The sequence below is a fragment of the Oryctolagus cuniculus genome, chromosome 2, assembly GCF_051225735.1.
Source record: "Oryctolagus cuniculus isolate XC-2025 breed Fujian yellow rabbit chromosome 2, ASM5122573v1, whole genome shotgun sequence".
Taxonomy (NCBI): domain Eukaryota; kingdom Metazoa; phylum Chordata; class Mammalia; order Lagomorpha; family Leporidae; genus Oryctolagus; species Oryctolagus cuniculus.
In genome coordinates, this window is record NC_142868.1 from 169,918,519 (window position 1) to 170,040,414 (window position 121,896).

Genomic DNA, 121,896 nt, shown 5'->3' on the forward strand with positions numbered 1-121,896 from the left:
CTTGGCCCTCTGGGAGTCAGGTTACACCCAGCTTTGAGAAACCACCCGGTTCCCTCCCCGCTGGAGTGAAAGCTGCTAGTGTTCCACAGGACATGATGCAGGCTCCTAAAACGTGGGATGCTCTGAGCTCGCCCAGTCCTGCGCCTCTCTCTGCTCAGATTCTCTGCTGCTCAGCTCACTATGGCCAACAGGCAACCTCTGTTCTCCCACCGCCCTTCTCAGGAGTTGCAAGTTGAATCTAAGACTCTGCTTCTGCAAGTTTCCCAGCCACCAAGCAGATCCAGTTGGCTGCGCTCCCAGAGGTTGGCATGGACTCCGAGGAAGAGAGGAAACAGGCTGGACAGAGCTGTGCAAGAATGAGGCTGATATTCCACTTTGTGTTTTCCAGGAACCGACTGCTGTAAAAACAGGGTCCCCCTGCCTGCCACCGTGTTTCCATTTCTACCGTCAGTGATGCGCCGGAAGCACCTACCGGGGCTCTGTTAACAAAAGGAACAAGAACCACCCTCCTTCCCCTGTCCACTGCCAGGGCTGAGTTTCTTTGGGACGACAGGTCAGGGAGGCCAGGTCATCACGCTGCGTGCCCATGGCTCTGCAGGGGTCACCACCATTCTCTCTTTGCCCGGGCCCCTCACCTCCGTCTGCTTGAGCTCAGTTCCCACCTCCTTCATGAAGCCTCTTCCAACCACTTTATCTCACCCTTGCCTTCCCCACAGGCTCTTCCAACAGCTCCTTCCTTGCCCTCCTTTCCTTGTCTACGTCATCAACACACACAGCATCCACCCCTTATCACTACAACATAGAATCAACCTCGTCATGACGTTCGTGGGTTTTGTGGCTCTGTTTCCACTCCCAACCACTCCCTAGATCTAGATGCATCTTTATATTTCTTGGAAAGTAGCCTATCCAGGGGCCAGCATTGTGGCACTGTGGGCTAAGCCGCTGCTTGTGATGAACCCATATCAGATGGAGTGCTGGTTTGAGTCCTGGCTGCTCTACTTCTGATCCAGCTCCCTGCTAATGCACCTGGGACAGCAGTGGAAGAAGGTTCAAGCACTTGGGTCCCTGTTACCCACGTGGGTAACTGGATGGAGTTCTGGGCTCCTGGCTTCAGCCTGAACCAGCCATTGTGGACATTTGAGAGTGAACCAGCAGATGGAAGATCTTTCTGTCTGTCTCCCCCGACCTGCTTCTCTCTGTCAGTCTAGCTTTCAAATAAATAAATAAATAAATAAACCTTTAAAAAGTGGCATATCTGGGGCCGGCACTGTGGCATAACAGGTAAAGCCACTGCCTGCAGTGCCAGCATCCCATACGGGCACCAATTCGGGACAAGGCTGATCCACTTCCAATCCATTTTTTAAGGCAGAGTAGTATTCCATACCATATATGAAATAATTTCTTTATCCAGTCATCAGTTGATGGACATCTGGGTTGACTTCATGTTAGATATTGTGAAGAGAGCTGCCATAAACATGGGGTCCAGATAACTCTCATATGCTGAATTCATTTCCTTTGGGGAAATTCCTGGGGGTGGGATTGCTGGCTCATACAGTATATCTATTTTGAGCTTTCTGAGGTATCCACTGCTGTCTTCCACAGTGGCTGTACCAGTTTACACTCCCACCAACAGTGGATTAGGGTGCCTTTTTCCCTACATCCTCATCAGCATTTATTGTTTGTTGATTTCTGTATGAGAGCCATTCTAACAGGGGTAAGTGAAACCTCATTGTGGTTTTCATTTGCATGTCCCTGAGGGCTAGTGATCCTGAGAGTTTTTTCATGTGTCTTTTGGCCATTTGGATTTCCTCTTTTGAAAAATGCCTGTTCAAGTGCTTTGGTAACATAAATCTTAAAAGAAAAAAAATCAACCTCTTCAAGTGGCTCTTTCCTCTGGAGCGAAGTGGAGGTAGTGAGTCCCAAATTCAGTGATATGAATACTCAGGTAGAGACTGCACCTTCTGCCTTTCAAATAAATAACTAAACATTAAGAAATTCATACAAATATGTTCACATGCAGACTTGTATGCGTATATCCGCAGCAGTAATATCAACAATGGCTGAATAACTCAAATGAACATCAATCGATCAAAAAATCACAACAAAATGTGATTTGTCCATCAAGAAAATGTGATCTATCCATGCGATGGAAAACCATTCAACAATGAAAAGAAAAGATGAATCAGCATAATCTGCACAGCATTATGTGAAGTGCAGGAAGTTGGAAGCATAAAATCATCTAGTATATGGATCCTTTTATTCATGGACATGGAGTGTCTTTTCATTTATTTAGGTTTTCTTCAATTTCTTTAAATATTTTCATGGGTCTATTATATATGCTCATACTTCTTTTGCTGAATGTATTCTTAAATACTTCGTTCTTTTTAAAAAAAATATTTATTTGAAAGGCAGAGTGACAGAGAGAGAGGGAGAGAGAGAAAAGAAGAGGAGGAAGAAGAAGAACAGGAGGAGGAAGAGAGAAAGAGAGAGAGAGAGAGAGAGAGAGAGCGCGCTACCTTAGGTTCAGTCCCCAAATACCTGAAACAGCCAAGGCTAGGCGAGGCTGAAGCCAGGAGGCTAGAACTCCATCAGAGTCTCCTGCATGGGTAGCAGGAGCTCAAGCGCTGGATCAGAAGGGGAGGAGCTTGGTCTTGAACTGGCACTGGATCGATCTCAGGGGTGGGGAACATCTGGCAACAGGCCATACAAGGCCCTCAGAATCACTGGGTCTGGCCTTGCCCAGGCAACTGGAAGCAGGACTTGACATTCAATAAATCTGTAGCAGACTAATTTTTAAGTAGATAATTGTGTAGGGCCTGTGGGCAGTATATAAATATTCAGTGGGACTTGGTAGATAAAAAGTTCCCCAGCCCTGATGTTAACTCATTCCTCACACCATTAGGGGATGCAAGCGTCCCAAGCTGTGGTTTAACTCACTGCGACACAACACAGCATCTGCCCCACCTTGAATTCCTTATGCCTAGATTAAAGTTTTCCACCAAATTTTGGAAGCTTCTAGCTAGTTCAGAATATATTATTTTTACTCTTTTTCATTTTGGGGTTTCCGCTGTGACAGCATAGCCTAGTGACCAGACAGTAATGGGTTAGAGGCTGTGTTGAAATACTGGTGGCTGGTCAGGCTTGTATCCTTGGCCAATGAATCTTTGTGAATGGGAAATGCACCCAAAGTGTCAGATAGTTTCCAAGTCTGCCCCAGACTTTTACATTCTTGCAAGTTCTTTTGTGTCTCCCCTGAGAATGTACAAGGCCTCATATTTACCCGGAGATCTGTGAATGGCTCAGGCACTCTCTGCTCTCTCGTTAATGTGTGGGGCCCTTGGGCATGAGTGCTGCCTTCTAGACTACCAGGGATATAGAGTAACCCACTATGGCTACATCAGTCCCTGGATCCCCCATTAATGTTCTGGCTAGTCTGTCTCTCTGTTGCTTGCCTCAGACTGCATCACAGCCTCAGACCGGCTGCAATGCTGGCCTTTCCTGTTTGTTGCTGAGACGATTGCTGTTTATGGCAACATCCAAAGGCATTGTTTATTTTCTTCCTGCTTTGTTCAAAACCAAGTTAAAAACTTCAGAAAGAAAAGCAGCATAAGCATAAAGTCAGAAGAAAGGAAATAACAAAAATTAGAGCAGAAATCAATAAAATCAAATTGTAAAAAAGGAAACTAATAGAGAAAACCAATTGAAAACAAAAGCTGTTTTAATAAAAGAGCAATAAACTTGATAAATCTCTAGGCATGCTTTACAAGAGAACAAAGTGATGCAAATTACTAAGATCAGAAATTGAGGGGGGTCATCACACTGATCTGTGGACCCCTAAAGGACAATAAGTTCGTATTATGAAGAACGCTATGTCTACAAAGTTAACTTGATAAAAGGGACTGAGTGCTTGAAAGATATAAACTACCACACCTCAGACAAAGAGAAACAGATAATCTACGTAGGCCTATATTCATTAAAGAAATGGAATAAATAGTAAATAAAAAAAATCCACTGGGCTCAGATATTCTCCCTTGTGAATCTTATCATGCATTCAAGAAAGAAATTATACTGACTCCCTTCATCTCTTCTAAAAAATAGAAGGAACATTCCTAACTCATTTTCATAAGGTTAAAATTACCTATCCAAATCAGAGTATAAGGAAGGAAAACCATAGACCAATATCTCTTATGAACATAGAAATGATAATCCTTACTTGAAATGAGCCAATCAAGCCCAACAATGTATAAGAACAACTATGTACTATGACCAAGAGGGATTTGCTCAGTGTAAGCAAGCTTGGCTCCATATTTGAAAATCAGTTAATGACATCCACCACATTACTAGATTACCAAGGAAATCTCATTCTTCAAATCAACTGATGCAGACAAAGCATTTGACAGAATCCAGCAGCTACTCATGATAAGCACTCTCAGAAAATTAATAGAGGAGAATTTTATCAACTCAATAAAGAAAATCTACAAAAATGCCACAGTTAGCATCATAGTCAATGGTAAGAAACTGGACACTTTATCCTTTAGATCAGGAATAAAGTGTTGGTGTCTCCTCTCACCATTCCTATTAAACATAATAGGTGAATTCCAAGTTAATACAATAAAATCAGAAATATAGAAATAGGAAGAGGGAAAATAAAACTGTCTTGGTGGCCAGTGTTGTGGAGCAGCAGGCGAAGCCCCTCTGTGATACCATCATTCCGTGCTGCAGTACTGGTTTTGTTGCAGGAAAACTGATGAGGTAAGTCCGGATTGACGTCCTGGCGTTGATGAGGATGTACAAGACCCGACACAAGGTCAGAGTAGAAGTGAAGTTTTATTTAAATAAGAAAAAGAGAAGCTCCAACCAATACAATCGGAGGGCTTGGTACAAATAGAGACCAAGCTACGGGGGCTTGTGATCTACGAATATTTGTATGTCTTTATCATGTTATCTCCAAGGAACAATGGTGGTGGCTATACAGAAGTTACTGCTGATGGAGCAAAGACAAAAAGCCTTAGATCCATGCTGACCTCTCACCTACTTACAGCAAGCAGGCCCCCTTTTCTCTGCCCTGCTAATGCAGCCCCGCCCTGCCTTGCCCAGCCCCACCCTTCCTGCACTGCCGGACACAGCACTATCTGAGGAGCCCCGCCATCAGCCCGAGCTCCCCCCCACTTCTTCCAGGCTCTCTCGCCGCAGCTCAGCAGCTCGGCCTCAGAGTCCAGGCTCAGCCTCGGCCTGAGCCCAACACCCCCTGCCCCCCAGCGCACACTGTGATCTCGCAGGACCTTTAGAAGGAGCCCAGGCTCCCCCTCTATCTGGGCAGCCCAGCTTCAGCTCAGCGCCCCAGCCCCTTCCCGCCACTTTGCACCAGATAAACCACTGTCCGCAAGGGAAGGGGCTCTGCGAGGCGAGGCGTTCTCTGGCAGCTCTCTGCCCTGCACTCACGGGGCGTGAGCCCCTCCACGCTTCATTCTGAAGAAACCTGGGCTGACTTTGGCTTCATACTCGTCTCTTCTTTCCTGACAACTGTGAAGGCCGGGGACAGTCTTAATGGGGCCTTTTCTAGCTTGCTTTTTTCTTTACTTTTTTTTTTTAATATTTATTTATTTATTTGAAAGGCAGAGTTAGAGAGGCAGAGGCAGAGAGAGAGAGAGAGAGGGAGAGAGAGAGAGAGGTCTTCCATCCGCTGTTCACTCCCAAATGGCTGAAGCTGTGCTAATCTGAAGCCGGGATCCAGGAGCTTCTTCTGGGTCTCCCACACTGGTGCAGGGACCCAAGGACTTGGGCCATCTTCTACTGCTTTCCCAGGCCATAGCAGAGAGCTGGATGGGAAGAGGAGCAGCAGGGACTCGAACCAGCGTCCATATGGGATGCCAGCACTGCAAGCGACAGCTTCATCTGCCTTGCCACAGCACTGGCCCCGCTTGCTTTTATCTAAACCTAGATCTTGTCATTGAGACCTAGATCTACCGTGTCTTCATTCAAAAGTTTTTGTTACAAGCAGCTTCTATCTTGTTTTGTTCGATGTTCACGTGCTGGCAAGGAGCTTTGGGATGGAGTCACACTGGCCTGCTTCTAGTCCCAGGCTCCCTCAGTTTGAGCCCTGGCTGCTCTGCTTCTGATCCAGTTCCCTCTACCATATCTGAGAAGGCATTAGAGATGCCTGAAGCAGCTGGTCCCCTGCCACCCACGTGGGAGGCCAGGATGCAATTCCTGGCTTTTGGCTTCAGCCTGTCCAGACCTGCCTTTCAAATCAATCAATAAATATTTTTACAAAGCTTTCCTTTTTCTGCAGGTGACATCATAATCTATGTAAAAGATCCTTGAAGAATTAACCAAAAAGCTTCCAAAGCTATTAAAAAGTTACAGAATACAAGGTTACTATGCAAAAGTACATTGTTTTCCTATATATCTGCAATGGATAATTGGAATTTGAAGTTAAAAAGCACAACAACATTTACAGCAGCACACAATCGGTAGTTCTGGAGGCTGGGGCATCCAAGATTAAGATGCCATCAGATCTGGTGTCTGGTGAGGGTTTGCTCTGCCCCACGAGGGGCAAGTTCTCGAGGTATCCCTACGTGGCAGAAGAGCCTAGAGAGCTTCATCAGGCCTCTTTTGCAAGGGCGTTAATCCTGTTTATGAGGGTGGAACTGTCATGACTAATCCCGTCCCAAAGTCCCTGATGCTTAACACTATCACATTGGGTATTGTGTTTTGTATTGGTCATCTTTCTGTCACCCTAACAAAACACCAAAGAGCAGCTACTTGTTTATTTTGGCTCACAGTTTAGGAGGTTCGCAGACCAAGGTCAGGTGGTACCCTTGGACCAGCTGTCTGGTGAGGTGGGTATGGAGGAATGTTCACATGCTGAGCCAGGAAGCAGAGAGGGCAACTGGGCCTGACTCAGGTTTGCGTAACCAACGCACTTGTGGGAGCTACCTCCCATGGGCATGCCGCCAGTGATCTAAAGACCCCCACAGGCCCTCTCCCATCAGGCCTTCCTCCTAAACACCCTCTCCTAATAGTATCACCCTGGGGCCTAGCTTTTAACACATGGGCCTTTGAGTGACACTGAAACCAATATCCAAACCATAGGTTCCAGTAATGAACTCTGGGGGCAATAACATTTGGACCATGGGAAAGACTGACTATAAAATTATAGTTATCAAGATGACATAAAAATGATAAAATAATAGAGATCAATGGAAGAGACTAGAGAGTTCAGAAGTAAATATTTCTAAATATAGTCAATCAACTTTTTTTTTTTTTAAAAAAAAAGGTCTACTTATTTATTTGAAAGGCAAAATTACAGAGAGAGAGAGAGAGAGAGAGAGAGAGAGATCTTCCATCCCCTGGTTGACTCCCCAAATGGCCACAATGGCCAGGGCTGGGCCAGGCTGAAGCCAGGAACCAGAAGCTTCCTCTGGGCCTCCCACATGGGTCCAGGGGTCCAGGGATTTGGGCCATCTTCCACTGTTTCCCCAGGCACATTAACAGAAAGCTGGATTGGAAGTAGAGCAGCCAGGACTCAAACTGGCATCCATATGGGATGCCAGCACTACAGATGGCGGCTTAACCCACCACAGTGCCAGTCCCTTGTCAACCAATCTTTGACAAAGAAGTACAGACAAGTCAGTGGAGCAAGATGAGTCATTTAGCAATAGTGTTGAAACAACTAGATGTCCACATGCAAGAAACAGATCTAGGCACAGACCTTACCCCTTTCACAAAAATCAGCTCAAGAGGCATTATGAACCCCAATGTAAACTGCAAAGCTACGTAACTAAACAGAAGAAATCAGAGAGGAGGAGATGCTCAAAAGGGTCGGAGCAGGCACGTGGAGGGCCCAGTGTGCATTTGTCCAACACTGCGCCGTACGCCTTCCCACCCAGCGTCTCACTTCATTCCTGCAGCGGAGTGTGTGATCCATGGCGGCCCCCCAGGCAGACCGAGAAATCAGAGGAGGCAGGCCCACGGGAGGTGGGGCCAGCCAAGCGCCCTTCCCGCGGTCTTTCCTGAGCCCACGCCTGGGGGAGCTCAGAGTGCAGCCTCAGACGCTGCATGATTTTCCGGAAAGGAGGCGAGAGAGACCTGTGTTCTCCCCTCTCGTGTTCTCCCACCTAACTCCCCTCTGATTGGTGGCCGGGCCTTCTAGTTAAGGAGAGGAGTGAAACGGCAGAAAGAGGGCAAAGCCAAAATGCCACATTAGAGACGTTCAAGTTTTCTCAGAGGAGCAGCGCTTAAAGACGGAGGGAACTGTGCCCCTTAGGTAAAGGAAGCGCCTGGGCCTTCTGGGGAAGGCCCAGGGGGAGAGCCCTGGACAACCTGGGAGGGCTGCACATCAGTCTTCCTCCAGGGAGTCCAGAATCTTGAGCCAGCCAGGTCTGAGACAGCAAGCTGATTTCGTGACTCGTGACTCGTGAGTTACTTAGCTTCCTTGAGCCATAGTTTTCTCATTTGTAAAATGAGGACAATTACAAATAGCTAAAATCATACAGGACACTCCTCAACTAACAACCATAGGGATTAAAAATACATATGTAAAACCATATATGTATATGATACATATGTGAAGTGCTTAATAGCATCTGGCTTCTTACTGTTCTCAAAAATATCTTGTTTCCGTTGTCTTGTGTAAAATTCAAACCAGAGCTGGGTCCAAGGGGACTCAGGGCCTTGTTTGGCTGCTGGAGGGAATACCTGAGCAGGAAGGCATGGCTAGGAGGGACAGCATCTCCCAGAGGGCAGGTCTGTCCTAGAAGCCACCAAGCAATGAACCCATGGTCGTCAAGAAGAGACTTCAGAATCAGCCCTGACAAGCCCATGGTGTTTCCGCCCAGCCCAGCCGAAGGCAATCTGTTCAGCCCATCCACGGTACACCTGTTGGTCCCAGCTGACTGGGCTTGTGAGAAGGACCCCGTGTGATCAACTCACCCTTTGTTTTGATCTGCAGAGGCTGTGGGATCCGTATGGTTTCTGTTTGACCATAGCATAGCTCAGAAAGATGAAAGAATACAAGTCATGCCTCTCAGTGCTGAGACTTTTGCTAAAGGCACATATGGCCCCGCGGGCGCAGGGTGCAGACGGTGGTAACCAGCCCTGAACCGTGCAGGGCACAGCCAGAACTTCCCAGAAATGGCTTACTCAACACAGGGTATCGGTTTCTCCCCTTGGCGCTTTTCCACACGGACTGAGACAACGGAACCAACAACATGGAACTCGGCTGATTTGCTTGTCGGAAAAATCCGCAAACACCCTGGAGGGAAGACAGGGCAACGCGCCCAACACGCCGAGCAAGCTTCGCAGTCAGCTGCGCTCCGTGCCTGCGGGGCCAGAACCGCGGCTTTGAAACCTGGGGGTCAGCGCCTGCCGTGCTCCAAGGACTCCTGGTGTAAGATGGAGGTCCTCCAGTGGGAAGTCCCCAGAGTCCTCCCCCCAGCCTTGAGGTTTCTGCTGGCAAACATGGGGGAACGGAAGAAAGAAAAGGAAGGGGGAACGAGAAGAATGAAGATGAGAAGAGGGAAGGAAGGGAACAGAGTCCTGGGGGCCCGGCTTGGAAGTCAGGTAGGCAAATGCCAGACGCTCCGGCAACAGGCAACTCGCAGTTACCACGTTCTTGGACGTGGGCAACTTTAGTGGGACTGTGGGGATACAGGGTTAAAAGCAATGGGGGAAAGTCTGGGGGTGGGGTATAATTAGCCAGAAGAGTCTCTGTCCCCCAGAGAGAGAAATTGAGGGTTTCCACTTCTATGTACCAATGGTTTTGTGGGTATTGCTACATTTTCCCAACCAAAATCCTGCATAGTAGGACTTTTTAATCCAGATTTTCCAGATGAGGAAAAGGTCACACAATAGCAAGTGTCAGGTCTGACTTGGATCAGGTTCTGAATGCAGCGCTTTTCTCTTTTATTTTGTGCTTTTTTATATCTAGACGCCTACATTCCTAGGAAATAAATGGATGCAGGTGAGAATGTAGCACGTTTCCCCATGTTCTTTGCTCTCAATCCCTATCTACTGTTTCCCTGGAAACAGGCCACCAGCATACCTAAGCCAGCCTTGGTCACCAATGCACCATCGTCAAAACACAGTGGATTTTGGGCCCAGTTGCTTTTACTTTAGACCTCAGTGGAGAGAACATTGCATTTGGTGGTTCAGAAGAACACATTCCATCCCCAGCAGGAATCCGAGGGTCTGTCTGTGTGTGTTACCAGGCCGGCTAAGGGGAACATGTGTGCGTGGAAGAACAGAGAGCAGACTTTTGATGTGCGCTCTGCATAGGAACGTCCTTGCTGCTGTCACGTTCTGGTCTGGCTCTGCGTCTTCTGTCAAGTTCCCCAGGAACTGCCACTGCCTTCCAGGACATGAGTGAGGCAGCAGGCTCCCAGGGGACCTCCACTTCCCAGGACCCACATTTGTACAGTGAAGCAGGGAGATGATGATCCCCCAGCTCCCAGCCTTAACTTCCTTAGGGGGAGGGTATGTGGCCTCTTGTGGGGTCTGCACAGTCCGTGTCACCAGGGCTCCTATGGAAGTAAAAGGTCACAAGAAGCAAGTGAGTGCAGGTCATAAACAAGCCCCGACTCAGTGCACAATGACTGTTCACTTGCGTACCACCAGAGCGTGACATGTACTCACCTGCGGCATTTTGTGGTGTTCTTACACGAGTCCTGGGATCTGGGCACAGTAGGAAGCCAGATTCCCAATACAGGGCTTACTGGGCTTGCAGAGGAAGGTGCAGACCCCGCTGCCCGGGTCCCCACGTGGTGCTTCCGCAGGGTGAGTGCGCCTCCCGGATGGCACAAGAGGGACTCCCTCTGTGATGGGATCTATACGGGGTTCTGGCACAGGACCTCTTTCTTTGTTTTAGTCTACCAGCAAGGTTCCCGTGAGTCTGTTCCAGCCAGTCTCTTCTCCTCCGCTCATCCTGTTTCCCTACTTGCCGCATTTAATATGAGGTTGCATTTCCTTCCGCGGTGGCCTTATCCTCCCTACTGTGCGTCTATTGCTGCCGCGAGTAGCTACCACGTAGGAACAAGGTACAGCTACTGTGTCCAGGGACAGTTGTGAGGGTCTGGAGTGACGCTGCGCTGCGGTGGCCTGTACACAGCATGGGGGATGCGCACTCGGCTGCCTCTTGCTAGTTAAATTAGACCTACATCAGTTGCTTAATAATTTTACAGCTTCCCATCTCTCTCTTGCCCTCCTTGTCTTCCCAGGGGCTTACTTACTAATTCATGTAACCTGCTACTTTAATAATATATTAAATTTGTATGTGTTTGTGGACCTTTCAATTCTGATTTGCCTGCTTAATTCATTACCAGTACTGTTCTGAGTATTGCTTTCCATACTTTTTCATGTCTGCTAGGCGTGGTTGCCCTTTATTATCTGAATTTTCCAGTATTTTCAGAACTACTCCTACTTGTTTGCTTTTCCACTTGAACTTCAGAATACAAAAGGAATTTTGGTGACATATACATTGGAATTGGATCAAACTTGTAGGTTAACTGAACAATATTTGATAATTTTAGGAAGTTGTTTTCCTACTCAAAATATAGTAAGTCTTTCTATTTGTTTAACTGCTGGGGTTCTTTGACATCGTTTGTCTGTCAGGCACAATTTTTATGCTTCTTCCTAGGGATTAGTTTTGTTTTGCCATCGTGCTCAATGAGACATTACCTTCTAGTATATCTCTTAAGTGGTTCTTACCTGTATTTGTCATAGCTATAGATTTCTATTTATCAACTCTCTTATTGTTGAAATAGTTTTGTGTTCAGTTCTGGCAGATTTTTCCTATGTGGAAGGTTATTATACTCTGATATTTGTTATACTCTGTTCATCTAAAGGAGTCTCCAAAAAGTTAATGGAAAGTGCACACCATGAAAAAAAATCTATGCATGGATTTCAAAATATTTTGCACCAAATTAAGCATCTTTTAATTCTACTTTCCACAAATTTTTTGTATTCTCAAATCCCAAGTATTCCACTGTCTTTCCTAATTAGAGCAAGTACCTTCAGAACAATATTGAATAACAGTAATGATAATGTCATTCTTTTCCTGTTCCTGACTTTAGTATAAATGCTTCTAAATACTCCGTTAGTAGACACAAGGAGCTCAGATAATCAGCTTTTATCATGTTAAGAAAGTATCCCTTTGTTTTTCCATTAAGAATTTTTTAAATCAAGAAAATAGGCAATCTTGCTCTTTAAAATGATTTGTATTTGTTTATATTTTATCTGGAACATTTAGTAGGATACCAAATACGTATATTTTATAAATAAATAATGTAAACATAGTAGGGGATACGAATTTTTAAAAACTGATTCACACATTCAATTCAAGAAGAGTTTGGAGACCATAGGCTGGGAAAATTAAAATAAAATTGCCTATACTGAAATACGTATCTTTCCCTTATACAAACTAAGCTTTCTTTCATCATGGAGAAAACACTTTCCAGGATCGTGAAGCCACTGTGTGTATCAGCTATCTGATCCGAAGGGTAGCTGATGTAAGCGAAAGAGGGCAGATGGGTACCTCCTCACACGGGGCACCAACAGCTGAGAATCTGAAAGGGCTGCTCACTTCTGGAAAAGCTTGGTTGTATAGCCCTCTGCATGTCTTCCTCTATTGCAGATGGTCCTAGCAAAGCTGCTACATTGGACTCCCCCAGCCCTCTAACCCCTCTCCCCTGCCATCTGCAAGGCACAATATGAGAGAGGTAGGGGTAGAGGACGGGACAGCCTGGCCTGGGCCCAGTCCCTCGGGATCACAGAAGTCGAGTGTGCTGGCTGAAAGATGCTCTTTTTGGCAGAGACAAGGTGGGTGCTGACGCAGTTACGGGCAGGCCAGTCAGGCAGCGGGGAAGCAGCGGATCTCATGAAGAGCCCACTGCCTCACGCAGCCCGGTGGGGACTTCCTTTGGGGACGGCTGCTAGGGTCTTCCTGAGGTCTTCCAGGATTCTGACAAGTGAAGGAACACCAGTATTCTCTGTAGCTATCAAAAGCGAAAGATAGCTGGAGGGATAAACATCTTGACCAACAAATCCTCTTTATGAGAAATCTGGCTTTCTGTGAATTTTTACTGACCCACGACATGTGTTCTTTTTAAATTAGTGCATGCAGTGCAAAACCTCCAAACGATATGCTTGTGTAGTCCATAAGATAATTCCTAGGATGGCAACGGTTTGTTCTGCATGGTCAGTATGAACAGGAGGTTGCAGAGGGATCCCAGGGAGCTCTGGAGTTGAGAAGTTCGCGTGGGCATAAAATGACTGTTTTGAAATTTAGAGTAAATGTATAGTGAAAATTGAAAATCTAGTTCAACTTTAGAAGTATTTATGGAGCACAATGGAACATAGATGCAAGATAAGATGAGGCCGGCGCCGCGGCTCACTAGGCTAATCCTCAGCCTGTGGCACCGGCACCCCGGGTTCTAGTCCTGGTCGGGACGCTGGATTCTGTCCTGGTTGCTCCTCCTGCAGTCCAGCTCTCTTCTGTAGCCCGGGAAGGCAGTGGAGGATGGCCAAGGTGCTTGGGCCCTGCACCCGCATGGGAGACCAGGAGGAAGCACCTGGCTCCTGGCTTCAGATCGGCGCAGCGCGCCGGCCGTAGCAGCCATTTGGGGGGTGAACCAACGGAAGGAAGACCTTTCTCTCTCTCTCTCTCACTGTCTAACTCTGCCTATCAAAGAAAAAAAAAAAAAAGATAAGACGTGGTCTCCTTTAGTCTATTTAGAGAATGAGTATGTGTCTCTATAGAGTAGTTAACAATTAAAAAAATACCCACAGAATTGAATTATAAAATGAAAAAAAGCATTTGCTGTGTGGTGAGAGATCAGAGAAGACCTGACTGGTTGTTGGGACTGTAACAACTGAGGTTCCCCGAAGAATAGCAAATCAAGAGAGGAATGTGGCTTAAATCTCCCTTTCCCCAGCAGTGTTCCAATGCCACAGACTCCATCTGTGTTTCAGCTTCCTACACAGTGGAGTTTTCAATATCTGTTTTGTTGATCTTACCCTGAGATTGGTTGGGGTCGGGGGAGGAGAGCCACTGTGAGCTTCTGTACTGTCAGTGATAAACCAAGAAAGAAAAAGTAACCATCTACTAACAATTGACAAAGATACCTTTGGTTGTAGGATTACCAAACTTGGTGTCACCAAGCTAGAACAATTGAACCAAGGAAGGAAATACCCAATGAGCACATGAAAAGATGCTATCATTAGTCAGGGAGGCACAAATTAAAGCCCCAATGAGATTCCACCCACATCCATGAGAATGGTTAAAATGAAAGACTGAGACTGCCCACACAAAGCACTGATGAGGCTTTGAAGCAACTGGAACTCTCAAACATTTCTGATGGGAATGCAAAATAGTGTGACCATCCAAAAAAGAGCTTGATAGTTTTTAATAAAAGTTACTGTATACTCCCTCTCTGACACAATATAGTGCCCCCTGGGCTTTGATGTCCTTCCCTGCGCCCAGGAAGACATGTCTACAGAAAGACTTGTAAGGGAATGTCCATATCAATGTTATCCATAATAACCCCTGGAACAACTGTAGACTGTAAGCAATGAATTGATAAGTTATGGTATATTCAAACTATGCAATACCACCAGCCACAAAATGGAATGAATTACTGACATATCCAATCTCATAGATGAGTCTCGGAAACATGCCCATTGACAGAAGCTAGAATTTAAAAAGTGTATACTGTATGATTCCATTTGTAGGGTGTTCTAAAAAACCAGTTACCTATAGAGACAGAAAACAGACGTGTGATGGATTACCTGGGGCCTGGGTGGTTGGAAGATTGAGTGGGAAGGGACACAAGGGGAGTTTTTGGGGTGATACACACGTTCTAGATTTTGATTGCGGTAGGGGTTACATTCATGTGTAAATTTGTCAAAGCTCTTCAAATTGGGCAATTAAAACATGCATATTTTGCTGCATGTAATTTATATCTCAATAATGTTAAAATATTAAAAAAGGAGACAACTCCTCTAGCTAGTCCTCAAATCCTGTAGCAAACACACTGAAGCGGAGTCATGTGATGCCCAAGCTCCTTGGTTGGATGATCTCCTTTGAGACCTGACTCAGTTTGCTGGCTCTTCCCTGGGACAAGAAACTCAAGGTGGGGTCCAGCCTCCTGGGGTCTGGGACAGGCAGATCGTTGGATTCCTCACGGCCTCTGTGCATCCGAGAGCATGTCCAGCCTTGAGACAAGGGGCGAGGTTGGCCAGGGGGTGCAGCTGTTGCCTCTGCACCCCAGCAAGCTGTCCTTGTAAAGGAACCAAGTGTTAAACTTTCCCCTCATTCATCGTCTTTGACCAATCCAGGCAGCTACATGGAAGAGTCCATATATTCGGGAGGATTTGCAATTGCTCGGTGGATCATAATCTCAGCTAAGTGTGTTCTGCACTGTAAACTGTAGTTTTGTGGCAATAAAAAGACACATTTCCACATCAGAATGAAAAGGGAAACAAAGTATGACCCTGAGCCAAAGCTTGTGGAAAAACTGCCACTGTCATGCGCCAGTAAATCATTCCCTAAGTGGAACAAGCACTTTGCTAGCCCATTCCCATGGATTTATCTAGTCCATTCCCAAACTGTGTCCAAAGCCCAGCTTAAATTACTGCTTTCTCTTCCAATGAACCATCTCCCAACACCCCCTACTCCCACCCCGTGGGAGATCCTTCTATGTTCTTGGCTAAGTCAGCACTTACACAAATCTCAAGAAGTCTGTTTTTTTTTTTTTAGAAGCTGTTTTAAGCACTTCTTTAGGAAAATAGAAACAAAGGAAAAGGAGAGAGTTAGTCCCCAAGGATATTAAATCTTAAGTGGTATGAGTTGATTGTACGGCTCTGAGTGGGATTTCTTCCCATGCTGCCCAGGCCAGGGCTAGAAGTCAAGCACATGGAGCCAGTCTCTCTGTTCTCTCATTCACTCGGTATGTGAGGGTTAGCACATCCAATGGTGCCAGTCTTCTCACTGGTCAGATGAGAATGGTGTTGTTTTCCTAACCTGCTGCACTGAGTAAAATGGCTCCACTGAAATAGTAGATAGAAGTGCAAGGCCTGGCCTTGCGCTGCCTCCTGTCTCTTGTTCTTCTTTTTCTTGAGTTGTTTTATGTAGTTTAGTAAATGCTAATGGAGCACAGATTGCTAGACAGGAGAAACAAAGGTGAACAATACCCACAATACCCCGTCCTTGCCCTCACCTTGCTGAAGATCTTAGGGCTTTTGCATTAAAACACAAAAACATGCCCTGGCACTTTGTGGTGGGCAAGAGCACAGCAGGTGGATCAGAGGATCTGGTGACATACACTTCCAGCTTTGGGCCAGGACTTGAGTGGGGAGGCAGATTTCTGTGAGTGGGCATGGGACAGGTGTCCTAGAGCTGGGACAAAACAAACACCACCAAGCCAAAGGGCGCTAGGGCACCAGATGCGTTGTGAACACTACTCAGTTCAGTCTGTCTGGAATGCAGAGTGCGTCTCTGTGCAAGTGGGGGATGCTGGAGTTCTGCTATAAAAACAGATGGGGCCTGAGCATGGGCGCCACATGTGGAAGTGGTGGCAAGGTATTAGTATTAGTCTACTCTTCGCTTGTGTGGTTTTTTTTTTTTTTTTTTTTCTGATTCTGCCTCCTGTTCTTTGCTTCCCCACCCAAGAGCCCCCACCCAGCCCAGGAGGAAGGTTTGCAGAGGCATCCAGACTGGGGGATTCCTGTACACCCTACAGTAGAAACACTGGGAGGATGGTCAGCAGGTGGCTTCCAAACTCCACAAGAGCTGGCCCTACTGTCAGCTTGTTTCAGGGCCTGCGTTGAGCTCCAGACCCCGACTCTGATTTTGAAGCAAAGGAGATGACCAGGGTATTGCTCAAGGCTTCAAGGCTTACTGGGACTCACTGAGGACTAGGGGTGCAATGGGGATAGGAACTGAATGTGTAGAATCTAGGCAGGGTTGGACAGCTGTTATAGCAGGGCCATCTGGACCCAGCTCAGTGAGCTTGAAGGGCTGGAGTTCTAGGGCTCAGCTTGGAAGAAGGGGAGCTGAAGAAGCTACTGCATGTGCTTAACCAACAAGAAGTGAGGCTGCAAGGGGCTTTTCTAAAGTATCCATAATACAAAACAAATGTCAATCAATTCTGCTAGTGCAAAGACCAGTATTTCATCCTCTATCCTCTCAATAGAAAAGGAGAGTAAGAATGATGAAGTGAACCAAGAGGATGTGGCAAAATGTAGAAGTATTCTAGTATCAGAATGTTACCCAGTTAATAAATAATAATAAAATGTTATTTTTCTGGAATTTGTGATTTTTTTTCAGCTATTTAATTTTAAAATTTGTCAGGATATCTTTTTCATTTTAAATAAAGTCACCTTCATACCTAATTTTGCATTTGTAATTTTGCATTTTTATTTTTAAAGAAGCTCCAAATTGTGTAAGCTGTAAGCCCCTACAAAATCTGGACAAGCCCCTAGAATGTCCTATAACATTTTCTCCATCAAGGTTTGATTATTTACAACTGCAAGGCACACTGAGCCCTAGGACTGAAGAACACAAGGAGATATAAAATGACTGCAGAAAGAGACAAAATAAACAACGGAATTAGTGGCTTGGCTGGAATATCATTGTCTTCATGCCTAGGAGCTTTGAAAAATCTGGATGGTCTGTGTCGGGCTCCAGATGAATTCTACACCCCAGCGCATCTGGCTGGAAGTGGCTGTCCAACAAGGGCTCTGCTAGAACCACACTTAGGTGGCATTAATAATCTGTAACACCATTCTCACTTGCAATTTTCTGCAGGTTATCTTCTCAATTAGGTTTCCCAATATTAAATCAGATGGGCTGTGTAAACATGTTCAAGAAGGATGAAAACTAGGATTTAGCTATTCACATGTAAACATTTGCCACAGCACAAGTATTCTATTCAAAAACAAACAAAAAGCTATAGCAGAGCTCTAACCAAAGTCCAGTTTAATAAGTAATTTCATAGTACAATTGGCTTAACTCGCTCTATTTTATAGAGCAGATGCATCTGAAGTATTGTAAAAACTAGTTTAAAAAGAAATTTCATACTTTTGCATTTGCTATCTATAAAACTATGGTTTAAGGACTGAATAGTTTGCTGAGGAGCAGACTTTTAATATATATATATATATATACACACACACACATATATATATATATATATACACACATATATACACATATATATTTACAATGCTACAGAGCCACAACTTCCCAAAGTTATAATTTTTCACTCTGGACATGTCTGAAATTATGGTTTTCAAGATACTGGACCACTGGACAGCAGGAAGGGAGGGACAGTGGTCCTTGAGAGCTGCGTCATGAAGCACGCAGGCAGAAGCCGGGAGGAACCCAGCAAGCTCCTTGAGTTGAAGAGACACAGCTGAGAATGTGGAGAAGACCAAAGCAGGCAGAGGAAGCAAACGAAACCACCAACCAACTTGAGGGAAATGACCTTTAAAAAATACGAGAGTATTTCAGAAAGTTAGTCAAAAATGTAATTAAAAGGTAAGTTTATTTTGGTGCAAAAAAATTAAAAGCCATGCATAGATTTTTCATAATACACATTTTTACAAACTTTTTGAAGACCATCTTGTACACATACTTTTAAAGTGTATATGGAACATTTACCAAGTAGAACATGTTCTGGGTCACAGAGCAAGTCTCAATAAATTTCAAAGGATTTGAGTCAGGCAAACTGTTTTCTGCCCACAATGGGATTATATCAGAAATCAATTTCAGTCATATATTTACAAAAATAGCTGGAAAGTAAACATATGTCTAAGTAATAAGGATCAAAGAAAAAATAAAAGTGGAAATTAGAAATTATTTGAAAGGAAACACAAAGTATCAAGACTTGTGGAATGCTGCTAAACTGTAAGCCTATATTAGAAAAGAAAAGTCTCAAATCAATGACCTTGGCTTCTAACCTAAAAAGTTAGAAGAGCAAATAATACCCAAAGTAAGTAGAAGAAAGGAACAATAACATCAGAGTGCAAATCAATTAATAGAAAAATAGGGAAAATCAATAAAACCCAAAACTGTTTCTTTGAGAAGCTCCAAAACAGAGATCAATCTCTATCTAGACTGACCAGGATAAAGGGAAAACACAAATGACCAATATCAAGAATGAAAGGCCAGATTTTACTATAGATAATAAAAGGATAAAAATGTAATATTATTAAATTTATGCCAACAAATTTGACAACTTAAGTGAAAAAGGTGGATTCTTTAAAAGATACAGACTACCAAAGCTTAGTCTTGAAGAAAGATAGTCTAACTGGCCCTGTATCTATTAAAAGAATTTATGTTAAATTATATTTACAAACTTTCCCCGACCAAACAAAAAACCCCTCCAGGTCCAGATGGGTTTATTAGTGAATTTACCAAATGTTTAAGGAAGAAATAATATCCATTCTATACAAAGTTTCTGATACAAATGAGGAAGAGGGGATGCTTCTTACCTTATTCTAGGAGGCCAGGATTACTCTGATACCAAAACCAGAAAAAGACATTACAATAAAACAATAGTCTAGTATCCACGATAAATATTTGTGCAGAAATTCTAAACAAATTTTTAGCAAATCTGCCAGAAGATATAAAGGAGAATATATGAGGATTCAGTTAGATTTATCCCAGGAATGCAAGGTTGTCTTAATATTCAAAAATCACTCAATATAATTCATTATAAAAAATAAACAGAAAACCACATGATTATCTCAATAAACACCAGTTTGACAAAATTCAATATCCATTCCATTAAAAACTCATCCCATTCACTTATTTGTTTTGGTAGAACTTTAAAAACTGATTCTAAAACTCACACAGAAATGCAAAGGGCTTAGACTAGCCAAAACAAATTTTAAAAAGGACATAGTTGGAGGATTAACACTACCTGATTTCTACACTATAAAGCTACTGTAATCAACACAGTATTGTTTTGGCATTAAGGTCGATAAACAGATCAGTGTAAAAATAGAGAGCCCAGAAATAGACCCACATGTATACGGAAAATTAATTTTTTGACTAAAGTATGAAAGCATTTTAAAAAATGAGTCATTTTAACAGATGGTGCTGAAGTAATCAGACATCCAAACAACAGTAAAAATGAAATTCAAATCATACATCAAACTATATACAAAATTCAAACACCCCAATTTAAATAACGTATAAAATATTTGAATAGCCACTTCACCGTAAGTGAATGACAAATAAGATGCTCAGCATTATTTGTCAGTAGGGACACACAAGTGAAAACCTTAATCAGATCTCACTACATGCCTATTGCAGGGGCCAAAATGAAGACTGACAGTATCAACTGTTGTTAACAAGGAAGAGCAAGCGGCACTCACTACTGGTGAGAATGCAAAATAGTAGAACCACTTTGGAAAACAGTTTGACAGTTTTTTTTTTTTTTTTTTTGAAATCATAGACATATAGCTACCATACTTTTTACTCATAGGTATTTATCTAAGAAAAGTGAAATATGTGTTCATTCAAAGACTTCACATGAAGGTTCATAGAAGATTTATTTTTCAAAATAAAATACTGCAAACAGCTCAAATATCCAACAATAGGTGAGTAGAGAAACAAACTGGTATATCCATCTAATACAACACTATTCAGCAACAAGAAGGAATGTTTATTAGTACATGCCCTGGAACGGATGAATTCCCAAATGATCATGTTGAGTAAAAGAAGTCAGACAGAAAAATGTACATGGTAAATAATTTGATTTATATAAAATTAAGAAATATGTGATCCATAATGACAGAAAGCACTGGGAGGAGTGTACAGAATCACAGAGAGAGATTAAAAAGGGGCCATGAAGAAGCTTTGAGGTGAGGAAAATTGACTGCAGTGATGGTTTCATGGATATACACATGTCACAATCAATCAAATTACACACTTTAAATATATGCAGTTATTTGTCAGTCAATTATATTTAATACAATATATATTTTCTAAAAGCCAAAACTTACAATTTGGTTCTAGGAAGCTAAAGCAAAATACAGGTTGAGAGTTCCAAAACTCTCAGAACTTCAAGATACTAACTTTACTTGGTTCTAAAATGTACCGTGCATTAAGTGTGAAATAAGCTATTATTATCAAGTGTCCAAGCACCAGATCACAACACCCATAATGAAGCGCTCCCCAACTCACACAGACCATGTAGACAAGTCTTTAAAATCAGGCTTCACCACCTCTTTTCTTTCTCTTTCCTCATCTTGGCAAGGGGGTGGGGTATTAGAAGATTGGATATATGAAGAAAGATACACAATAGTTGTTGAAAATTTATGAATTGAAACTAGACAACGTATACTAATATCCAAAAAACCCTAAGATTATTATTTGTTTTTCTCCTTACTTTTCTTACCATTAGTCTCTAGTTTTATTGTGTAAAGTTTAAAAAATTTATTTGAAAGGCAGAGTTACAGAGAAAGAGGGAGAGAGGGGGATAGGGTCCTCTTCTACTTTTAAATCCCTCTTACTTTTTTCCCTTTCCTTTTTTATTTTTGCTCTCCTTCTACTGTCTCTTACTCTCCAAATCCCCAACTCCTTGGTTGCTGGTGAGATTGTGTAGTTGCTCCCAGCACTACATGGACCCTAGAGTAATCTGTGCAAGTTCACATTCCTTGCTCACTGTGTTAGGCGTGTATTTACTATCCCATGCTTCAGCCCCTTTATCTATAAAAGGTACAATAAGAAACATTCCTTCCTCCCAGGGTTGTTGTGATGACGAAATGAGTTAGCATAGGAAAAGTACTTAGAATAGGCATACATCGTGTAAGTATTAACATTCTCAGAGCGCCTATTCCCTGCCAGGCACATTGGATTCCAGCCAACTAAATGTGAGTAGCCCTAGGCTCAAAGAAGAATGCAGAAGACATGAGATTCCAAAACTCAGTCCTGGTTAATCCAGCACAGTTCTCTAATCTTGACCATGGTCTTTATAAATCAGGGCTAAACTCTTTATTGGTAGAGCTCAGCATTGTGGTGTAGCAGATTAAGCTACTGCCTTTGACGCTGGCAACCCATATGAGTTCTGGTTTGAGTCTCGGCAGTTCTGCTTCTGATCCAGCTCCCTGCTACTGCACTTTGGAAAGCAGGGGAGGGCCCAAGTGCATGGGCCCTTGCCACGCACATGGGAGACCTGGAGTTCCAGGCTCCTGGCTCCAGCCTGGGCCCGCCCTAGCTATTGTGGCCATTTGAGAAGTGAGTCAGTGGAAGGAAGATATCTGTTTCTCCTTTTCGCTCTGTAATCCCGACTTTCAAATAAATAATCTTTGAAAATCTATTTATTGGTAAAATGAGAAGTCTGTTTGGTGTAGAGGGTTGTCTTTATAGTCCATCTTTTGTTTCTTTATGATTGGAAAGTATAAAATATTACCAAATGAAAAGCTTCCCCCTCCTACAAATTTTTGTCACACTTGAGATGTGGCATGGATTTTGAGGAAGATAACATTGAAATTATATGGACAGCACACTGGCTAAAATTTTAGTGAAACATTGTCACCTCTTAAATCTCTTATGAAAAACTGTACTATACTTTGATTTTTCTGAAAATAAGTATATTCAGAGTTCTGGATCAGAACTATCCATTTCTAAAACCATACAATGGGATTCAAAATGTTCATGCAAAATGGAATTCAAAGATTAAAATAAAAAAAGGTTTGTTTCTTATGTAAATTACATCAAATTCAAGACATGTTTGTAAGTTACACTACCCACTTAGTCTGTCCCTAAAGAACTGAGGATCCTGGGGTTTTAATCATGTCAACACAGTCTTTTTAAAATATATATTATTAATTAAAGAAAAATGAGTGCCCTTTAAAGATTTTTTAAGGTTAGGAAGTACAAAGATGTCTGAGGGGGCTAAATTAAGACTGTAAAGTGGATGCCTAGTGGTTTCCCAACAAAACTCTGGCAAGATTGCCCTTGTCTGAGAGGAGCGAGCAGAAGTACTGTTGTAGTGGAGTCATCTCTGATGAAGCTTCCCTGAGCATTTTTCCGCTAAAGCTCTGGCTAACTTTTTCAAAACAGTCTCCTAATAAGTCTGTGTTATTGTTCTCCTTGGACCTTCAAAAAGTCAACAAGAAAATGCTTTGAGTATACCAAAAAAACTGTTGCCATGACCTTTGCTCTGTACTGACAGACTTTCATTTTGATGGGACCACTTCTACCTCTTGGTAGCCATTGCTTTGCTTGTGCTTTGTCTTCAAGATCATACTGGTAAAGCCATGTTTCTTCTCTTTTACTGCTTTGAAGAAATGCTGCATGATCTTAATTGTGCTTATGTAAAAGTTTCATCAAAAGCTCTGCTCTTCTCCGTAGCTGATCTGGGTACAACAGTTTGGCATCCATTGAATGCAAAGTTTGCTCCACTTTAATTTTTCCACTAGAATTGTGTAAGAGGAACCAATTGAGATGTCTATAGCATTGGCAAATGACTCTGCTGTTAACTGTCAGACTCCTTCAATCAGGACATGAACAAAATTAATTTTTTTCTGGCAAATGGATGTGGATGGTCTGTCACTGCAGGCTTTATCTTCAACGTCATCCTGTTCCTTCTGCTTTATTTTGGTTCAAAGAAAAGTGACATGGTCTCACCTGGATTTTAACCTTCTGGCTACTAGTTCTAAAAAAGGGTTTATTTATTCATTCAAAAGGCAGAGTAATAGGGGATGGAGCACAGAGACACATAAGGAGAGATCTTCCATCTGCTGGTTCACTCCCAAATGGGTGCAACAGCCAGGGCTGGGCCAGGCTGAAAAGAGGAGCCAGGAACTCCATCCATGAGTTCCTTGGTGGCAGGGACCCAAGCATCTGGGCTATTTTCTGCTGCCTTGCTGCCTTCCCAGCTACATAAGCTAGAAAGGAAGTGGAGCAGCTGGGACTCAAACTGGTACTCTAACACAGGATGTTGGCTTTGCAAATGGTAGCTTAACCCACTGCACCACAATGCTGGCCCCATTTCTTGTTTTTCATTTACAAGCTGTTTTCTTTGGGGGCATTGACCCTATAACCTTTTTGTAAAGCATCAATAACTTCACCGTTCTTCATCAATAATTTCACCGTTTGGTGTTTGCTCTTGCTTCCATTTTAGCAGATTTCCTCTTGTTCTGCTGGGGCTCTTTTAAAATTTTATTTATTTGAGAGAGAGAGAGGAGGGGGGAGAGAGAAAGAGAGAGAGAGAGAGAATGTTTTCATCTGCTGGTTCACTCCTTAAATGTTTATAATTACTGAGGCTGGGACCTGATCTAAGCCAAGACATGGAATTCAATCCAGATCTCCCACATGGGTGGCAGGGATCCAGTTACTTGAACAATCACTTGCTAATTTCCAGGTTGTGCATTGGCATGAAGCTGGAGTCAGGAGTGAAGCTGGGACTCAAACCCAAGCATTCCAGTACAGGATGTGGCAGCTTAACCACCACCTCAATCACCCACCCCAGGGGCTCTTTTCAAATTGATGTCTTTTCCTTCTTAGGTACTGAAACTAGGCCCTGTTCAGACATGCTCTAAAACTTAGTATGAGTTTATTTTTGGTGCAAACATTTTCAAATCCATGCATCGTTTTTTTCATAATATGTATTTTCCATGAGCTTTGTGAAGACCCCTCCTACATGAAATCTCTTGAGAGGTTAACAGTCTGTGTACTTCATCTGTGAGGCCATTAGCTTGGTCTTAGCGACCCAGCAGGAGAAACTCTCATTTCAGGAACAGTCTGCAGCTATTCTGTCTTCTCCAAGGTCAAGCAGCCTGAGTAGTAAGTGAAATAACCAAAGACAATTAGTAGGAGTCCTCATGGCTCACTTTGTGTGAAACTCCCTGGAATAAGTATAATATTCTACATATAATGCTGCTGTCATCCAAGAAAAATACTTGACTTTTACAAAGCACTAAGATTTAATGTAAAAAATTTTAGTTGGCCTCATCACACATAGCTTCTTTGATTATAAGATTTGGTGAGAACTACAATGTAACTAGGTATGACTGAGCATACAACAGCAAGGCTTTCATGCTCATTTAGAAGTATATTATGAGGGTGTGTGGAGTTTCCTCACTTAATATCCTATTTGAGAAACTGCCAATGGGTCAGAAAATACTAGTACTCTAGAGATTGAATTACGAATATTATACTTCTGCTGGGTCAAATCCTGATTCAGAAACTGCCACAGGGATGATTAATCAGTGGACACCAACTTGTCTAATGAAGGTATACTGACTACAGGGACAAACAGGAATTTGTTAAAATGACTATTTATCAGACCTTGGGTCATGCTCTAATTGTGAGTTCTAAGTCTTCCTGTTATCCATCAGCCGTATTCCTTGACATTCCTTATAATTCCTACAGGAAGTCTTTGTACTGCTCTCTGTTGGAATGGCTTGTTACCAACCGAGGCTACAACATGGTTGATTCTATGTCATCTGTTACCAGGTGGAGTTACCTGTCTCAAACTGAACATTCATTTAGTTGTTTAGAGCCAGACAGAAATATCCGTGAGCAAACTTGCAAGACTCTCACTTCAGCTAGCCGGTGGTTTCAGTGTTGGAGCAACTGGCAGAGGTAAGGTGGTAACCAGTTAGACTGATTCAGTATTTCAACTGGTCATTATAAAAGACAAAAGGGAGGAAATGGCTCGGTTTGATTAACCAATGTCCATAGGTCGGGGTTTGAAATATTGAATGCACTGAAATACTGAGTGTGTGCGAGTGTGTGTGTGTGTGTGTGCCTGCACGTGTGCCCCGTATGTGGGATAGCAAAGAGGAAATTCAAGTTTTACTCTGATTTTCAAGATGAGGTAGGTAAAGGATAACAGGGAATCTATATAGAACATTGCTAGTTAAGCTCATTTAAAAATTATTTATTAATTCAGAATTGGGAAATATTAAAAAACAAAACAAAGCTTTAAGAAGTATAAATGAATGGCTACAATTTTAGTTTATTTCCTGCTGGATGATTTTCTGGGCATCTTTTCATGTAGTTGAGATGATAGTTATGCACTATTTTGTTTTGTATTCACATTAAAGCTGCTTTATAATAACTTTTAGTGTCAAAATATCCTATCATCATATTCTAATGTGGCTAACATTGTTAAGCATTGTGATATGTTATTATGAAAATTTATACACAAATTATATGCACTTTTTTAGGATTTTTTCATTGAAATGAAATGCTAAGATTAAAGAGTTATTATATTTTTAAGGTTTTAGATACACTGTCCCAAATGTTTGAGCCAAAACATTGCCATTTCATGGCAATATTGTGGCACTGAATGTTTCTTGAAAGAAGGAAAAACCTTGCTGATTTGACAGAGAAAGTGTTTTATTATAGCTTTATTCACATTCTGTGATTACTATTTGTAATTCTTTTTGTTTTTCCTCTTCTGCTCATACTTTGTTCATGTCCTTTGCTTATATTTTCTATTTTTCAACCAATTAGTGAAATTGTTTTGTTTGATAAAGTCTCCACTAACATAATAAAATACTCACTAGATTTCATTGTTTGGATTGATTTAAATATTTTATTTAAAGAAATGTTCTGAAGGCTCTAATTTATTGATAGGAAAAATATAATGCATACATATTTATAGGTGATTTTATACTGATATTATAGCAAATAGATTCTCCAAATAACATGATTGATTTTGTAGTGCTACTAGTGGGATGCATTCTGCAGAAATGTACTTTTACCTTCAAATCTGAGCACATTACCCTTACATCAGAAGAAAAAAACCGAGATAATAAAACACCGCTTTGATTAGTTTAAATTTTAGTAGACCACATCTGATCTGTTGAAGAGTAAGTTCTTTTATTTACCTCTTCAAGGAAGCCATTAATTTTTTCACTTCTTTCTGTGTTACTTTATCCTATAAAGAAAACACAAACACACAATGAAACTTCACACATTTATCCTGCTACTCTGGGTACTTTGAAATAGACGTCTGTGGAGTGCAGGCGTATTTTTTTTTTTTTTTTGAAAGGCCATTACAAAGTAAATACAGATTTCTTTGGCGTAGGCCACGATCCACACCTATGAAAATATGGGTAACGTGGGGGGCTGTCTCCAGGCTCTGCCCTCCTGGGTCGGGAGTGGTGGGCTTCTGGAAGGAGACAGTGAAGCAGACACAGTGGCTCCACAATCACAACATGTGAAGACGTCCTAGCCCCAGCAGCAGGATTGGAAGAAACCTGGACGATGCAAACATCTGAGCTGAGACAGCACACTTTCTAACCTTCTGTGAAAGTCAGGTGATTGTGGGGCATTCCCAGGTCAACTTCAGTGTGCAGGAACAGGGTTCATCCTCCTGAATTTTACTATGGAACAATGCTAGATGGATCCTTCCTGTAGATATTTTGCATAGGTTTTCACACTTTGCTGCCTGGACTCTGGTAGAGAAATCCTCTTCCTTCACTACATGGCCCCTTTGCTTGCATCAACTGGGAAGTCACATATGATATTTAGAGCTAAGATTCCCAGGTAGACCAGATGACTGATGTTCTCCAATCTCTTTGTATGTTCCCCTTTGAGAGGGGCCAGTAGGGCCCAGTCTTCCTGAGTTCACAGCTAAGTTCTCAAAGGTCATCATTTCCAAGGGTTGCACTGTTAAGAACTCAGCCACCATCTGTCTTTTTCTGATTTCTTAACCAAGGACAATACTAGCAACAAGCCAAAAAAAAAAAAAGCATAACCTAAATAGATGGACCCTCAAGTGAACCCACATTTTTAGAAAGATTTATTTACTTGAAAGGCAGAGTTAGAGAAAGATAGAGAGACAGAGAAATCTTCCATGTGCTGGTTCACTCCTCAAGTGGCCCCAACAGCCAGAACTGAGCCAGGCCAAAGTTAGGTAGGAGCCAGGAGCTTCAACGGGGTCTCATATGTGAGTGGCAGGGGCCCAAGCACTTGGGCCATTTCCTGTGGATTTTTTGCTTTTTAAAATATTTATTTATATGAAAGGCAGAATTAGAGAGAGAGAGCGAGAGCGAGCAAGCTTCCATCCCCTGGGAGCTAGATGGTAAGTGGAGCAGCTGGGACTTGAACCAGTGCTCATAAGGGATGTTGGCACTGCAGGCAGCAGCTTTGCATGCTATGCCATAGCGCCCGCCCCATTTCCTGCTGCTTTTCCCAAGCCATTAACAAGGAGCTGGACCATAAGTGGAGCAGCAAGACTCAACTCAGTGCCCATATGGGATGCCAGCATTGCAGGCTATGCCACAATGCAGGTGCCCAACTGACCCCACATTGATACTGAGGTTGGTGTCACCACACTCTGGAGCTCAGAGCTGTTTTCTCTTTTCTGTAAAAAGGCCAGGGATCTCTATTTTTAATAAGCAAGTCTTACAGACTCAAATGACTGGCTTCAAATCCTAGTTTCTGTAGACTTGAGCAAAAACACCCCATACTTGTAATACAAACAAAGAAAGATATTCTATTTCCTCCCTTCATTCAAACACACACATTCAAAAATCCAGATTTAGTTCACCTAAAGTATTAGAAAACATACTTTGGGAAATACATCAACGCTCCTTTCTAAAAAGTTTGGGTGAATGAAGGAGAGATTTACTGGGGACGGGCATTGTGTTGTAACAGGTTAAGCTACCTCCTGCAACACTGGCGTCCCTTATTAGTGCAGGTCTGAGTTGCAGTCCTAGCTACTCTGCTTTGATTCGGCTTCCTCTTAATGCAGCAGAAGACACTACAAGTAGCTGGGGCTCTGCCACCCATGAGTGAGATCAGGACCAAGTTCCAAGCTTGTTGTGGCCATTTGGGGCATGAACCAGAGGATGGAAGACTCTCTCTCTCTCTCTCTCTTTCTGACTCTTTGCAACTCTGCCTTTCAAATAAACACACAAATCTCAAAAAAAAAAAAAAAAAAAAAAAAAAAAAAAGCAGAACAAAGAAACATTATATACTGGGAAATCTCAAGAAATAATACATTGAAAAATTTATTTATGTAATTTCAGTTTATTTGAAAGGGAGGGAAGGCGGGAGGTTGGGAGGGAGGAAGAGAGAGGCAGTAGTGGAGTTGGGCCAGGCCAAAGCTAGGAGCCAGGAACTCAGTACCTAGGTCTCCCATGTGGGTGACAGGGACTCAGGTGCATGAACCATCACCTGCTACCTCCCCAGGTGCATGTTAGCAGGAAGCTGGAGCAGGGAGTGAAGCCAGGACTCAAATCCAGACACTGTGATGAGGGATGTGGGCATCCCAAGCAGTATCTTAACAACAGAGCAAAATGTCCACTCTAAGAAACAACACACTTTGAATGCAAGTGACAAGAAGATAGGGCCAACAGAGTAGAAATAGGAGGCTGTAAAATGCAGTAACATTCCCTTCCTGCAACTCTTGAAAATGTCTGTTTAGATGGCGGGAAAATCTGCCCCTCCTATAACTGCCTTTTTAATTTTCTTTAAAAGTTTATAAGGAAGAAGCAGCTCTCCAGGCATGGAGAGTGAGTGAGCCCACAAGAACTAAATTTAAACCAGAAATAAACAGGCAAATAAGAAGTTCTGACAAAAGAGCCAGCATTACTGATTTCAGCAAGTGAAATCCTCTGGCCTGCAGTCTTTCTATTATCAGGAAGGCAGGGTGAACGCTTATATCCAAATTATATGTTAGAAACAAATCGGAGAACAAGTGTCTTAATTCAGACAATCAAATGTGACGTCTGAAGTAGGAAAGAACATTTAAAGCAGGATGAGGATTTTCTTTCTAACAGAAGCTACCCATGAGGGTGCTGATTCTCACCGTAGACAACACGGAAACACGTCTCCGGACTTTACCCAACAGGTCATTCAAAGATAATGTGAAGAAAGACTGTTAGCTTTCAGGGCTCCCAGAGCCCACTTCTTGTTGTGGGTGTTTCTGGTACATTGGATTTATGATCCTATAGGAGTCTGCCTGTCTTAGAAGGGTGATTTTTGTCACTTCAAAAATATTACAGTAAATTTAAAATATAGGGTGTTAAAAGAGATTAGTGCATCCTTCACCGTAAAACAAAATATTACATAATGCTTTTGCTATCTGAGCTTTCTCGGGAGACTCCAAGTCACGATCGTGGAGACTGCCTCCAGGCAAACCACTCTGAGTTTGCTGATGAAGTCATCATTTTACGCAGCAATCATTCTCACACTGTCTAACACACAGGGACGACTCCTTTTATTTAGAAAGAAAGGAAAGTTTCCCAGGATCTGCGATGACCTCGTAGGGTCAAGAAGAGTCCACGTGAATAATTAAAGACTGTGCTTTCAAATCCTGGCAACACAGTGCTGCGCGCACACCTGCATCTGGGCTCCAGAGACCAAATGGCTGACACTCCCAATAGCGAGGAGCTGAGTGACGGGCCTGCAGTTCGCTGGCAGGGCAGAGGACAGGTCCACGATGACTGTCATGCAGGGCAGAAGTGACAAATGCCACAAGAAAGAAGCCCATGTGGTACACAGACTCACAGGAGGGAGCGGGGACCAATGGCTCCGTTGTCTTCAGTGTAATCAGTGGTGCTGCGAGACACTTTGGAAATGAATGAACTAACCCCACCGAGATGGGACGCACTACCTACAGCTCACTCCATCCTAGTTTCCTCATTGAGAAAGAAATTAAACATTCCTGGCAGTACCTTCACCATGCGAAGAAAATGACTAAAAATACGAGTGGAGATATCACTGAGAACAAAGATGCTGGGGCAACACGTGCTCGTGTTGCTTTGCTAACTGCAGAAATCCTTCCACAATGTCCAACTTCCTGAGTTACACTCATTTCCAGTCCCATACATCAGCACTAGCCACACTGTTTTTGTATTTGGATGGTTCCAGTGTTCTGATTCTTTCTACCGGTTCTCTTGACTGCTTATTTTATGCCAGGCAGCAGAGTCAGAACTAGGTATAGAGCGGTAAATGCAAGAGAGCACTCTGCTACCCTCATGGAACAAACACCCAGATAACTACAATCACAACCTCGCTAGACGACACGAGGAAAAGCACGAGAGGTTTTCTCGCGAAGGGCTATCACGGAAGTGCTTCCTGAGGATGGGAGGGCATAAAGCTGGTGGAAGAATGGAGGGCCTGGGAGAGTGCTTTAGGAAGGAGGGACAGCACGTTCGGAGGGTGCAGGGCGGGAAGGAACAGGTACGGAGGAGGCGAGTGAGGGTGCCACGAGCTCAAGAGACCGGGAGGAGCTCCATCAGTGCTCTGAAGGGGAAGCTGCACCTGGACACAGAGAGGTGTCAGCAGGAAAGTGACATGCTGAGGGTTATGTTCACTCCGCAGTATTAGCTGCTACTGGAAGGCTGCGAGGAGAGCAGCCACCGGGCTTTCCCAGTCCCAAGTTCCCCTGAAAGCAGAGGAGCAGCAATGGAGAGACATAGCACACGGGTGGAGCAAAGCCTGTTTTAAAGAGGACTACCTGGAGGATGGCCCAGGTGCTTGGACCCTGTACCCATGTGGGAGACCAGGAGGAGGCGCCTGGCTCCTGGCTTTGGATCAGCGCAGCTCTGAAAGTGGCGGCCATTGGGGAGTGAATCAATGGATGGAAAACCTTTCTCTCTTGTTTTTTCCTCTCACTGTCTGTAACTCTACCTCTCAAATAAATAAATAAATAAATAAGTGGACTGCCAAGCACTTGGTGACTGGGTGGAGGTGTGGATTGGGCCGGGGCGGGGGCAGTATGAAGGATGATTTCCAGGTTGCCCAGTTGGGTCGATACAAGTGCCATCTACTTAGAGGGGAGGTGGAGGAAGAAAGATGCCACTGCCTGATGCTAATTAAGTTTAGGACTCAGAGTTACATGTCTGACAGACACCCAGGGGCTGATGTCACAGCAAGAAGTTGGCTAATCAGACCTCGTGCTAAGAAGAGAGATCTAGAGACACAAATCTGAAGGCCTCTGGCATGTGGTTAGGATGTGAAGCTATGGGGGACAGCTCTGGGGTGTGGGAGGAGGGGAGGTTAGCATGTGAAGCTATGGAGGACAGCTCTGGGGTGTGGGAGGGGGGGAGGTTAGCATGTGAAGCTTTGGAGGACAGCTCTGGGGTGTGGGAGGAGGGGAGGTTAGCATGTGAAGCTATGGGGGACAGCTCTGGGGTGTGGGAGGAGGGGAGGTTAGCATGTGAAGCTATGGAGGACAGCTCTGGAGTGTTGGGGGGGGAGGTTAGCATGTGAAGCTTTGGAGGACAGCTCTGGAGTGTGGGAGGAGGGGAGGTTAGCATGTGAAGCTACGGAGGACAGCTCTGGGGTGTGGGAGGAGGGGAGGTGTGACGAGAGGAGGAAGGAGGAGAGAAGACAAGACTTACGGACAAGGACAAAACCCTGAGGCTCACCAATATTTAGCCCTGCTATGACAATCCTAAATTTCTTGCCTGAACATTTGCACATCAGACCAGGTAATAGTCTTCATTATCATATTGTATTTTAATCTTACATTCTAAAAAGAATCACAGACACTCAGCTTAAAATGATTGTACATAACCCAAACTAATATCATTCAGGAGAGATGTGAAAGATAATCAGGTGCCTATTACCAACATGGGACAAGCAACAAAGGGATGAAATCGATTTCCTGTTGAAAAAGATGACTCAAAACTCTGTCCTCTGGAGAAGACTGATGCTGAGACTGTGCTGTACCACACCTGTTTTTAGCTGCTGGAAAGAACCGAGGGAGTCAAGTCGGAGGACAGTCAGCCCTATTGGAAATTCTGAACATCCAGAAGATACACATCTGCAGCCCAAGACCTTGTTCATGGGGTTCAGGACAGACCGATCAACCCTCTTTAGAGATACAAGAATCTGAAGTCCCTTGGCAGAACTTGTTCACTTCTCCATTTCAGTCATTTCCTGTCACTGCCCTGCACACTCCTGCTGCTCCCGACAAACAAAGCTTTGCTTTCCCACTCCCGTCCCTCTGCCCGTGACCTGTGATGTGCCTGCCCACACCTGAACAGCAGACAGATCTTTCAAATTCCAACTCTCATGCCACCTGGTTCTGTCTGGGAGCAGACAACTTCCGCCTCCTAAATTTCTGTAACCAAACACTTGTACCTCTCTTAGCTCTTCTTGCCTTTACGCTGAGCTCGAGTCAGCCGGCTGTACTCCGACATGGTTTTCCTCCAGGCTTTACATGCCTAGAGGGCAGTGGGAAAGTCTTATTCACACTGCAGATCACAACAGAGGCTGGATATGTACTGACTGCTTCAGCACAGAAGAGGAGTGCTTTTCCTAAGGCCTTTGTTTTCTGCTATGTTTTACAGGACGATAATGTGTGGTGGTATGAAAAGGGAGCTGGAAAACATTTGCTTTTGTCCTTTTGTTCCTACCGGAGCACAGACTGAACAGTTAAGTGTGGAATGTCTAAAGCTCACAGCATACCCAGAATCCCACACTGCTGAATAAAAGGACAAGAGGCAATCAAACAGTTCCTTTTATTTTTTTTTAATAGCAGGTGTCTCAAAACCAAGAAAATGTTAAGATATTTTTAATCTTTCACTTTTTAATCATGACCTTGGCAAATAACACCCTGCTATGGGCTGGGTGAGCAAGCCCTTGGACATTCACATTGCTGTACACTTGACTACCATTCTAGCTCATTTGCTTCCTGCATTGTTTAATCACTGCCTCCCCAGGATGATGCTCCCCTCCTCTTTCTCAATGGGGCTTGTCCCATTCTCTGCTGTATTACACCTAACAAGCATCAGGATATTTGTGTGTCCTGTGAAGATTCAAGGGGTCTTCTGGTGACAGGTCATCTTACACAGATATAGCAAAATTTTAAACTTCACAGTGCATGCAGAAATCTAAGTCAAAATAGTTTAGTATAAAAGAAAGCTGCATCATAGAATCAGAGAGTAGAGATTCCAAGATGGCAGAATACAGAAAGGGCAGACTGCTCTAGTCTAGAGGAAAATAGTAAAATAAATAGATAGATAGATAGATAGATAGATAATTAGAGAAAGTGAATCCTCAGGGGAGAGCTGGAGGGAAAACTGCAGTGGAGATTCTATGGAAGGAGGAGAGATGCTGTGGATCTGTGTGGAAGGTGCAGGTGCACAGCAATTGGAATGGACACAACTCACGACCCCAGCAACCCAGAGCCAGAGAGAGCACCAGCTTTGGAGAGCAAGGTGAGGTCATTGGCCCATGCCACTGGTGATATAGCCAGAGGGAGAGCCAAGTGTACTACATTGTCTTTGAGTCTAGTCTGGAGCCCTGAGGGGAACATGGTGCCTGTAACCCAACTTAAAAAGGGGCATGTCTCCCCCCCCCCCCCGCCCCAATGGCACAAAGCAACTGGTTGAAAGAGGGCAGATGCCATTTTGGACATAAGTAGGTAGCAACTGCATCAGTTCTTGTGTGCGCCCCAGCAACTGGCAGGGACAAGCCATCATCTTGCCAGTGGATGTGTGCATCTGGCAATGGGGGAGGGGGTGGGGAAGGGAGAAGGAGTCATTCCCATTCTGATGTCAATACTGGTTGCAGAGACCTTGGTACATGCCTTGCAACTGGTGGGGGTTATTGTGCGTGTGTGTGATCCAGGGACTTTACCAGAGGGCAAAATCCACATTCCCCACTGATTCTGAGTCTGGATGGGAGAATTAACAGGGGGTTGGGCAGCCACATGTGACTGTAAGGTGCCCTCACCCTGACAATGTATCACAGGCTCTGGGGATCAAACTGCCTCGGTGGAGCACGCACACCGAGCTGGCTCCGGGGACACCTCAGCCTCTCTGTGGACAGGACAGGCTAGTGGGGTGGAGTGGATCCTTTGCAACCCATGACTGAAGGAGCCTTGTGTGCTGAGATGTGGAGACTCTGTAACTGCATGACAGGCCCGGAGAGCTGGATCTCTGGGCAGCTGTGCAGCTCCACACTCTCAGGGCTCCCTGAATGCCTGGGGTGGGTTACTGTAGCGAGATGTGAGCTCACATTGAGGACTGTGCAGATCCTTTGTGCAGTTCATGGGGAGTGAGGATGAGTACTGCACCCACTGAGGGCTAACACCTGGGCACTGATCACCTTGGAAGAGAGGAAGAGCAATGGACAGATCAACCACAGAAAACCAGCAAGAAAACCACAAAGTTAACTGACACTACAGACCAAATGGACCTAAAGGATATCTACAGAAGTTTTCCTTTTACAGTTTCAGAGTACACATTCTTCTCACCAATGCATGGACCTTTCTCTAGGCTAGACCACATGCTAGGCCATAGGCAACTCTCAGCAAATTAAAGAACAAATTGAAATCATACCATGCATCTTCTCTGACCATAATGGAATATAGCTGGAAATCAACAACTCAAGAATCTCTAGAACATATGCAAACACAGAGAAACTGAACAACATGCTCCTGAATGAACAGTGGGTCACTGAAGAAATCAAAATAGAAATCAAAAATTTTCTGGAAATGAAGGAAGGTGACAATACAACATATCAAAATTTATAGGATACAGCAAAAGCAGTGTTAAGAACAAAGTTTATAGCAATTGGTGACTGTATCTAGAAATTGGAAAGGCACCAAATAAATGAGCTTTCAATGCATCTCATGGACCTAGAAAAACAACAGCAAACCAAACTGGAACTAGTGGGGAAAAGAAATAATTAAAATTAGAGAATAAATAAATAAAATTGAAACAAAAACTAAAAAAAATACAAATGATCAGCAAAATGAAGAGTTTTTTTTTTTTTTTTGCAAAAATTAACAAAACTGACAAATCAGTGGCCCAAGTAACCAAAAACAAAACAGGGAGAAAACACAAATCAATAAAATTAGAGATAAAAAAAGGAAATCTAACAACAGATACCAAAGAGATAAAAGAATCATCAGGAATTACTACAAAGAGCTGTATGTCAACAAATCAGGAAACCTAGAAGAAATGGATAGATTCCTGGACACATAAAACCTACCTAAATTGGGTCATGAAGACTTAGAAAGCCTAAACAGACCAATAACCAGCACAGAGATTGAATCAGTAATAAAGACCCTCCAAACAAAAAAAGCCCAGTACCAGATGGCTTCACTGCTGAATTCTACCAGATATTTAAAGACCTAATTCCAATTCTTCTCAAGCTATTCAAAAACAATTTAAAGGGTGGGAATCACCCAAACTCCATCTATGAAGCCAGCATCACCTTAATTCCCAAATCTTAATAAGATACAACAGAGAACTATGGACCAATTTCCCTGATGCTCATAGATGCAAAAATCATCATCAAAATATTAGCTAATCAAATCCAACAACACATCAGAAAGATCATTTACCCAAACCAAATGGGATTTATCGCTGGTATGCAGGGATGGTTCAACATTCACAAATCAATGTGATACATCACAATAAATTGAAGAACAAAAACGATATGATTATCTCAATAGATGCAGAGAAAGCATTTGATAAAATACAACATCTTTTCATAATGAAAACTTCAAACAAACTGGGTATAGAAGGAACATTCCTCAATACAATCCAAGCAATCTATGACAAACTCATGGCCAGCATCTTACTGAATGAGGAAATGTTGGAAAGATTCCCACTGAATTCTGAAGTCTGACATGGACATCCATTCTCAACATTGCTATTCAATATAGTCCTGGAAGTTTTAGCCACAGCCATTGGGCAAGAAAAAAAAAATTAAAGGGATACAAATTGGGAAGGAAGAAGTCAAATTATCCCTATTTGCTGATGACATGATTCTTTTTTTTTAATTTATTTGACAGGTAGTGTTATAGACAGTGAGAGAGAGAGAGAGAGAGAGAGAGAGAGAGAGAGAGGTCTTCCTTCCACTGGCTCACCCCCCAATTGGCCGCTATGGCCCGTGCTGCACTGATCCAAAGTCAGGAGCCAGGTGCTTTTTCCTGGTCTCCCATGTGGGTGCAGGGGCCCAAGCACTTAGGCCATCCTCCACTGCACTCCCAGGCCACAGCAAAGAGCTGGACTGGAAGAGGAGCAACCGGGACTAGAACCTGGCACCCATATGGGATGCTGGTGCTGCAGGTGGAGGATTAACCAAGTGAGCCACGGTGCTGGCCCCTGATGACATGATTCTATATACAGGAGAACCAAAAAAAAAAAAAAAAACCTATACTAAGAGACTATTGGAATTCATACAGAATTTTGCAAAGTGGCAAGATATAAAATTAACACACAAAAATCCATAGCTTTTGAATACACAGATAATGCCATGGCTGAGAAAGCTCTTCTGCTCTTCTAAGTCAATCCCATTCACAATAGCTACAAAAAGCTGAACACCTTGAAATAAATTTAACCAAAGATGTCAAAGATCTCTATGATGCAAATTACAAAACATTAAAGAAATAAGTAGAAGAAGACACAAAAAATGGAAAAATCTTCCAGGTTCATTGATTGGAAGAATTAATATCATCCGAATGTCCATATTACCATAAGCAATTTACAGATTCAATGCAATACCAATCAAAACACCAAGGACATTCTTGGATCTAAAAAAAAAGATGCTAAAATTCATATGGAAACAAAAGAGACCCTGAATAGCTAATGCCATTTTATAGAACAAAAACAAAGCTAGAGGTATCACAATACCAGATCTGAAGAATATTATAGGACAGTTATAATCAAAACAGACTGGTACTGGCACAAAAACAGATGGATAGATCAATGGAACAGAATATAAACTCCAGAAATCAATCCATGCATCTGAAATCAACTTACCTTTGAAAAGGAGCTAAAATCAATCCCTCAAACAAGGACCGTCTCTTCAATAAATTATGCTGGGAAAACTAGATCTCCATGTGCAGAAGTATGAAACAAGACTCCACCTTACACCTTCACAAAAGTCCACTAAAAATGGATCAAAGACCTAAATCTATGACCTGATATTAACAAATTATTAAAGAATATTGGTGGAAACTCTGGAAGAAATGGCATAGGCCAAGAGTTCTTGGAAAAAAACCTGAAAGCACAGGCAATTAAAGGAAAATTGACAAATGGGACTATATGAAGCTGAGAAGTTTCTGCACTGCAAAAGAAACACTCAGCAAAGTGAAGAAGCAATGGATAGAATGGGAGAAATAATTTGTAAACTATGCAATGATAAAGGATTAATTTACAGAATCTACAAAGAGCTCAAGAAATTCAAAAACAAAGGAAACAATCCAGTTAAGTAATGGGCAAAGGACTTGAACAGGCATTTTTCAAAAGAGGGAATTCAAATGGCCAACAGACATTTGAAAAAATGTACAAGATCACTATCCTATAGGGAAACGCAAATCAAAACCACAGTGAGGTTTCACTTCACCCCTGTTAGTGGCTGTCATACAGAACAAAAAATGCTGATGAAGATATGGGGAAAAGGTACTCTAATCCACTGTTGGTGGGAATGTAAACTGGTACAGCCACTGTGTAAGACAGTGTAGAGATACCTCAGAAATCTGAATACAGACTTATCATGTTACCTGGCCATCTCATCCTGGGAATCTACTCAAAGGAAATTAAATCAGCATATGAAAGAGTTATCTGTACCCCCATGTTTATTGAAGCTTAATTCATAATAGGTAAGATATGGAATGAACTTATATGTCCATCAACTGATGATAAAGAAATTATAGGATAGATACACTATGGAATACTACACAGTGGTTAAAAGAAAAGAAATCCTGTCTTTTGCAACAAAATGAATCCAACTAGAAACATTATACTTAGTGAAATAAGCCAGTCCCAAAAAGATAAATACCATATGTTCTCCCTGATCTGTGGTAACAGAGTACCTAAAATGTAATTTATAGGAGTGAAATGGACATTTTGATATTCAGTGATTTTTTTACAGCCCTTGTGTCTTCTGTTGAGGAACAGTGTTTTTCTTTTCATCCTATTTGCTTAACTCTTTACTTAGTGTAGGGCAATTTTATGAGTATAAAGGTAATAGAAAATAATCTTTGTAAAAATTTAAAAATGAGCATAGGAGAGGAAGGAGGCAGAAGGGTGAGAGCGTGGGTAGGCAGGTGGGTAGGGAGAAAAGTATCACTATGTTTCTGAAGTTGTATATAGAAATACATGAAATTTGTATAACAAATGAAATTTTTTAAAAAGTAAAAAAATAAAAAAACTTCAAAAAGAAGCAAGAGTAGAGTGTGGTCCCCAAAGCCTGGGGGTGGAGGAAACGGGGAGATGTAGTCAAAGCTGTAAGATGAGGAAGTTCTGGAGATCGAACGTACGTCATGGTGACTGTAGCTAATAATACTGGATTGTTCACTTGCAGTTTTCTAAGACATTTCATAATATATACATCTATCAAAAATATCATGTTACATATAATTTACATATTGCTTATAACCAATTATGCTTCAATAAAGCTGGAAAAATTTTTAAAAAAGAGTAAAAAAATTTATTAGAGAAAGAAGACTCCCAACTGTTTGTGTTGGAGGCCTGAAGGGTGCTGATGAAAGCACTCGTTACGCTAGGACCTACCTCTTTTGTAACACTAGGAAGCAGTAGTGCCAAATCACAGAACTTCAAAGCATCCTGGTTTTGGTCAAGATCAATATAACACTAGAAATTAAAAAAAAAATTCGATGTTAAATGTAATCACATTTTAATGTGTTGGATTCAAAGTGATCTTAAAACAATGGTCTTTATTACCTTTGCCAAGTGCATGTAATTGGATGTAGAGAAACCAGGGTGTAGTTCTTCAGCCTGATTTATGAGAAAACAGACAAGAATATAACAGGGCAAAATTAAAGCAACATTAATCACAAGTAAAGAGGATATATTTCAAAAAAGTAAGTATTACCAACCAAATCACCCTGAGAATGTAGCTTAGTTGGTTCACATTTGAATCATTTTATCAGCTTAAGTATTTTTTGATGGAAATATAACATTTCAATTTAGCCATTATCATTAAATTAGTATGGTCATAAAGCTTCTAAAACAATGAGATACTTCAAGGTTTTAAGATTTCTTTATATAATCAATTTCTGCACTCCTCCTTCTCTTTCTCTTTTTTCTTCTTCCATTTCAAGAACAAAAGCAACTGGTGATAAACTCCCTGGGGACAAATCCTATACACTTCGTAGTCTGTTTAGGAAATGAGAGTAGAGCAAGACTTGAACTCAACAGCAAGCATCTTCCACAAGGTTACTATCCGATTTCTTATGAGCTGAACACACTGCATATATGAATAAGCGTCTGAAGTGCCTCAAGCCAAGTGCTCTTGAAGCAAAGACAGGTCCTTAAAATAATCCATCTAAGTGCTGGATTTCATGAGTATGCTGAAGGTACTTCATCCTTCATCTACTGGTCACAGAAGTGCCAGTTCCTTTTCTTTGTTTCTGGGAAATAAGCATTCTTTCCGGCTTACGGTATTGCTGTGAAGGGACTCCTCCTAGAACCTAAGTCAGCCTTTGCTTCAGAGCCAGCTTCTGCGGTGGTGAAGGCCAAGGCTTGACCTCAGTCCCCACCTCAGAGGGTTGCAGAACCCAGGAGAAGAGGGATACTTTTAAAAAGTTACAAAAATACACTTATTTTTATAAAATATAAATAAACTAGACATTTCCAAAATAGTAAGTAAAAATTTCTCCTTTCTCATTTTATGCTCAACTTTGATCTCATGTCTCAGGGGTAACCACTACCAACAGTTTGACATAAGTCCTACCAGACCTTGGTAAAAGGCAAGCAAAAACTAGATCATTGAAAAACAAAAACTTGGCTGGTGCCGCGGCTCACTAGGCTAATCCTCCGCCTTGCGGCGCCAGCATACCGGGTTCTAGTCCCGGTCGGGGCGTCAGATTCTGTACCGGTTGCCCCTCTTCCAGGCCAGCTCTCTGCTGTGGCCAGGGAGTGCAGTGGAGGATGGCCCAAGTGCTTGGGCCCTGCACCCCATGGGAGACCAGGAAAAGCACCTGGCTCCTGCCATCAGATCAGCACGGTGCGCCAGCCGTGGCGGCCATTGGAGGGTGAACCAAGGGCAAAAAGGAAGACCTTTCTCTCTGTCTCTCTCTCTCACTGTCCACTCTGCCTGTCAAAAAAAAAAAAAAAAAAAAAAAAAGGGACCATTTTCCACATGATTCAAAAACCTTCTTTTCCTTCACAAGGTAGACACATTTCCATGTTAGCATACACAGATCTACTTCACTGTTCCCAAGAGCTCTGTTTCATATTATGAATATACCAAAATTAATCCTTCCTCATTGGACATTTACATTTATTATTAATTTTTACTATTACTAATATTGACCAATAAACATGATTGTGTACAGGTGCAGTTATGTACATAAGGAGAGACTCCTAGAAGTTGAACTGCTGAGTCAAAGCATACACACACACACACACACACACACACACTCACACACATTTTCTTAAAAGCTAGGTACTAAAGAAGCAGATCCAAGGGAAGGTGCTGAGGACTGCTCCAACACCCTAGGGAGTACATACCCTGTAAAAGACACTCTGTTCTCCACAGAATCAAAAAAGGAAGGGTTTTGGGAGAAGGAAGATAAAGTCTCCTGAGTTGAGGAGCCAAACTGAGTGCTACTCTTTAAGACACAGTAGGTCAACAGAGTCCGGACTTAGTGTGGAAACTGCTAGAGAGACAGCAAAGCTACTAATAGATTAAAGAAAGGTGTCAATTTGATCCTAGCCAGAGTTTTGAATGTCCTATACAGTCATCCATGGAGTTGATGGGTTATGGATTTCCTGGTGTTCTCTCTTATTTAATTTCTTCCCATTTCTATGCTCCTAGTTTAGTAAGTAGATTTCTTGAGCCATTCTAATAAGAGGGACTTAGACTGAGCTTTGTTCAGTTGTGTCTTATATGTCTAGTATTCCCTAGGTCAGTCCAAATCCCTTCTGTATAACTTGTCCCCTTGCATGCAAATAAACAGCTTATTTCTTCAATGTTGGCATTTTAATTCTGCATATATGCTTTAATATCTATATTAAATTAATCAAATGATTTTAAATCAGAAAACCCCTTTTTGGGGTAGGCAATTGGCCAAGCAGTTAAGCTGTTGGTTAGAACCCTCATGACTCACAGGAGTACCAGAGTTTGATGCCTGCCTCTAGTTCCTGACTCCAGCCTTTTGCTAATACAGACCCTGGAAGACAGAGGCCCTGGAAGACCCTGGCTCAAGAAATTGGGCTGCTGAAACCCATGTGGAAGATCTGGATTGAGTTCCAGTCTCCTGGCTTTGCCCTAGCCCAATCCTGGCCATTAAGGGCATTTGGAGTATGAACCAGTAGAGTGGAACACTCACATATTCTCTTTCTCTCACTGTCTAACTCACTTTCTCTGTTGCTAAAATGAATAATGAAAAACTTTTTAAATGTCCTTTTTTTTTTGTAACTTAAAAATAAATGAAGCTCAAAGGAATGCCAGTGAGGCTATTAACAATATTGAAATCCTAGAGTAGAACAGCTTTGGGTCTTTTATGAATTACCATAGGGCAGTATTATTCAGTATGGTGTTCTTATTAAGACACAGTTTCTAGAGACGCTCTTAGAACAAGCTGTCCTGGGGCTAGTCACATGGCACAGTGGTTAAGACAATGCCTGTGATGCTGGCATCCCATATGAGCACTGGTCCAAGTGCCAATCCAGCTCCCTACTGATGTGCCTGGGAAAGCAGCAGAAGATGGCCCAAGTGCTTGGGCCGCTGGCACCCACATTGGAGACCTAGATGGAGTTCTAGGCTCCTGGTTTGGCTTGGCCAAGCCCAGGGCCATTGAGGTTATCTGGGGAGTGAACCAGCAGATGGTAGATCTCTCTCTTTCCAACTCTGCCTTTCACATAAATAAAAAATAAATCTCAAAAAGAAACCCAGAGCATTGTTTCATAACACCTAGCAAAGGATATAATACATGTTTACTTGGTCTTGGCCATTCTCGGTCCTTGAAGGTAGGAGCTGGATAGGTCATTTCTGTATTTTTTGCAGTTGATATTGTGTTTGGCACTAGGCATGTGCTGATAAATGTTAAATAAGTTAGCTCTTCTTTAAAGTATCTCATAACCTCAAGGAGCAGTGTCCTACCATATCAGGATGTACATGATAGCTTTGCAGCTGGCAGAACCACTGTAGGGACCAGAGATCCCTCGATTGCAAATGATGTGTGAGATCAGGGCAGCCCATCACCCAGCATTGCGACTCTTGGCCTTCTGCTGCATGTGCAACCATTCTCGGGTCCAGCAGTTCCTAACCATGCTACGGGCTGCCAGTGCCACCACTCTGAGAGCTTTAAAAATACTGATCATGTTTTAAAGCCACACACCAAATAACCCAGCAATTCTACCCTTAGGTACATATCCCAAAGAAGTAAAGATATGCTCACACAAGAGCTTGCATATGAATGTTTGCAGATACTTTATCCATAACATCACTAAATTGGAAACAACTCAAATACTCATCAGTAGGTTACTAATCTAAAAGGATGATTTATCCATATAGTGGGATATTACTCAGCAATGAAAAGGAACTATTGATACAGTCAGTAAAATGAATCAATCTCAAAAAAATGCTGAGTGAAGGAAGCCAGATATATACAACGATACATACAAGTTGTATGATTCCATTTATATTAAAGTTTAAAATAGGCAAAAGTAATCTATAGTGAGAAAAGAGCAGATAAGTGGGTACTTGAGACTGGGAGTGGGGAAACTGACAGCAAAGGGGTGAAGATAACTCCCCGGGGTGATCAAAATGCTCTAGATCTTGAAATGGTGGTGGTTACTTGAGTATATAAACTTTAAATTTCACTAAACTGTACATTTAAATGAGTACAATTTATTGTATGTACACTGTACCTCAAGGTACTCAGTGATTCTGAAACAATTAGTCTGGATCATGACCTGAGCCGGCCAGCTCCCCAGATGATTCTAATTTACAGCCAACATTGACAACCATTCCTGGCCCTGTCAACTTCTCTAGAGTGGGTTGCGGGCAGGACTCTTACGGTCTGGGCACAATAAACTTTTTTTTAAATTCCATTTGCCCACAAAATGAAGTACGTTTGTATTTAATCCTCAGAACACTACTATGAGGTAGGTGCTATTCTCTCTGTGCTATGGATTAAATTGAGAGACAGAAGTTAAGAAACTTGCCCAGCATTTGGTAAATGGTAGAACTGAAATCTAAACAAGTAGTCTGTTTCTAACATTTGCATTCCTTACTTTGACTTTGAATGCTGACTGTATATTATTTCAGGAATATTAGCACTGTATTCCTGAATATCCAAATATCCAAAAACTTGATGTCCAGTTATAACTTTGATATGATGAGAAAATGAGTTTTAAGTTCAAATAACATTTGTTGATTAACTTGGCGGCACTTTTTTATATAAATCATTTAAATATATGATGATGCATATTCTTACAAAATTTCAAATGGGAGAACTAATCCTCAGTGGCAGAAGAAAGCTGAGGGAGTGGGTATAATGCAGTCTTAGACTCTATTCACATTTTAAATTGCATTTTTGACTGGCACTGGGTAAAACTATAAATTTGGTTCCTGAGGTCTTCATTTCCCGTTTACAAAACAACAAAGGTAACATTAAGTGAAAAATAAGACCCGGGTGACCCTGTGCTCCTCTCCACGGGGCTTGCTTCACATCAGAACACTTACTATCTCACAGCACCTAGGCAGCCACGGGCCACTGGTCAAAGATAAAAAGCGGGAGGGAACCTAATTGCCATCTTAACCAATATGATCATTTGTTAAAAAAATTTTACTTAGTTAATTTTTATTTACTTGAAAAGCAGAGAAAGAGAGAGAGAATCTTTTATCCCCTGGTTTCCTCCCCAAATGTCCAGGCAGCTGGGCAAGGGCAGGTGAAAGGCAGGAGCCCAGAATTCAATCCAGGTCCTCCTATGTGGTGGGAGGACCCCTCACCTGCTGCCTCCCAAGGTGTGCTTTAGCAGGAATCTGGAATTAGAAGCCAAGCCAGGATTCAAACCCAGGCACTCCAATACCAGATGCAGGTGCACCAAGTGGTGTCTTAACAGCTGCACCTAATGCCCAGCCCCAGACTATACGACTTTAAATTCCCTCTCAGGTTGCAAAAATAATTCTGAAGACACAATACAAATCTTAACATGCACAAAATGTCAGAATATATCATTCAGGGCTAAATTTGTCTTTATTTTTATAAACTTGAAATAGGTAGGTGGGAAAAGAAAGACATTCAGTAACTACAAGGTTTTCAAATTGGTTCCAGGGACAGGCAAAGGGGTCAGTCCAACAGGAAGCTGATTAGACAGGTAGGTATATTACATATTTACACGTGTTCAGCTTTTTATCAGCACAGCACAATACATTTAAAGACAAGAGCAAAAATAATGACTTGGTCTGCTGCCCCAGGAATCTTGCACAGAAGTGTCTGCAGTTGAGGAAGTGGGTTTTAAAATAACTCTTCCTTTTGACATCTTTTAGTTGTTTGAGATTAAATGAGTTCTGTGTTAGGCTAATAAGCAAAACCAGGACCAGCACTGTTGGGCGGGGCCTGTTTCTGCACCTGGTCGTTTGCCTGGGAGAGCTGCTGCTGAGCTTGGTGGTAAGGGTCAGGGATGCTCTACCTAAACCTCCGCGTAGGCTGCTGAGTTATTCCTGACATGCTCAAGCTGACTTACCTCAAATGGTAGAGTTAGAAACATACCAGGGGATTCCAATTCAGTCCCATCAAGGTGGCATGTACCAATGCCATCTCACTAGTCCCAGTGATCAATTTCTGTTCACAATTGATCATAATGATAGGACTAAGAACTAAAGGGATCACATAAACAAGAATAGTGTCTGCAAATACTAGCTGATAGAATAAAAAAGGGAGAGAATGATCCAACATGGGAAGTGAGATACACAGCAGACTCACAGAATGGCAGATGTCCTAAACAGCACTCTGGCCTCAGAATCAGCCCTTAAGGCATGCGGATCTGGCTGAAAAGCCCATGAGAGTATTTCAGGCATGGAAAGCCAAGACACTCTGAGACAAAAAAAAAAAAAAAAAAAAAAAAAAAAAAAAAACCTAAATGAAAGATCTCCGCGAGTGAGATCCCGTGGAAAGAACAGGTCATCAAAGAAGGAGGTACCTTTCTCTGAAGGGAGGAGAGAACCTCCACTTTGACCATGGCCTTGTCTAAATACGATCAGAGTCAGTGAACTCAGGGGGCTTCCATAGCCTTGGCAGCTCATGACAAGAGCCTAGGTTGATTACTGATGCCATAAACAAGAGTGTCAATTGGTAAAGTCAACAACAGGAGTCACTGTGCACTTACTCCTCCTGTAGGATCTTTGTCCTTAGTGTGCTGTACATTGAGATTTAATGCTATAACTAGTACTCAAACAGTATTTTTCACTTTATGTTTCTGTGTGGGAGCAAACTGTTGAAATCTTTACTTAATGTATGCTAAACTGATCTTCTGTATATAAAGAGAAATGAAAATGAATCTTGATGTGAATGGAAGGGGAGAGGGAGAGGGAAAGGGGAGGGTTGCAGGTGGGAGGGACGTTATGGGGGGGAAGCCATTATAGTCCATAAGCTGTACTTTGGAAATTTATATTCATTAAATAAAAGTTTAAAAAAAAAAGCAGCGTGTTCTAAGATGTATGGTGTAACTAGCTGCTCTAAGAAGTTTAGATTTGAAACATAATTTGCATTACTAGGAGCTTAAAAACAGAACACACCAAGAGTAGGATTCCAATCAGGGCTTCCGTTAGAGAGCAACACGCAGAAAGAAAACGATTTCCTTAACAACCAAGGACTCTTGCAGACAGTCCACAGCCTGATGCTAATATGGCAGAGAAATAAAACATACCTTAAGGAAGTTTTGCAAAGCTTCTTGTACAGTTGAAGACGGTATTTTTCCAAACAGAGTGGCAGCCATTTTTTTCTCAATCCAGCTGAGTTTTGAGATCTGTAAATGCATGGCAACATGAGTCTTAGAGAACTGTTCATCTTTTGAATGGATAATCTCTGCCCAGTTAGACGTGTGTACATATGCGTATACTTATTATGTAAATACATATGAATATGACATCTCTACATACCCATAATAAATAATACATATGAGAGCCATCATCCATATAGTATTAATACTAACATTTTGCCTTCACTTTTCATAATTCTAACCAACCATGAGCTCCAGAAACTCTGGTTTCAAAACCAATATGAGATATTCATCAAATGGGAAGAATCACTATATTCCTCAAGTTGTATTTATGGAGTTTGTATTCATTAAGTAAATGGTTTCTTTGGGGAAAAGAGAGAGAGAGAGAGAGAGAGGGAGAGAGAGAAGAAAATAGACAGCTAAAAAAGGAAATATTCATCAGAAGATCTGTGTTGAATCCCAGAAAGAGGGGCATGATAGGGAACGATGCTGAGGTGTGGTTGCTCATCTGACTGGTGATTCTGGGACGACTGCAGAGCGTTTCTCAGCTCGGTGTGTGGGAGGTACAGGACCCTGCCTGGGCTCTCTTCCTACCTACTCCACACTGCTCACAGGTCTTCTGAAACAGAGGCAGCAACTCAGAAATGTAAACAGCACCATGAGCCTCAAAGCAGAGGCAGCATAGCGTGAGGACCCAGCATACATATTTAGAATCCAGGAGATTTTTTGTTTACCCAATAATCACCAAAAGCAAATTTTGTATCATCATTTACTTTTTGCTTCCTTCTAAATTTTTTTTCATTTTTCCCCCAAAATGAAGGTACTCCAAAATGTTCATGGAGAATGGAATTAAAATATAAGCTAAATTTGGTACAAAACATTTTTGAACTTCATGGATATACGGAGTCATTAGAAAGCTCATGAAAATGTGTATTATGAAAAATATTTATGGATTTCCTAATTTTGCATCTAAATTTTGAAAACCTATTGTATGCATTATTTTCTATTTACAAAAAATTATTTCCTTGCTCTTTTACATAATTTCACCTATTGGTATATTTATTTCTGATTGGTTTTGAACTTTGTAAAAAATGATACAATGTTTATTTCCTCAGGTGTATCAGGTTATAATCTACATTAAAGTGAAATTTCACACATTGCAGGCATAGTTAAATAAGTTTTGATAAATGTATGCAACATGTAACCACCACAATCAAAATACACTGTAGTTTATTCTCTCATCCCCTAAGTGCTCTGTGCCCCTTTGCAGTCAATTCCCTTCCCTACTCCTAGGCAATGACTGACCTACGACTGTGGTTTGCCTTTTCTAGAATTTCATATCAATAGAAATATGCATCATGTTGTCTTCTGTGAGCCTCTTTGGCATAATGCTTTAAAAAGTCACCCAGGGTGATGTGCTGCCAACACGACCATGACCATTCATGTTCTAACCATTGAGTGAGTGTGCATTTTGTTTCTCTTGGTAAATACTTAAGAATCACTATGTTATTTATTCCTATATTAATTTATTGTTCATATATTCCCACCAGAATATATGAGAGTTCCAACTGTTCAATATCCTTGCCAACACCTCAATCTTTTAAATTTTAGCCTTTTAAATGAGTATGTAGCCAGAGCCACAAACTTGACTACTGCAAAAGAAAAGGAAAATACAAGGAAAGAAGAAAGAAAAAATATATAAAATACTGCATATAACACAAGATATTCAAAGTTGGAAATTATAAAATATATAGTCAATTTTTAAATAATATATAAAATTATAAAACATATAAATTCATAGAAAACATAGGCTGATTTTATAGTTTTCCCTATAGTAGGTATAGGGTAAAAATGAAAGAATAAATACATCACTAAAGATGTGAATCACAGTATATTCAAATAAGATTTATAAATAAAGGCATATACTTACAGTATAACAGTATCTTCCCTTGAGGTAATACAAAAAGGGTTCTTCAGGTAGAAGTTGGATTGCTATATCCAAATGTTCCTGAAAGAAGCATCCAAAGGAAAAGTCATCTCCCAAGGTTCAGATATTATTGAATGGAACCATGCCAAAGCCTAGTAACTACAACGTGATTTTACAATGTTATTGCAGCACCCTCAATCCATAACAACTGAGACAATTAAATCTCAATAATTCAGTGCTCAAAAGTGACTGTCAAAACCGGGACCAAACCTGTGATCATGACTTCATAAAGCTACGTATAATTTAAAGCCAAAAAATTGCTATAGAAATTAGAAAACACCTAAAGTTTTTCTGCCCATGACTTACCTAGCTAGTACTGATTCAGAGGAAAGCTTACAGACATCAAATGGCATGGAGCAAGGTGTAGTGGAAGAAAAATTAGTGGACCTAGATGGGAGAGGAACTATTCCCCTGGTATTATCAAAATGGGTATAGGCAGCCAGAAAACAAGAAAGAACTATTCGATCCTCCTGGAATTACTGACCCTGCAGGCTTATTTTTGAGCGTTTTAACTAGAGCAGATGACAAATGATGTGTATGTGGATTATTATTTTGTTCATCTATCACGGAAAATTTAGCCCTAGATTGGATCTTAACTCCTCCCACCAAGTATGTGGAAAGATTGCTGACTAATTAGACCCAGTCACATGGGTGATGTTGGTGAGCTTGTGACCAACAGGTTAATCCTCCAACTTCGAAAAAAATAATACTCATCCACTATGTGACTTCTTAGAGGCTGTGTAATAATAATATTTAACCACACAAATAGTTTGATTCCTTTTGTCACAGCACTATTTATGGAGTGCCATTTCATTGAAACAACAATGACAACACATTTCTAGAGCATTAATTTATACCTGTTAATGAAATATAGACCTACATTAAAACATTTTTAATATCAAAAATACCTTGAAGCAATGCCCGTAGTTGATTTTGTTTTGTAAACCCTCAAATTCAGATACATAGCCACACAAAACTGCATACCTGAAAAACATAAAAACAGTATCTGTCATGTAAATTTAAAATTGTATACCTCCAAAACAATGTTTTTTAACAAAAAAATTCACTAATTTTTTAAATAGAAGTACTTGAAGAGATGCAACAGCCTTAAATTAATAAATACTTGACATTAATATGAGGCAAATTTCCTCATCTACAAATGGGGATACCAACACTGCCTATCTTATGTGTATAGTGTGAGGATAAAATGAACTGAAATATGTAATGTGCTTAAAACTGCACCTGGCTCAAAAGGAGTTATAATAAACATTAACTGCCTTTATTACTGCCATCATCAACTCAAAGTCATGAAGAAGCTTGCTCTTAGGAAAAGTCTATTAAATTAGAAAAAACCACAATTCTCTTTTAAAACATTGATTTATTTCTTTGAAAGGCAGAGTTACAGAGAGGAAGAGACAGAAAACAAGTGCGAGTGCGAGACAGAGAAAACTCCCATCCGCTGGTTCACTTCCTCAGTTGGTCACAATGGCCAAGGCTGGGCCAGGCCAAAGCCAGGAGACTGAATTCCATCAGGGTCTCCCGCATGGGTGGTAGGGACCCAAGCCTTTGGGCTATCTTCTGCAGTTTTCCTGGCATCCTATTTGAGATCCAGTATGAGCCCTGGCTGGGTTACCTCTTCTATTCCAGCATCCTGCTAATGGGCCTGGGAAAGCAGCAGAAGACAGCCCAAATCCTCGGGCCCCTGCATCAAGTGGGAGACCCAGAAGAAGGTTTTGGTTCCTGCCTTCAGCCTGGCCCAGCCCTGGTCATTGTGACCATTTGGGGAGTGAACCAGTAGACAGAATATCTCTGCCCTTCTCTCTGTCTCTCCTTATCTCTGTAACTCTGCCTTTCAAATAAATCAGTAAAGAAATAAATCTTTAAAAAAAAAACCTCATTGTTCCTAAAAAAATAAAAACAAAAATTCTATGACCTCTTTTAATGCCCTTGAAAATAACAATAAATACAAAAGGGTTTTAAAAAATTCATGGAAAATTCATGTTATCTTTCTGAGATTTTTTTCTTTTCATTTCTTTTTTCCTCCAGAAACCATTTACCTAAGGTATACAAACTTCATGCATTTCATAAATGGAACTTTAGGAACATAGTGATAGTGATTCTTGCCACTGTACTCCCCTCCCAACCTACTCCCACCCTTCTTCCTCCTCCCTCTCCTATTCCCATTCTTAGTTTTTACTAAGATCTATTTTGAATTAACTTTGTACATAGAGGATTAACTCTATACTAATTAAAGAGTTCAACAAATAGTATGGAAAAAAAAAATCTGTTCCTCAACACTTTTTTTTTTTTTTGAGTTTTTTTTTTTAACTTTTATTTAATGAATATAAATTTCCAAAGTACGATTTATGGATTACAATGGCTTCCCCCACATACCGTCCCTCCCACCCACTACCCTCCCCTTTCCCACTCCCTCTCCCCTTCCATTCACATCAAGATTCATTTTCGATTATCTTAATATACAGAAGATCAGCTTAGTATACATTAAGTAAGGATTTCAACAGTTTGTTCCCACACAGAAACATAAAGTGAAAAATAATAGATGATTTTTTTAAATGATGATGAAATCAGATCAGACCTATTGTCATGTTTAATCCCAGTGAGAGTCAAGTTGGGAGTTGATAATTTCTTTTTTCTTTTTCTTTTTTTTTTTTTTTTACAGAGGATCAGTTTAGTATACATTAAGTAAAGATTTCAACAGTTTGCACCCCCATAGAAACACAAAGTGAATTATATTGTTTGAGTACTCGTTATAGCATTAAATCTCAATACACAGCACATTAAGGACAGAGATCCTACATGAGGAGTAAGTGCACAGTGACTCCTGTTGTTGACTTTACCAATTGACACTCCTGTCTATGGCATCAGTAGTCTCCCTATGCTCCAGTCATGAGTTTCCAAGGCTATGGAAGCCCTCTGAGTTCTCCAATTCTTATCTTGTTTAGACAAGGTCATAGTCAAAGTGGAGGTTCTCTCCTCCCTTCGGAGAAAGGTACCTCCTTCTTTGATGACCTGTTCTTTCCACTGGGATCTCACTCGCAGAGATCTTTTGCCAGAGTGTCTTGGCTTTCCATGCCTGAAATACTCTCATGGGCTTTTCAGCCAGATCAGAATGCCTTTAGGGCTGATTCTGAGGCCAGAGTGCTATTTAGGACATCTGCCATTCTATGAGTCTGCTGAGTATCTCACTTCCCATGGTGGATCACTCTCCCCTTTATTTATTCCATCGGTTAGTGTTAGCAGGTACTAGACTTGTTTATGTGCTCCCTTTGACTCTTAGTCCTTTCATTATGATCAATTGTGAACTGAAATTGATCACTTGGAATAGTGAGATGGCATTGGTACATGCCACCTTGATGGGATTGAATTGGAATCCCCTGGTATGTTTTTAACTCTACCATTTGGGGCAAGTCAGCTTGAGCATGTCCCAAATTATACATCTTTTTGATTTCTCTTTCGATTTTTTCAGTGATCCACTGTTCATTCAGGAGCACGTTGTTCAGTCTCCATACGCTTGCATATGTTCTAGAGTTTCCTGAGTTGCTGATTTCCAGCTTCATTCCATTGTGGTCTGAGAAGATTTGTGGTATGATTTCAATTTTTTTGAATTTGCTGAGACTTGCTTTATGATCTAGCATGTGGTCAGTCCTAGAGAAAGGTCCATGCACTGTTGAGAAGAAAGTGACCTCTGCAACTGTAGGATGAAAAGTTCTGTAGATATCCAACAGATCCATTTGATCTAAAGTGTTGGTTAACTCTGCTGTTTCCTTGCTGGTTTTCTGTCTGCTTGATCTGTCCATTGCTGAAAGCGGGGTACTGAAGTCCCTCATTACCATTGTATAGGAGTCCGTGTCTCCCTTTAGATCCATTAACATTTCTTTTATTTATTTAAAGTTTATAGAATTGAAATTATTTTTTTCTTTTATTTTTAGGGTTTGTAGAATTGAAATTCTTTATTCCTTTTAAAATTTTTTATTTGTTTGTTTTTCCCCAAAAAACCTTTTATTTAATAAGTACAAATTTCATAACTACAACTTTAGGACTATAGTGGTACTTCCCACCATAGCTGACCTCCCATCCCCACTCCCACCCCACTTCCTTCTCCTTCTCCCATTCCCAGTCCCATTCTCCATTAAGATTCATTTTCAATTAACTTTATACACAGAAGACCAATTCTACACTAAGTAAAGATTTCAATAATTTGCATACACACATATATACACCCACACAAACATACATACAAAAACTTTGAGTACAAGTTTTACAGTTAATTCTCATAATATAACTCATTGAAGACAGAGGCCCTGCATGGGAAGTAAGTGCACAGTGACTCCTGTTGTTAATTTAACAATTAACACACTTATGTATGATGTCAGTGATCAGCCAAAGCTCTTTTTTTAATAAGATTTATTTATTTATTTGAAAGTCAGAGTTACACAGAGAGAAGGAGAGGTGGGGGGGGGTCTTCCACCCTCTGGTTTACTCCCCAATTGGCCACAACGGCTAGAGCTACGCCAATTTGAAGCCAGTTTCTTCCTGGTCTCCTACAAAGGTACAGGGGCCCAAGCACTTGGGCCGTCTTCTACTGCTTTCCCAGGCCATAGCAGAGAGCTATATTGGAAGTGGAGCAGCTAGGACTTGAACTAGTGCACGTATGGAATGCCAGCACTCCAGGCTGTGGCTTTACCCACTATGCCACAGTGCTGGCCCCTACCTGAGGCTCTTGACATGAGCTGCTAAGGCTCAGAAGCCTCTTGAATCCACAATCTCCATCAGTATTTAGATAAGGCCATAAGCAAAGTGGAAGTTCTCTCCTCCCTTGAGGGAAAAGTATATACTTTGATGGCCATTTCTTTCTACTGGGGTCTCACACACAGAGATCCTTCAAATAGGACCTTTTTTTTTTTTGCCATGGTGTTTTGGCTTTCCAGGCCTGAAATACTCTCCTGGGCTTTTCAGCCAGACCAGAATGTCTTAAGGGCTGATTCTGAGGTCAGAGTTCTATTTAAAGTGATTGTCATTCTAAGAGTCTGCCGTGTGGACTGCTTCCCATATTGGAAGATTCTCTCCTTTTTAATTCTATTATTATTACCAGACACTTGATCTTATTTATATGATCCTTTTAACAATCCTATATATATGATAACTTTAATACTTAATATGATTCCTTTAACACTTAATATGGCATTTTTACCACCCAGCTTAATGGGATTTGGGGTCCCATGGCAAGTTTTTAAAGGTACCCTTAGAAGTAAGTTTGTAGGAATGTATGCAGAACTATACAGCTTTATAGTTACAAATTTCCTCTTCCCTCTCCTTTTTCCAATCTTATTTTTTACTGAGGTCTAATTTCTTTTTTTCTAATATTTATTTATTTATTTGAAAGGCAAAGTTACAGAGAGGCAGAGGCAGAAAGAGAGAGGTCTTCCATCCACTGGTTCATTTCCTAGCTGGCCACAATGGCCTGAGCTGCGCCAATCTGAAGCCAGGAGCCAGGTGCTTCCTCCAGGTCTCCCACATGGGTAAAGGTGCCCAAGGATCTGGGCCATCCTCCACTGCTTTCCCAGGCCATAGCAGAGAGCTGGATTGGAAGTGGAGCAGCCGGGATATGAATTGGCACCCATATGGGATGCCAGCACTGCAGGCAGTGGTGTTACCCGCTACACCACAGTGCCAGCCCCGAGATCTATTTTCAATTGACTTTATACATATATGATTAACTCTATGTTAAGTAAAGAGTTCAACAAATAGTATGAAGGAGGAAAAAAAAAACCTAAACTGTTCCTTACCGGTCAAGACAAGGGCTGTTTGTTCAAATTGTTGCTTCTGAAAGTATCAATTTCACTTCTACAGATTTCCTTTTAGGTGCTCTATTAATTATCACAGATCAAGGAGAACATATGGTATTTGTCCCTTTGGGACTGGCTTATTTCACTAAGGATGATGTTTTTCAGATTCATCCATTTTGTTGCAAATGAAAGGATTTCTTTTTTTTTTCTTTTGCTGTGTAGTATTCCATAGAGTACATATCCTATACTTTCTTTATCCAGTCTTCAGTTGACAGGCATTTAAGTTGATTCCATGTCTTAGCTATTATGAATTGAGCTGCAATATATAGGGAGGTGGAGATAACTCTTTTATTTGCTGATGTCATTTCCCTTGGGTAAATTCCCAGCAATAGGATGGCTGGGTCATATGGAAGGTCTATATGCATATTTGTGGGCTATCTCCAAACTGTCTTCGATAGTAGTTTAACCAGTTTACATTCCCACCAACAGTGGAGTAGGGTACTTTCCCCCTTCCGCCCCGCCCCGCATCCTCGCTAGCATTTGTTGTTTGTTGATTTCTGCATGAAAGCCATTCTAACTGGGGTGACGTAAGACCATTGTGGTTTTGATTTGCATTTCCCTGACAGCTAGTGATTCTGCACATTTTTTCATGTGTCTGTTGACCATTTGGATTTCCTTTTTTGAAAAATGTCTGTTTAAGTCCTTTGCCCACTTCTTAACTGGATTGTTTATTTTGTTGTTGAGGAGTTTCTTAATCATATATTCTGGTTATTAATCCTTTATCAGTTGCATAGTTTGCAAATATTTTTCCCATTCTGTCAGTTGCCTCTTTACTTTGCTGAGTGTTTCTTTTGTAGCACAGAAGTTTCTCAATTTGATGTAATCCCCAGTTGTTAATTTTTGCATCGATTGCCTTTGCCTCTGGGGTCTTTTCCAAGAACTCTTTGCCTGTGCCAATGTCTTACAGGGTTTCCCCAATGCTCTCTAATAGCATGATGATATCACATTTAAGTCTTTAATCCATTCTGAATGGACTTTTGTGTTAACTGTAAGGCAGGGGTCCTGCTTCATACTTCTGCATGTGGAAATCCATTTTTCCCAGCACTATTTGTTGAAGAGACTGTCCTTGCTCCAGAGATCGGTTTTAGCTTCTTGGTCAAATATAAGTTAGTTGTAGATGCCTGGATTGATTTCTGGTGTTTCTAGTCTGTTCCATTGGTCCATGCATCTGTTTTTGTACCGGTACCAGGCTCTTTTGATTATAACTGCCTGTAGTATGCCTTGAAATCTGGTATTGTGATGCCTCTGGCTTTGTTTTTGTTGCATAAGATTGTTTTAGCTATTCGAGGTCTCCTACATTTCCATATGAATTTTAGAATCATTTTTTCTACATCTGAAAAGAATGGTTCCAGATCTCAGAGGAAATGCTTCCATCTTTTCCCCATTGGATGCTGGCCATGGGGTTGTCATAAATTGAGTTGATTGTGTTGACGACTGTTCCTTCTATACTCAATTTGCTTATGGTTTTCATCATGAAAGTGTGTTGTATTTTAACAAATGCTTTCTCTGCATCTATTGAGATAATCATATGGTTTTTGTTTTCCAGATAGTTAATGTGATGTATCACATTGATTGATTTGTTAATGTTAAATCATCCCTGATTTCAGGGATAAATCCCACTTCATCCAGGTGAATGATCTTTCTGGTGTTTCATTGGATTCTATTGGCCAGAATTTTGTTGAGGATTTCTGCATCTATGCTAATCAAGAAATTTGTTCTGTAATTCTCTTTCTCTGTTACATTTTTTCCAGGTTTAGGAATTTAGGTGATGCTGGATTCACAGAAAGAATTTGGGAGGATTCAATTGTTTTGAATAACTTGAGAAGAATTGGAGTTAGTTCTTTAAATGTCTGGTAGAATTCAGCAGTGAAGCCATTTGGCCCTGGCTTTTCTTTGTTGGGAGGGTCTTTATTACTGATTCAATTTCTATCTTGGTAATGGCTCTGTTTAGGTTTTCTATGTCTTCATGGCTCAATTTAGGTAGGTTTTATGTATCCAGGAATCTAGCCATTTCTTCTAGGTATCTCATTTTGTTGGCATACAGCTTGTCATAGTAATTTCTGATGATTCTTTTATTTCTGTGGTGTTTGTTGTTACATTTCCTTTTTCATCTCTAATTTTATTGATTTGGGTTTTCTCCTTTTTTTTTGGTTAGTTGGGCCAATGGTGTGTCAACTTTGTTTATTTTTTTAAAAAACAGCTCTTTGTTTTGCTGATCTTTTATATTGTTTTTTGATTCAATTTTGTTTATTTCTTCTCTAATTTTAGTCATTTCTAACCTGACGCCCCCAAAGGAACAGAGTAACACTTCAATACTAGAATGTGAAAGTGAAGAGATTGAAGAAATGTCAGAAACAGAATTCAGAAACTGATCATAGAATTACTTAGAAGTAATCAGAAGCATAACCACAAACTAAAGAAATCTGAACATGACATGAAAGAAAATTTTTCTCATGAGATTGAGATTTTAAAGAGAAATCAAAATGAAATATTGGAAATTAAGAATTGAAAGGACAAGTAAAAAATGTGATGGAAAGCCTTAAGAAAAGATTCGGTGAGGCCGAAGAAAGAATATCTGAGTTAGAAGACAAATCTCTGGAAATTTTTCAGTTAGACCAAAAAGAAGAGAAGAAGAAATTAGAAAATCAAAAAAACAGTGTTGGAGATATATGGGATACTATCAAATGACTCAACATACAGGTCTTAGGAGTTCCTGAAGGTATAGAAAGAGAAAATGGATTAGAAACCCTTTTTAGTGAAATGATTACTGAAAACTTCCCTAATTTGGAGAAAGTTATGTCCAAGTACAGGAAGCACACAGAAGTCCTAATAGACATGACCAGAAAAGATCTTCACTACCACATACTGTAGTCATTCTCCACAGCAAAACATAAAGAAAAGATTCTAAAATGTGCACAAGAGAAAGACCAGATTACTTTCAGAGGCTCTCCTATTAGAATCACAGCTGACTTCTCATAAGAAACCCTCCAGGCTAGGAGAGAATGGAGATATAGTCCAAGTTTTAAGAGGAAAAAGCTTTCAACCTAGAATACTGTACCCTGCAAAGCTCTCATTGATGAATTAAGGTGCAATAAAGATCTTTCAAAACAAACAGAAATTGAAAGAATTTGTCACCACTCATCCAACCTTACAAAGATGCTTAAGGATGTGCTACACACAGAAACACAGAAACATGGTCATCACTGTGCAAGAAGGTGAAGGCAAGAACTCTCCCAGTAAAAGTACAAGGGAAATCCAAAGGAAACAATAGGAATATTTATGGAAAAAATGGCAGGGCCAGGTCATTACTTATCAATAGTCACCTTGAATGTAAATGCACTCAGATATCCAGTTTAAAGATACAGACTGGCTGATGGATTAAAAAATGAGACCCATGTATTTGCTGCCAACAAGAAACACATCTCACCAACATAAATACACACAGACTGAAAGTGAAAGGGTGGAAAAAGATATTCCACACTTACAGAAACCAAAAAAGGGCTGGCGTAGCCATGCTAATATCAGACAAAATAGACTTTAACACAGAAACTGTTAAAAGAGACAAAGAAGGGCACTATGCAATGATTAAGGGATCAGTTCAACAGGAAGATGTGACTATGATAAATATTTATACACCCAATTACAGGGCATCTGGTTATTTAAAAGAAATGTTAATGGATCTAAAGAGAAACACAGGAAGTCAATTTATCTCTATTTGCTAATGACATGATTCTATATATATGAGATCCAAAAGACTCTATTACGGCACTACTGGAACTTATACAAGAGTTTGGTAAAGTGGCAGGATATAAAAGTAACACACAAAAATCAATAGTCTTTGTATACACAGACAATGCCAAGGCAGAGAAAGAACTTGTAAGATCAATCTCATTCACAATAGCTACAAAACAAAAAAGAAAACCCAAATATCTTGGAATAAATTGAAACAAGGACATCAAAGATCTCTACGATGAGATTTTCAAAGCATTATGGAAAGAAATAGAAGACACACAAAAAAGGGGAAAAGACTCCATGTTCATGGATTGGAAGAATCAATATCATCAAAATGTCCACACTACTAAAAGTCATTTACTGATTCAATGTGATAACAATGAAAATACCAAGGACTTTCTTGTTCGATATAGAAAAAAATTGATGCTGAAATTCACATGGAACATAGGAGACCCCAAATAGCTAAAGCAATCTTTTTTTTTTTTTTTTTTTTTTTTTTTGACAGGCAGAGAGTTAGACAATGAGAGGCAGAGACAGAGAGAAAGGTCTTCCTTCTTCCGTTGGTTCACCCTCCAAGTGGCCGCTATGGCCAGGGCGTTGCAGCTGGTGTGCTGAGCCAATCTGAAGCCAGGAGTCAGGTGCTTCCTCCTGGTCTCCCATGTGGGTGCAGGGCCCAAGCTCTTGGGCCATCCTCCACTGCCTTCCTGGACCACAGCAGAGAACTGGACTGGAAGAGGAGCAACTGGGACAGAATCTGGCTCCCCAACTGGGACTAGAACCTGGGGTGCCAGCGCCGCAAGCGGAGGATTAGCCAAGTGAGCTGCGGCGCCAGCCCTAAAGCAGTCTTATACAACAAAAACAAAGCTGGAGGCATCATAATACCAGATTTCAAGATATACTATAGGGCAGTTATAATCAAAACAGCCTGGTACTGGTACCAGCATGGTACTGGCTTTAAAGACTCCTTCGTGTATTTTTTCATAGCTTTAGAGTTAATTTCTTTATAGCTCTGAATAATATTTCATTGTCTGTATTGTCTACCACGGTATAACCATTCACCTACTGAGGGATATCTTAGTTGTTTCTGAGTTTTGGCAATTATGAACAAAATTAGTATAAACATTTATTTGCAGGTTTTTGCATGTACATAAGTGTTCAACTCCTCTGGGTAAAAGACTAAGGAATCTGACTATCAGATCCTAAGGTAAGAGTGCATTTCCTTTTGTGAGAAACTGTCAAACTATGCTTCAAAATAGTGGTACCATCTTACATTCCCACCAGTAATGATTAAGCTTAAGCCCCACATCCTCTCCAGCATATGGCACTGTCAGGGTTTTAAATTTTGGCTATTCTCATAGGCAGGTAGTAGTACCTCATTACTGCTTTAATTTATAGTTCCCTAATGACAAATTTTTTTTCACATGCTTACTTTTCACCTATATATCACCCTTGGTGAGATGTCTATTCACAAAAGTGTTTTGTCCATTTTTAAATTGTGCTATTTGCTGTTTTATTAATGAGTTTAAAGTGTTCCTTATGTATTTTGTATAACAACCATTTATCAATTGTGTCATTTACAAATATTCTCCCCCAGTCTGTGGTTTGTCTTACTCTCTAGACAATGTCTCTTACAGAACTTTATAAATTTTAATGAAGTCTATTGATTATTGGCCTTTGGTGTTGCATCTAAAATGTCATAGCAATACCCAAGGTCATCCATTCGTTTTGTCATATATTACAGGAGTTTTAGATTTTTTGCATTTTATATTTATGTCTATGACCCATTTTGAGTTAATTTTGTGAAAAGTACAAGGCCTATATCTGGATTCAGTCTTTCTGTATGTGGATGTCCAGTGGTTCTACCACTATTTATTGACTATCTTTATCTCACTGTACTGCTTTTGTTCCTTTGTTAAAGATCAGTTGACCTTTCTTTATGGGTCCATTTCTGCCTCCTAACCTGATCCACCGATCTATTCATCTGCTCTTTATATATAGTTATTCTTGAAATTGAGTAGTGTCAGTCTTCAGACTTTGTTCTTCTTCAAAAATAAATTAGGTGTTTTTCCCCTCTATAAAAACTAAGATTGCTTATATCCAGAAAATAACTATTGATGATATTGTGCTGAATCCATAAATTAAACTGGGAAAACCTGGCATTTTGAAAATTGAGTATTTCTATCCGTGAAAATTGAGTCTCTCCATTTATTTATTCTTCTTTGATATATTTCATCAGATTTATAGTTTTTCTCAGACTGGTTTTGTATCTATTTTATGAGAATTTTACCTAAGTATTTCCATTCTGGGGAGTGACAAATATAAATGGTAATTGTTTTTAATTTCAAATTCTACTTGTTCATAGTTAGCGTATAGGAAAGTGATGGACTTTTTTATGTTAACCTTGTATCCTATAATCTTGCCAAAACTGCTTAATTTTTGTTGTTGTTTTGTTGTTGACTCTGGATTTTCCACAAAGACAATCAAACCAATCTGTAAATAAAGACAGTTACATTTCTTCCCTCCCAAGTTGTATACCTTTTATTTCCTTTATCTATATTTCATATGCTTTTTATTTCCTTTTGTTGTATTATATTAGCTAGGACTTCTAGGACGAGCTTGGAGTCATTAGTGAGAGAGACATCCTTAAGCATGGGAAAACAAGCTGTAGGCCTCCTGCAGATGTTCTTTATCAAGTTGAGGAAGTCACCCTCTATTCCTAGCTTGCTAAGTTGTCTTATTTAAATTTTTAAAATTTATTTATTCATTTATTTGAAAGTCAGGGTTACAGAGATGGAAGGAAAGAGACAGAGAGAGAGAGAGAGACAGAGAGACAGAGAGACAGAGAGACAGAGAGAGAGAGAGACAAAAAGACAGAGAAAATCTTCCATCAGTTAGTTCATCCCCAAATGGCCACAATGGCCGGAGATGGGCTAATCTGAAGATCTGAAGCCAGGGGCCAGGAGCTTCTTCCAGGTCCCCCACATGGGTGGCAGAGGCCCAAGCACTTGGGCCATATTCCAGGTACATCAGCAGGGAGATAGATTGGATTGGATTGGAGCAGGTGGGACTTGAACCACTGCCCATATGGGATGCCAGTGCCAACCTTCTATGCCACAATGCTGGACTCTTAAACTAATTTATCTTATTTTATTTTTTAAATTGAACAGGTGATGGATTTTTGCCCAATGATTTTTCTGCATTTATTATTATATTCATATAATTTATATTTTTTCCTGTTACATATCACATTAACTGATTTAAAATGCCGACTCAGCTTTGCATACCATAGATAAATCCTACTTGGTTATGGTATATAATTCTTTGCACACATTTTGGATTCCATCTACCAATACTGAGATAAATATTATTGAGAATTTCTGTATCTATGTTTGTGAGAGATGCTGATCTATAGTTTCCTTGGAATGTTTTTGTCTGATTTTGGTAACACTGGTCTCATAGAATGAATTAGGGAGCATACCCTCTGCTTCCATCTTCTGGAAGAGATTACAGGGAATTGGTGTAGTTTGTCAGAATTTGCCAGTGAACCAATATGGGCTTTGTGCTTTCTCTTTTAGAAAGCAATGAACTCTTTATTTCCCTTAGTATATATTGACCTATTCAGATTGTCTATTTAGCACGTTCTTTTGAAATGCTCTGTGCCATTCTGTTCTCTCACGATTCTCAAACACCTCTAGATTGTGGAGCAATTCTAATCTTTTCAAAGTTCTACACAGATACATCCTCAAAGCCCCCATTTTTGTTATGAGCATTATAATTTCTAACTTATTTGAACTTAAAATCTTCATATATTTTCTATTTAAATGCATTTTTCATTTGGAATAGCTTTAGATTTACAGAAAAATTATAGACAGTACAGACAGCTTCTGCATATGCCACATCTAGTTTTCTCTGTTATTAACATTAATCACAACTGCATTAATATATACAATATTGCCATAAATTTTTACAATGACTCAAGAATAGTACACTATTATTAACTAAATTCCTTACTTCTTTCAAATTTCTTCTTTTCCCTACTGTTCTTAGGCACATTTAAAAAAGATACAGATTTAAAAAAATTTTTGTACATTTATTTTCATTTTATTTGAAAGGCAGAGAGAAAGAGGGAGAGAGAGAGAATGAATCTTTTTTTTTTTTTGACAGGCAGAGTGGACAGTGAGAGAGAGAGACAGAGAGAAAGGTCTTCCTTTGCCATTGGTTCACCCTCCAATGGCCGCCATGGCCGGCGCACTGCGGCCAGCGCACCACGCTGATCCGAAGTCAGGAGCCAGGTGCTTCCTCCTGGTCTCCCATGGGGTGCAGGGCCCAAGCACTTGGGCCATCCTCCACTGCACTCCCTGGCCACAGCAGAGAGCTGGCCTGGAAGAGGGGCAACCGGGACAGAATCCGGCGCCCCGACTGGGACTAGAACCTGGTGTGCTGGCGCCGTAAGGCGGAGGATTAGCCTACTGAGCCACGGTGCCAGCCAAGAATGAATCTTGAATCTGCTTTGCTCTCCCAGTGTACCCCAATGGCTGGGATAGGCCAGGCCATAGTCAGAAGTGTGGAACTCAGTTTGAATCTCCCACATGGATGGCAGGGACCTGAAATACTTGAGCTTGGGTGTCACCTGTTGCCCCTCAGTGCGTGCACTAACAGGAAGCTGGAAGAGGGTAGGGCTAAGATGCAAACTCAGCCCCACTGATATGGGACACAGATGTCCCAAGCGCCCTCTTAATGCCTGCCCCTCTTGGGCATTTTTAACACTTTGCTCTCTCTCCCTATTTCCATATTGATTTCTATTAATTCATACTTTGTAGGTGTTTTACATGTTAAAATATTTTGAATTGTAATTGTCAACCATCATATACCCTAATCCTCCTCATTTTATGTTATGTGCAACCTTTATCTGCGTACTTTAAATACTTTAATACACTGACAAAATGACTGAACATACAGGGGTCAAAGATAGAGACCTGGCCCTAGCATCATCCCTCGACTGACAATGATCTGTTGAGTAACTGAGGTTCAACCCCTCCTGCAAGCATGGATGAGATGACACAGGGACTTGTCCACATTTCTGCACCTTGTCCACAAGGATGTGATGAGCATACCTGCCTTAATGCCTTGCTTACATTCAGATACAACAGTCTAATTTCCCTATCCTATTAGGAAAGAAATTAAAAATAGAACAAGTCATAATTTTAGAAATATCTATGTTGTATTTACTTGAACTTTCTCCCCTACAGATTCACAAAACTGTGAATGTATGTCCTACAATTAAAGGAACAGATGTTATATTTACTGATCTAGACTGGTGGAATCAATCTGCTTTTATCTTCTGAAAATAAGAACACTTAGACAAATCTCTAGGCTTTTCATTCGCTTGTGCAGTATGTTCTCTCCATGTCACTCTGATGAAGGGGGAGAAAGGAAAGAAAAAACCCTCATGGTTTCTGAATACATTATATGAAATATGTATGTTTACTTTTTAAATAATTTGTCACTGGAGTCTTATTGTTTTCATAATCTTTTGTGAAAATAGGCTTCTTTAAGGTCTAAAATATTATTTAACATATTACATATCATAAATTTAAAGACCAGCTGATTACTTTTCCCACAAGGTCATCTCTTCTTTTCTTTCAATAAATTCTGTTTGTGTATTATTTTTTCATATTGCTCATTAACATAATTTAATATTTTATTTCTCAAACTCGCGTCAATGGACTTGCCAAAGAAGGTTCACAGTATGGTGTATTACCTCCATCTAGAGGTCATTCTATGTTTTGACAAGAATCTTGTATTTACTTTGTATTGATACTGAATATAGTCTCAAAAACTGACTACCAGACTGCTTCAACAGCTGCTAAAACAAATGCACTCATCTCCCGGCAGCATTTTTGGTTCAGCACCAGTGCTATTTGTACTGCGAGAAAGCAGAGGCCACATATTACAGCGTATGAGACTCTAAGATCTAAGTTCCAGTTTCTGTTTTTCCACTTACTGTGTGGCTCTGGTTACTAATCAACGTACTAACACACACTCACACATACACTCTTCCTTGCTTCCCCTGTCTACCAGTTGGACAGAGGCTGCTCTGTGAATCAGATGCTATAAGACATGTGGATATGATTTGCAAACAGTAGAGCACAAAAAATATGTAAGACATTATTCATAATTAAGGTCATGCCTATTTGGACAACAAATCGCAAATTCATTGGTGACTTTATTCTCTTGATTCCAAAAGTATTTTAGGCCAATATGACAAAAACAACAGAATTACGTAGAAAGTGTTTGCAGCCTTGAAGTTACAAAGCAATTTCATTTTGGGAAAGATAAGGGTGAAGCTAAGTCTTTAAATACCTTTAAATGCTATTTGTCTTTCAATCATTACCCAAATACTGACCCTTTAAGAAAACTGTCCTTGAAGATTCCAACTTTTGTTTCAAACTGAAGGCTTATGCACCATTGTGTGGCTCTGTAAATCATGTCTGTAAATTTACACTGCAGGGCCAGATGGTAAACACTTTAGGCTTTGGGGCCAGACGGTCTCTTTTGCAATTACTCAAGTCTATTGCTGTACAGAAATGCATGGGTGTATCTGTGCTCCAATAAAACTTTATTTACAAAAACAGGCAGTAGTATTTGGTCTATATGCCACAGTTTGTCTTTCACATTGCATGAATGAGAAAATGTTTAACACCTAAATATACTGAAAAATATCCTAGTTCAAAAAGAGCTGTACTTGATTTTTGATTATAATTAATTATGGAATAATTTTACCTAAATTGTTTCTCAGCTAAAGTTTAATTTTTTAAACTTTCTTAAACTCTACTATTTAATGAGTAAAAACATTTTTGTATTTAGCACAGTAGATATAATAGTCTAAAAGAAGATTAAATTGACTTCCAAATTTATTAAATGCTATCAACTGATTAGATTTTAACTCTAAATCAAAAACTGATAATGAATAAGAAATCATGTGAAACACAATTGGGTCATTACTCTGTGTGGGTGCTGACAAGATTTAATCCTGGAATTAAATCTCGTGGCTATAAATAAGGCAATTAGTTCACAACAAAAAGTGAAAAAAGATGAACAAAGCACAAGTAGCCCAATTAGCAGAAGGCAGACTGGGCAGCGTACTCAGAGGGAGTTCAGCGGCTCTGTCCTCGCCAGATGGACAGCAAGGCAGGCCGATGCCCTCACAGAAGACGCAACATGTTCCTTTATGAAAGTTTGGAAACTCACACTGAGGAAGGTCTGCAAGTTGAGGATTAGCCTCAGATGTACATCTGAAATAGGATTGTTTACGGACACAGATGCATGTAGGGGAGAGGGAAGGGAATAGCAGAGAAAGAGCAACTGGTGAAGAGCAAGAGTGGGGGAGGATAAAGAGGAGGAGGAGGAGCATTAAGAACTCAGAGTTCACAGTAGGACTTGGGTGTTCTTTCTACATCCAGTCTGGCTGACCAAGCTCCCAACCATCTCCATGATCCATGAAGATGAAGAGACAAGAGCACAGCTTGATCAGTACAAATTCATGACAGCTACAGGTGGAGAGCCAGAAGTACCTTAAGGCATATATATGTTGATTTATTAGTATTATGCAAATTAGATGATCTAGATAACCTGGCTATAGAAATAATAGCCAAGGCCCTTATATATGAAGGAAGTGATTTTAAACACTCGCACCAGGATGTTAACTACAAATTTATCTTGTTCCTAGGGTTTTGGCAGAAGCACAAGGTGCAGAGAGGAATATTTTATGCACAGAGTATTCCAGCTCCTAAGTACGATGCTCTACTGCACATGCATGACACGCTAAGGAAAGGATTCCCAGGTTCTGCCAGCCCTAGCCCTTCACCCATTTCCAGGCTCCATAAGAGAAGGCAAAGCATTCACTGGAGGAAGAGACTGGGGCTTCTGTAGGGTTATGATGAAAGAGGGTGAGGGCTAGCTTTGCATCCCATCTGATGTGACAGCAGCCTCAAAAACCTATCACGTCTTAGCCATGGATCACTTAGGAGTTCATGGGGCATATAAAATGTTAACCCGGCTACCGTTAAGTGAGAGTTTGTGAGTAGAGCTCCCCCTGCTGATGGCAGAGCAGAGAAACAGGTATGCTTTGTGAAAAGGGTACGTACTTGAGAGTTTGGTGGGAAAAAAGGAGTTTCCTGTGGGACAATTGTGGGTTTGTGGAAAGGGAATTGTTCTGAGAAAGATTTTGCCTAATGGTGTCCCTTGGGGAACAAAATAACTCCAAAGAGGTTGGATTTATACAAACCTAGGGCTGAGGAAAGGGTTATACATTAACTTATTACTGTATCCTCTTAGTATCTAAAATATCTGCATTGCAGGACAGAAAAAAAGGTAATGAATTAAAAATTATTGCAAAAATGAAACTATAAGTAAGAGGAAGAATAATAGTTAAAACAACATATTTCTGCTTGTATTTTATAATTCCGAACATAAAAAGGATCTAAAACCAAGACGCAACTGAGAATGATTTTTTGTTGCTCCAAAGATATTCACCTATACATATTCACCTAATTCGATTCCATTTCTTTCAGCTTTCTTACATTATAAATGAATTTTTCTTGATCTTGGGAATTTTGATACCATGATTAATCAGGTTATAAGGAATCCTTGATGAGCTCTTATGTGCACTCTTTCTACATTTTATTTAGACACATGGCATCATTTTGGTAGGTGTTTTCAAGTTAGATTATATATATATATATATTTTCTTTGACAGGCAGAGTGGACAGTGAGAGAGAGAGAGACACAGAGAGAAAGGTCTTCCTTTTGCCTTTGGTTCACCCTCCAATGGCCGCCGTGGCCAACACACTGCGGCCGGCGCATCGCGCTGATCCGAAGGCAGTAGCCAGGTGCTTCTCCTGGTCTCCCATGTGGGTGCAGGGCCCAAGCACTTGGGCCATCCTCCACTGCACTCCCGGGCCATAGCAGAGAGCTGGCCTGGAAGAGGGGCAACCGAGACAGAATCTGGCTCCCCGACCGGGACTAGAACCTGGTGTGCCAGCGCCGCAAGGCGGAGGATTAGCCTACTGAGCCGCGGCACTAGCCAAGTTAGATAATATATTTAACCAGATTTGATTACCATTTATCATCTTCAAAGGCATTACATTTGTTATATTCATTTATTAAATCTTCAATTTACCTTAAATATATTTAAAATATGCACAATGAAAATAAACACTACACAAACAGTACTGAACTATCCACTAAATACATTCTTTTCAGTGAATGTGACTGATAAATGGGTCAACTGCATTGTAAAAAATCCACTGTAATTAATAAAGGAGTATCTTAGAATTGAAAGGCTACATATATTCTATGCACTCACCACAGATGACAATGTCCATTCATAGGTGCTCTGGAAACAGCTCTTTCACCTAAAGTTTTTCCTGCAAGATAAATGGCCTTGTATTTAGTACCTTCATGGGAGGTGGCAGAGGTGAATTACTGAATTCATTGATTCCTAAAGTATGGTCCCAAGACTCTGCAGAAGCAACAGCATCATCTGTAAACTTCTTAGAAAGGCAAATTTTCAGCCACACACGTTGAGGTTACAGCCCAGCAGCCTGTGTTTGAATGGGCTTTCTGCTATATGCTTAAGTTTGTAACTCACTGGGAATAACTAATTTAACCAAGTGATAGAAATGTCATTCAATTGATACTTAAAGGTACAACAGAATTTTTTTTTTGTAATCAAATTAAACAACATTTACTAACTGCCATAATTGTATGAACATCTGGGAATAAAATGTCAGACAAGACAAAGTCCCTGATATTCAGTGGTTCACAGTTTTGTACACAGCAAGTATAGAAACAAATTTCATACAAAATATAAGCGGTAAAAAGAGAGCATAGCAGAGTGAGTAGCTGTCGAAAAGGCAAGGATGGCTTCCCTGAGAAGTTCTTGCCTACTCATTCACAACAAGAAACAGGCTCATTGACAGAAATAATTCATCTGAATTATTTTACTTAACTTTTACTCATGTAATAATGACTTTGAATTGGGGTAGGTCTGATGGTTTGAGAAATCAAGTGCCTGCAACAAAACAGAACTGCATTTTGTGCGTCTTTCTCAAAAGGGGCCATTACGTTAGGACATTCTTTTTTGCTGCTCCATTGTTAATACTTTCTGCTTACTCTAAGAGATTATTCAATGATATGCAAAATGAATTTCCAAGTAAGTGGTTGAAGTAATCTTTACAAATAAAGGACTTCTATACTGAAACCATTCTATTTATTAATTTATTAAGTTGGCATTCTACTCATACAGCTCGGTTAGATGGAATACCTATGTAAATTGGAAAAAAAAGTAGTTTGATCATAACTGAAACTACATTGTGGGCAATTATTAAAGGAATCAGTAATTTTTAAATGAATAAGACATACTCTTTTTATAAAATATTGATGAAAGAAGCCAGCAAGGGCACACAAAAAATAGAAAGCTATTCCTTGTTCATGGATTGGAAAAATCAATATCATTAAAATATCTATACTACTTAAAGCAATCTACATACTTAATGCAATCCCTACCAAAATATCAATGACATTATTTACAGAATTAGAAAAAAATCCTAAAATTCATATGGAATTACCAAAGACCCAGAATAATCAAAGTAACCCTGAGCAAAGCAAGCCAGCTGGCGGCATCATAATACCTGATTTCAAAGCACACAAAGCTATAATTTTTTTTTTGACAGGCAGAGTTAGACATTGAGAGAGAGAGACAGAGAGAAAGGTCTTCCTTCCATTGGTTCACTCCCCAAATGGCCGCTACAGCCGGCGTGCTGCGGCCGGTGCACTGCACTTATCTGAAGCCAGGAGCCAGGTGCTTCCTCCTGGTCTCCCATGCAGGTGCAGGGCCCAAGCACCTGGGCCATCCTCCACTGCCTTCCCAGGCCACAGCAGAGAGCTGGCCTGGAAGAGGGGCAACCGGGACAGAATCCGGCGCCCCAACTGGGACTAGAACCCAGGGTGCAGGCGCTGCAGGCAGAGGATTAGCCTAGTGAGCTGTGGCAGCGGCCAAAGCTATAATTTTTAAAACAGCATGCTACTGGCATAAAAACTGACACATAGATCAATGGAACGGAGTAGAGAGCCCAAAAATTAATCCACATACATACAGCCAATTGATTTTTGACAAAAGTGCTCAGATCATACATTAGAGTGATATAATCTCTTCAACAAATGGTGCTGGCAAAACTGATTTGCAGAATAATGAAATGGGATCCATATCTCTCATCATTTACAAAAATCAACTCAAGATAGATCAAAGACATAAATTTAAAACCTGAAACTATGAAGTTGCTGGAAGAAAACGTACAGGAATACTCTAGGACATTGGTGTAGGTGACAATTTCTTGGATAACACCCTAAAGAAAGCACAGGTAACAAAAGCAGAACTACACACATGGGACACATCAGACTCAGAAGCTTTTGCACAGCAAAGGAAATGACCAATAGAGTGAAGAGACATCCAACAGAATGGGGAGACCTATCTGCGAGCCACCAATCCACAAAGGATTCACATTCAGAATATGTCAGCAACTCAAAAAACTCAACAACACAGGTAAGAAAAAGCAACTAATCCAGTTAAGAAATGAGCAAAGGACTTCAATAAACAGCTTTCAAAAGAACTATAAATTACCAACAAATATATGAAAAAATGCTCAACATTACTTGTCAGAGAAAGGCAAATCAAAACAACAATAAGATATCAACTTGTCCCTGTCAGAAAGGCTGAAATCCAAAAGACAGAGAATAACAAATGCTGTTGAGGAACACTTATATACTGTTGCTGGGAATGTAAATGAGTGTAGCCTCTGGGGAAAACAATATGAAGATTTTGTGAAAAACTAAAAATAGCCTTGCCATCTGGTCCAGCAATCCCATTTCTGGATATATTTCTTTGATACCAATAGTACTTTTATAGCAGTACTGTTCACAATAGCTAAAATATAGGATGAATCATGGTGTCTATCAGATGAATGAATAAAGAAAATTTGGTATATATACATAATGGAATATTATTCAGCTATAAAAAGAATGAAATTCTACCATTTGCAGCTAAATGAATACAACTGGAGGACATCATGTTGAGTGAAATAAGCCAGACACAGAAAGACAGAAATTGCATGTTTTCCCTTACATGTGGGAGTTAAAAATTTATAAAAGAAAAAAGCCCAAATAACAAAAACAAAAAAATAAATGCCTATGTGTTTCAGTATTGCTTTAAATATAGTTTTGTCAAATTTTTTAATACTTTTGTCAAAATAATGGTTAAGAATATTATACTACCATAGTTTTAATGATCTGTGATTACTTGAAAAATATTTATATGGGTAAAATGGTTACTTTTTCATTTGATTATTGTTTATAGCCCTTGCCTATAATTCTGCTAAATTAGGGTATTTTGAATTGAAAAAATACTCTTCAATGCAAAAACACTGACTTTAAATCAACATTTTAGCTATACTGCCAAGTGAATAAAACATTCAGCATGCTCCCACGTGCCCTCACTCTGGGATATGAAAGGAAGCTGGGCGGTACACAGACTGGTTTTGTAGTCACACCCAGCAGCTGAAGCCCAAAAGAAAAACTCTTTACCTCACAGAATTCTCTTGTGGCACTGTTACCGGAGAATGCAAGGGTTCTTGTCTTCGTGCAAGAAAGAATTCAGGCGTGAGACAGAGAGTAGTGGAAAGCAAAAAGCAAGGTTTATTAGGGCAGGGACATCCGTAAGAATGGATGGGCACTTCTCTGGACAGAACCTGAGAGAGAGAGCCCAGTCACTCAGACTGGGGGAGAGCAAGGTTACATGGTTGAGTGGAGAGATTACACCTGGGCAGGTCAGGCGGGCGACTCAGCATAGAGGCAGAGGGCTGAGTGCACAGTCTGATTGAGGCTGGGGGTTTTTAAGGGGATCGGTCTTGCCTCCCCACCTCTGCTCCTCCTGGAACAAAGGACTTTTTGGATGTAAATATGAAAAATTCCCATCTGAGTTTTTCCCCTGAAGTTATCAGACAGGGGAAAGCCTGGCTGGGTCACCCCAGGTTAGAGGAGCCTTAGAGGAAGGATGGTTATCCAGTAGAAGGGGCAGGGCGTTTGAAGTGCAGATACTGGGCTGCACCTGGAAGGTTATCAGGCAGAAGGGGTGGGACCCCCACCTGGCAGGTTATCGGGTAGAAGGGACAGGGCAGGATGCTTCAAGTGCAGATACTGGGCTGCACCTGGAAGGTTATCAGGATGAATTTGAGATGCATATGCTGGACCTCTTAGATGTCAATTCTTTAGGCCTTTGTCACACACAAACAAGCTCGTATCTGACTTACTACCTAACAGCATTATGAAAATTATAATAATGTTCCTTTAAACACAAAATTTATACTTAGAATATATTATAGTCAATCATAATACTTCAAAAACTATTGGGTAATGGTAAGAATTTTCTGAAAGAAGTCTTCACTCTCCAGTGATAAAATTTTTTCCTTAGCATAACAATTTCATTAGTAAGACAAACCTTCAGCACCTCTTCCTCCTTTATACTGAATTCCAATGGCCTTCAGTTGCTGGTCTGAACCTCTGCTCTCAGCTCCAGGGTACATGGTCATTACCCTAAGTAATGACTTAATCCTAATGCACTGAATTATGACTGTCTATTGATCTTTTCTACAGAGTAAATTTCTTATTGTGGCACTGTCTTAATATTTATATTCTTCCTTCTCTCCTTTCACCCCTCATTTTAACATTATTAGACACAGTGGTTTGAATAAATGGTTAAATAATGGAATTCATTTTAACTTATTAATGTGTAAATGAACATTTCTAAGGATGTACTCTTTTTTCTTGAGCATTATAAACTTTAATCTCTTTTTTGATACACCTTATTTCAGTCCTACACTCCATTCTTGCCCCCAAATTCCCTTAGCCCATTTTTTCCATTTTTAGCAACTCATACATGAACTCAACTCAACTTCTATTCCATTTTTTTATTTTTCTTTTTTTCCCAGAAGCCTTTTATTTAAGGAAACAAATTTCATAAATACAACTTTAGGAATATAGTGATTCTTCTCACCCCACCCATACTCCCAGTTCTCTTCCTCCTCCCTCTTCTATTCCCATTGTTATATTTTACTAAGATCTATTTCCAATTAAATTTATGCACAAACAATTAACTCTATACTAAGTAAAGAGGTCAACAAGTACTATGAAAAAAAAAACCAAACCTGTCCCTCAATAGTTAAGACAAGGGCTGGTCAAAAATCATTGTATCTCAAAGTGTCAATTTCACTTTTATAGATTACCTTTTAGGGGCCCTTTTAGTTATCACAGATCAGGTAGAACATATGGTATTTGTCCTTTTTGGATTGGCTTATTTCACTAAGTATGATGTTTTCCAGATTCATCCATTTTGTTGCAAATGACAGGATTTCATTTTTTTTACAGCTGTGTTGTATCCCATGGTGTACATATCCCATAATTTCTTTATCCAGTCTTCAGTTGATGGACATTTGGGAAGATTCCACATCTTGGCTATTATGAATTGAGTTGCAAGAAAATCTTTCATATGCTGATTTCATTTCCCTTAAGTAAATTCCCAGGAGTGGGGTGGTTGGGTCATTTGGTAGGTGTATATTCAGATTTCTGAGGTATCTCCATACTGTTTTCCACAGTGTCTGTACCAGTTTACTTTCCCATCAACAGTGGATTAGGGTACTTTTTTCCCCACATCCTCACCAGCATTTGTTGTTGGTTGATTTCTGTATGAAAGCCATTCTAACCAGGGTGAAGTGAGACCTCATTGTGGTTTTGATTTGCATTTCCAGGATGACTAGTGATACTGACCATTTTCTCATGTATCTGTTAGCCATATAGATTTCCTCTTTTGAAAAATGCCTGTTTAAGTTCTTGGCCCATTTCTGAACTCTGTTTTTTTGCTGTTGTTGAGTTTCTTGATCACTTTATATTTTCTGGTTATTAATCCTTTGGTAACTGCATAGTTTGTAAATAATTACTCCCATTCTGTTGGATACCTCTTCACTTTGCTGTTTCTTTTGCAGCACAGAAGTTTCTCAATTTGAACTAATTCCATTTGTAAATTTTGGTTTTGATTGCCTGTGCCTCTGGGGTATTTTCCAGTAACTCTTTGCCCATGCCAATATCTTTCAGGACTTCCACAATGTTTTCTAATAATTTGATGGTACTAGGTTGCATATTTAGGTTTTTGATAGACTGTGAGTAGATTTTTTGGTAAGGTGTAAGGTGAAGGTATTGCTTCATATTTCTGCATGTGGAGATCCAGTTTTCCCAGCACCATTTGTTGAAGAGAAAATCCTTGTTACAATGATTGATTTCAGCTTCTTTGTCAAAAATAAGTTGGTTGTAGATGCTTGGGTTGATTTCTGGAATTTCTATTCTGTTCCATTGGCCTACAAGTCTGTTTTTGTGGCAGTACCAGACTATAACTGCCTCTGAAATCTGGTATTATGATGTTTCAAGCTTTGTTTTTGTTGTGTAAGACTGCTTTAGCTATTTTTAGTTGTGTTTCCATATGAATTTCAGCATCATTTTGAGAAGAATGTCGTTGGTATTTTGATTGGTGTTGCACTGAATTGGTAAATTGCTTTCGGTAGTCTGAATATTTTGATGATATTAATTCTTCCAATCCATGAACATGGAAGATTTTTACTTTTTTTGTGTGTCTTCTATTTCTTTTTTTAATGTTTTGTAATTCTCATTGTAGAGATCTTTGACATCTTTGTTAAATTTATTCCAAGGTATCTTATTTTCTTTTGTAGCGATTGTGAATAGGATTGACCTTAGAAGTTTATTCTCAGCCATGGCATAGTCTGTGTATACAGAGACTATTGATTTTTTTGTGTTAATTTTATACCCTTTCACTTACCAAACTCTTTTATGAGTTCCAATAGTCTCTTACTGGAGTCTTTTGGATCCCCTAAATATATAAAATCGTGTCATCTGCCAATATGGATAGTTTGACTTCCTCCAATTTGTATCCCTTTGATTTCTTTTTCTGGCCTAATGGCTCTGGCTAAAACTTCGAGGACAATATTGAATAGCAACGGTGAGAGTGGGCATCCTTGTCTTGTTCCGGACCTCAGTGGGAATGCTTCCAGCGTTTCTCCATTCAATAGGATGGTGGCCATTGAGTTTGTCACAAATTGCCTTGATCATATTGAGAAATGTTCCTTCTATATACAATTTGCTAAAATTTTTCATCATGAATGGGTATTGTATTTTATCAAATGCTTTCTCTGCATCTATTGAGATAATCCTATGGCTTTCGCCCTTCAATTTGTTAATGTGATGTAGACATTAATTGATTTGCAAATGCTGAACCATCTCTGCCTATCAGGGATAAATCTGGGTAAATTATATTTCTCATGTATTGGTGAATTCAATCAGCTAATATTTCTTTGAGGATTTTTGCATCTATGTTCTTTAGAGAAACTGGTCTGTTTTTCCCTTTCTCTGTTGTATCTTTTAGTGGTTTAGGAATAAAGGTGATGCCAGCATCATGGGAGTTTGGAAGGATTCCCACTCATTACTATTGTATTGGAGTCTGGGTCTCCCTTTAGATCTATTAACATTTCTTTTAAATAGCCAGGTGCCCTATAATTGGGTGCATAAATATTTATTACAGTCACATTCTTGTTGAACTGATCCCTTAATCATTGCATAGTGCCCTTGTCTATTTTAACAGTTTTTGTATTAAAGTCTATTTTGTCTGACATTAGAATGGCAGCACCAGCTCTTTTTTGGTTTCTGTTAGCATGGAATATCTTTTTTCCATCCTTTCACTTTCAGTCTGTGTGCATCTTTTGTTGGTGAGATGTGCTTCTTGTAGGCTGCAAATACATTGGTTTTGTTTTTTAATCCTGTCAGCCAGTCTGTATCTTTTTTTTAAATTTGTTTGACAGATAGAGTCAGAGAGAGAGAGAGAGAGAGAGAGGGAGAGAGAGAGAAAGATCTTCCTTCCATTGGTTCACTCCCCAAATGGCCACTACGGCCGGTGCGCTGTGCTGATCTGAAGGCAGTAGCCAGGTGCTTCCTCCTGGTCTCCAATACGGGTGCAGGGCCCAAGCACTTGGGCCATCCTCCACTGCTTCTCGGGCCACAGCAGAGAGCTGGACTGGAAGAGGAGCAACCGGGACTAGAACCCGGCACCCATATGGGATGCTGGTGCTACAGGCAGAGGATTAACCAAGTGAGTCACAGCACCAGCCCAGCCAGTCTATATCTTTTAACAGGGGAGATGAGGCCATTTACACTCTAGGTGACTAGTGATAAGCAGCTTCTTGGCCCTGCCATTTTTTCAAAAAAACTCCTATTGTTTACTTTGGATTCCCTTTGTACCTTTACTAGAAGATTTTCTGCCTTCACCTTCTTTCATAGTGATGACCATGCTTCTGTGTTTCTGTATATAGCACAGGCTTAAGCATCTTTTGTAAGGCTTTCATAAATGACAGCTTTGCAGGCTATAGTACTCTGAGTTGATAGTTTTTTCCCTTAAGATTTGGAATATTTCTTGCCATTCTCTCCTAGCCTGTATGGTTTCTGATGAGAAGTTAGCTGTGAGTCTAATTGGAAAGCCTCTGAAAATAATCTTGCATTGCTCTCATGCACATTTTAGAATCTTTTCTTTATATTTAACTGTGGAGAGTTTGACTCAAAAAGTGTCATGGTGAAGATCTTTTCTGGTCATGTCTATTAGTTCTATGTGCTTCTTGTACTTGAAACTCCTTTTCTTTCTCCAAATTAGGGAAGTTTTCTGCAATTATTTCACTAAAAGGCATTCTAATCCATTCTTTCTTTCTATACATTCAAGAACTTCTAAGACCTGCATGTTGGGTTGCTTGATAATATCCCATAAATCTCCAACACTGCTTTTAGTTTTCTAGTTTCTTCTTTTTTTTTGGTCTGACTGTAAAGTTTCCAGAGATTTGTCTTCTAACTCTGATGTTCTTTCTTTCTTCTAACTCACTGAGTGTGTTGTTAAGGCTTTCCACCACATTTTTTTATTTGTTCTATTGAATTCTTCATTTCCAATATTTCATTTTTATTTCTCTTTAAAATCTCAATTTCAAGGTAAAATTTTCATTCATGTCATGTATGGACTTCTTTAGTTTGTGAATTTGCTTCTGATTACTTCTAAGTAATCCTACAATCAATTTTTTGAATTCCATTTCTAGCATTTCTATTTTTTTAAGATTTACTTTATTTATTTGAAACTCAGAGTTACACAGAGAGAGGAGAGGCAGAGAGAGAGAGGTCTTCCATCCACTGGTTCACTCTCCAGATGGCCACAACGGCGGGAGCTGCACCGATCCGAAGCCAGGAGCCAGGAGCTTCTTCCGGATCTCCCACACGGGTGCAAGGGCCCATGGGCTTGGGCCATCTTCTACTGCTTTCCCAGGCCATAGCAGAGAGCTGGATAAAAAGTGGAACAGCCGGGACTAAAACCAGCGCCCATATGGGATGCTGGTGCTTCAGGCCAGGGCATTAACCCGCTGTGCCACAGCGCCGGCCCCACCATTTCTAGCATTTCTTTAATCTCTTCATCTTCACATTCTAGTACTGAAGTGTTGCTGTGTTCTTTTGGGAGCATCCTTGGTATGAGCATGGATTCTGCAGCAATGACTCTTACCAGGGAATCATGGGGCCCTAAGCATGTGGAGCCACCCACAGTGACTGCCCAAAGACCCAGCCACATCTTGCACCCTCCCACGCAGCCACAGTGTTTTCAGCCTCAGCAAAACCTCCCATAGTCATGAGCACCCAGCCCCCTGTCAGTTTTCCCAGTCAGATCCAGGTGTCTCCTCTTAGCTGGTTGCTGGGTACCCAGACACAAACTGGCACAACTTTTACATGTCTAAAATGGTGCCTTCCCTCTCTTGGCTAGAAGGTGCCAGTGCTGGGTGGTCAGTGAGAGATAAACATGTCTCCCTTTTTTTCCTCTAGGTTGGCAGGAACACTGTCCCTCACTGGGCTCCAAGCCAGGCTCCTGCTAGGCTCTTCCCACAGCTGTATCGCCAGTGGCTTAGGCTGCTGCAGTCTGATCTCACCTCACTCTCCAAAGCTGGTGCTGAGGCTCTCAGCTGCTAGAGTCCTGAGTTGTGCGTGTGCACACCCTCCACATAGGTCCACAGTGTCCTTCTAATTTGTGTGGAGTTTTCTCTGCCATTTTCTCCCTAACTCTTCTAGGGGTTGTACTCTTTCCACTTTTTTAAACTATCTTCCCCTAGACTAGAGCAGTAAGCTTCCTCCCTATTCTGCCATCTTGAAAACCTCTCTATTCCACTTTAAAATAGAGATCCAAAGTGAATTTCACCTATAGGAAGCTGTTTCTTGCATAAGAGACTTCCTTGCATCATAGCTTCCTTTCCTTTATACATCCCTTTCCCATATAACAAAGGCTCATTAATATTATTGACAGGTATTAAGATTTTCTCTCCCACAAGCTCCACTGCTGTCTGAGAAATATGTCTGTTGTGCTATCCCATTCCAACCCCCTGACATAATGCCCAGGGAAGGGCAGGTACTTAAGAAAGAAACAAATTAATATTAATGCATGCTGAAACAGTTTCCATAGATAGGCTTTGATTTTCTTAGTAGATACAAAAATAAATCTATTTGTTCTTTTTGATTAACTTTTCATTTTTCTTGAAGCTAAGAAAATTCTAGAATTCCACTTTGCATATGACCCAAAAACAATTGAGACAGAAAAACTGCCATATTAAGCCGATGATGGATATTTAACAAACAAGAAGGGGATGGGAGGTCTTCTCGTCCTCCTCCCACTGGGGAGAATTAACATGCAGAGGTCATGCAGCACAGCGACCCCCAGGGAAGAAACACTTGGCTGAGTGTAAAGAGGTCAGGAAAACCACTTTCTTAGAAATCAAAATGACAGATAACTAGAGTGGGAGAAGATTTTTTTTTTTTCTGTTTCTTCACCATGCTATCTCACAGAAGAAAAGCGTGTCAGAGAAGACTTTGAAATAAAAGGATTGCAGTTATATTGATGTCAAATTACTATGCTGAAGCTCAGAGAAATGACGGTGACAGGTTTTTGCAAGAAAGAATTTGATATCTGTTAAGAGTCAAGGTGATATGAACAATAGCAATTAGAAATTCTGGCTGCTTTTGTTGTTATTTTTAACAAAATGTCAAAAATATGCCAAAATTATGGATGATAGTACAATGAATCAACATGTACTCCTCATTCAGCTGAAATAATTGCAACTCAAGGTTCATTTATTTTCTTAAAGCAGATTTTGATAAAACAACATTAACTAAAGTCTGAGAAGTTATTTGTTTCTTTGTGGTACTTAGAGTTCTATGTTATAGAGAGCAAAGTGTGTTATAATTGTAGTAGCTTTTGCTGGAAACAACTGTCCTTTGCCTAATTTTGGTTTTGAAACACTGCCACTTAATGACCTATCTTCTGTGATTTTATAAACTTTGAGATGAAATTTCAGTTGCCTATTCTAACATGCATACTTTTGTCCTAAATATACTTTTGTTTTTCTGAGACTATATGTATGTTTTTGTTACTGGGATATACCGAAATAAATTAAACCCACTGGTTGCAGCTAAAATAATTTAGCTGTAATTAAAACCCACTATTGGCTGATTATAGATGATTACACAAAGCTTACCAATATTGGCATAATGTTTCTTTTCTTGTGTATTTGTAGACATCTCATACATATCTCCATAACCACGAGCAAATCGCCACATAAACTCTACTTCATCCTTAAACTGAAAAGATATAATTGCACATGCGTTAATTGGGTAACTTGTCCAGACCATAACCACTGCCCACTGCAATATATTAAAACTTAGGGAGATACACTGACATTTATGGATGATTGAATATATGCCTACGCATATTTATGTATATAACATTTCAAATACAAATATCCACCCTAAGAAATGTGTCCTAGGAGCTGGCCTTGTGTGACAGTGGGTGAAGTTGCCACTTGCAATGAAGTGCTAGTTTAAATCCTGGCTGCTCCAGTTTTGATCCAGATTCATGCTAATGCACATGGGAAGGCAGTAAAAGTTGGCTCAAATACTGGGACTCTTGCAACTCATGTGGGAGGCCAGAACAGCATTATTGGCTCTTGGCTTTGGCCTGGCCCAGCCCTGGCTGTTGTAGCCTTTTGGGGAGTGAACCAGTAGAAGCAAGAGTCCTCCGCTCTTTGTCTCTTCCCCTCTGTTGCCTTGCCTTACAAATAACTAAATTTTTAAAAAGAAAGCTAGATCTTAAAATGAATCAATATGAGGGTATTTCAACAAGTTTGTGGAAAAACAGAATTAAGAGAGAAGTATGTTGGTACAAAAATCAAGTTTTTTCATGATTTACATTTCTACCAACTTTTTGAAGACCCTCATAAGCATGACCCCTCATAAGGTTATATTAATATGTCGTAACGTATTTCTTACCTTTTCTTTGTGGTCACAAAGTAGTTCAAAACTCTCCTGCTTGTCAGACTCATTCATACGTAAATGATCTACCTTCTGAAGAAGGACATCTAAACTTAATTCCTCTACATGTGTGTTAAGTGCCTTAGAGACAGGAAAACTTGGTTCTTCTGTGTCAGTGTTAGCTGTAATATACCTAAAATTGCAGAAATAATCATTAACCTCTCCGATAAAATTATGTATAGTAGCCAGAGTGATTCTCGCAAAATGCAAGCCAAATGACGCCATTCTTATACCTGGAACTCTGTAATGGCATCCTCTCTAACTCAGAGACGAGCTCACGTCCTACAAACAGTCCATAAGACCCTATGCAATTTGTCTCCCAACCCCAATACCTCTCTGACTGCATTCCTACAACCTTTGTCACTCACTCAGCTCTACATAGGTGTTCTAGCTATTCCTTAAGACCTGCCAATCATGCTCCCATTGCAGAACTTTTGCCTACTGTTCCCTGTGAAGCAGTGCTCTTTCCTTACCTCCTTCAAGTCTCTGCTGCACATCCTTTGCTCAATGTGGCCCTAAAGACCACTCTTTAGTACTGCAAACCCCCAGCTCCTTTCTTCTCCAACCTCTGTTATCATGCTTAACTTTTTCCAGTAGCACATTTTATCTTGTAACATACAATATTAATTTACTAATTATTATATGTGCTGTATTTTGTCAGCACCTGCCCCAGTAGAATCCACAGTCCCTGACAGTAGTGCTCATTATCTGATGTATCAAGTGCTCAGAATAGCACCTGGTATGTAGTGAATATTCATCAAACATTGTCGAATGGATGATACAAAATTGTAGGAACTTAACAGGTACCCAACATGTATAGATAAATATTTACCTATAGTTCAAGATGATATTCTAATTTTTAATTTTAACTTAGGTTTTAAAAGTTATACAACCCTCCCCCTCCCACCCTGCCAAAACACACACATTTCCTTTTTGGTGGCATGTAATGCAATCAATTTATATTTATTTATTCAAACCCTGATGTTCTCAAAAGATTTTTAAGGTGATATATAAAGACACATACATAAAGGAGAAAAATTTAGAGGCATAAGAGAAAGATAAAAGCATGGACAGATGTGCATGAGGCTAATTAAAGAATCACATATTTTAGATATCTACACAGTTCCTACAAAGAACACAAATGGAGTTGTTTTTCTATCAGCCAAGCAATCAGACACATGACTTGTAATTTTCATTAGAAACAAAGATACAAACAAAGAATTTCTTTAGAGGACTGCAACTATTTCCAGACACTGAAACTTTCAAAGGCTTTGATAAGAAGGAATCTATTAATTTTTACCTAACTTCTTCAACAACACTCTAGTAATGGCTCTCTGTTCTTCCAGTTGCTCAAACCAAAAGAACTTGGAGTCATACTAGTCAATCTCTCTGCTTCTCAAACATTTAAAAAAAAAAAAAAAGATTCCAGAAATAAGCTCTTACATTTGTGGTTAGTTATATTGATAAGAGAGTCCCAAGACAAAAGTGGAGAAAACAATACTCTTCAACAAATAGCGCTAGGACAAATGGATATCCACATGCAAAAGAGTGAAGGGGAACTCTTACCTGACATCAGATAAAAAATGAACTCAAAATGTATTAAAAACCTAATTATAAGAACTAAAACTTCTATAAAACTTGTAGAAGAAAACATAGGAGGCCAGCGCCACGGCTCACTGGGCTAATCCTCCGCCTTGCGGCACCCGCACACCAGGTTCTAGTCCCGGTCAGGGCACCAGATTCTGTCCTGGTTGACCCTCTTCCAGGCCAGATCTCTGCTGTGGCCAGGGAATGCAGTGGAGGATGGCCCAAGTGCTTGGGCCCTGCACCCCATGGGAGACCAGGAGAAGTACCTGGCTCCTGCCATCGGATCAGCGCAGTGCGCCGGCCGCAGCGTGTCGGCCGCGGCGGCCATTGGAGGGTGAACCAATGGCAAAGGAAGACCTTTCTCTCTGTGTGTCTCTCTCTCTCACTGTTCACTCTGCCTGTCAAAAAAAAAAAAAAAAAAAAAAAAACCACACACACATAGGAGTGAATATTTTGGATTAGAAAATGGTTTCTTAGATTTGATCTAAGAATAAGTGACAAAAGAAAAATCCACATTATAAGCATAAGTGATAGAAGAAAAAAAATCCACAAATCGAAAAACTAAAATTTGAGAATCTAGAAGAATTTACAGATAAGTGGTTAAAGTTATTATCAATTCTTAAAAATCAATTATGTTCTTTTTGTGTGTGTATTCTTACACTCTATAAAATAAGCTAGAAAATAATTTTATAAATTATTACATTTATAAAAGCAAGAAATATATAAAGTACCAAAAGGAAAATTTCACAAAAGTTTTTTCTGACCTTCTGGAGGAAATTATAAAATATCATCTGAGGACATTAAAGAGCATCTAAGTAATGGGGCAAAGTATCCATGTGCAGGAATAATAATATCAGAACAACCTCAGGAGGAGGCATTTGGTCTAAAGGTTAAGATGCTGCTTGGATGCCCATATCCACATTGGAACACCTGAGTTTGGGTCCCAGCTCCAATCCTGACTCTAGCTTCTTGCTAAATGTGCCCTCCTGGGAGGCAGCAAGTGATAGGTCAAGTAGTTGAATCCTTGTCACCTACTTGGGAGACCTAGGTTGAGTTCATTACTCCTGGCTTCAGCCTGGCTAAGCTCTGAGCTGTTGTAGGCATTTGGGGAATGATGCAATAGATAGGAGTTTCTTTCTCTCTCTCCCCTGCCCTCCTACCCCTCCTCCCTCCCCGATGTATATGTCTATAACTTCTTTTCAAGTAAATAAATAAATAAGTAAATCTTTATAAAAATTGCATATAGCCCCAAAGTAATCTAAATTTTTAATGTCATTCTAGGCAAAACTGCAATGGAATTTTTGTATGAATTTGCTACACTCTAAAATTAATATGGAAGGCTAAGTACATGGAGACTTACTACAATTCTGAAGAACACACACCATGGCTAGAGCATAAGTGGCCAATAAAACAAAAGAGAACGTGTAGGCTAGTTTCTTCCCACACATTAAGAACAGTCAAATGTGGGAAAATGACTTTCCTACTTTAGATAGGATTTTAGATTTATAACTGGGCATTTCTCAGAAAATTTGAAAGCCAACTTAAAAAACATGGCAGAGAATACTGAGCTGGTCAAACAGAAGAAGCCAGAGTTGGCCTTCTTCTCACAGGAAAGACTTGAAATAACAAGTAAACAACTGCATTTTGAGATGAGTGTTTGGGTGAGCATTATGGTTCACGGGGTTAAGACACCAGCTGGCACGCCCAGATCCTATGTTGGGTTACTGGTTTGAGTCCCTGCTATTTTGTGCTTCAAAGCCAGCTTCCTGCTAATGTGCCTTGGAGGTAGCATGTGATGGCCCAAGTAATTGGCCCCTGTCACCCATATGGGAGACTTGGATGGAGTTGCTGGCTCCTGGTTTTGGTCCAGCACTGCCCCAGCTGTTCAGGGCATTTGGAAAGTAAACCAGTAGATGGAAGATCTCTTCTCTGTCTCTGTCACTCTGCCTTTCCAATAAACAAATAAATCTTTAAAAAGATAATGAAATATAAATGGTAATTACTTGACTTAATCACTTTGCACTGTTTACATGTGTTAAAATATTACATCCTATTCCATAAAAATGTACAAGTATTACATATTCATTAAAAGAACTACAGTAAGCACCCAATAAATAAAACTAAGGCATATCCAAATATGAGTGACAAAACTTAACTATATCTATTAATTTTGGGTTAAAGATTATTTTTGTATCTATCTTCCCCATGCGAAAGGCATTTCATAGATTTTGTGATATCAAATCAAGTTTTCCCAACAGAAATTTTAGAAGGTCTAAAGAAGCTCACCTTAAAATTCAAATTCACTTATAAACATTTATCCCTCATGCACTTTACTGGCCATATTTTCTGCTACCAATTTTAATAAAAACTTTGCCATTTATCTGTCTCTTCAATTCTGCATGATCAACTACTAGCTTCAATAAGTAGCAATAGCATCTCTGAAAGGCACAGTGGCTCTTAAGGAGAGCAAGACATTATTTAGTGTGAAAATAAAGTAGCTTAGCTACAGAAATATATCAGTGGTGAGTTAACTTAGTTACATTAGAATAGGCCCGCATTTTCTCGTAGAAGCACCAAGTGGACAATGGTAGCCTGGAAATGCTTTGTGGGAGCTCTAGAAACTAGTCAGCAAGCAAATGCCAATTAGGAAAAAGCCACAGTCAAAATGGTGGGAAAAGTTACGGTGCTTTTGATCACCCATGCCACAAGCCTTCCCTGTTGTGGCTAGGGTGAGAGGAAGTTTCTGTTTCCTGTTTCAGGTCAAAATTAAATGAGCAGAATTTATATGCCATGTTCTGGTCTGCACAGAGGCATACTGCTTTCTGTCTCTCTCGATTCAGAGCTCATACAGAAATGAACACATAGTTTGGATATTAGGTTGGAAGCCGTGATGCGCACTGTAGTGCATGAGAGCTACAGAGGCACAACAGATCCATGAGCAACCAGAGGCCAACAATTACAGGAAATGGAACAGAATAGAATATCTAAGGATCCAAGGAGAGGCAGAGGTGAGACAATTAGGGCAATTAAGAGATTTAAAAGCAGGAACAGAAATAGGGGAATTAGGGAAAATCCACATTCACACAAACACATAGGCAAAATTCATGCTCAGAAAGGACTTAAGACCTTACACTTCACATCGTTCCAATAAGTGAGGGCCCTCTTCTGCATAGAGCCATTCTACAAAGATTAGAAGAGGTGGCTATTGTTTAGAATATGCGATTTTCAACAAAAATAAAATACATACAAACAATCTGGGAGAGATTCCCCCACTGAAAGAAACAATTTCCATAATTAACCCAAAAGAAACATAGGTCTTGGACTTGATAGATAACAATTTTTTGAAAAGTCTTAAATATCCCAAAGAGGTAAAGGAAAACAGAATATTTTTAAAATCAGGAGCAGAATATATGAACAAAATGAAAATGTCAAAAAAATACAAATTATTAAAAAGCCATAAATTGTGGAGCTGAAAATTCTAACAATTTAAAAATTCACCGCAGTGAGCAACAGAATAATCAAACAGGAAGAAAAAAACAGGAAAATATGAAGGCAAGTCATCTGAATCTATCAATTCTGAAGAGGAAAAAGAAAGATGGGCCGATGCAGGGCTCAGTGGGTTAAGCTGCTGCCTGTAATGCCAGGCCAGTATCCCACATTCGACTACCAGTTCAATTTCTGGCTGCTAATTCAGCCCCCTGCTAATGTGCCTGAGAAAGCAATGAAAGGTGGCCCAAGTACTTGGGCCCCTGCCACCCATGTGGGAGACCTAGAAGAAGCTCTGACTCTTGGCTTCAGTATGGTCCAGTCCCAGCCATTGTGGCCATTTGAGAAGTGAACCAACAGATGGAAGATATCTCTCTGTCTCTGTCTCTGTCTCTCTCCTTCTCTCTGTAACTCTGCCTTTCAAATAAATAAATAAATCTTCAAAAAATTTTTAAAAATTTTAAAAAGAAAATAATTAAGAGTGAAAAGACCCCAAGGGACTATGAAACACCATGATACAGATTGATATATAAATTATGGAGATTCCAGTAGGAAAAGAAAGGGACATGGGCTTATGTGAAGAAATAATGATCAAAAACCCAATTCTGAGGAAGGCCAATAAAATACAAAGGAAGAAGTTGACTCTAAATAGGATAAACCCAAAGACATCACATAGTGACACATCAGACTCAAATTACTGATAGCTAAAGACAAAGAAACTCAAAAGCAGCCACAGAAAAGCAACTTGTCACATATAATGGATCCTCAAATGGTTATTGGTGGATTTCTCAGCAGAAGAATTGCAGGCCAGAGCAGCAGGATAATATATTTAATGTGCTCAAAGAAAAAAGAAATGTATCAACTGAGAATTCTGTTGCATAAAAAGCAAAATTATCCTTCAAAAACAAAAGAAGAATTAAACAATTCCTGATAAAAGCTGAGAGGGAGTTCATTACCATTCAGTTTGCCCTACAAGAAACGCTACAGGGAGTTCTTCAAGTTGAAACAAAAGGAGCTTAGACTGAAACCTCAAGCCACATGAAAATACAAAACCCTCCAGTAAAAGTAGAAAAATAAAAAAAACTAGAATTATTATAATTTTTGTTACGCTTTTTATTCTTTTACAAGATTTGAAGAGAAAAACACAAAAATAATTATAGACCTATATTAATGATTACACAACATATAAAGATATAACTTAGAACAGCAATAATATAAATCAAGTGGTGGAGCTGTAAAGAAGTAGAATTTGTGTATGCAATTGAAGTGAAATTGCTGCCAGTTTAACATGGATTGTAATCTCCATGGTATCCATAAAGAAAACTTCTACAGAATACATATGGAAGGAAATGAAACATCACTACCAAAAATCACCCAAACATAGTGGCAGTAAGGGAAAGAGGGCAAAACCAAAAAGGTATACAGAAAACAACAAAGTGGGAATCCTAAGTTCTTTCCCATTAGTAGCTACTTCAAATGTAAATGGATTAAATTCTTGAAACCAAAAGTATGTATTGTAAGGATAGATTTTTAAAAAATCAAAATCTTCATGTTTTCTAAAAGAGACTTTCATTCTACATACTAATAATGTTGAAAGTGAAAAATGGAAAAAATATATTCCACGTAAATAGTAACCAAAAGAAAGTGAGGGTGGCTAACCTATTATCAGGCAAAATAGATTTTAAGTCAAAAACTGTTACAAGGGACAAAGAAGACCATTACAAAACAATGTGTACATATAATGAATATTACAGCTCCTAAAAAAAATGAACCAAACACTGACAGAATTTAAGGGAGAAATATACAACAAATGAATAATAGTAAAACACTTTAATGTCTGATTTCCCATAGTTGACAGAACCACCTGGCTGAAAATCAACAAGAAAATAGAGGACACAGACATATCTGTAAACCCATTGGACTTAACAGACACACACAGATCATGCCACTTAATGACAACAGAATATATACTATTCTGAAGCGCATGTGGAACTTGCGTTTGTGGAAATGAAAAGGGGGACATTACTACTAATTTTATAGAAGTAAAAAGAAATGCAATGAACAACTGTATTTCATATATAAGATGGCCACAGCTAACATCAAACTCAATGGTGAAAGATTCAAATATTGTCCTTTAAGGTCAGAAACAAGGCAAAGGTACCTCTTTTTGACACTTCAATATAGTACTAGATGTCCTAGTCAGAGAACTTAGGCAAGATGAAGAACCAAAAGGTATCCAAACAGGAAAGGGAGAAGGAAAATTATCTTCCTTTCATGGAGAATATGACCTTAGTGTACAGAAAAAATTCTTAAGATTCCATACAAAAAACCTATTAAGACTTAACAAACCGAACAAATTTGAAGGATACTAAAATCAACATGCAAGAATAAGTTGTGCTTCTATGCATTGATAATAAGTTATCTGAAAAAGAAATACCGAGGCTGGTGCTGTGGCATAGCTGGTAAGGCTGATGCCTGCAGTGCAGGCATCCCATGTGGACGCCAGTTTGAGACTCTGCTGCTCCACTTCCTATCCAGCTCTCTGCTATGGCCTGGGAAAGCAGTGGAAGATGGCTCCTGCACCTTTGTGAGAGACCAGGAAGAAGCTCCAGGCTCTTGGCTTTGGATTGGTGCAGCTCCAGCCATTGCAGCCAATTGGGGAATGAATCAATGGATGGAATACCTCTCTCTCTCTCTCTCTCAATCTCTCTGCCTCTCCGTCTCTCTGAGTAACTCTGACTTTCAAATAAATAAATAAATCTTTAAAAAAATTAAAAAACAATTCCATTTATAATAGCATTTTAAAAATAAAATACTTAGGAATGAACTAAGGTTGAAGCCTTGTATACTGAAGATCATAAAACATTATCAAAAGAATTTAAAGAAACACAAATGGAAAGACATCCCATGTTCATGAGTTTGAAGATATTATATCATTAAGATATCAATACCACCCAAAATAATCTACAAATTCAATGCAATCTTCCCTCAAATTCCCCATTATTTTTGGTAGAAATAGAAAAATTTATACTGAAATTAATTTGTAATCTCAAGGTACTCTGAATAGTAAAAGCAATCTTGAAAAGAACAACAAAGTTGTAGTTTTCATACTTCTTGATTTCAAACCGTATTAAAAAGCTATAGAAATTTAAATGGTGTGGTATTTGCATGCAGACATATAGGAAAATGCAATAGAATAGAAAGTCCAGAAGTAAATTCAGACATATATGGACAAAAGACTTTTGACAAGGGTGCCAAGCCCATTTAACAGAGAAAGAATAGTCTCTTCAACCAATGGTGCTGGAAAAATTGAATATCCACATGCCAAAAAAATGTTGGCTTTTTGCTTAATATTATACTCCTGAATTAACTCAAAATACATCAAATACTGAAATATAAAAGCTAAAACTATAAAACTCTTAGGAAAAAATATAGGGAAAAAGACTTCATGGCAATAGACTTAGCAGTTGTTTCTTGGATTTGACATCAAAAGCACAAGCAATAAAAAATAAATTGGACTGTATTAAAATCTAAAACTGCTGCACCTCAAAGGATACAACTGAAACAGTAAAAAGGCTACTCACATATTAGGAGGAAATAATTTTACTTCTGATAAGTAATAATGTTCAGAATACATAAAGAATTCTACAGCTCAGCAACATCAAACCCATACTGGGTATTTGGCACAGTGTTCAAGATATTGCTTGGAATGCATGCCTCCTATACCAGATTGTGGGTTCAAGTCCCAGCTTTGTTTCCAATTCCAGCTTCCTGCTAATGTGCGTCCTGGGAGGCAGAAGATGATGGTTCAAGTACTTGTGTCCCTGACACACATGTATGACACAGACTGAGTCCCAGATTCCTGGCTTTGGTCTGCCCAACCCAAGCTGTTGCAGGCATTTGGAGAGAAAACCAGCAGATAGAAGATCTGTCTGCCTTTAAAATGAATACAAATTTTAAACCTAAAACTGAAAAAACCAACTTTGATTTTAACAGAAGATGAGTGTTTGGTGTAGAATTTAAGATGCAGCTTGGGATACCCACATCCAATATTGGAGTGCCTGGGTTTGAGTCTCAGCTCTGTTCTTAATTCCAGCTTCCTGCTAATGGGCACTGTGAGAAGTGGCAGAGGATAGTTCAAGTAGTTGAGTCTGTACCACCCATGTGGAGGACTGGACTGAGTTCCAGGCTTTCAGCTTTGACACTGCCCAGGCCTGCCTGTTGTAGCCATTTGGGGAGTGAACCATCAAGTGAGAAATCCCTGTCTCTCTACCTTTCAAATAACCAAAATAAATAAATAAATAAAATAAAATAAAATAAAAAATTCAATGAGCAAAAGACTTGAATGAACATTTCTCCAAAGAAGATATACAGAGTCAATTATAACATGAAAATATGCTTAATATCAATAATCAACAGGAATGTGTACATGAAAACCACAGTAAGATATAACCTGACAGCCAGTAAGATGACCACTATAACAAACCAAAATGCCAAGTGTTGTCAAGGTAGTGAGAAAATTAGAATCCTTGTACACTCTTGGTAGAACTGTAAAATGGTGCAGCCACTGTGGAAACCAGTAGGTCAAGTACTCAAAAATGAAAAATAGAACTACCATATGATCTAGCAATCCTACTTTTGGGTGTATACTCTTAAGAATTGAAAGCACAGTCTCAAAGAGGCATTTGTACAACTATCTTTATAGCAGAGTTATTCATAATATTTCAAACATAGAATCAACCAAAATCACCCATTGATGGATGAACAGATAAGTAAAATGTGATATATACATATGATTATTATTGAGCTTTTAAAAAGAAGTACATTCTTGCTGGCGCTGCGGCTCTCTTGGCTAATCCTCCACCTGTGGCGCCGGCACACCGGGTTCTAGTCCCGGTTGGGGCGCTGGATTCTGTCCCGATTGTTCCTCTTCCAGTCCAGCTCTCTACTGCAGCCCAGGAGGGCAGTGGAGGATGGCCCAAGTGCTTGGGTCCTGCACCCGCATGGGAGACCAGGAGGAAGCACCTGGCCCCTGGCTTTGGATCGGCGCAGTACGCTGGCCGTAGCAGCCATTTGGGAAGTGAATCAACGGAAGGAAGACCTTTCTCTCTGTCTCTCGATCTCTCTCACTGCCTAACTCTGCCTGTAAAAAAAAAAAAAAAAAAGAAGAAGTACATTCTGACACATGCTACAACATGAATAAAGCTTGAGGATATTATGCTTAGTAAATACGCCAGTTACAAAGACAATTACTAGAGGATTCTACTTACATGAAGGGTTTTCAAAAAGTTCATGGAAAAATGCAATAAGCCTGGATTTCAAAAATCTTTTGCACCACAATAAACTTATGCCTTAATTTCTCCATGAATTTTTTGAGGCTCCCTTCTGATATGATGTACTGAGAGTAGTTGAAATCATTGACGGAAAGCAGAATGATGGCTGACAGAGACGGGGTACAGAGTTTCAGTTTTGTAAAATGAAAAAAGTTATGTAGATGGGTGGAGATGATGGTCCCCTGACAATGTGAGTGTACTCAATATCTCTGAACTACATACTTAAAAATGGTTAAGATGGTAAATTTATGTTTTATGTATTTCATCACAACTACAAACTTCAAATCTATAATAATTTTTTAAAGAGACATGCTAAGAGAAAACCAAAAAAGTGAAATAGCATCTTAGCCAAATGATTTAGATTTGGGGCCATTTTATTATAATAAATACTTGAAAATAATGCAAATTCCTTTTTCCTACTAAGTCCAACTATATTCTGAGTGTTTTTAACTGCCTGTATACATCTTCCACTCAGTTATGCTGATGAATATATTTATAAGCCTTATTTAATTTAATAGAAACAAAATCTGAAAAACATTGACTATTAAAAACAAAATTTGGGACAGGCTGGTCTTGTGATGAGTGGATTAAGCGTCTGCTTGTGATGCTAGCATCCCATATTAGAGTCAATTTGAGTCCTGCTTCCTGCTAAAGGGCCTGGGAGGGCAGCAGAAGATGACCCAATTACTTGGGTCCCTATCACCCATGTGGGAGACCAAGATGGAGTTCTAGGCTTCTGGCTTAGGAGTGGTCCTGACTTGAATGTCGTGGCCACTTAGGGAGTAAAACAGTGGTTGCAAGTGCTCTCTCCCCCCCCCCCCCACTCTGTGTATGTGTGTGTCTAGGGGAGGCGGGGGGCAGGGCTCTGCCTTTCAAATAAAAAAATAAAATTTTAAACAATAAAATAAAATATTGTAGACTTATGCACACTTCTATCTCTGATTGCAGGGTTCTCTGAATTCTTAGACTTAGGCATACATAAATGTGTACCAAAATTATTTACTTAAAATATTTGGTTTCTAAATATTTTACATATTTCAACTATACATTTTTAACTTATAATTTGGTTAATTTTTAAAAGATTTATTTATTTGAAAGGTAGAATGATCAAGAGATGAGAATTGGCCGGCTCACTTGGCTAATCCTCCACCTGCGGTGCTGGCACCCTGGGATTTTGTCCCTATTGTTCCTCTTCCAGTCCAGCTCTCTGCTATAGCCTGGGAAGGCAGTGGAGGATGGCCCAAGTGCTTGGGCCCTGCACCGCATGGGAGACCAGGAGGAAGCACCTGGCTCCTGACTTTGGATCGGTGCAGTGCGCTGGCCATAGCAGCCATTTGGGGGATGAACCAACGGAAAAGGAAGACCTTCCTGTCTCTAATTCTGCCTGTAAAAAAAAAAAAAACAAAAACCAAACCAAAAAAAAAAAAAAAACAGATGAGAATCATGAGGGGAGGGAAGGGGGGGGGGGGGGAGAGATCAGAGAGATCAATCTTTTATCTACTCATTCATTCCCCAAATGGCCATAACAGCCAGGGCTAAGCCAGACCAAAGCCAGCAGCCTAGAACTCCACCCAGTCTCCCACATGTGTGGCAAGGGCCCAAGCATCTGGGCCACCTTCCACTGACTTCTCTAGCACATTAGCAGGAAGCTGGATGGGAAATGGAGAAGCTGAGACTCAAACTGGAGCTTAGATATGGGATGCCAGCATGGCAGGCAGTATCTTAACCTACTGCACCACTATGCTAGCCCCTATAATTTTATTCGTAAGGTAATAAAAGCATCCAACAGTGGGATGTCTGGCATGTGAACTGATCAATATAGCTCTACAGAGTATGAAGGCACAGTTTTCTAGTAAATAGAGTAGGATAAAACAACTCTCAAACAATGTGTTACGTTTGGAAAATGTATACATTAAAGCTTGGTTGTACTATAAAACAGTAGTATTACAATAATCACTCAGAAATTTGGGACCAGCCAATGTCTAAGCAGCAAATTAGCAAATTTGAAAAAAAAAAGCTGACCAAATGAAATCATTTTTTACTTCATTTTCCAGTAATGTCAATACTACCTTTCATTTTCATAATTTTCACAGCGATTAAAGTTAAATTTAGACTGCAAGGTAAGAATCTTTCCCAGAAAATGCAGTGGAGTTTAGAGAGGAGAGGGGACTTCTATGACTAGTGAGTGTCAATTACTACAGAACATGAAGTGTGACTGGTAGAAAGCGTCTGAATGAGCTGCACTTCCAAGACAGGGTAAAGTCTGGGGTGACTTTATCGTAGGAATTTCACAAGGGAAAGGTTTGTCTTCATCTTCAAAGAGACCTGTGATACCTTCATCTAGAGATGGGATAAAGATACTAGGATTTTTATAAGATGAAAAAAAAAAACCAACGTTATGGAGGGTAAGGGGTGTTACACTGGTGAGAAGGGGTGCTATTCAATCATAGCTGGAGAATAATTCATGATGTGATTTTGAGACCCAGGATAAAGGGAATCTTTTGGATATTTACTGAACTGGTTATCTTCTTGAATATCACTGGGAGACGAAACAACTGTTGGAGGAAAATTCAAGGATGCTGCACTTTGTTGATAGGTGACTCCACCAATAGTGTTCTGATTATCTGAAGTAGTTCTTGTTTCAAAATCCTTAAGATTTTTACCATTAAATTCAGGAAGGGAGAAAGCTATATGTCTTTCAGTATCAGTATTATTTGGGTTTTCAGAAAAGATTTCCATTTCACTGAGATTAAACATGTCCTGACCACTTGCTCGAGGATCCCAAAAAATAGCACTCTTATAACAGGAAACAACACTGAGTTTGCGGGAAGAGAAACGTCTTCGGGATGGAAAGGCAGCAAAAGGCTCTGAAGAAGGTTTAAAATCAAGGTCGTTTTCATCTTCTTGAGACTCAAAGTTAGCTCTACTTTGCTGCCAACTAGGGAAAGTGTAGCGCTTTTTAAATCTGCTGGATATAGAATGTCTTTTTGCAGAGAGAAATGAACAGGTAGATGTATTTGATAGAGAAGATAATGGTGCACTTCCTCTGGGTGAATTGACTTTATACGCTGCAGAAGGACGAGGTGTTTTAAAATCAGCAGAGACAAATGACTGTGAGCTAGAAGACACTCCATACTTCAGGAAGTCAGCAGTACTTTGGTCCTTATTGCAGCAACTAGAGTGAAAAAAGGGTCAAATGAGGAAAAGAAAAACAGGGAGCAGGGTGGACACCTGCCACACCTCCTGAACAATAACAGGTAAGGAAAACAGGGGTGCTGAAGGTGACAGTCATACAGGTGGACCCAAAAGAATGCATGAGTCTAGAAGATCATCTCCATCTCTCCCCCAGTATCTTACCACTCTATGGACCTTGGAGAAAGAAGTCGCAAGACTCAGAAGCAGACAGGAAGATAAGAGGAGTACATGAAAGGACTCCAGCACTAAAGGATTCCCTAAAAGAAAAATGTAACTTTTGGTTTTTAAAGATAATAAACCAAAATATCTGTTTGAGACTATAAAGCTACCATATTTAAAGGGTTTAGGCAGAATAAACTTATGCCCTGTTCACTGGTTACATTATAAAATACTAACCATGGATGGGGCAGAGAATGCTTCAACTATACAAACATTGCAGACATCCAGTTCTGTGGGAAGCTAAGGGAAGCACTAAAGCTTGGTTTGTGAATATTGTCAGCATCCTTTAGCATACAAAACACATGAAGAAGTGTTTTTTAAATGCTTACCTTAGGCATTTTCCCATATTGAATTTAATCCAAATTAAGTCTTCCCTTCCCTTCTAGGCCATCATCCTTAAGCCGTAAAATGCCCTGTGTAGGTGGAACAGGTCAGAAGACTGAATACTTGAGTTGCACGTGGAATTAACATGGCAATAACGCAGAATGTGATGACAGCAAGCTCTAGAATCTAATGACATCAGCTTTAGTATAAAACTGTTCTGTGGCTCACTGTTCTGAAAAGCTGCAATTCTTGAGGCTTCATTATGCTCAAGGAGTCATCCAACAAATCAAAGGGTGGGAATACTGCTGGATGAGGGTGATAACCTAGATGGTCTCTACATAATCATTGGCTTAGAGCTGCCTGCCACAAGCTTGGCCTACTAATCCATTCTTCTTTCACTGGAACATTTCCTCCCCACCCCAGGTTTTTATACTCTCCAGTGACATGCAAAAGTGACGGTATAAACTTTGGTACGAAACTATATTAAGATGGCTAAAACAGCTTAAACGTTGCAAATGTCACTCTCAGAATGAAACAAGCTTCGTCCACCTTGACAATAAAGTGTGCCACCTGATTGTTAAGGCCACATGCACAGATTATGAAAACCTGCTAATGCCACTGTTCATTACAACTTGGAATAACTTAAACTCACTTAAAGGTGAGGTGAACAGTTATTAGAAAAGAAACACCACTATTCTTTCCTTTTCCAACCTGACATAGAGTACTGTCTCCATAATGGGTGTATATGTATAGCCACTTAGACATAAAATACACCCTCAAATGCTTTTATTTATTGCTTAATATCCTTATCCTACACAACAGTAACACCTCTGGTCTTTGTTCTCTTCCTAACACCTGATTCTTGGAAACCCTTGAATAAACTCCTTTGAAGAGGAATAAAGTTCTCTAATTCTCAATATACAGTAGTCTTATCTGTGATTTGATTTTACACTAAAGCTAACAAATTAATCTCTTATTCTTCGTGGATACTGACAGAAAACACGAACTTCCTGGATCCAAAAGAAGTCTAACATGAGTACTACTCGTGGCATGGTGAGCAGTATGATGGCCAGGATATTCACATTGGTTGTCCTGGGCCCCACATTACCCACAGAGGCAATGCTGAAGGTCCAGAGACATTTGTCTCCCAACTGGAATGTGTTACAGGGGATCCATCACTTCCATTGCAAGCAGAAAGCAAATCTGCTAAACCTGTTCTTGGTACTCGAGCAAGGACCTCCTTACTCAAGGTTTCTTGTTACAGTCATGAAAAATGACCCAGACAGAATGAACAAGGATATTAAGCAGTTTTTTTTTTTTTATTTACTTGAAAGGCAGAGTGACAGAGAGAGGGAGACACAGAGAGAATGAGATCCTCCATTTGCTGGTTTACTCCCCAAATGGCTGTAATGGCTGGGGCTGGTCAGGTGTACGTCAGGAGCTCAGAATCCCATCTGGGTCTCCCACATGGGTGCAGGGTCCCAAGTACTAAGGCCACATTCTGCTGCTTTCCCAAGCATATTAGCAAGAAGCTGGATCAGAATTGGACCAGCCAGGGCTCAATCCAGCACTCTGATATGGGATGTCAGTATTAGAAACAGTAGCTTAACCCGGTACAACACAACACCAGCCCAGGAACTTAGATTCTTGGCACACCTAGGAAGATGTGCAGGAGCATACAAAGCTCAAGGCGGATTACCCTCTAACTGCAGTAATCTTTTTTCCATCCTTGTGAAATTTTTTCAACGCTCCTAGGTCATAGTAAGATCTGTGACTACCCTTTCCAAAAGGACCTCTTTTGTTACAAGAATTGAATATGCAATGCTTTTTTCTAAAAAGTTTGTCTGAAAGGCAGAGTGACACACACAGAGAGACAGAGAATGAAAGAGAGGCAGGCAGAGGCAGAGATATCTTCCATCCACTGGTTCACTCCCCAAATGGCCACAACAGCCAGGGAGAGGTTGGTCTAGCTAAAGCCAGGAAACAAAAACTCCATCCTGATCTCCCACATCGGTGCTAGGACCCTTAGCCCTAGGCATCTTCCATCGCCTCCTAGGCATATTAACAGGAAGTTGGATAGGAAGTACAGAGAAGCTAGGGCTCAACACACACACACTCATACGGAATGCAGGCATCCCAAGCAGTAGTTTGCCCTAATGTTTACTGAAGAACCTCTTGCTTTCAACATTGAGCCATTTTGCTGTTTAACACTCCTACCAAAGGTCTATAAAAGAAGCATCTACCCACTGAGCTACCCCAAAGGAAATGATGAGCTTATGGCTGGATCTCAACATTGCCAATCATTTCTGCACAAGGGAAGTAATAACAAGATGTCAGTCTACTCTTGCTACCTCATTCAAGAAAATCCACTGGAAGGAAAGAAGGCAGGCAAAGAAGCCAGGAAGGCAGGAAAGGGAGGGGAAGGAGGGAGATGTGTTTGGGCATATGTGTATATTTAATGTTTACTTTGGTACAAAAATTTGGTTCCTAATTTTAATATTTCATCAAGTTATTTTATATTTTTATTTACTTGAATGGGGGGAGAAGAGGGCGGGGAGAGAGAGAGAAAGATCTTTCATCCAGGGCGAGGCCAGGCTGAAGTCAGCAACCTATAACTCAATCCATGTCTCCCGTGTAGGTGGCAGGAACCCAAGTACTTGAGCCATCACCTGCTGCCTCCGAGGGTATGCATTAGCAGGAAATATAAATGGAGTCCAATTGGTTCCAGTCCCAGCCCCTCCACTTCCCATCCAGCTCCCTGCTAATGTGCCTGGGAAAGCAGTGGAGGATGGCCCAAGTACTTAGGCCCCTGTACCCATGTGGGAGACCTGGAAGAAGCTCCTGCCTCCTGGCTTCTGATCAGTCTTGCTCTGGCCACTGCAGCCATTTGGGGAGTGAACTAGTGGATGGAAGATCTTGATAGCTCTCTCTCTCTGTAACTCTGCCTTTCAAACAAAATAAATAAATCTTAAAAAAAAAAAGATGCGGAGTCCAGTTTGAACCCAGGCACTCCAATGCTCCAATGTGGGATATGGTAGTCCAACAAGTATCTTAACTTTTGCTCATCAATTTTTTAAAAAATTTTTATTTGACAGGTAGAGTTATAGACAGTGAGACAGAGACAGAGAGAAAAGTCTTCCTTCCGTTGGTTCACTCCCCTAAAGGCCGCTACGGCCAGCGCTGCGCCGATCCGATGCCAGGAGCTCGGTGCTTCCTCCTGGTCTCCCAGGTAGGTGCAGGGGCCCAAGCACTTGGGCCACACTTCGCTGTCCTCCTGGGCCACAGCAGAGAGTTGGACTAGAAGAGGAACAATCAGGACTAGTACCCGACGCCCTAACCGGGACTAGAACCCAGGGTGCCAGCACCACAGGCGGAGGATTAACCAAGTGAGCCATGGCGCCAACTCTCCTCATCAATTTTTTAGTGTTCTACAGGCAATATATCAATACTAAAGAAACCTGATAATAACTTAAAATTCAGCTGAAAATATAATTACTCATATATCTGGGGAAATAGTGAAGAGATACTATGAACACTATTTTTTTTAAAAGATTTATTTATTTACTTGAAAGTCAGAGTTACAAAGAGAGAGAAGGCGAAGCAGAGAGAGAGGTCGGTCTTCCATCCGCTGGTTCACTCCCCAGATGGCCACAACGGCTAGAGCTGTGCCAATCTGAAGCCAGGATCGGGGAGCTTCTTCCAGGTCTCCCACATGGGTGCAGGGGCCCAAGGAGTTGGGCCATCTTCTCCTGCTTTCCCAGGCCATAGCAGAGAGCTGGATCAGAAGTGGAGTAGCCAGGACTTGAACTGGTGCCCATATGAGATGCCGGCACTGCAGGCAGTGACTTTACCCGCTACACCACAGTGCTGGCCCCAGTGAACACTATTCTAATTTTATTATCTGTTGTCTTTTCTGACTTTGTAAAAAAAAATAAAGCAAAGAAGTTTTTATCTAGAAATCAAAACATGGTCCAAGGATAAATTGTTTAAATAATGGAAATTATTTTAAAAATTCAGTCAGTCTTCTAGATTATAATTTTAGTAGGTTAAATGACATCTTATTTGTCTTTATACATTTCTTCCTTATACATAGTATTTTCTTCTTAGGGAACTGGGTTGGTTAGTGCCACTATTGAGAAGGAACCATTTTATTTATAAGTAGTATAAAATATTTATAAAGCAAAGTATCAATAAAGCTTATAGACTTTTTAAAAAAATGATGATCCTGTTATAGTACATTTGATACATTTTCCTTCTTTTGACAAAAATAAGTCAATTTTTAAAGAATTTACTATAATTAAGAGTGAAAAGACCTCCGCATAGCATCTTATTTAAGATTTAAAACAACATGAGGCAATTATTATTAAGCATATTTAAAGATAAATAAGTTCAGGTTTGGAGAAATGAATTTATACAACCATTAGATGTCTGGTCCAGCATTCCAACTTGGGCCAGAAACATTCCAAAACCCATGGCCCTCACCAGTGTTCTCAAAACCTTGTCCTTTGGTTGCTGTGACACCTTTGTCCTCTGGCTCTTTTCCCAGTCACCGGTCTTCTTTTATAGAGTCATCTATCTCTGTCCACTTATCCAGTTCCAGAAGGTTCTGTACTCCACTGTCTTCTCTCTTGCCGCACTGCGCATTCTGCTTGGGCAATGACATCCATCCCCACAGCATCCAGCGCCACCCACATACTGGTGAGATGGCCAGCACGTGAACAATTTTCTCTAAAGAAATGCTTCTCTCAGCCCTTCAGCATATTCCTTTCATGGGCTGCAGGGGAGCAGTGGCTTCAAACTATTAGTGAGTCCTGCCCAGAAGGGTCTAGCATTTGGCTGCAGAATGCAAAGATAATTTATGCCATTGTTTTGTTCTTGGCTTTGGGGCTCTGGTTAAAACTGAGACTGACAGTGTCTTTCTCTGACATCCTACTTTATTTTTTAAAAAATTGTGTTTGACTTGTGATACTTTGCTTTGTTCCTGCCTATACCTCTAGAGCCCAGATAGTGCCTGGCACAGAGTAGACACTCACAATGAATGAAAAGAGGGGACCGGAAGTGTTAGTGCTACCTCTCCTTTTAATTTTTAAAAGAAATTCATAGAAGAGTAAAACCTAAATGGTAAATAAACTATGAAAAGGTGCTTTATCTTACTAGTGTTCAGGGAAATGCAAATTGAAAAACAATTACCATTTCATCTCCATCAGACTGGCGAAAATTGCAAAGTCTGAAAATATAGGAATTTGTGTAGAGAGATAAGAATTCTCATACACTGCTTTATAGGATTTTGAATCAGCATGTTTTGATCCAAAATCATTTGTTACATACCATATAATGTTATGTAGCATAATGTTATGTACCATATAAATGTTATATAACATATAATGCCATTTATGTAAATTTAAAGAACAAAAGATTATTTGTGTCTATTTATGTAAACATACACCTAAAGAAACAACAAAATTTTCAAAGGAAGAATGTAAATCAACTGCAAGGCAAAGTTTACCTCAGAGAAAGGCGTAGAATGAAGACTTCAATTATATGTGCAATGTTTCACTTAAAAAAATCTGAAACAGAAAACTTTTTTTCTTGCAAATTTAAGCTGCATTGAAGATTATAGAATCACTTTATGAGTATCTTCATTTGCATTTATATCAATGTCTTAAGAAACTGAAGTTCAACACCAAAGCTTATTTAACAGAAGTAAATAAATGTAAAAAAACAAAGTTTATATTTTGGTTCATGAAAATTGAGTTTCAAATAAAACCTCAGAAGTCTGCATCCGTAGTCTCTCTTTTACCATCATCCTGTATTACTGATTAAGTAGTATCATCTAAAGTACTAGTTACTATGCCTTGTGCTCTGCTGGTGTTCTGTTATTTTTTTCAAATAATCATTCTGTATCTATTAATAGCATCTGAGGGTACAATATGAACCTAACATGAAAATGAAAATATCTTGATATCTTGGTGAGGGGAGAGGGAAAAGGCCCATATGGTTACTCTACAATCCTGCAACTAAACCATGAAGTGGAAGAATAATGAATTAATTATTACTTTCAACTGCAACAAAATTTAACTGTTTAGAGGGAGGTTCCTAAAGTTTCACATAACACTATAACTTATATAACAGTTTTGAAACTCATAGTTTGACAGAGCAATATAATTCAAATAAGACAGAGAAAAGAGGGGTGGGTAGCTCTAAGAAAAGAAAATAGAAAAAGAAGTCTTCAGAAATAAGGATTTAAATTTAAATTGAAAAAATTAATGTATATTAGTGACTTTAAAATATTTTAAAATACATTTATTAATTGTGGCCTGACTTGGGGATCTAATACTATTCTCACTGAAACGAATTAATACTGTCAAGGTGGTAAATGACTCCATGTCTTGGAGCAGGGACAAAAACAAAAACAGTTGGAACATATTATCACCAAAAAGCAAAGATGTTGCCCAAGAATGTTAACCCCAGGGCTAAAAAGGATAAACAAACAATTCCAACAGACCCCCTGAGGGGCCACATTATGAGACTTTGGGCATTAGCCATCACCACTACACCCAAACAGTTGAAATAATAGCTGACTCTAAAATATGTGTAGATCCATCCACGATGATATCTTGTGTACTAAGAGAAGGCACACATGCAAGAGATTCTAATAAAGTTTACAGAAGGTGTGTTCCACTGATCTACCCAAATCTCAAGTCTTAACACTTAGGTTTTTGTCAACATTGAAGGATATAATTAGATTTTTTTCCTTTCTTGATTTAAACTAACAGCATTAGGAAACTGTGACTGACATCTACTAAAAGCAGTGGAAAGCTCCAGACACTTCTCACAAAAACAAGTTTTCACGGAGAACATGCAGCTGCTGCTTATCGTTTGAATTTTGGTCTCAAGGAGGCTGTCTATGAAGGCTACATCCCTTAAACGTGGTAAAGGAGTTATGACTGTGACTCACCATGCAGTCAGTTCAGCCCCATAGGAGATTATAAAGGGACAGGCAATCCAAAATTTACAAAAAAAATTCACAAAGATCTTGTTTTCAAAAACTACTTTATTTACAAAGTTCACTTCGAAGTATTTTAAAAAATCTATCTGATTCCTTTCTCAAAATAATATCCAAATTGAGTGCTTGTTATAAATATTCAAATGGCCCTTGGCAGAAAAAAGGTTCCTCGCCCCTGCTAATTCATATATGAAGACACTAAACAATTCCAGTTCTTGCATTAATTTTTAAGACCTGATCACCTACTTATATTTCTTTACCTATGAAATTTCCTTCTCATTCCTATCTTTTGTTTCCTCCCTCCAAATCCCTTCCCCTAACTCCATGGTAATTTAGCAGATCATTCATCTGACAACTCTTTATTGGAATCTACTCTGTGCTAGGCACAGAAATTAGGTGGTAGGAATACAACAATGAACATAGGGGCCCGGCTTTCAAGAATTTCAGGTTATATCATAGTCACTAATGCTCCTTTTCTTTTCTTTCTTTTTTTTTTTTTTAACCTATTTTAATCCTCAAAAACTCCTAACCAGGCATAATTTCTTTATTCATAAATTGCTATTTCTCTCCTAATTATTTATGTTTTGATGTTACAATTGAATGGGTTAATCCATACCTAAATGAAACCAATCATTTGTACATTCTCAAATCTTTTTAGAGCTTCACTAAAATTCAGTACCCACTAGCCCCAAGTGGCTATTAAATTTAATTGCAACTAAATAAATTACAATGAAATTCAGTTCCCTATTTGCCCCAGCCACATTTCAAATGTTTAACAGCCAGATGTGGTCAGTGGCCACCATGATAGCACAGATTTATAGCATTTTCACCATCACAGTACTGGACAGCACTGGTCTGGAGAATTCTTCTATAAGAGATCACACACTAACCATACGAAAAATTAGGCAAGCATGTTAGAGAAAACAATTACTGGTTCCTCAATAGTCACATGATGCTACAAACTACTAGTAAGTTACTTGTATACTTTTTGTCAGTGCAGTCTAATCTTCAGTACTACTGAATATGGTTTCAACCATGACCTAAAGCCAAAATGATCACTTCTTTTCAGAGCAGAATATACGACTGGAAATATGCAATGAAAATATCTAAGTAATAACAAGAATACAATAACTCGTCAATTCAACATGGGAGATATCTTGGGGAAACTCACCCGCCTTCACTTTCTGCTTCCTCTGAACTGTTACTTGTTGCTGAACTTTGAACTGTGGTGACCCTTCTTTTCCTTGTTCTGTGCTGAGGACTTATCTTATGAGCAGCTACCTTCCCTCCAAGTTCACCTTGTATATATTCCTCCAGCTTTGGGACGGTTTCTTTAAGAAATCTGATTTCCTCCTTGAGTTCTTCCATATTTGTCAGTAATTCGTTCAACTTTTCCAGTATCTGAAGTTGCCTTCTTTGAGAGACTGCTATCGTCCCTTGGCCATTATGCATTTCATCTTGCAAAGTTATTGAATCAAATGTATTACCCAGAGAAAGAAATTTAGGTAAATTCATTGTTGTCCTTGATTTACGGACCTTGCAGTAACACAAAAGCAGCAAGCTGATGCCAGCAGTTCCTACCATGATGCCAAATATCAGTTCTCTGTTTGAAGAATGAGGCATTTCTTGGCTTCTGCTTCTAAAATTAAAAACATATATGCAAATTAATGATTTTTAATTGAAAAACATCAAGTCTACATCATCCAAAAAAAACACAAGTTAGTCAAAATCTAAAATATATTATGAGTAATTATGTCTCTAATGTATGTGGCCCAACGGAAATATTCATTTTAAGGATATTATTTAAGTCTAGTGTTAAGTATCAACTTTAATACAGAATATGTATTCTGTATGACCAATTTAAAATTTACCATTTACTGTGTATTTTAAAGAGTAAAATCACATTATAAATTTCTGAGAAACTGATTAAGAATTCAAGATATGAACTTTCACAAACTTCTTAAAATTAGTATGCTCATTTCTGGGTTTTATCTAATATGTCTAGAAGGCTAAGAAGAAGGTCTTTCTTAGTACATAGTTCACATTAATACTTAAGTTTAGAGTGAGTAACCACAATTTTTAAATCCCAGGCCTTTAGGAAAACTTCAGTAAGTGTACAAAGCCCGCCCTCCCATTTCTGTGTATTCAACATGGGAAGCATAAATGATACCACATGTGCCGGTTTCCTCTCCTTTCATCTTCTGACCAAGAATTCTTCTTTTCTTTATATTTTTACTTATATCTGAGGACTTTGGTTTTCTTTCAAATTTTCACTTTAAATAAAAAAGTCATTTGTTTGACTCCCTTCTCTCTCTGACCTTTTACTTTTTGCACTCAAGAGCCAAACTACGGCCCACTTCATCCCATATAAACTCAGCTACTTCAATCAAATGCACCATAATCTTTCTTTAGCAAATCTCATCTTTACTAGTTTACTGCCTATCCCTGTTCTTAAAGTCATAAGACCATTAAAGGCAAATATTAACATAAATTTCCCTTACCTTCTGAGACTTAAAGACAGCAACAAATATATTAATACTATGACAAGCTTTTTTAATTGCTGCAAAATATATTGAGAATTTCTCATGTGTATTAAAGTCCTCACATTTGCTTTCCCTACTTTGTAAACATCTGCATTAAGTTTGGCTAGTGTTACAGGAGAAATATTACAAGTAGTAGTAAATTGTCCAGTAAAGAAAATAAAATTTGTAATGTTTTGGATTTGTTTTTCCTAACACTTTCTTAAGGATCAGATTATTGGTAAACCGACTGATGATCTGGAAAAAGTAAAAATATATAAATAAGTTCTATGATGTCCCTTGCTTTCCAAATGGAGAAAATTTTTGGACTACAGGGGGATGGAGGTGGGAATCAAACATCTTGGTAGCCTCAGTGATTAGAATAGACAGGGGTCAGGGGTCAGGGGTCAGAGAAACTGAAACCCCTAGAAGTTGTGTGACACAGAACTGAAGAAAGCGAGGTGTGCAGAGAAGGGAGTCCGGAAGTCCACACTGAATACTGGTCTGAACACACTGGGGTGAAACTCCATCAGAATAGTCAAGAACTACTGCTAGGAAAAGCAAAACTCTTAGGAAGCTATAAGCTAGACTATTCCTAAAGACTGCACAGCACTGGGAAGCATTCAAGTTCCACCTGCCACAGCAGCAAAGGCTTATGGAATACATGAAGCTTTCAGCAAAAGCCACACAGGAGGAATGCATTCACAGTGCGGCTAAAGCTACCCTGGAGTTAAGGCTGTTAGGGCTAACCTTAAGCCTCCAAAGCATTAAACTGTCTGACAAGTAAGTTAACCACCATGAAGATGAAAGTCCAAAATTCCTTAAAAGAACAGAACACAATCACAATAACATAAAATCAAAATATCCACCTTTCAATAAAAAAATTACTAGACATGTAAAGAAGCAGGAAAATGATAAAAATTATATAATTAACAATATTTGCTAATTATTGCAAGCATGTTGTTTAATATATCAATATATTAAAGAAAAACATAAACATGAAGAGAAGGGAAAAAGCAGGGGCTAGATAAGAGCAAAGGGAACGTCTATAGATGAAAAATAAAATGGATGAGAAAAGTTTTACTGAATGGGATTAACAGCTGAAAAATTACTGTAGAACAAAAACAAATCACTGAACCTGAAGACAGCAACATACAACATCCAAAATGAAGCATATAGAGAAAACAAACCAAAATAAAATAAGCAGAGACTACGGGGCAATATCAAGCAATCTAAAAAATATATAAAGTCAGTAGAGGGAAAAGGTGACTCAAAAAATTCCCACATTGGACAAAATCTCAAAGAAACTACAAGAAATCAATGGAGTACTATCTTTAAAAGCACTAAAAGAGGGGCTGATCCTGTGGTGCAACGGGTTAAGCCACAATCTGCAGTGCCGGCATCACATGTGGGCATTGGTTCGTGTCGCAGCTGCTTCATTTCCAATCCAGCTCCCTGCTGATATACCTAGGAAGACAGCAGAAGATGGCCCAAGTCCTTGGGCCTCTGCACCCATGTAGGAGACCCGGAAGAAGCTCCTGGCTCCTGGCTCCTGGCTCCTGGCTCCTGGCTCCTGGTTCCTGGATTCAACCTCACCCATCCCTGGTCATTGTAGCCATTTGGGGAGTGAATCAGTGGATAGAAGATATCTCTCTCTCTCTCTCTCTCTCTCTCTCTCTCTCAGCGGATGGAAGATCTCTCTATCTTGCTCTTTCCTTCTTTCTCTGTGTGACTCTGCCTTTCAAACAAATAAATAAATCTTTAAAATAAATAAATAATTTTTTAAAGTGCTGAAAGAAATTGTCAAATTCCTGTATCCAGTGAAACACCTTTCAAAACTAAAGGTAAAATAAAGACTTTTTTAGACAAAGAAAGCTCAAAGAATTCACTACCAATAGACATGCACATTATGACACGTTAATACAAGTTATTCAAGCAGAAAGAAAATGATGATCTACACAAAAGAAGAACATCAACAGCAGCAAATACAGGGGTAAATACAAAAGTCATTTTTCACACTTCAAAATTTCATTATAAAATGTTTATTAAGGCAAAGAAGACAATAATGTATCACAAGGTTTCTAACACATGTAGACCTAAAAAACAGGATAACAGCCCAAAGGCTCAAAGGCACAAACTGTATTATAAATACTATTTTTAAGTCTTAGATTACAGTGATGTGGTACAATATTAAGTTAAAAATACATACTTATAAACCCTAGGTTCACCATTAAAACATAAAAAAAATGGTGTAGATAATAATAGCAGAGACAAAATTGGAATACCAAAGATAGTCCAAAAGGAGGCAGGAAAAGAGGAAATAAGAAACGATGGGAAAATAGAAAACGACTGGACAGAAAGAGAAATGACACTAACTATATGGGGAAATGGTGCCAAAGATGAATAAATGAGTGTTTTGTTTGTCAACAGAAGATACAATCAAAACAAAAAACTGATGACATAGGAGAAATATTAGAAAACTTCACAACAATAAACTTCAAAAAGCAAAAGGGATGGGATCTAGTACTTAAGGACAAATGTTGGCCTTTGATGGGAACACAAACGTTCACTCAGAGTAATGAAACAGGAAGCAGATTGTGTGAGCAGAGATTTAGGTAGGTGGGTAGATATGATGGTGGGAGTTCATAAAAGCTGTCTTTGTTTCACTGTTCTAAGTGAAACACAAAGCAAAATAAAGAACTGGGAGAACCAGTGGCAAAAATATCAGAAGGATGGCAATGTTGGACTTCGTATACCTGAAATGTGCCTTCCTATAGCTTACATCCGATGAGCGCATATATTCTGGCAAAGTGTTACTGTTTCTTACACATGAAATGGCCAGCAAAATGTGCCACTTCAAATGTCCAGTGAAAAAGGATCTGAGGCCGGCGCCACAGCTCACTAGGCTAATCCTCCGCCTGCGGCACCAGCACACTGGGTTCTAGTCCCAGTCGGGGCGCCAGTTCTGTCCCGGTTGCTCCTCTTCCAGGCCAGCTCTCTGCTGTGGCCCGGGAAGGCAGTGGAGGATGGCCCAAGTGCTTGGATCCCTGTACCCCCGTGGGAGACCAGGAGGAAGCACCTGGCTCCTGGCTTCAGATCGGTGCAGCGCCGGCTGTAGTGGCCATTTGGGGGTGAACTAACAGAAGGAAGACCTTTCTCTCTGTCTCTCTCTCTCACTAACTCTGCCTGTCAAAAAAAAAAAAAAAAAAAAAAAAAAGATCTGAAAGAATAAACAGCCAAGCACCTACTTCTGAGAAGCCTGCTTAAAAGAATGTCTTTCTTTAGATTCCTACTCCATATGCTTGGATGACAGCAATTATCCTTCCTAAGTGTTAATGAGAAGGACTGATTTTAAAATAACTTTCCAGAAATCACCTTAGCAAATATTAGACAGCAAATATTAGACACAAAAACCCTTCCTCCTAAACCAAAGATTCCAGAGAAAGCCTTGATGCTTAATCTGGTTTGCCTGACCTTGGGGTGTTTTTCCAGAGATTAATTTTTTTAAGCGAAAAAGCATTTCCAGTTAAGTGGTTTAGGCGAGTACGACGTCCAGTCATCTGCTCACTCCCATCCCACCCAAAGACAGACCAGCAGCAGGTTCAGATCTAGTTAAAGTTGTAATGGTTGCTATTAATTTCCACCAAACAATCATATAAAATTAAACTGTCTTGAAATTTTTTTGCAAAAAGACAACAGGCACAAGGAAAGTCATTATACACTCATGACTTAAACTTGCATTACATCTAATAATCACACTTCCAGCTTATCGTAGCTTTTTTTGATCAGTAAAAAAATTAATATAGGACATCCACATGCTGATGTAGAGGTCTATTAAAAAGAACCTTTTTGTCCTGATAGCTTCCTTCAACCCATTCCTACTAAAGTTTTTCATCTAAAAGTAAATAAAGAGAAATAAAAATCTACCAAGGAAGACCTTATCCCTCAGACAGTACCAGGTTTAAACAGATTGGAGAGTCATATTTTGCTTGACCTTACTTTAAGAATTACACAAATCCTAAATTATTACTCTGAGACAGGTCAACTTAATAATCTTATAACTGGGGGCCAGTGTGCTGGCAAACCCATATGTTCAAGGCCACGGATGATCCACTTCTGAGCCAACTCCCTGCTTATGTGCCTGGGAAAGCAGCAGAAGATGCCCCAAGTCCTTGGGCCCCTGCAATGCCCCCACTGAGGATGCCGCATCCCATATTACACCAGGTTTCAGCCCCATTTTCACTTCCAATTGCAGCTTCCTGATAATGCCCACTAGGAAACAGCAGGTGACAGCTGAAGTATTTGGGTTCCTGACACCTGTGAGGGAGACCTGAATTGAGTTCTGGGTTCCTGGCTCTGCCTGGCCCAGCCCTGGCTGTTGTGGACATTTGGTGAGTGAACCAGTAGATAGAAGGTATCTCCGTCTCTCTACCTCTCAAAAAAACAAATAAATAAATAACATTTTCTTTAAAACTTTGAAAACACTCTAAAATTTAAAATAAAAGTGTTATACAAAAGTAATTAATCAGAACACTTGCTTGCCTGTACTGTAATTTAAATAGTTGTATGAAATAGTTTATATAGCTTTTATCTTTTATGATATTAGTAGTATATACTTAACAGTATAAAAACAGCAATTAAAAATTGACTATATTTAGAGTGCTAATATTTTTAATAAGCAGATGCAAAGTATTATTCCTGTTATAAATCTCAATCTTTTACATGCTAACAACAATGAAAACGATGGATATTATGTTAACATATACTGGTACGTAAGATTCTGGAAAACATCATCAAAAGTTATTTGCAGAGATGAGAATCAATTTCACGGCAACAAATCATCGCAACATGGATTCTACAGAAAAGTAGGACATGAAAATGAAGTAACAGTTTCTGAAAACATTCAGAAACATTTTCCACTTCACCTTTTGGTTTTAACTGAAATTCATTTTTAGACGTGAAAATTATGCTTTATCAAATTAACATCAATAATGCTTCAGCAAATAGTATACATGTTCGCTTCATTCATCAGCAGAGCCTTTGGGGGAAAATGTAAAATGCCTAATTCATTTACAAACTTTGGGAATGTGTGAAACATTTTGCAAGAAGGCTAAGAGAACATTATGGGTTGCAGGCAAGCCTGGGGTTTAAGTTTCCCAAGAGAACTGTCCTGAGCCCTCGAATAAGTGATCAGATTTCCTCCAGCAACCCAGAAAACCCGCCACTCCAAAGAGAATTCGAATTCTTGTATTTCACCAAGTTTTCATCTTTTCCTAGTTTCTAACTTACTTTAAACTTGGGGCTCCCCGATGTCTGGCTTATTTGCAAATGCCGGTAGCACTGAAAATCTGACCTCCATTTTTGTGTCAAACTGGTAAAGATTCCGAGTTTGAGGGGGAAGGAGGAGAGGGGGAGCACAGCGAACGTTTGTGCGAGGCTGCAAAGGTGAGACCCAGCAGCTCAGGTGAGAGCCGAGCGCGACTCCGCCGAAGTTCCCGGCAGGGAGCGGCCGGGCCGACGCAGCCCACGGCCCGCTCCGAACGCACACCGGGTCGGCGGCCTGCGGGAAAGCACCCCTGGCCTCCGGGACACCACCTTCCAAGGCGCCCACCGCGCGCAGCCGCCACCGGCCTGCTCTCCAGCGCCAGGAAACACCGCAGGGCAAAGGGGCGGGACGCCCCACGGGATGCCGCGACCCGGAAGTGCAGTCGCCGCCGCCGGAAGTGCCCCGCCGCCGCCGCCGCCGCCCTCCGCACGGTCCTCGCCGCGTCTAGCCTCAGCCCACCCAGTCGCCCCTTCTTCTCCTCCGTACGCACCTGTGTTCTCTGCGCTGACCTCTCTGCCTGCCCGATCCCCGGGACCCGGACCTGCAGCGGGCGGGACGCGGCGGGCGGACTGGAGTCCTGGAGCCCGCGGGTCCCGAAGTCCAGCACCGCGGCCGCCGCGTCCTGACCCAGATGGCGGAGGCGCCGCCGGGGGTGGAGCCCGCGCTGCTCGGCCCGCGGCTCCCGCCTCCTCCCGCGGGGAGTTCTCAACTCGGGACGGGCTCCCGGCCTAACATTTACAAAAGACAACGACGGCGCGCCGCAGGGCACCTGGCCAGCACCGGGCATCGTGGCCCGGATGCTGCCGCCTCAAGGCCGGCCTCTCCCCCGTCCCCGCTGACCGCCGTGGCCGGCTCAGGGCTGCCGCGCCAGCCGCAGAGCGATTCCTCTCCCACCACTGCCACTCCTCAGAGCCATTGCCACCCCGGTTCGTCCCCGTTCCCTAACCCACCCCTTGTCTCCTGGATAATCCTTCTTTCGTGCCCCTTTGTAGGCACCACCTTGAACCTTGCTCCGCACGACAAAGTCAAACGCACACGTCATCGGGGCTGACAACTAGTGTCTGTAGGCTCATATTCCGATTTCCACTTTAACTTGGGTCCTCTTCTAGCAAGCAAAATTCCCAGCCTTTTCCACCATTCCCAGTTGCCTCTAGATACAAGTCACCGTTTCTTCAGATGCCTCACATCCAAGGAGTGACCTCGCTTCACTCCTTGTGGTTTGTGTAATGAAAATAATCCTGGCGGCTGGAGTCTTAACACTGCTCACAAGGCCGCATTACTGCTGTAAGCTTAGGCTTGTATAGAACTTAGTTGCTAAATTTCCCAGCAGTCTACTGAATGGAACTTGAAATGAGTACACTCTTGTTTATTAAACACAGACTGCTCCAGAAAAATCAGAATGCCTATTTTACAATGCATCTACTGCTATTTGCTGGTGGGGCTCTGGGGGTTCTAGAGGGTCTTTTTAAGTTTTTTTTTTTTTTTTTTTTTTTAAGCTTTAAGCAAGCAAAGTTGAAGAATGAGCCTGGCCAGTTTAAACTTAGGTCATTTTATTGAAACTAATTTATGTTTGGGAAGAGAACCGAGGAATACTTAATCTCTCAGATTTGAAACTAGTAACATAGGCCCTTCTACAGAATCACTTTGCCTCCTGTTTCATTATGGTTTACAAAGTTATGACAGCATAATACTAATAATTGCTTTATTTAGCCAGGACAGAATGTATATCTGTCATATGGGTGATAATAGGCTTCTCTTCTAACAAGATTTGGATACAAAAAGAAATGTCAGTGTTTCTTCAGCAATACTTAAAAGGGGCTTTTTAACATTTAAAAGAAGACTAAGCTTTGCAGAAGCCCGCTGAATAATTCACTGTGCATCCCCAACACACAGCACAGAGGAGGCTTTCTCTAAAAATGTGGCATGTGGGCTGCGAACTAGGCCTCCCAACTCCGCTCTGCGAGGGAAACAGCTGGTTTTCTTCTGGTTGAGAAAGGGCAAAATAGCTGGACCCTTCCGGCACCTGCATCCACCTGTCCTCAGTGCCTTGGATTTATTCCTTGAGCAGTAAAAGTTAGCTGAGGGGTAGAAACTCTGAGATGGTGACAGTCTTTGATTTTGACAAAGTTGAAATTGCAAAGAGAGGCACTATCTTTGCCAGCCCCTGTTGTAGGGAAGGGAAGGGAAAGGAAGTAGAGGGGAGGAGGGAAGAGGATGATGTCCCCCACCTCTGCGAGGTGTGTTCCATCTAAAAGGAACATCTAAAGGCAAAACAGATTACAAGTGCAGCATTGCACTTGAGTGGTTAGAGACCCTTCCCCCTCTGCCAGCTTTTCCCGACCACCTCCACCAGGCAGCATCCTGTACTTCAGCTATGGCCAAACTGTCTGATCATCTCTCCACACGCTCTTCGCCTTTCATACTGTTCTTTGTGCCTGGTACGCTGCTCTTTGCCACCTGTCCAAAATGAATCCAGGAGTGAGCAAACTTGATCCAGGCCACACAGTGGTAGAGGTGACGAAGCTCTGAAAGCCTTTCCTCCTGCCCACTCCTGGGGAGGCCAGCTGGACAGCCAGCCCCTGCTGGCTCTGAGAGTGCGTGAAGGGATCCTCATGGCATCTTTCATATCCGTGCCATAGCTGTCCTCCTGTGATCAATGCCCCACTCCTGGAGTGCGTGCCCCACTCCTGGAGTCACCATTCAGCCTTCCCTGCTTCTGTTAGAAGACGGGCGGGCGGGATCCCCAGATCTGAGCACTTACCCAGGCACAGTTCCCTGCAGGGATCTGCTACTGTCCCTGAGCCACAGCACATAAAATTGCTGTGTGTCTACCTTGTTCAGTTTAGGCTGGGAGTAGAGTTTAGAGCAAAGAGGAAAATAAACTACTGTGTCTAATGTAACATTTTTAGGAAAAATGATGGAATCTCTAAAACACAAGAAATTACAAATAATTCTGAAAAGGTTACTATGACTAAATTGAACCTTCCAAGGGAAAAAATGCTTTCTTTGAAAAAGGGTTGAGGGGCTGGCTCTGGCATAGCAGGTGAGGCTACCAACTGCAGTGCAGGCATCCCATATGGGCACCAGTTGAAGTCCTGACTGCTCCACTTTTGATCCAGCTCTCTACTGTGGCCTGGGAAAGCAGTAGAAGATTGACCAGGTCTCTGGGCCCCTGCACCCACCTAAGAGAGCCAGAAGAAGCTCCTGGCTCCTGGCTTCGGATCAGAGCAGCTCCGGCCGTTGTGGCCATCTGGGGAGTGAACCAGCAGATGGAAGACTTCTCTCTCTCTCTGCCTCTGCCTCTCTATAACTTTGCCTTTCAAATACATAAGTAAATCTTAAAAAGAAAAAGTGTTGAGGATTAGTTTATTGAACATTTCCATAAGACTAAGTGATTAGTGCGATAAATGATGAATGTCATCAATAAAATGGTCGCTCTAATATTCCTGTATTGAATGACTCAAAAATGGTATTTTAGAAGGATGTGCATGAAAGAAAAAGTAGCCACAATATTTCTGTAATATTGTTTACCAATTCAATGTTGAATCAATTTTTAAAGTGTAACTACCTCATTAATAAAAAAATTCTTACCAGAAACTTCCATTTTGTTAAAAAATTAAATTTTGCTCAGTGAAAAAATTAATTCATTACTTTGGTTGATACTAACCTTATTTGAAGGTTATCAGTGGTTCTTCTGTGGCACCTTGAGACAATAATGAGATGTCTTCAGAAATCACACATTTTCCAAGTCAGTCCTTAATGCTGATCTTCAACAGCCTGTTCAAAACACAGTCCTGGGCACATTCTAAAATGGAGCTCAACAGATTCAGAGTGAAGAATAATTTTGCCCCTCCCTTCTGCATTCCTTCTTAATCATGAAAGAAAATGTTCAGGGACATCCTTGACAATGTATGTGTCAACTGTACAAGTCAAGGCTGGATCAGTTACTTGAGACAGATTAAAAATAAAGCTACATGCTTGCCAGACAAAATGTTGCAGTATAACTATGCAAAAATTAGTTAAAATAACTGGATGGCTTTAATTACGTATGAGTAGAACAAAAAATTTTATTTTGGACCTGGGCGGGAAGTCCATTTTGTGCAATATTCTGCTGGGGTAAACGGATCAGAGGTTTTCCAGACCTACTTCTGACTATACAAATAAAAGTGATTTTCCTACTAGGAGTGGCTCTTGTTCAAGAAATTGTTCAGTGGATAGAGTCTCTTGGTATTTAAATAAATCTGTAGGGAGAATCCACTCTCATATATAATAATAGACACATTAACCAACCATTGTTAAAAATTTTTTTGAATCTTATAAAAATTGAATTCCTATTTTTATGTTTAAGACACATATCTGGACTCTCATTCATAAAAGTGAGTCTCGAAAACTGAAATCCACTACTATACGGATTTTGGAAGAGAGCTTTCTCATAATACAAGTAATCAAGCTGTATTATTATGATTTAAAATCACTGTAATTTGTTTAGAACAGGGAATGTATCCTATCATGAAAGTTATGCAATAAATGGTGGTTAGTTTCCTAAATAAACTCATAAAATCTTTTATGATCTATATGAAATATATATTATGGTTTTCCATCTGAGTTCTCACTCAGACCTGCTGACATCACAAAACCATCTATCAGTTGCTATGGCCTTGGCTGGTTCCCCTTACCAGGAAAAAAAAAGGGGGACTTGTCTATGTCTATGCCAGCTGCAGGAGCTGATAACTAGCCTATGCCCAGTGAAAAGAGAAACCCCACTCTCCAGCTATGGTGTCTGCCTGCCAGTAGTGCAAAAATAATTCTTCCTACCCCAATCGTAGGCTCTCCCAGGATCTAACAAGAAATGAACTAGTTATTTAGCCGCAGGGCTTCTTGACTTTCTCATATGAGGCACAATGACCCTTAAAACAAAGCAAGACAGTTATTTTTTTTTTTTTTAAGATTTATTTATCCATTTGAAAGTCAGAGTTACAGAGAGATCTTCTATCCACCGGTTCATTCCCCAGAGGGCTGCAACAGAGGGCTGGACCAGGCCGCAGCCAGGAACCAGAAACTTCATCTGGGTCTTCCATGTAGGTGGCAGGGGCCCAAACACTTAGGCCATCTTCCACTGCTTTCCCAGGCCACCGAGCAGAGAGGTGGATCAGAAATGGAGCACCCAGGACAGGAACCAGCATCACAAATGGTGGCATGACCCACTATGCCACAATGCAGGTCCCAAAACAAGACATTTCTAAGTGTATTATTTTACATTTACTCCCTGTCTTTGTGTCAAACTGTCCATTTCTCAAGAAGGGGGTGATGAAAGAAGCCTTTCTTCTAGATGTAGGTGACAAGTCAGGCACTCAAAGTACAGGAAGCATAACTCAACAGGTGCCTGTATGTAACAAATAAAGGACTGTTAATAAACCAACTTGGATACTAATACAGAAATACAATCAAACTTTACATAGTGACAATATCATAGCTTAAAAGATTTTCATAAAACATTTAATTATGAGAACCCAGCTTTATATCAGAATGTATTTTCATTATCTTCATTTGCTAAATATCTCAATTCTGAGATATAACTGAAATAGGCAAGATTATTTTCTCCCCTTTTTTATTTTATTATTTTATTTATTTTTTGACAGGTAGAGTCAGACAGTGAGAGAGAGAGAGACAGAGAGAAAGGTCTTCCTTTTTGCCGTTGGTTCACCCCCAAGTGGCTGCTACAGCCAGTATGTTGCAGCTGGTGCGCTGCACTGATCCGAAGCCAGGAGCCAGGTGCTTCCTCCTGGTCTCCCATGGGGTGCAGGGCCAAAGGACCTGGGCCATCCTCCACTGCTTTCCCGGGTCACAGCAGAGAGCTGGACTGGAATAGGAGCGACGGGGACAGAACCGGCGCCCCAACTGGGACTAGAACCTGGGATGCCGGCACTGCAGGCAGAGGATTAACCTAGTGAGCTGCGGCGCCGGCTCCCCTTTTTAAAATGTGGAAACTGTCAAGATATTTCATTAAAATAGTACATTGCTATGTTGGCTTGGGTTACGGCTTCAAAGGTATCAAATGTCTCAATTACAATGAAATGTTCGGCCAGCACCGTGGCTCACTAGGCTAATCCTCCGCCTTGCGGCGCCGGCACACCGGGTTCTAGTCCTGGTCGGGGCGCCGGATTCTGTCCCGGCTGCCCCTCTTCCAGGCCAGCTCTCTGCTGTGGCCAGGGAGTGCAGTGGAGGATGGCCCAGGTGCTTGGGCCCTGCACCCCATGGGAGACCAGGAGAAGCACCTGTCTCCTGGCTTCGGATCAGCGCGGTGTGCTGGCAGCAGCACGCCGGCTGCGGCGGCCATTGGAGGGTGAACCAACAGCAAAAGGAAGAAAATGAAATGTTCAGCTGATTCAAATACTTTAAAACACTTTTATACTTTCAATTTACGCTTCCCAAAAAAGCTCCAACTATCTCTGCTTCCCCTCCAGCCTCCTTCACTACCAAAGCCCAAAGTTTCCTCTGAGCAACTTCACTTCCTGACTTCCCATATACGTAGAGCATTCCAGAAACCACTAACATTGCTCTTACCGAGGAGGGCAAAGGTCTCCTGATTTTCCAAATCAGTGGCTTTTGATCTATTGGAATACAGTTTCTCAACCTCTGTACTATTGATTTTTTGGGGAAGCAGAATTATTTGCTCCAGGGGGAATTCTACATTGTTGAATATTTAGTAGCATCCTTGGCCTGTACCCACTAGTTATTGTAAGATCTACAAGTTAACCTGTAACTTTACAGAGGATGAGTCCTTAAATAACAATAAGTAGCGCAGAAAGAGGTACTTTCTAAAGAACTGAATAATGTGTATGTAGGTTTGTTAAGAAATGCCCTGTCATTGAATGAATATCCTGTAAGTCCTGATCATTTTTCTTAAAACCCTGGGCCATGTCTTATTCCTTGTCCTATTATCAGAATTGACTTCTAGTAATATATATCTTGAATAAATGAGTAGATAAATGTCTGAGTTAAAATATCTACATCTCTGAATTCTTCACTTTTCAACCAGAAGTTTGGGGCAGTTTTGCATATATGACCAGTCTATAAGATTGCTATTTTTAAGTGGCTCGTGCCAATTAAGACAGCTTACAGAGGAGAAAATCTCCTTGGTAATGCAATATAGAACGCTAGGGAAACAAAAAAGGGAGAAATAGAGTTTCTAAAAATAAACGGAAACTTTTGACTTCACCTTGGAAAACTAAATGTCTCCTAAAGCCAGCCCTGTTTATCAAACTAACTATTCTCATCAGAATTTACTATCTAGTGTTTGGAATTCTTTCGAAATATATGTATACACTACTTCAAAATGTTTTACTGTTACTGGCTCTGCTTTGCAAGGCACACTAAATCTTTTCGGTGGTATTTGTAATGAAGATGGCAAACTGAAAGATGGGTATTTAAGTGCAATACACTAACCAGATCGCCTGCAGATTATGAAGATCCCCTGCCTACCAAAACTTCAAGTTCTTTATTCAAAAATTTTATTTACTTATCAATTTGAGAGGCAGAGACACAGAGAGAGCACTTCCATCCACTGATTTACTCCCTAAATGCCTTCAAGGACTACTAACCTGGAGCTAGGGACTCAAGCCAGGTCAACCATGTGGGTGGCAGGAACCCAGTCACTGAACCCATCATGCATGGCTTCTTACGGTATGCATTACCAGGAAGCTGGGGTCAGGAGATGGAGTGAGATGGGGAACCCAGGCACTCCAATATGGTATGCGGGCATCTTATCTGCTAGAAAAACTTCCACCCCCAAATTTCAGATTCTTAGTTTGGAGATGAGGCAGAGGGGTTTTCAGTTCTAAAGATTATCCCAGGGAGATATTGCATGGATCACCCTTTAAGAAACATTGCATGTAGCAGCATAGGTGGGTATCTACTTACGAGTCTCTGAAGTGAAAGGGAGATCAGGCAGGAGCCACTGTTGAATCTGTTCGTTTGTTCACTAATTTTCCATCTTTTATGAAAAAGGGCTTCAAACACAATACTGAAAAGAACACATGAAATTTTGGTTTGGGGGCCAAGCACTTGGCATACAAGTACACTGCTTGGGGTACCCAAACTGCATTTCAGGGTGCCTAGATTTGTGTCCTCTCTCTGTTCCTGGTTCCATCTTCCTGCTAATGTGCACCCAGGCAGTCAACAATGGTTCAACGAGGTGGGTTCCTGCCACCTGCACGGGAGATCCACATGGAGTTACTGCCTTCTGGCTTCAGCCTAGCCCACCTCTAGCTGTTGCTGGTATTTGGAGAGTGAACCAGAAGATGAGATCTCTCTCTCTCTCTCTCTGCCTTTCAAACAAATTAAAAATAAATAAATAAATAAAGTAAGATGCAGACATTCTGGGTTTGGAAATTTATTAGGGATTCTTTCTGAAATTTTATTTCTTGCCAAAGAGAGTTCCATGGTTTGAGGTGGCCCCACCAAAACTCATGTTGAAATTGAATCCCTGTTGGAGGATTAGGAGGTAGAACCAGGTAAGAACTTCAAGAGGTGATAAGGTTTTGAGGGCTCTGTCCTCATGTATGGATTAATCTACTCACACGTTAATGGGTCCATGTGTTATTGAAGAGTCACTCCCCTCCGTCCCAGATGAAGTAACCTTTGCCCTACTTAGTGAGTTAATTCTTAGAAGTAACCTTTGCCCCACTTAGTGTGCTAGTTCCTAGAAAGAGCCCTAGGCACCAGCTGTCACTTGAGATGTGGTTCGCAGCAGGAACCCCGCCTCGAGGCTTTGGGATAACTCCTAGTTGCAGAGCACCTTCTGGCAAGCAGCAGATATCCCACCCTAAAGTCTTAAAGTGACTCCTGCGATAGCCAGAAAAATTTTCCCGCCACTAACCCCCTCATTTAAATCCTCTAATCAGTGTGTAAATCGTGTGTGTATCATTTAAACCCTCCAATTAGCGTATAAATTGTGTGTATTAAGTAAATTGTGTGGTTTTTCCCTTTAAAAATGCTCGTTAACAACTGTTCGGGGCTTCTTTGGATGGCTTTGTGCTGTCGAGAGGCCCGTCTGCGCAGACGTTGAATAAATCCTCTTGCGTGTTGCATCTACTGGTTTGGAATCTGAGTCTTTGGGGTACGCATCTCGACGTGTCGGGGTCCTGGTTCAGGAACCCAACATTTCCAGTTACCTGTCGTAAAAATCTCTGAATGCCTTGGCCATGTGATACCCTGCACCTGATCAGTCTCTGCAGAGACTCCCCACCAGCAAGAAAGCCCTCACCAAATGTGGCTTTTGACCTTGGACCTTCCAGCCTCATGAGTAGAATAAGGCTTTTTTCTTTATAAATTGCCTAGTCTCTGGCGTTGAGATATGGCATCAGAAAATGGACCAAGATAGACAGGTAGAGAAGTGAGCCAAGAAATTCCTTTCAGCATGAGAAGAAACTGTCTCCACTTTTCTCCTGCTCCTTCCATGGGTGCATTCTCAGGTCTGGGCCCTCTGGGACATCTCCAAGAGCTCCTGTGTCCTGCTGAGACTTGACAGCCTGAACTGTGCTCTGCAGTACTTGCCCAGCAGGCTCCTGGTTAGCATCTGAATTAGTCATTTGTGTCACAATTGTTCTGTGCTTGCCAAATTCCTTTCCTCTCAGAAGTTAATTCTCAGGATGCATGTATCCAGTAGACACAAAGATTCCACGCCGAAGGTATGAGAGCATTTCTGTACACTTTAGGTGTTGTAACAACGGTGCACTCAGAAAGCTCAAAACACTTTTGAGTGTTCCTGTTTCTCAACCCAAGCTTGGAGGGAGGAAGAGCAGGCAGGTGCATTCCCATTAAGCAGATGTGGAAAGACAGCTCAGGTTTTGACTTGTGACTTGTCCAGGCAACAGTGAATATGAGAGGTCTTCAAAATGTTTGTGGAAATACATACGATGAAAAAAGTATTCATGGATTTTGAAATCTGTACTGAAATAAACTGAGTAGTTCTTTTTAAAAAAATATTTATTTATTTGAAAGGCAGAGAGAGAGAGAGAGAGGGAGAGAGAGGTCTTCCATCTAATGGTTCACTCCCAAAATGCCCATAATAGCCGGAGCTAGGTGAGACCAAAGCCAGGGTCCAGGAATTCCACCTGTATCTCCACGTGAGTGGAGGGAACACAAGTACTTGGCCATCATTTGTTGCCTCCCAGACCTGTTATTTTTTTTTTGTCAGGCAGAATTAGACAGTGAGAGAGAGAAACAGAGAGAAAGGTCTTCCTTCCGCTGGTTCACCCCCTAAATGGCCTCTATGGCCAGCGTGCTGTGCCAATCGAAGCCAGGAGCCAGGTGCTTCCTCCTGGTCTCCCATGGGGTGCAGGGCCCAAGCACTTGGGCCATCCTCCACTGCACTCCCTGGCCACAGCAGAGAGCTGGACTGGAAGAGGAGCAACCGGGACAGAATCTGGGCCCCAACTGGGACTAGAACCCAGTGTGCCGGTGCCACAGGCTGAGGATTAGCTTAGAGAGCCAGGCGCCATCCCAGGCCTGTTATTTGGAAGCTAGATTGGAGGCTTGAAGTAGCCTAGACTTGAACTAGACACTTCAATATAGGATGCACATATTCCAGATGGTGGCTTAACCCACTCACAGCCCACAATAACCACCCCTAAACTTCTGTTTTAATTCAATCATTTTTACAAAATTTTAAAAGAATATTTATTTATTTATTTATTTGAAAGGCAGAGTTACAGACAGAGAAAGGGAGTGACAGAGAGAGAGGGAGAAACAGAGGGGGAGTTCACTCCCCCAAATAGCTTCAAAGTCTGGAGCTGGGCCGATCCAAAGCCAGGAGGCCAGGAGCTTTCTCCGGGTCTCCCACGCAGGTTCAGGGGCCCAAAGACTTGGGCCATCTTCTACTGCTTTATCAGGCCATAGCAGGGAGTTGGATTGGAAGAGGAGCAGTCAGGACACAAACCGGCGCCCATATGGGATGCTAGTGCCACAGGCAGAGACTTAACCTAAGCCACAGTGCCAGTCCCCTACAAGCTTTTCAAAGCACACCTGTAGAAGCTCAGAGCTCTTCATTTAGGATGAGGCACTCTTTCTGGTCTCTCCTGCTCTAGCCTGGTTGCTAGTGTATCTTTCTGGTGCTTGAGATAGCAAGCTTAGGCAAGGCAGTGAGTGTAGAGAGGGGTAAAATACTGCTGATTCATTTCTAATGCACAGAATATGAAGTTCACTGTAAGTTTCCCTCTTGTCCATTATTTATTTTAAGTTAGTAGGGTAAGAAGACTTACAAATGATAGAAGAAAAATGCTCCCTTGATTAATAAATACCTAGTAAAATATTCACTGTAGTCCTACTGTACTCTTTTATGAAAAGTCATCAAGTCACCTGAAAGACAGCTCAGGTACTTCAGTTGTCTTCCACTGGCGATGATATCACGGTACCTTCCCATTCTTTCTGGCCAGTGATTTTCTGGTACACCCAGTTTGTCCTGTTTGCTATCGGGCCCTATGCTGTGTTTATCAAGTCACAGACTTGGAGTTAGAGAGGACCTAGAGGGCAATCATTCAGGTTTTCAAATACCTTCAGATGACATTTGGAGGAGTATTTCAAGGGTTCTGCAAACAAAGTGAGGGGCCTGGTGCAGCAGGCAGTGTGTGCTTGTGACCTTTAATAGTGGTGCCCCTTAGGGGAAAGCCTGTTGCACTTGTACCCGGGTCAAACAAGCATTGGCCCTTTGAAGTGAAAACTAGGAAATAAGAGAAAATGTAAGTTGTCAGGCTCAAAATCCTTGAGCGATTGGAAATTTCCATTCCCGAGGATTGCCTCAATCTCTAGCAACGATTCTCACAGAAAGTGAGAGCCTCTTGAGGCAACAGAATACTGATACAACTTGGCAGCCTTTGAACTTAAACCATAACGAGTGAAGATAAGGGAGCTCTCCACTCATCCTAGGAATCACCAAGAAGCCATTCACAAGATTTCAAAGAAACATGACTCTGCATTTTTGTTTAACCTGAACAACAGAAAAATGGTTTTGGGCATTTATTCAACTGACTTTCTGAGCTCAGCAATTAGATGATTGAAGTAAATCACATGAGGAATAATTATTTATTTATTTATTTTTGACAGACAGAGTGGACAGTGAGAGAGAGAGACAGAGAGAAAGTTCTTCCTTTTGCTGTTGGTTCACCCTCCAATGGCTGCTGCGGCTGGTGTGCTGTGGCCCGCGCACCGCGCCGATCCGATGGCAGGAGCCAGGTACTTATCCTGGTCTCCCATGGGGTGCAGGGCCCAAGCACCTGGGCCATCCTCCACTGCACTCCCTGGCCACAGCAGAGAGCTGGCCTGGAAGAGGGGCAGCCGGGACAGAATCCGGCGCCCCGACCAGGACTAGAACCCGGTGTGCCGGCGCCGCAAGGCGCAGGATTAGCCTAGTGAGCTGCGGTGCCGGCCATATGAGGAATAATTATTAAGAACTGTGGTAGGGGATGGCACTGTGGTGCAGCGGGTTAACACCCTGGCCTGAAGTGCTGGCATCCCATATGAGCGTTGGTTCGAGTCCTAGCTGCTCCTCTTCCAATCCAGCTCTCTGCTATAGCCCGGGAAAACAGGAGAAGATGGCCCAGGTTCTTGGGCCCCTGCACCCACCAAAGAGAACTGGAAGAAGCTCCTGGCTTCTGGCTTCAGATTGGTGCAGCTCCAGCCATTGTGGTCATCTGGGGAGTGAACCAGTGGATGGAAGACCTCTCTGTCTCTCTGCCTCTCCTTCTCTCTCTGTGTAACTCTGAGTTTCAAATAAATAAATGAATCTTTTATTAAAAAAATAACTGTGGAAAAAGAATCAAAGTGCAGAGAATGAAAATCTGGGTAAAGGTGGATTCACAGAAACAGTACAGAGGCTACTCACCCTGTCCGCACATTTAAATATCCATGATA

General features: G+C 40.6%; 1 protein-coding gene across 23 annotated transcripts; it reads right to left on the reverse strand.

Moving 5' to 3' along the window:
- Positions 1–10,092: 10,092 nt before the first annotated feature.
- On the reverse strand, positions 10,093–112,790 carry RMDN2 (regulator of microtubule dynamics 2). Of its 23 annotated transcripts, none has more exons than XM_089327713.1 (13): positions 112,655–112,785; positions 112,170–112,324; positions 102,314–102,781; positions 79,951–80,125; positions 79,161–79,263; positions 67,811–67,871; positions 49,753–49,828; positions 48,788–48,865; positions 46,786–46,884; positions 39,628–39,681; positions 39,457–39,537; positions 26,851–26,900; positions 10,093–10,523 (listed from the first exon to the last, which is right to left on the reverse strand). In XM_089327713.1, the coding sequence occupies exons 2-13, from the start codon at positions 112,235–112,237 to the stop codon at positions 10,466–10,468; spliced, it is 1,371 nt and encodes a 456-aa protein (XP_089183839.1). In that variant the 5' UTR covers positions 112,238–112,324; positions 112,655–112,785; the 3' UTR covers positions 10,093–10,465. The 23 variants fall into 23 exon arrangements, with proteins under 23 accessions (XP_089183839.1, XP_017196307.3, XP_017196304.3 ...); XM_089327714.1 differs by lacking the exons at positions 10,093–10,523; positions 112,170–112,324; positions 112,655–112,785 and adding exons at positions 17,389–18,482; positions 19,492–19,516; positions 109,938–110,187; XM_089327715.1 differs by lacking the exons at positions 10,093–10,523; positions 112,170–112,324; positions 112,655–112,785 and adding exons at positions 17,389–18,482; positions 19,492–19,516; positions 108,951–109,352.
- Between the last annotated feature and the right edge of the window lie 9,106 nt (positions 112,791–121,896).

What these genes read in the sequence shown, in the direction of transcription:
- RMDN2 (XM_017340815.4), bottom strand. Translation starts at nt 110,029, where the DNA reads ATGACGTGTGCGTTTGACTTTGTCGTGCGGAGCAAGGTTCAAGGTGGT. An exon ending in GAAGCAGAAAGTGAAGGCGG is followed by an intron (nt 80,126 to 102,313) that starts GTGAGTTTCCCC and finishes CTGCAATTTTAG; the next exon opens with GTATATTACAGCTAACACTG. An exon ending in AGGGAAGATACTGTTATACT is followed by an intron (nt 46,885 to 48,787) that starts GTAAGTATATGC and finishes ATGCATTTACAG; the next exon opens with ATCTCAAAACTCAGCTGGAT.